General features: G+C 62.6%; 2 protein-coding genes across 4 annotated transcripts; one reads left to right on the top strand and one right to left on the bottom strand.

Annotated features, from left to right (window-relative positions):
- Positions 1 to 40,270: 40,270 nt before the first annotated feature.
- ADGRB1 (adhesion G protein-coupled receptor B1) lies at positions 40,271 to 111,261 on the bottom strand. 3 transcript variants are annotated; one of them, XM_065895541.1, is made up of 30 exons: positions 110,490 to 111,261; positions 100,035 to 100,196; positions 98,964 to 99,074; positions 98,452 to 98,616; positions 98,145 to 98,309; positions 97,615 to 97,779; positions 97,141 to 97,305; positions 96,826 to 96,927; positions 95,122 to 95,228; positions 94,716 to 94,910; positions 94,480 to 94,548; positions 93,653 to 93,761; positions 90,115 to 90,258; positions 89,578 to 89,653; positions 89,371 to 89,473; positions 88,441 to 88,484; positions 68,707 to 68,848; positions 62,569 to 62,672; positions 60,994 to 61,096; positions 60,158 to 60,308; positions 59,642 to 59,711; positions 58,141 to 58,207; positions 55,725 to 55,810; positions 50,366 to 50,537; positions 47,404 to 47,499; positions 45,785 to 45,824; positions 43,015 to 43,703; positions 41,320 to 41,355; positions 41,027 to 41,137; positions 40,271 to 40,468 (listed from the first exon to the last, which is right to left on the bottom strand). In XM_065895541.1, the coding sequence occupies exons 1-30, from the start codon at positions 111,259 to 111,261 to the stop codon at positions 40,271 to 40,273; spliced, it is 4,719 nt and encodes a 1,572-aa protein (XP_065751613.1). The 3 variants fall into 3 exon arrangements, with proteins under 3 accessions (XP_065751613.1, XP_065751612.1, XP_065751614.1); XM_065895540.1 differs by having other exon boundaries at positions 97,615 to 97,790; positions 98,147 to 98,309; XM_065895542.1 differs by having other exon boundaries at positions 59,660 to 59,711; positions 97,615 to 97,790; positions 98,147 to 98,309.
- An 8,793-nt stretch (positions 111,262 to 120,054) lies between these two features.
- On the top strand, positions 120,055 to 123,766 carry LOC136136935 (basic proline-rich protein-like). Its single transcript, XM_065895159.1, has 4 exons — positions 120,055 to 121,531; positions 121,912 to 122,381; positions 122,470 to 122,538; positions 123,059 to 123,766. Exons 1-4 carry the CDS (start codon positions 120,055 to 120,057, stop codon positions 123,764 to 123,766), a joined length of 2,724 nt encoding a protein of 907 aa, XP_065751231.1.
- Positions 123,767 to 138,883: the final 15,117 nt, after the last annotated feature.

The following is a 138,883-nucleotide window of genomic DNA, read 5'->3' as shown; positions in this document are numbered from 1 at the left end:
GGCAAGGACTTGTGGGTTATGCGTGTGAATCAAAAAGGTCACTGCCCTAATATACTGCTAGTGATCCTGATGCCCTACCTGTGGCGTCTGGGACGTCCACTTTGCTTGTGCTGTGGCTGAGGTCGAGGGGGGCTGAGGATGGGACCCCAGAGTCCACACCCCTGGTGGGCGCCCAGCCCATGGAAGTCCTCACCCAGGGCACCGTCACTGACCCCGTGCTGGGGGCTCAGAGGTGACTTGAAGGGCTCATGGTCAAATGGGGGGCGGGCCACACTGGCAAACTCAGTGTGGGGAAGGTGCTCCAGCAGCCACTTGGACGCAGTGCCCAGGGAGCAGGTGAGGACAGAGTCAGGCAGTGAAGTGGGAGAAGAGGGGGTTTCTAAGGAATCATCACAAATAATAACATCTATCTCCCCTGCTGCCTGCCCGACATCCGTGCCCCTGTCCTTCCTCCCTGAAGCCCTGACTCTGTTTGAGGCGGCCATGTGGCCCTTCACAGAGCCCCTCCCCAGAATCTCTAGCCACGTGGCCCATTTCTTGCCAATGAGGAGTAAAAAGTCCCTGGGGAGGGCTTACAGAAAGCTCTTGTTTTCATCTGACACAGACCCTTTCACCCTTTTGGCTGCCTGGAGTGGTGATGTGATAGTTGGAGGCAAAGCAGCAATATTGGCGGTAAGAGGTATTAAAATATATATATATATATTTTTCTTTTGTGATACGCGGGCCTCTCACTGCTGTGCCCTCTCCCGTTGTGGAGCACAGGCTCTGGACGCGCAGGCTCAGCGGCCATGGCTCATGGGCCCAGCCGCTCCGCGGCATGTGGGACCTTCCCGGACCGGGGCACGAACCCACGTCCCCTGCATCGGCAGGTGGACTCCCAACCACGGCGCCACCAGGGAAGCCCTTTTTTTTTCATTTTAAGAAGGTAGAAGGAGGCAGGGTCTTTGTTGGGGCACAGAGCTTCCAAACCAGCCCTGGGCTGCCCACTCCAGACTTCTGATTATATGAGAAGAATGTCCACTGCCTCTGGGTTGGGGTTAGCCCCTGCCACACCCTCTGAGCTCATCTCTGACTTCTGCTACAGCGGACGGCAGCACCTGTGCAAGCTCATGACTTTCCATTCAAGCCTCCCCCTTTCTTCCTTGCTCAGGGCTACCTCCAAAACGCAGGGCTGGAGTTGCAGGCCTGGCCGGGAAGTGCAGAGGGGTCGAGACCGGCAGAGGCCGCCTGCACTCACGCGGGCAGCAGTGGGTGGACAGGTGGGCCACTCTCCTCTGAGTGGCCAGTTGACCACAGCACCGAGCTCTGGTCCCCCGTAAGCTTTCTGTCCTTAACTGACGAGCTGCCAGCTCCAGGGCCAGTTGTCCTGCTTCAGCAGACGGCTCGGGGCTGGTCTGCGGCTGGAAGGCAGGTCTAGCTCCCGACCCCTGACACTCGTGCAGTAGGTACTGGGGAGGTGGCGGGGTGGGGCTGAGGCTGGCCAGGCTGTCAGGGCTGGGCTACCGGGGCCCACATGACACACCTGGGCTCACCCGAAGTGCTGGAGACCCTGAGGGGTAGGGGAGGTCTTGGTGCCGCTGCTTTAGCAAGGGCGGTCGGGCCACCTGGGGGCTGCCGATGGCCAAGGCCTACTGGGAGAGCAGCTGCCTGAGGGATGGCCCGGGGCTGAAGGAGGCTGACCCTGGCCCTTCAGACTTGGCCAGCCTGGGATGCCCACATCCTGTGCGGCAGAGGCCGGGGCTGGGGACGAGAAGCCTTGGCCCACCCAAAGGACACTTAAGGAGCCTGTGCCTGGCTCCACATCCTGTGGACACAGATTGGAGGAGGAAGAGGCAGCAGGATGGACGGTCATCCCCAGAGAGAGCAGTGACCGGAGGCTGGATGTGCCCTGGAGCACGTGAGCCAGGGAAAACACACACACTGACGTCCGTGTAATCCTATTTCATCCTGAGCTACCAGAGCCGCATGGCTTCTCACAGGTCATCCTGTCCAGCCTCCACCTCTCAGAGAGCGCCTGACTCTGCGAGCTAATCACTTCCAGTCCCTGCCTCTGTGGAGGAAGGAGAGCAGGTTTGCCAGCAGACATGGTGCCCGCCCCTCGGCCGGAGCTGGGGAGCCGGGCAGCGTCCAGTCCTCCACGATGCCTCCTGGGAGCAGGCTCTACAGGGGAGAGTGACACACAGGCCGTGGCTTCTCCTGCACCAGCCTCCAGGGTGCTGGAGGAGGTCTCCCCCGCCCACTCCAGGTCCCCGGGCTCTGGGGAGGCAAGGCCTGGCCTCGGGCGTGCGCTCTGGAGCCTGGACCGAGCGGAACAGCTGGGAGGACGGTGCTCGGTCAGCACAGATAGCGGGAGGCCCAGGGGCTCTTGGGCTCTGGGCCAAGGGCTCCTGGCGTGGCCAGAGCGGGGCCTCCCCACGGCTCCCACTCCGCGTGAGCCGGACCTGCTCCAGAGCTGAGTCCCCGCCCAGGTGTCAGGCCTGGCCGTGGCCGGCCGTGCACACCCCAGCTGTGCCCCGTCCTTCTGCTCACTCACCTGTCCGCCCTCCCACTCGTTCATTCAACGCTCACGGCGCATCGCAACGTGCCAAGAAAGCAAGACAAGGACTCCTTTATCCCAGCTTCTTCGAACCTCCTGTGAGAGACCAGAAAACGAGGGAAGGGCCTTCGCCGGTCAGATGCTGTTGCCACGAGAGCAGAGGAACTGAGGGGCTGGGGGCACCGTCCCCTCTGAGCTGCGGCGGCTGGTCTTCAGGCGGTCCTTCGCGCCTTCACTCCTTCGTGCGCTCCTTCCACATGCTGGGCCCCTGGTAGTTCCACAGGTCTATCACGTTGACAGACTGAGCACCCTGGCTGGCACTGGGACCCAGCAGAGGACACAGTCTCTGCCACCACGTGGCTGCGCGCGGAGGGGTGGGCGGGACGACCCTAAGGGGAGGATGGCCGGGCTCAGAGAGCATCGTCTCATTCGACTCCGTTTAAATTTATTTATTTTATTTATTTATTTATTTTTGGCTGCATTAGGTCTTCGTTGCTGCTCGTGGGCTTTCTCTAGTTGCGGCGGGCGGGGGCTACTCTTCATTGTGGTGCGTGGGCTTCTGGTTGCCGTGGCTTCTCTTGTTTCGGAGCACGGGCTCTAGGCGCGCGGGCTCAGCAGTTGCGGCTCGCGGGCTCTAGGCGCGCAGGCTCAGTAGTTGTGGCGCACGGGCTTAGTTGCTCCGCGGCATGTGGGATCTTCCCAGCCCAGGGCTCGAACCTGTGTCCCCTGCATTGGCAGGCGGATTCTTAACAGCTGTGCCTCCAGGGAAGCTATTGACTCCGTTTAATTCCCATGTGATCCAATGGCAGATGAAGACACGGGCTCAGAGGGAGGGCTTGCCCAGGGCCCTGCAGCCCAAAGGGACAGAGCTGCCCCTCTTCCCAGACACCCTCTCCCTCCCGGGGTCAGCCCCTCGGACTCTGCTCCCCACCCGTCCTTTCCCAGGCCTCCTTCCTGCCGCCACCCACCTGGGACAGCATCCTGGGCTGGGAGGCATCTGAGAGGTCCTCCTCGGCCTGCCTCAGGGCACAGCTCCCACCCCCACAACGTGGGAGCCGCTGACCTCACCACTGACACCAGCCGCATGCATCGTGGGCCGCACCCTCCGATTTCTTCACTGGGGAACCCCATTTACCTGGAACAGGCACAGACGCTCATGCCGTGTCCTGGGTCACCCAGCTGGTGAACCATGGGACTGGCCGGGGTGACCCCAGCGTCCAGCTTTAGAGCCGAGAACCTGGTGGGGCTCTTTCCAGTGGGCTCTGGGCTGCAGGTGAGGCCCATGCAGGGCACCAGGTGGACGGCACCCCTTCTCCACCTGCCGCCTGCTTACTCCTTTGCTTCTCCCCTCCCTAAGTTGGCCAGGATCCCCTTTTTTCTACTGGCCTTCTGTCGGTTGGCCTGTGTGGGGACCCGCCGGGACCCTGCAGGTGGAAGAGGGAGGCAAAGATAGGCCGGCGCTGTGGTCCATCCTCAGGGTGGACTCCCTTGGCCAGCGAGCGACTGCAGGTGAGCGGGCTCCGTGGGCCGTAGCTGACCGGCCTCGGTCCCGGGACCGGAAGGCTGGCTGTGATGTCAGGCTGGGGCACCTGTGGCAGCTAAACCACTGGTGGCCATCGGTAGCAGCTAGACCAGGAGCCCCGCGAGACAGCAGTCCCTCCCCCACTGTGCTCAGGGGGGCCACCCCAGTGCCTGGCCTGTGCTGGGCACTCATTTGACATTTACCACGTGAAGGGAGGGAGGGAGACAGGAGTGGAGTGAGGACAATAAACCCTTCTCCAAAGCAGGCTTCATCTGGCCGTGTGGCTCCCCTGCGTAGATCCCACCCGCTCCTCCTCGGTCCTGGGGTTGAGGCCTTGGCCGGCCCCTGCGAGGCCTCTGGTGCCCGTGCTTGTCTCTGCCTGGAACCCGCGTGCCTGGGCCCCCCAACCTGTGCTTGTCGGCTCCTTCCTATCCCTGCCCAAGCGCCACCATCTCAGACACCATTTTCCCGTTTACCGAACCTGAGGACGGTGGCTGCGTCTCTTCTAGCCCCTTGTCCCTCCCCCACCCCTACCGCACCTGACGGTGACTCAGGGCCTGTGCTCCTCTTCTGGTTTCGTATTTCTATCCTATTTCTAGCAGAGGCGGTTCTGTGCCCAGGGCTGTCCCTGTGCTTTATAAATAAATGCTCAGTTAATCTTCATCACAACCATCACGAAGAGCAGGTCCTGTTTTACAGGTGGGGAAACAGAGGCCCAGAGTGGCTCAGTAGCCTGCCCAAGGCCACACAGCCTGCAGTGGAGGAGCAGATCTGAGCCTGAGCTCGGAGCAGGAGGGGCCCTGTGCGACTGGACCACAGCTGGGATGACCACAGGAGAAGCCAGCGCAGGCCCGGGCCACTCGGCCGTGAGCACCTTGATGCCCCCCATTCCCCACATCCCAGGTCCCTCCCCAGCACCCGCTGGAGTGTCTCTGCCCAGCCTGGCCTCCCCCTCCCGCCCCGACCTGGCCCCACTCTTACCCTTGGGTGTCCCGGAGGAGAGTCGGGAAGAAAGAGGTGGGAAGGAGGGAGGGGTGGAGGTGAGGGGGGGAAACTGGCAGGGGAGGGGGGCCCTGGGGAGACAGATGCAGGAGCAGCTGGGGCTGGCATGGGCCGGAGCCCGGCTGGAGAAGGCGTGTTAGCAGCAATGCCCAGAGGTGGGAGAGTCCCGGAGTCTGGCGGGGCCCCCTGACGTCACGTGCTCTCTGCTGGCCTGGGCCACGTGGACGCTCAGAGTGACCACGGAGTGACTGCCCGAATCGAGCGGAAGGAAGCGAGGTGGGTGGCTCCAGCCTGTCTCGGCCTCTACCTGGCGTCCCTGCTGGCTGGCCTTCTCCATCGGGCCGCCCCTTGATTGCCCCACGTGACCTTCCTCAAATCAAAGCCCCATTCGCCACTGCTGCTCTGAAACCCCAGAAGGCTCTGTCCTGCCAAAGACAGAACCTAAATCCCAAGCCCTACATTTTAATAGGACACCAACCCACTCCCCCTGCCACGTGGGCCATGTGCCCCTGCCACAAAGCACCTCTTTTGCAAGAACATCCCCCACCCCAACCTGGGACTTGCCTTTGCTACCGTCCCACCTGCCCTGAGACCTGCTGGGTTTTCCCAGCTCCACGCCTTTGTGTGCCATTCCCTCTGCTGCGATTCCTCTTCTTTCCTCGACATCTGGCAAACTCTTATGCATGTTTCAAGCCCCAGCTCAAATGCCCCTTCCTCTGCAAGGCCTGACCTGAACTTCCCAGGCAGAAATGGACTGTTTCCACTGAGCACCTGTCTTTTTGAGCGGCTGTCCGTTTATGAGTCTGTCTCCCTACCAGGCTGTGAGCCCCTGGGGGCACAGACTGCCTTGCTCACATCTTTTTCTTCCTTTTCCAAAGCTGATGGAAGACAGTACATTCTGGGTGCTCAATTATATGTTGAATAAATGAATGAGTCAGATGGTGACAGCCTGTCATGGGGAGCCGTGGGCTGCAGCGGGACTCAGAAGAGCCTGTGTCGTTCCCATCCTGTCTCCCCACCAAGATGGGATCCATCTGAAACTTGAGTTCCATGCAGCCTCCGACATCCTGCCCAGCCCTGCCCCACCCCCACGTGGACTGTCTGGCAGCAGGGAGCAAAGTAATCGCGTAAGATGCGCAAATCACCAAGCACCAGCACAGCGTGTGCCTTGGGCAGAGCCGGCCCCTCGAGGGGGGAGCAGGCTGGACTGCCAGGCCCCCAGCCTCTGTGAGGGTGATTGCGCCCCGCGCTGCTCTCCCCAGTGGCAATCCAGATTTCTACACGCCAGACTCTGGGCCTTCCAGCTCTTGTGGTGACTGGTGCACACTGCGGGGTCAGAGGCGAGTTCTGCGGCGACAGGGGGCACGAAGTGGGTGGGCAGCCCTCCTCCAGCACCCGTACACTTCAGTCTGTCTTTGCACCTCCTCTGGCCCCCAGCCTCCTGGGGTACCCGGGGGATGGAGCCTCTTCTCTGGGAACACTCGGGCCACCTCAGCTTCACCCTTGCATGGGTGCCAGTACCTCCTGCCCGGGTCACTCACAAGTGCTTGAACTCCGGTAGCCGCAGGGGGGCTTTTCCCCTATCCCGAAGCCTGCTTGTCCCTCGCCACCATGTTCACCTCTGGATTCCACCAGGGCAGCGTCCGTCCGTAACACCCTCCTCCCCCCTCCCCCGCCACTGAGCAGGTCACACCACCTCCCGGGTATTGGCACCCTCCGCCCTCCAGCCACACGCAGCTCACACCATTTCCCCAAGAGCGCCCACCCGCCCGGGGTCCTCTGTCCCTCTCCTGCCTCCACCAGAAGCCTTCCCAGGCTGTGCGGGCTCTGTGTCCTCCCCATGGCAAGGGGCATCCCCAGCTTGCTCTGACCTCTGGACCCTTTGTCCCCAGACCAGCGCACACTGGCAAAACCACAGGCACCTGAGCTCTCCTAAGAATCGCCCTTTAAGCCCTGGTCACCCACTAATGTCTGACCCCAACTGTGATGGACCCTGTCACCTCTATCCCAGGGTCCCTGAGCCTCCATTTCCCCACCTCTTCAGGCTCAGCCTCAGGCCTCGGTTTCCCCATCTCCTCTCTCTTCCTCCTCCCAGGACCTCTCCATCCAGGCTGGTTGAGGGCTCGGGGCAGAGCTCTCTGGGGGAAGGGCAGATGTGGCCTTCTCCCTGGCCTTGAGTAGGGCCTGAGGGCTCAGAGCCCCTCGGGGCTGTGCTGGGCAGCAGGGCCCTGGGTGGAGACTTGGCAGGGGACACTTCCCAACTCTCGTCCAGGAAGGGGTAGTGTTGTTTCTGCCTCAGTGACCCCCTCTGTTCAGCACTAGGGCTGTACCCCTTGGCGTAGACCCCTCTGCGCTGAACCTGCCACCGGGCAACTTGCTTTGCCCTAAAAGGGGCTGCTCCCACCCGCCACCTGCCGTTGTGCTCAGAGCTTCGAAACAGAGGCCCCCAGTGCCCACGTATCACCAGGGCCCTCAGCTCAGCCCCTCCCCCTCAGTGGCCTCTGTTGCCATGGAAATGGCACCAGCCTCCAGGAGCCCCACGGATGGAGGTCCTGATTCAGATCTGGGGCCTCTGAGGACCATGCATCCTCCAGGGTCACATAGCCCCAGTGTGGCCTGGTGGGTCCAGCTCCACCCCGCTGGGATCTGAGGGGTATCAGGGGTCTTTACAGGTCCCCCCGTTACACGCCGCCGGGACCCATTCTGGCACCTCTTCCAGTGGCAAATGGTCCTGCCGCAAGTCCAAAGGGTTTGCAGGGACCGGGAGACGCCCGTGTGTCCCTCCAGTGCCCCAGAGCTGGACTGGGCTGTGTCAGGGTCGTCTGTCCTCCCTCAAATACCCACAGAGGCCAGAGCGACCCTGCGGGCTCTCGTCTGAGAGTATCGGGCAGGGCCGAAGCCTCCAATATGTCCCCACGTCGCTGCCACTCCCAGGGGGCCTGGTGCTGTGGGCCCTCCCTCTATAGTGGCTTTCTGGCTGCAGGGAGACTGGCCCACAGATTGAGGCTTCCGGCCAGCTGCCCGCACCTCCCGCTCTCCCCGAGCCCCCGGGGTCCACCTCTCCAAGGTGCTGTTGGCATGGGGGCACTTATGGTAGAAACCCCCCCAAGTGATCGTCTTGTGGGGTTGCCCCCTGGGTTCCTCGGCGACCTTGCTGGCGGCTGCGGGGCCCCGAGAGCCGGGGTCACTCTTCTCGCCTCTCTTCTTCATCCCCCCACCTGCCCAAGCCTCAAGCCACCTGCGGGCCCACTCCAGTCCAGCCCTCTCTCCGCGGGTGGGCGGGGGCCCTGTTTTGTCTCAACGGTGTGTGGCTCTGAGCTTTCCTCAGCCCCAGGAATCGGAGAGCCACGCTGCCGGGCAGAGGTTCTCTCCAAAGCATCCCAGACGCCAGTTGGAAACCTGCGACCCCCTCTCTGAATGGGCAGAGGGTCCCGGAGGAGTTATCCCTTCAGACTGTTACAAGAAAGAAAGGCGACAGGGCACAGACCCTGCTGCGGAGCTGCCCTGTGCTGGGGTGTGGGGCAGGGAGGAGGGTTTCCTACAATTTTTCAGATCCCTGGAGGGGTTGGGGGGCCCAGGCAGGGATGGGCTGCTACCCAGAGGCCCCGCCCCAGGAGGGAGGAAGCAGCTGGTGTAGCCACGCCCCCAGCTGCGCTCCGGGGTGTGACCGGTGGAGGCGCCAGTCTTGCGGGGAGTACTAGCCGGGTCTGGCCAGGTTCCTGCTCTTCTGGTGGCTGAGAGCCAAGGCTGAGGTCAGGGAGGCAAGGGGGGGACCACACACTCTGGAAGGACCCCGCGAGCCCAAACCCATGGAATGGATGCAGGCGGGCAGCACCCAGCGCTGGCGGTGGGGACATGCGCTGGGCCCTTCCTGCTGGCTGGCGGGAGTGGGCGCGGGGCTCCGGAGAGCGGAGCCTGGGGCGGCAGGGCCTGTCCTCGGGCCGCCACCGTCTCAGGGAACTGTCTGTGCCCGGATCGGGTCCATCTGGGCCCCAGAGAAGCAAATTCAGGGCCACGCACCTGAAGGACCCCTCAACTGTCACTGGCAGCGTTGGAGGATGGAATTCTTAGGCAGGGTGGCCTTTGGGAAGCAGGAACCGTGGCTTCAGGAGCCCTGGGACAGGATTCGACTCACAGAGGAGTCTCTCGGGAGGTACCCACCCTACCTATGCCAGCCCCCCCAACCCCCGCCGCCCACCCCCTTCTGGGCTCCCAGCGTCCCCAGGCCCCCCACCGCCAGGTGCCCCTTCAGCTGCTTTGCTCAGAGTGACACCTGCCTGCCACCATTGGCGACATTGACCGTGACCTTGGTCTGCCCACTTTAGTTGTCCTCAGTGGGCCCTCCTGACCTCCAAACGACCTTGAGAACCTGCACACACTGCTCCTGGTCGGGGCTGCTGGGTCTTGGGACCATGTGGCCTGTTTCCGCCCCCACCCTGTGAACTCATAAAAGTCCTCAAAACCTCCCGCCTTGGCCGTCATCAGCCGGGCTTTCTCCAATACCTTCCTCGCTGCTCTGCCGGCCGCCAGCATCAAGTGGAAGCCCCAGCCACGTGGACCCAGGCCACCCGGCAGGGTCGTGAGTGACCTCGGGCACAGCCTCCTCCTCTCAGATGTCCACAGGGTTGGGCAGCACGTTGACTACCGGCCAGAGGGGCTGGGGTCCTGCCCCCTCCAACCTCTCCCGCCACACTAGCCCCTCCGCAGCCTGAGCCCCGCATCGAGTCCGGAGACCTGAGCCCTCTCCATCTTCTCAGGGCCCTTAAGGCTGCCAGGCCCTCTGGACCTCAGAGCTGGGCAGAGCCCCGTGCCAACTCCCCCTCTGGCCCCCTGCCCAGCCCGTCCCCAGGACCTAAGGTAGTGTCTGCTGACTTTTTTCTTTTTTTGCTTAAACCTCACGTCATCTTTGGTCTTAAATAAGTATTTTTTTTTTCTCATAAGGGTAATCCATTCTCATTGCAGACAAGTTGGAATTTGAAAAGGGTACAGGAAAAAAAAATCACCCCAATCCCAACACCCAGAGATAACTCTTAATTTTAAATTAGAATCATATGGTTTCTTCGTTTCACGTGGGATCCACCTCGTTAATCTTTAGAAACATGATTTTGAACCACTGCCTCTTCCTCCTGTATTTTTGCACATGCGTGGCTATTTTAAACCAGAGAAGAATCCTTGAGTAGTGAATTTCGTATGGATTTCTCATTCATTCCGTTGATTGAATTCCCAGAAGTGGGATTCTCGGCCAACTAGTGTGTGCTCCTGGGGGGTCTCATCAGAGACTCCCCTCTGGGGGAGGTTGTTGTCTTTTATAACCTTTTAAACAATCATTACATTTGAATAGCACCTTCTGTAAGTGATTTCCGCGCTTGCCTGGAGCTCATTTCTGAGTCCAGGGCTGAGTCCTTCTCCAGGCACCTGACCCTCGTGTTTGGGGACACTCTTCCCTGCTGTGAACGTAAAGCTTCAGGGAGACAGACTGAAGGCCCACCCTAAAGGGGGATAAAGGGAACCCCAGGCTTGGAAGGATGGGGAGGACGGGGCGTGGGGGGCACACAAGGGGCAGAAGGGCAGGAATGTTCCAGGCATTAGCACAGCTTGTGCAAAGGCCCTGTGGCAGTGGGAGTGGCAGGGCTGAGTGCAGGAACGGAAAAGAAAGCCTCTGTGGCCTTTGGGGGCGGGCGCTGGGGGCCAGCAGTGGCCAAGGCGGCAGGATGGGCAGGGTCCATGGGGCTGCGGTGGTTCCTTCCCTTTGACGGCAGAGGGAAGCAGGTGGAAAAGGAGGAAAATAGTGTTGGTGGGGCCAGCGAGCAGCGGAGCTCGAGGTGACCGCGCTCTCCCCTCCGCCATCTGCTTTACCAGCGGACCTCTGTCTCTGGCCAAATTATCCTCTCTGGGGTTCATTTGCCCTGGGCCACCCTAACATTACCTCCTTGGGTTCACCGTCCCCTTTGCTGACTTGGGTCTTACCTCTGCAGACTCTCGCCCACTGTCACTTCCACCCCTGGCGTGGAATGGATGATAAGGGCCTTTCCATCCTCCATGAAGGCGGTTTGGGGGACCAGTTTGAAGAAGGGGGGGTTCAACCTCCAGAGGAAACTGTCTCCTCTAAATAGGGCAACAGCCCCCCAGCCAAAGCCAAGAGCCGGTGTGCTGGTCACGAGGGTCTGTGTGGAGGCGGGCCAAGAGCCGGTGCGCTGGTCACGAGGGTCTGTGTGGAGGCGGGCGCTTCTGTGGGTGTGGCTGCTGACGGGGCACCACTAAGAGTCACACGAGAGTGGGGACCGCTGGGTGGGCAACAGGGCCGAGGGAGGAGTGGACGCTGCCACTGAGGGGGAATGGCCAGCTCAGGGGCGGTGGGGAGAGAGGAGGGTGGGGCAGGGCCTGCCACCTGGTGGGACTCGGAGTGTGAACCCGGAAGGGACAGGGCCCTGGAGGGTCTGGACAGGAAGGGCGGGCCAGAGGTATGGGCTCTGAGGGTGGGGCTGGGATGAGGGGAGAGAGGTGGGAGGGGAGGGAGACCTGTGAGGCTGCAGAGTCCTGAGATGCAGGTTGGGCGCATTGAACTGGGGGTCCCAAGGACCAGGGTGGGCCCCACCCACCCAGGGCGCCGGGCTGGGCGGGGCAGCGTGCAGGGGTGGGTGCCAGGCATTCTTCTGGAGGTCCTTTGGGAGGGAGGGAGGGAGCCGGAGCGTGGGCCGTGTGCACTCAGCTAGTGGGGGGCCTGGAGGGAGGTGCTGAGAAGAACGAGGCTGGGGCACTGGAGCTGAGAGGTCAGGGCCAAGAATGAATGGGATGGCGGCGTCAGGGGGGCGTCAAGGGTCTCCTGGGGGCCTGGGGAGAGACAGCGCAGTGGGATGGGCCGAATGGGCAGTTTCAGGGAGTCCTTAGGAATTATGGCTGGAAGCGGAGGGAGCGGGGGTGGGGTGGTGGGCCGGGCGGCTGGTGGTCACGGAGGTGCCACCTCCCAGGGGGAGGAGCTGTGCTGTCGGGGCCCTGAGGGAGGTACACCTACCGAGTCTGCAGCCACTACCTGGGTCCAGGTCAGCGAGGGACCTGTGGGGCCTCCTCAGCCACCCAGCCAAGATGGGTAGCATCTTGTTAGAGATGGAGGCTTGTTAGAAATGCAGACTCTGGCCTGTCCCAGACCTGACAAGCCAGAAGAGGCAGTGGACGAAAAGCCTCTGCCACCCTGTCATGCTGGGAAGCGCAGTGGAAGCGTGGGCGGGGAGGGAGTCCCGGGGGTGCCCACAGGTCGGCACTGGGGTTGGCACCGTCTCCCGGGGCAGGTGACCTGTCCACCCGGACCCAGACACCCGGGCGCAGTCTGGAGGTGGGGCGGGCTGGGCACCTGGGCTCTGGCCAGCGGGTCCTGTAGAGGCTCTGCTGAGCTCCTCGGGCCGGCCCTCAGCCCCTCGTGCCTGGCGGCCCCTGTGGTGGCCACGCCTGAGCTGTGGGTCTAGGCGTGAGGGGCAGGTGGCCACTGCCACGTGGACTCCAGACTTGGAATCACGGAGCTGCTGGGGAAGGGAGCCTGCGGGGCTGGCTGGGGCCAAGGGGCCTTGGAGGACGGGCAGCATGAGGGAGGAGCTCGAATGTCAGCCTGAGTTAGGAAACAACTCCTTGTCCTTCCCCAGGTCCCCTGGAGGCCTCGGAGCCGCTGACGGACTGTGACGGTCTGGTAGGTCGGGGTGAGGACCCTGTGGCGGGAGGCTGGCAGGTCGGGATGGCTGACTGAGGTGGGGGACCAGGTGGGCTGGCCCTGTTCTGGCAGGTGTGAGCAATGTCGCCCGCCTTCTGTCATCCCAGGACCCCTCCCCCCAGGAGGGGCTGCTCTCTATGGCAGCCGCCCCCGGCGACGGCTTCCACCGCCCCCCCCCCCCCCCCCCCCCCGGCGGTCCTACCGCCTCTCGCCCGAGGAGCCAGAGCTGGACACTGGTGACAGGGCTGGGCGGGGCCCCGGGAGGCCCGCTGAGCTGTCTCTGGGCAGCGCTGCCCAGCCCCCGGGGCTCCGAGCAGATCGTCTCTTCTGGGTCTTGGTTCCCATCACCATGGCTAAGCATTAGCTCTGTTCACACCCTCCCCTCCGGGATTCTCTCCCGACACTTTGTGGGGGAGCGGCAGACAGAAACTTCTGGAAGGGCTTCAGTGATCCACCAGGGACCAGAGCCACCCCTGTGGAGCCTTACAAGGCAGGCGAGGTCCTCCTCTGTCACCCTTGAGCCCAGTAAAGGGCCACAGCTGTCCCTGCACCCAAGAGGTGAGCCCAGGGGCCTGTCGCCCGGGCTGCGAGGCACCTGGTCCCCCCTCCGTGCCGCCCTTCCTCTCCCCTGTGAGGGAGGCACAGGGCAGAGTCACCCATCACCCTTCGAACTCTGGGGGCACAGACCCTCCCCAAGAGCCAGGTAAACACCAGCATTTTGCATTTGTTTGGGGTTCCAGTGCCTTGCAGCTCAGTGCCAGCAGGGAGGCCACCTAACAAGCACACCTGCAATGTGACGTGGCCCTGGCTATGGGTGGCAGCTGGGGCCTTCCCAGAGCAGACCCCCGCCTGGGCCAGCACGAGCCCAAGGCTATGCGGCTGTCTGGGGAAGAGTGGGGCCCTGCAGAAGGTGGGCGACACTCGCACCTGGCCACAGGTGGTACCTGAGAGGGCGGGGCCCGTGTTGCACCTGACCACCTGACTTGTTTCCGTTCCCAGCGGGACACTGGCTTCACAGCCTTTTTGTTTTTGGAGCAAAGAAATATTGATCATCTTTGTGAAAGTGAGGGACAATTAGAAACCCGTCCTCACCGTTATAGAGCTTCCAGGCTTTCTTCTGTTCATGAGAGAGGAATCCTATCATCTGAGTGGTCTGAACATGCTTTTTATTTGCATTTGAGAACGGTTGCTAAATTATCTTTCAAACGAATGGTTCCTCCTCCCACCCCCAGCCGCATGAGGAGGTCTGTCTTCACACTGGTTCATCTTTGTCTCGCTGACAAGAAAGAGCCTCTCTCCTCGTTTCAGTTTGTGTTTCTTTCCTCACTGGTGAGGGGACCCCCTTTTGGTTTAATTATTGGCCAGTAGGATTTCTTCTGGAAGCGTCCTCTCCATCCCCTTTGCCTGAGTTTGAAATGATGGTGCAAATCCTTACCAACTGAGAGATAGGAGCCTTTTATAGATTGATAGTAACCCTTTGTTATAGATGTCACAAACATTTTTTCAGTGTTTAACCAGTAAACACTGAATATAATGCTTGCTTGGGCCCCAAGTTCACGGTACCAGCTCTGCCAGTTCCTTCCCTTTGGTTTCTGCCTTTGCGCCATATTTAGAAAGCCTTTCTCTAGCCCAGGATTCAGAGGTACAAACCCCTCGGTCTCCTCTGTACATTCACGGTTGTAGTTCGGAAATTCAGATATCAGGACGGCCTGCTGTTTACGTTGGTGCGAGGAGCAGGGTTGGCATCCCGGTTAATTTGGGCCCCAAACGATTAGCAATTCCTTGGCACCCCGTTCTCCCCTTCATCGGAGGTTCTGAGTTCCTGCCCTGCGCCGTGTCCCCCTTTCCTGGACTGGGTGCTGGTTCGGCACCGCGCCTCCTGATCGAGTCTCAGCATCCGGGGAGGCGTGGGCCCTCTGAGTGCTGTGTTTAGAGTTTCCTGGCTACATTCACAGCAGATGCCTTGTGCACCAAGCAGCTGGGCTGCTGTGACTTGGGGCTCCAGCTGGAGCTGGAGCCGGGAGGCCTGGCTCCTCCTTGGTGCCCCCAGCACTGCCTCTCTGCTTCTCTGGGCTCTGCAGACCACTCAGGCAGGGTGACTCTGCACAGGCCCCTGAGCGGCAGCCCGCCCGGGGAGGAAGCCCTCGTCAACGAGATCAGGACCCGGTCGGTCGTGGAGAGGAGCGGGTGTCGGAGTGCATCCAGCAGCGCGGCCAGGTGGGCCGCTGACAGAGGCCTGTGCCCCCGCGGAGGCTCGCACCCCACCCTCTGCCGCTGAGGGTGGGGTCTTCTGGGCCTCAGGGTCCACTCCGCCCCTTGGCTACCACTGGCCTCTGTAGTCCCTGAAGCCCCTGACCTTCTGGCACATGCAGGGAAAGGTTCCCCAAGGTAGGAGGGAGTCAGGGCACGAGTGGAGGGCAGGTGGGCACACGACCCCACACATCGGTGCCCGTCAGCCGGGTGAGGGCCTGGGCGCCACCTGGAGCCAGAGCCCCCGGGGCCCTGGGGGCTCCCGACGACTGGGTGGCACTGGCCCACCACTGCAGCGTGCAGGAGACTCCTCAGCTCGGGCCTCCTGCGGCTGCTCTCAGACCGATGCGAGGGGACGCCGCCCGTGCTCCGGCCCTCTGTCCAGCGTGAAGGCCTGGGCTGCCGCCGGACTTCATTCCTGTCCCAGATTCTCTGGGGGTCTGGGGCTGATGGACAGGACCAATGGGGAGGGATCACAGCAGGGCACGTGTGCTTACAGAGGGCGACAGGCTCCAAGCATAGCTCGGCTCTGCCTCAGGGGCCGGGAACCTGGCTGACGGCTGACCCAGGCACAGGAGATCTGGCTCGGGGTGGGGAGAGCTGTCCAGCCATGGGAACAGCCTGTGCAAAGGCCATGAGGCTCGAGACAGCAGCACAGAGGGGCGGGGAGTACTCTCTACAGATACTGCAAGGCCAGGCCGGTCTCACCAGCCACATTAAGGGACTGGGCCTCTGTCCTATGGGTAGCTGGCTGCCAGGGGTCAGGCACGGGTGGGCATGGCCAGAATCCACTTAGAATGAGCGCCCTGGAGGGCTGCTGGAGGGGTAGCATCCTGGCCCTCACCTTACCCGTTCTGGGAACAAGTTGTGTGTTCTTTGCCTGCCCAGGGGAGACTGCTGGCCCCAGAGGTTCCCAGTGGACTTGGCCTCCAGCTCCCTGTCCCAGTGCTGGCGGGGCCCTGGCTGCCCTGTGCACTCTGGGCTCTGTCCCACCAGCCTCGGGGGCGGGGGGGCTGAGCACTGCGCTCTGCCTGCAGCTCATCAGGAGGGAGAAGGTTCTAGATGCCAGCATCCAGGAGCTCCTGGAGCCCTTGAACCTGGACTTCAAGTCTCCTTTGGAGAAGGTCGGTGCCCAGGTGGGGCTGCCAGGGCTTCCCACGGGTGCGGCTTGGAGACCCCTGGGGGGCTGTGACTGCACAGATCACCAAACCCGTTCCCAAATGCCAAGCCCGGCCCGGAAAGTGCTGGAAAGACAAAGGGGAGGCGTTGCTCATACCTTGGCAGCTCCAGGACACCCAGACCCAACCGGCGGGGCGGGCGAGGGTGCCAGGCCTGCAGACACTCGGGCCTCAGGGACGCCAGCTCCCCTGCACACGCGGCACTGGCTCCAGGCCTGCCGGACCTGCTCCGGGCCTGGGGGTACGGTAGTGGCTGCCCCTGGGCCTTACCCTCTAGCAGGGAGACACATGGTGATGTCAGCCCTGTTCAAGTCGTGTTGCCCAACACAGAAAGTACAAGTTTTCATTAAGAGGAAAATAAAGAGGATTCTAGAAGGTTCCGAGTTCGGTCTCCACACCCACCTGAAGTGTGATTGGGGTGCAGAGGGCCTGGCTCTGCCCGGGGCCCCTGACGTGAGCGGGCCGGGAGGGCCGTTGTTGTCAGGCGCTGGGTACAGAGTGCGGCGAGGGCACCCCCTCCAGCCCCGCACAGACGGCTGCTCTCCCCACCGCAGACCTTCCTCTTCCACTTGTACGGGCTGGTCCTCAGAGAGAGCGCTGGCGAGGAGGCACCTGCCTGAGCTCCTCGAGCTGTCCCGCCAGTCGTCCTGCCACCGGGACGTGGGGCGGATTGGGCTCCCTCAGTCCCGCGGGCCGAGCCCGCCTCCTGCCCACCTTGCTGCTTCATGGCTGATGGCCCTGCCGCCCTTCCCGTGGGGACTCTGTGACTCTCACAGCACCCCAGCCCTTTGTCCACAAACCCGGGGGCCATCGGAGCAGGCGCTGAACTGCAGTGCCGGTGGGGACTGCCCGGGGCGTGTCCTGGCTCCGTCCTGGCCTGGAGGGCCCACCGAGGCTCAGGCCCTTGAGGGCGAGCAGGGTGCCCCTGCCCATCTGCTTGTCAGACACTAGACAGGTGCAGGCTGGGCCCTTAGGAGGGGTGGGTGGGCTACAAGGCACTGCCCTCTGGGACAGGCTCACGGAGTCCTCTGGCCACAGGGCATAGCGCTGGCCGTCGGTGTAACGTCGACCTCGCACCTGGAGCAGGTGTGGGCCATGCTGGAGCACCTGGGCCACACCAGGTTGCTGAGATCTGCCCCCGTGTCTCTGGACAGCCAGGTAGAGAGGGTAGTGTAGGGGCGGGGAGGGCGGGGACCCTGGAGAGCGTCCCAGGCCACTGGTGCTCTCTGAGCCTCGGTTTGCTCATTGGAACCAGCGGGGGTGGCTCTTTGCAGCCCACCTCCCTGAGGGGCTGCGGTGAGGGGCTCAGACCTTCTCCGTTCTCGTCGGGGCTGGGCAGACGTGAGCCTCATCCCCAGGACCCCACCCACGGGCTCCCGAGTCTCTGTCGGGGCTGACGGTCAGGGGCCGGGGGGCCCACCCTGACCTCTGGCTGTGCGTGTGGCCCAGGACAGTGTCCGCACGGGTGCACCTGACCTGGGGGTCTACGCTGAGCAGCTCCGCCCCCCTGGGTGCCTCGCCCGGAGAGCAGATGAGCCAGGCCGCTCAGAGGAGATAGTCTGCCCCGAGGGGCTGCGGTCCAGCCACGGCGGCGGGGCGGTGGGAAGGCACCAGGGGCCCTTCTCGCAGCCCGAAGACCCGCTCCCGACCGCGCTCCCCGCCACAGCAGCTGGACCCCGACATGCACCGGAGGCGGGTCAGCAGCGCCGCCCTGCTCTGCTACGGGCAGATGGCCGTGCACGCCGGGAAGCAGGTCCTGCCCTGGGTGGACAACATCACCTCCAGGACGGTGTGCCACTTCTCCTGCAGCACCTACGTGAGCCCCGGCCTGGCCTTGGGCAGCGGGGCAGAGGAGTCATGTGCGTGTATGTGCACCCGTGTGCCTTATGTGTGCGTGTGCGTGTGTGCAGGACAAGCCAATGTTTCTACACGTTCAGTCAGCACGTCCGCCTCCTTGCCCGTCACATGGGCTGTTCTGATGGCACTCGGAAAGCAGGGCCTGGTGAGGAGTCAGCTGTGAAAACAGGGGGAGCAGGGGCTGGCTGTGGGACATGGTGGGTGTCCCACTCGGGCTTACCTGCATCCCTGGGCATGCCTCACCTGTCACCAACCCCTGCCCGGGGGCAGTTGAGGCTCAGGCACATCTTTCTTTCCTTTTTTTTTTTTCTTGCGGTACGCGGGCCTCTCACTGTTGTGGCCTCTCCCGTTGCGGTCACGGGCCCAGCCTCTCCGCGGCATGTGGGATCTTCCCGGACCGGGGCACGAACCCGTGTCCCCTGCATCGGCAGGCGGACTCTCAACCACTGCGCCACCAGGGAAGCCCTCTTTTTTTTTTTTAATGTTGAAAAGATTTTATTTAGAAGTGTTTACAAATTCAACATTTAGTATCTTTGCTAATTCTTTTCGAGGGAATCCCTGGTGCACAGAATTACATGACCGTAATCCTTGATTAGGGTACACTCTTACTGTTGGCCCATGCATATTACACTTGGTTTAGTTATTTGTAATAACAAAACATGTTACCCCAAACCAAGCTAGCACCTTGACTATAACCTACAAGTAACCATAAGTTCCCCCATCCTATCCCCTGCCACCCCCAGTACCACATTTTTCAGGTGCACAGCAAACTGATACAGTTATATATATTTTCTCAGATTCTTTTCCACTGTCGGTTATTACAAGATATGGAATATAGTTCCCTGTGCTGTAAGTAAATCCTCATTGCTTATCTATTTTATGTATAGGAGTTTGTATCAGTTAATCCCATACTCGTAATTTATCCCTCCCCCCTCCCTTTCCCCTTTGGTCACCATAAATTTGTTTCCTAGGTCTGTGAGTCTGTCTCTGTTTTGTGTATAGATTCATTTGTATTATTTTTTAGATTCCATATGTAAGTGATATCGTATGACATTTGTCTTTCTCTGTCTGACTTATTTCATTTAGTATGATCATCTCTAGGTCCACCCATGTTGCTGCGCACAGCAATATTTCATTCTTTTTAAGGTGAGTGATATTCCATTGTATATATGTACCACATCTTCTCAAGCCAGTCATCTGTTGGTGGGTACTTGGGTTGTGTCCATGTCTTGGCTATTGTAAATAGGGCCACCACTTTCTTTGACGTTCAGATCCGTGAAAACAAAGCCAGCCAGCCATAAACCCTGCTCTGGCCTTCCCCATCCTAGGAGGCCCGGTCACTGAGAGACAGCAGATGGGGAGGCGGCCAAGCAGGCACCTGGGCTGGGCCCCTGAGAGCAGACTGTGAGCTGGGAGGCCGGTGTAGATGTTAGAAGACAGGTGGGGTCCCAGGAGAAGTGGGCCACTTCTGGCCCTGGGGACACTCACCTGGGGCATTGTCCAGCCCCTGAGCTGACCAGTCACTGGCTATGGCTGCCCTCGGTAAAGGGGCATAATACGGAAGGGCAAGTCCGAGCTGTCGGCAGCCAGGAGTGGGTGCCTGGATCCTGGAGGGGGCCTGGGCCAGCACGCATGTTCACCCGTGTGTCTAACCGGAGCCGGTCCTGGGGCATCGGAGGGAGGGCCACGGGACGTGACACTGGGCAGGCACTGGTTTTTTATCAGATTTAACAGTTGATGTATAACTGGCATACCAAAAACTGGACATATTTGAAACGTACAATTTCACACGTTTTGACCTATCACTGTGAAATTATCACGCAAATCAAGATAATGAGCAGATCCATGACCCCCAAAACTTCCTTGTGCCACTGTGGAGCCCCTCCTTCTCCCCCCCTTGCCAGTGAAACGACTATCTGATTGCTGTCACTATAGATCAGCTTGCATTTTATAGAAGCCTGTACTAGTGGAATCACACACACACAGTTACCCTTGCCTGGGGTCTTCCTACTCGGCACAATGAATTTGATTTTATGGCTTTCCCACCATTTGCCGATCCACTCGCTGGGTCATGGGCATTGGTTTTGCTCCCAGTTTGGGGCTGTTACGCACAGCGCTGCCGTGAGACTCATGTAAGGTCTCTGTATAGACGTGTGTTTTCACCTTTGTTGGGTGAGTGCCTAGGGGTGAAATGGCTGGGTCATTTCAACCAGTTGCCGAGTGTCCTCCCACCCTCAGGAGCGAGACTTCCAGCAGCTCCAAGTCCTCATGGAGACGCGGTAAAGTGGGTCTTTTAAATTTGAGCCGTTCTAATGGGCTTGTAGTGGTGTCTCGTTGTGGTTTAAATTTTCATTTCTCTACTGACTAATTTGGGGAACATCTTTGCATGTGCTTTTTTTTTTTTTTTTTTTTTTTTGCGGTACTCGGGCCTCTCACTGTTGTGGCCTCTCCCGTTGCGGGGCACAGGCTCCGGACGCGCAGGCTCAGCGGCCATGGCTCACGGGTCCGTGGCTCACGGGTCCAGCCGCTCCGCGGCATGTGGGATCCTCCCGGACCAGGGCACGAACCCGTGTCCCCTGCATCGGCAGGTGGACTCTCAACCACTGCGCCACCAGAGATGCCCCTGCATGTGCTTTTTATATCCTTATATCTTCTTTGGTGAGGTGTGTGTTCAAATTTTATGCCTAAGTTTTAAGTCGCTTTATTTGTTTGGCTATAATCTCTACATGAGCCCTAATCAGTTATGTGATTTGAAAGTATTTTCTCCCAATTAGTGGCTTGTCTTTTCATTCTCTTACTGTCTCCTCCGAAGAGCAGAAGTGCTTAATTTTGAGGAAGTTCAATTCATCTATTTTGGGTTTTGGTATTGTACAGGTGACCCTCTGCACCCATGGGCTCCACATCTGCAGATTCAACCAAACTCAGATAGAAAATATTTGGGGAAAGAAATTCCATAAAGTTCCAATAAGCAAAACTTGAATTTGCCGGGCTGTCAACTATTTATATAGCATTTACACAGCATTAGGTTACTTATTACTTACAAGTAATCTAGAGACGATGTCCAGTATATGAGAGGATGTTCATAAGTTGTATGCAAATCCTGCACCATTTTATATACTAAGGGACTTGAGCATCTGCGGGGGTCCTAGAACCAATCTCCCACGGATACCAAGGGATGAATGTATCTAGGAAATCTTTGCTGAACCCAAGACGAGAGATTTTCTCTATATTTTCTAAATTACGTTTTCTTCTACAAGTTTTGTAGTTTTAGGTTTAACACTTAGGTCCGTGATCTGTTGTTTTTTTTTTTTTTGCGGTACGCGGGCCTCTCACTGTCGTGGCCTCTCCCGTTGCGGAGCACAAGCTCCGGACGCGCAGGCTCAGCGGCCATGGCTCACGGGCCCAGCCGCTCCGCGGCATGTGGGATCTTCCCAGACCGGGGCACGAGCCCGCGTCCCCTGCATCGGCAGGCGGACTCTCAACCACTGCGCCGCCAGGGAAGCCCCCGTGATCTGTTTTGAATTAGTTTTTATATGGTCTATGGTATGGGTTGAGGATGAAGTTTTTTGCACGTGGATACCTAGTTGTTCCAGAAGCCCACTTCTCTATTGAATTAACTCTGCACCTGTGCCAAAAATCAATTGACCACATGTCTGGTTCTGTTTCTGACCTCTTTATTCCGTTCCACTGATCTAGAACTGTCTTTATGCCAACACCACATTGTCTGCTCATGGCAGCTTTATGATAAGTCTTGGAAGTTGAGCGGTATGAGTCCTTCAACTTTGTTCATCTTTTTCAAAGCTCCTTCTGCTATTGTAGGTTCCTTGCGTTTCCATATGAATGAGAGTCAGCAGACTGGCCGCGACTGAACGGCATGCTGGAATTCTGTTTCATCTCTAGATCAGTTTGGGGATAACTGACATCTCAACATTGTTTTACCTTGTGCTCTGTGACCTCAATCCACCTCTCCAGTTACTCAGGCTTCTTGAATTCCTCCAGACCATGCTTCTCTTTTCTCGCATACCTTTTGTCAGATCTTTCCAATGTATTTCATGCTTTTTGGACTTGGCGGATGATATTTAAAGTTTTTATTTTCCATAAAAATTAAAAAAAGAAGAAATATTTTAATGTCCAGTTGTGCCCTGTTGGTATATACAAATGCAGTTGATTTTTGTATATTGATCTTGTACCTTCCTGCAACCTTGCTCAACTCACTTATTAGCTTTTTGGATTTCCTGTAGATTCTATAGGATTTGATGCATGTCTTCCGTGCATAAAGACAGTTTTATTTAATAAAGTCTCCCTCTCCGATCTCGGTGCCTTTTCTGTCTCATTCTTAACTTCCGGCACACGCTAGAACCTCGAGCACAGTGCCGGCCAGCCGTGGTGAGAGCAGACCCCTCATCTTGCTCCTGATCTGATGGAGAACACACCTGTCTTTCCGTTCAAGCACGCTGCTAGCTGTGGTTTGTGGTGGGTTTTTAGAAGCTCCTCGTCAGGTTGAAAAACTTCCCTTCTGTTCTTAATTTGCGGAGAGTGTTTACGAGGGTGGACGTTGGACTTTGGCAAATGCTTTTGCTGTATCTACTGTGATGGTCAATTTTGATATGTTGTACTTTCCTTTTCACTCAGTTCAAAATACTTTCTAAATTCAGTTTGGATTTTTAAAAATTTGCTCTATGACTTATTTAGAAGTACGTTAATTAGGTTCTAGTTTAATTCCTTTTTTTGTCAAAGAAAACACTTTATGCAAGTGTGAATCTTTTAAAATGTATTGGCCCAGACTACAGCCTGTGTCGGTAAACATGCTGGGCAGGCTGACAAAGGCGCTGCATCCCACTCTCCCTGGGGCGTGCCCACGAACGCCAGCCAGGTGAAGGCGGGGGTAGTGCTGTTTAAATCTTCTGTGTACTCACCAATTTCGTCTCTTCTCTCGGTGACTGAAAGGGGTGTGGAAATCCCAGTACAACTGTAGATTGTCTCTTTCCTGTAGCTGCATCAGGTTTGCTCCGTTTACTTTGAAGCTCTGTTCCACAGTTGTCTTAGGACACCTGTCCTCTTGGAGTAGGGACCCCAGAACCATTAGGGAACCACCATCCTCACTACGGGTCTGTTCTTTGCTCTGGAGTCAACTTTGTCTAGTGTTAATGTAGCTTCTGATGGTGTCAGCATCACAGGCCTTTTTCCTTTTAACCTATCTGTGTCTTAGAGCGGGTCTTTTTTCATGGGAAGCGTAGAGTTGGGTCTTTGCTCTTCGGGTGAACTGCCCATAGGGGGAGGGGACAGAGGGTCCTCCTGTGATCAGGAGGTGCTGGAGAGGAGGCGGCCCTCCCCTGAGGAGCACTGCCTCCCAGGGACAGAGGTGTGAGCCCCACAGCACCCTGGCAGCATGGACTCAGCGGGAGAGGCTAAGGGCTTTGCAGAGTGAAGACCAGTCAGGTCGTTCCCAGCTCAGCAAGGAGGGAGAGGCCAGGCTTGGGAATGGGGCCTGTCTTGGCCAGCTTGGGTTGCCGTAATGAACCACCACAGATGTTGCCACTGAGATCCAGACATCGGCAGGGCTGGTTCCCCTGAGGCCTCTCTCTTTGGCGTGTAGACAGCCATCTTCTCCCTGTGTCCTCACGTGGTCATCTCTCTGTGCGTGTCTGTGTCCTGATCTCCTCTTCTTATAAGGACACTAATCATACTGGATTAGGGGCCACTCTCATGACCTTGCTTTAACTTAATCACTTATTTAAAGACCTTTTCTCCAAGTACATTCATATCCTGAAGTACCTGAAGTACCGGGGCTCAGGACTTCAACACAGGGGTCTTGGCGACACAATTCTGCCCATCATGGGGATGCAGGGACTCTGTAAAGGGGTCGTGAGACCAGGGCCCCGTGGCTGTTGGGGACTGGTGAGTGAAGGGCCAGCACTCTTTCCTCGGGCGCCCGTCCCCTGGATCTTGGGGTTGGGAAGGAAGTCTCCGTGGCCAGGGCACCACTAGCCTCTCTGGAATCTTCCTGTGAATCGGCACAGGATACCCACGGGGCTTGGGGAATGCACACTGTCATGGGGGCACCGCTTCCACCCTCGCGAGCACAGTTGGGAGTGGGGTGCTTGCCAGGCCCGGGGCCTCAGGCAGGGCCGGGGGGCACGTGGGCCCCCGCTGGATGCCGACTCCATCTCTCCTCCCCCCCGGGTGGAAAGCAACTTCAGCGGCTACCACCAGTTTCTCATGCAGGCGCTGGTGCACCTGGACAGCCCCGACGGGCGCCTGAAGCTCACGGCCATGCAGTTCATCGGTAGGTGCCGGCCGTCGCCCCGCCTACGTGGCAGCCACACTTCTGGGCCCTGGGGTCCACTCCAGCGGGCGGTCCCGTCAGCCAGACGCCAGCCTCCTGTCGGTTCCCGGCTCGCCTGCCGGGGCGCCACGCCTCCACCCTCCCTCCATGCAGGGGGAATCCTGCAGGACTGCTTCACTGGTCTCTGCTTCTGCCTGAAGAAGGGCGACGTGAAGACCCTCAAGAAACGTAAGCACGGGGCCACTCTGAGCCGGGCTGGGACCCCACACGGGGCCTCTCGTCTGACGCTGGGGGGCCTCTGCTGGCTTGTGTCCAGCCTCAGCCTCACCCACGGGCAGGCCAGCATCTTGTCCTTGAGAACTGCTTCCAGGACAGGCCGTGACCACCCCCCGACACACACACCCCACGTGGGCCCGGGGACAGGCCGTGACTCCCTCGTGGACCCCTGAGACGGAACCCCCTGGAAGGGCAGTGTCTGCACAGACCAAGGTTTCCAGGGCAGGGTCCTGTCCCCTCCATCCGTGCCTGCCCTCGGCACCACAGCAGGCCGCGCTGCGGCTGGAACGGCTGTGCAGTTGGGCACTTGGGTCTCCACTGCAGACTTCGAGATGCTCAAGCAGGACCCAGGCTCCGTGAGCTGAAAATTCTACAAGAGCTTCTTCGAAGACATCGTTGAACCGTCCCAGTATGTGCTGATCTTCCGAGTTCGCGGCTGCTGATGGCTGCGGTTGATTTCGTTGTGTTGTGTTGTGTTTTTTGGTTCGGTATTAAATGTGACAAATTCCCTCCGGCCTCCCTGGGCTCTTCCCCCGCGCCCTCCTGCTGCCCCTTCCTCAGCCAGGCCCTGGTGGCCTCCCCTCCAGACCCAGACACTAACTGGCCCTGGGGCCCAAAGAGCCTTGCGACAGGGTCCTCAGCAGCTCGGCTGGGTGTTTCCTTTGGTCGCACGAGCCAGGGACTCACCCGCGGGCACTAGGCCCAGAGCCTTGGGGGTCATCCTTGGCACCCACTCCCTGCCCCTCCCCGGCCTTTCCAGATCCAGGGATGCTTTCTCCCAACTGCTAGAATCTTCCCACATGCTTCACGTTGGTCCAGGGCCACGAGCCTCCCGCCCTGCGCCCACGCATTTCTAAATGCACGTCCCACCCCACGCCTGTCCTGCCCTCAGGATCCTATTTGACTCCGGAGCGTGGCCCTGGGACCCTTGGCGGTCTGGTCCCCGCCTTCCACTGCCTTCTGGCCTGAGGTCTTCTCCCTGCCTCCCCAGTGCCCAGTGGGCAGTGCCCGGCCCTTTCCAGAGCGGTCCTGCTGCCCGACCTAGACTCCACCACTTCCAGTTCGGGGTCTCCCCTCCTGCCCCAGGCCCAGGTGGGGGGCCCTCGAGCAGTGCCCCACGGCCCCCGGGCTCCCCGAGGCTGGTCTGGGAATGGCATCTACAGCTGCTCCGAAAGCTCCTGGCCCGAGGTCATCCCTCAGTGAACGCGAATCCAATGAACGAGTGAGGACGGTGACCGGGACGCGGTTCGTGTCTGCACGGGGCACCACAGGCCCTTTTGGGGAGAAGCACAGACGCGCCCCGGACAGCTGTGGGGAATGGACCGTGTCGAGGCCCCGGCATCCCCAGAGACTTCCACATCCAGCCAGGGCATGGAGGGAGCTCGGTGGGAAGGGCCTGCTGTCCCCGGCCTGGAGGAGGTCCACACTGAGGGACAGGGGGCGCTGGAAGGCGCTGAGCTGGGAGCCCATCTGGGCAGAAGGTGCTGCTTGAGGGGAGGGAGGGTGGATTGTGGGAGTCCGGCTGGAAGGGCCGGGACCAGGTTGGCAGCTGAGCATGCCCGCCTGGGGGGTCTGGACCTGCGTCTGCTGAGGATGTGGGCCCGCGTGGGCGCTGGGCAGGAAAAAATCCCCCCACGGCCCTTCCCCGACGGAGGCCAGAGCACTCCTCCTAACAGCGCTGGTCCTTGGGTGCTCGGCCGGCCCCACTGCAGCATCCAAGCTCCGTGTGAAGGTGGTGCTGAGGGGCGGGGGCACCAGTGCACCTGGCTGGGCAGAGAAGCCGAGGGCAGCAGGTGTGGGCCTGGCGAGGGAGCTGTGGAGAGGCGCCTGCAGCATCAGTGCACCTGGGCCCCAAGGAGGAGCAGGCCGGCCAGTGTCTGAGGAATTCCTGCTTGTCAGGGCTGGATGGAGGAGAGCAGCCCAGCGGGGACGCTGCCTGAGAGAGGAGGGAGCGGGGCAGCGTGGGGCCTCAGGAGCCGCTAACGGAGGCACCTTCAGCCAGACAGGGGGCGGGCTGTGCAGAGCGCTCCCAAGGCTGGGGATGAGGAAGGCGAAAGGGCTGAGCACTTCGGGTTCAGCAGGTGGGGACGGAAGTTTCCCACCTCCGCGGCGCACAGACTAGATGCTCTGAAGATGCCTCCCACCAAAACACAGCCAGATCTTGGATAAAGTACAATAACCGTACTTTTTAATGTATCGCTGCCTCTCAGAAACACTGGTGTGGGCAAGTGGAGAGCAATCTGACCCCTGCACCAAGCTAAGAATACACATATCTGATAACCCAGGGACCCACTTCTGAGTTTACAAAACAAAGCAATCCCTGTCCAAGTCCACACGGCGCTCGTTGTGAGGATATACGGTACAGTAGTGCTGGTGATGGCGAAGCGTTTGAGAAGTGGACAGACCGCAGATCCCGCCCGAGACAGTAAGAAATAATGCACGAGAACCAGCCCCGATCTGGGCAAGAGGGAATGAGACACTCCACACTGCTGTCCTCTGAATGCAGCTAAAATTCCTGGACCACGTGCATGGAGCAGCTCTCTGAGGACTTTGAAAAGTGAATACCAGCATGTGGATTGTGGAACTCCAAGTACCGCTGAACTGGTGATAAATGTCCTGTTTTATCCTCTGGTATTTCCAGACCTGGATGCGTTCACCAGGTGTAGACAGAAAGAGCTTCAAGAGAAACCCTCGAGGTCTGGTCCAAAGAGCTGGAAACTGGGTTCCTACGTGGCAGGGGAAGAGGCGGGGATGCCTTAGGCTTTTGTTTGTTTTCTGTTCTCTGCCCCAGGCCCCAGAAAATCTGCAATGAGGCCGTGGCTGTGACCGAGCCTCTGGCAGTACAGGCACCTAAAAGCGAGTGTGGGGAGACAGGGCCCATTGCTTTTTTGTTTTGCTCTTTCCATTGTCTTGGCACTTGGCGCGGGAGAAAGAACCAGTTGCAGAAGGTGCACAGCAGGGCGGGAAGCTAAAAGCCCAACTTTCTAACCAGAAGGCCAGGATGGGGGTAGGGGGGTCCCCTAAGAGCCAGAAAGTATAGGGAGATCACACAGAGGGTGGAGTTCAGGGGAGCAACCACACGAAGTTGCATGTGCACCCTTGGGCTCCCCCGATCTCACTGTTTGCATCCGACCCTAAACAACATACCATAGCCTTTCAGAATTGACCTAAAGGGTAGACCACTGCTCAGGTCCCAGACTTGCCAGTGGGTGATGCATACATAAGACACATCTGAATAGCTCTGGAAACCTCTCTGACCTGAAAGTGGGACCACAGCTCACAGAAAGTGGGACCGGCAGCTGATTGCCTACAAAAACGAACCCCCAAATCAACATTCTTCATGGAATCTGAACAAGACCCAGAGTCTCACAACCAAATATTTACAATGTCCCGGATGCAGTCCGAAATTACTAGGCATATGAAAAACCAAGAACATCTCAACTGCAAGAGAAAAGGCGTTCAACAGATACCAACTAAGAGATGACACGGACGTTGAAATTGTCAAAGACTTTAAAACAACTGTTGTAACCATGATCTAAAAATCAGTGCCATGAACGGAAACCTAGACAGAGAAATGGAAGACAGACGAGCGTAAAATGCCAAGACTGTGGTATTGGCGAAAGAATCCACACATGGGTCAATAGAACAGAACAGAGGGCCCAGAAATAGACCCACCCAATTACAGTCAGCTGCTATTCGATAAAGCGGAAAAGTCAGTTCAACAGAAAAATGATAGTCTTTTCAATAAATTGTGCTGGAACAATTGGACATAGATAGCAAAAAAAAAAGAAAGAAAAGAATCCAGACACAGCCATTCACAAAAATGAACTCAAGTGGATCTTGGAGCTAAATGTAAAATACAAAACTATAAAACTAGAAGTTTACGTAGAGAAAATCTGGATGACCTTGGATGTGACAATGAGTTTTTAGAAAGAACACGAGAAGCACAGTCCATGAAAGAAAAAAACAATGTTAGAGTTGTTTTTAAAATTAAAAAATCCTGCTCTGCAAAAGATACTGCTGGAAGATTGAAGAGACCAGCCAGGGACTGGGAGAAAATACTGGCGAAACATATATCTGATGAAGAATGTTGTCCAAAATATACGAGGAACTCAAACTCAACAATGAGAAAACAGACGCTTCCGGGCCCCACTTGTGTGAAGGTGATGAGTGTCTCCCTCTAGACCCCACCCCAGTCCTACTGGCTGCGAGAGTTATACGTTGTCAAAACTCATCAAATCCTTAAAATGGGTGAAGCTTCTTATATATACGTTGTACCTCAACAAAGTTGAATAAAAAAATGTAAAATTCAAGGATAAACATCAACATTAGTTATTATGCACAGAGAATGCCGTTATGTACAGCTTCACGTAAACTGTGCTACACGTTTGGCAGGAGTTTTTATTAAAAGAAACTATGTCAAAAAAAGAAAAAGAAATAACAGATCAGATGCACACATAGCAACCCAGATGGATCTTTAAGAAAAAAAGTGCTTAGTGGAAAAAAAGTAAAAAAAAAAAAAGTAAAAAACAGAATGAGATATATAATTTAAATAAATTTAAAATATATACCCTTGGTCATTGTACCGTGGTTATAGAAGATGCTCACATTAGACGAAGCTTGCAAAGGGTGTAAGGAGCCCTCTATACTATCTCTGCAGCTCTTCTTTTTTTGTTGTTAAAGAAGAATATTTTTTAATATTAATTAATTAATTTTGCTGCGTTGGGTCTTCGTTGCTGCGTGCGGGCCTTCTCTAGTTGCGGCGAGCGGGGGCTGCTCTTCGTTGTGGTGCGTGGGCTTCTCATCGTGGTGGCTTCTCTTGTTGTGGAGCACGGGCTCTAGGCGTGCGGGCTTTAGTAGTTGCGGCACTTGGGCTCAGTAGTTGTGGCGCATGGGTTTTGTTGTTCCACAGCATGTGGGATCTTCCCGGACCAGGGCTCGAACCTGTGTCCCCTGCATTGGCAGGCAGATTCTAAACCACTGCACCACCAGGGAAGTCCTATCTCTGCAACTCTTCTGTAAGCTAAGATTATTTCAGAATAAAAAACTTTCAGAAAACACTTCTTTTTTTTTCCCCAAGAGCACTTACAAACCAAAAAAGGCACATTAACTAAATTAGGATAGTTGCTTATAGGTTGGTGGGAGGATTACGGGGATAAAAGAGAATAAATAAACACATAAATAAGCCAGAATGGGACACGCGTGGGCCAATGGTGATAACGTGCCAGACTTCAATCCTCCACTTGTGGAAGGAAGAGAGAGCATTTACCATCAACAGACTGAAGGACTCAGAAAAACGTACTTCAGGAAGAAGGAAGGAGGCATGAAATGTATCAACAAGATGGCGTGCTGTGATGCGGTGATTTATAGTGAGAAACATATTATTTGGCCTTCCTCCTTTTCCCGGCACAGAGCTCCCCAAACCCTTGGAAATTACTAAGTGATGACAGCTTAGAGGAGTCTTTCGTGTGCTAAAGAGGTGACTTTTGGACCACCAGAGGATGGGGCTGGTTGCCAGGAGAACTAACCTTGGTATCAGAGGGCTGGAACTTTCAATCCCACCCCCACCTCGGGAAGGGAGAGGGGCTGGAGGTTGAATCTTCTGCCAAAGGCCAGAGTTAATCGGTCGTGTCTCTGTAATGAAGCCTCCACACAAACCCAAAAGGTTGGGATTTGGAGAGTTTCCACGCTGGTGAACACGTGGAGATTTGAGAAGAGCAGGGTGTTGAGAGAGACCTTGAAAGCTCCAGGCCCTTTCCCCGTACTTTTCCTATGCATCTTCCAGCTGGCTGTTCCTGAGCCTTTCCCTTTTATCACAAACCAGTGATCCAGCAAGTAAAATGTTTCTCTGAGTCCTGAGAGCTGCTCTAGCACATTAATCAAACCCAAGGTGGGGGCAACCCTAAATCTGTAGCCGGTGGTCAGAAGCACAGGTGATGACCTGGACTTGAGATGGGCGTCTGAAGGGTGGGTTGAGGGGGCAGCCTTGTGGGCCTGGGCCCTTAATCTGTGGGATCTGGTGCTATCCCAGATAGATGGTCAGAACTGAGTTGAATCAGGACACCCAGCTGGTGTCTGGAGCATAACTTGTTGGTGGTGTGGGGAAACACCCCCCTACACACCCACAAATCGGAACTGGGTGCAGAACCCGGTTAAATGGTGAGCAAAGAAACTGTTACACACATAAGTAAATATAACCAAATGTCGCTTATTGTTTTACAAAGATGATAATAGTGTCTAACTGATGGCAGTAAAAAAAAAAAAATACAGGACAAAAATCATAGAAAATGTTACCATGTAAGCCCCAAGAAAATTATTTAAATGTTCTGAGGTCCTTGTATTGTATGAAAGGGGGTAATATATTGATAAATTTTAGTCCTTGTTAAGTTATATAGCTGGTTAAATTTCAAAGGTAAGCTGAAAGGGAATAGAAAAAATCTGTAGTTTACCGACCAATAAAAAAGTGGATTCAAACTAAATATTTTAAAAACGTAATCACTTCAAAAAAATCAGGAAAGAGGATTTTTTTAAAAAAAAAGGTAGAGTGAGAGCAGAGCCAATATAGAGCACTAAAGAAGATGGGACACAAGCCCAAAGAGGTCCGTGATTATAAAAAAATAGGTGAAACACCAAGCCCAGAGTTTGTGCTTTATAACTGAAAAACCAGAACAAAAGAAAAGAGAGGGCGAAGGCACGATTCAAACAACGAGGGATGACAAAGGGGATCCAACTACAGACACGTCAGAATCAAAAAGCAACGGGGATATTATGAGCAATTTAATTCCAATACATTTGAAAACTTAGTTGAAATAGATGAATTTCTAAAAATACCTGCCTTACTAAAAGTGACTCAGGAAGAACCAGAAAGCCTGAATAGTTCTGTAATTAAATGCTGATAAGCAGGACTAGTTAAGGGAGATGGAGAAGAGAGAGGGGGAGGGGGAGGGAGGGGAGGGAGGGGGGAGGAGAGAGAGGGAGGGAGGGGGAGGGGGGAGAGAGAGGGAGAGTGGGGAGGGAGAAAGAGAGAGAGGGATGGGAGAGAGAGAGAGGGGGGAGGGAGAGAGAGGGAGGGGGAGAGAGAGGGGGGAGAGAGAGGGAGGGTGGGGAGGGAGAAAGAGAGAGAGGGATGGGAGAGAGAGAGAGGGGGGAGGGAGAGAGAGAGGGAGGGGGGAGGAGAGAGAGGGAGGGAGGGGGAGGGGGGGAGAGAGAGGGAGAGTGGGGAGGGAGAAAGAGAGAGAGGGATGGGAGAGAGAGAGAGGGGGGAGGGAGAGAGAGAGGGAGGGGGAGAGAGAGGGGGGAGAGAGAGGGAGGGTGGGGAGGGAGAAAGAGAGAGAGGGATGGGAGAGAGAGAGAGGGGGAGGGAGAGAGAGAGGGAGGGGGGAGGAGAGAGAGGGAGGGAGGGGGAGGGGGGGAGAGAGAGGGAGAGTGGGGAGGGAGAAAGAGAGAGAGGGATGGGAGAGAGAGAGAGGGGGAGGGAGAGAGAGAGAGGGGTGAGGGAGAGAGAGAGGGAGGGGGGAGGAGAGAGAGGGAGGGGGGGGAGAGAGAGGGGGGAGAGAGAGGGAGGGTGGGGAGGGAGAAAGAGAGAGAGGGATGGGAGAGAGAGAGAGGGGGGAGGGAGAGAGAGAGGGAGGGGGAGAGAGAGGGGGAAGAGAGAGGGAGGGTGGGGAGGGAGAAAGAGAGAGAGGGATGGGAGAGAGAGAGAGGGGGGAGGGGAGAGAGAGAGGGAGGGGGGAGGAGAGAGAGGGAGGGAGGGGGAGGGGGGGAGAGAGAGGGAGAGTGGGGAGGGAGAAAGAGAGAGAGGGATGGGAGAGAGAGAGAGGGGGAGGGAGAGAGAGAGAGGGGTGAGGGAGAGAGAGAGGGGGGGGGAGGAGAGAGAGGGAGGGGGGGGAGAGAGAGGGGGGAGAGAGAGGGAGGGTGGGGAGGGAGAAAGAGAGAGAGGGATGGGAGAGAGAGAGGGGGGGAGGGAGAGAGAGAGGGGAGGGGGGGAGGAGAGAGAGGGAGGGAGGGGGAGAGAGAGGGGGGAGAGAGAGGGAGGGTGGGGAGGGAGAAAGAGAGAGAGGGGGGAGAGAGAGGGAGGGTGGGGAGGGAGAAGAGAGGGAGGGGGAGGGAGAGAGAGAGGGAGGGGGGAGGAGAGAGAGAGGGAGGGAGGGGGAGAGAGGGGGGGAGAGAGAGGGAGGGTGGGGAGGGAGAAGAGAGAGAGGGATGGGAGAGAGAGAGAGGGGGGAGGGAGAGAGAGAGGGAGGGGGGAGGGAGAGAGAGAGGGAGGGGGGAGGAGAGAGGGAGGGAGGGGGAGAGAGAGAGAGGGAGAGAGAGAGAGGGAGGGAGAGAGAGAGGGAGAGGGAGAGAGAGGGAGGGAGAGAGAGAGAGAGAGAGAGAGAGGGAGTGGGAGAGAGAGGGAGAGAGAGAGAGAGGGAGGGAGAGAGAGAGGGGGACAGAGGGAGGGAGAGAGGGAGAGTCAAGAGAGGCAAATCTCTGGTGTAAAGGGCAGACAGACGGAGTGGAGGGCATCCGGGCCCGGGGAGGGGTGCAGGGAGGGGGGCGGGGAGGGGTGCGGGGTGGGCAGGTGGAGTGAAGAGAAGCTGCTGTTGCCCTCCGGCCTGAGCCTGCATCAGGGCCAGGCTTGGGTGCAGGCGAAATGCGCGTTCAGTTGTGCCCAGATGGCCAGCACGGTGTTGTCGCTCCCCTACCTGCGGGCTGGTCTTCTGTGAAGGCGGATGATAGGAGCAGCGTGTGCCCCGCTGCCACCACCCCTCGGTCCCAACAGACGGTCCTGTGATGGCTCTGGTCCTCGCTGAGGTCCACCCGCTCCAGGAGCCTCTGCCAGGAGCCCTGCACCCACCGTCACCGCCCCTGCAGGCCTGGTGCACAGCAGGCACCGCGTCGATGGGCCGGCGAGACCAGCGGAGCAACTTGCCTGGACTGAGGCTGCCTTGGCTTTGAATGTCCAGAGCAGCCCATGCCCTTGGCACGTGGTTCCATGCCACAGCCTGGACGCTGGCCTCTGCCCGTCCTGCCTCACTCTGCTGTCCCCCTGCTCTGGTGCACACTTGGAGGCAAGTAAAGGTGGTCTGGGGACCCTCCCCAGCAGGCTCCAGCGGGCTGCTCCCCCAGGTCCTCTCAGGCCCCTGCGGCTGCTGGGAGAGTGGATCCCGGGTGCCTGCTGGGGTTTGGGTTGGCCCCTGTCCTAAGGCGGACCGGACGCCCAGGCCAAAGCCTGATGCAAGACGCGGGACTCTGGAGAGACTCAGGACCAGGGAGGGGCAAGGACGGGAAACTCCAGCGAGACTGGGCCAGGAGAGCGTCTGGCAGCCGAGGGCGGAGACTGCGGGGGGCTGGCAAGGGTCGGCGTGGGGACGGGACTCAGGGTTTCTGGGGCTGGCTGAGCAGCAGTCCTGGACCCAGCGTGTGACCCGGGCCACACCTCCCTCTTAGCCACTAGGTGGTGACCTGGGATGGGCCCCAGAAGGCTCCTCATTCCCCAGGGCCGGGGTCCAAGAGTGGACTTTCTGTCCTCTCAAGTGCTTGCACCCACCAGCGGGCCCCAAGCCTGTGTTCAGGCAGCCCACCTGGGTGTCCAGCTCCTGCCCCACCGCGCTGCAGGCTCAGCCTGTCCCGTCCTCCAGGAAGCCTTGGTGGCTCACGTCCCTGTCCTGGCTGCCCCCGCCGGCTCTCAGGGTCCCATCACCAGCCGGCCTCCCCTTCCTCTCCTCCGAAGAATCGGCACCCCAGCATCTCTCCGTCTCTCCTTTTTCCTGTCCTGGACCCCTGCCCCCCCACTCCCCTCCAGTGCAGAGGCTGCCTTTAGGAGAGACTGGAGTGGAGTCTGTCAGCTGCTTCCCCTCTACGGGCTGGGGGACACTTAGCCTGGAAAGGATCTAGAAGGACACAGGAGGTGAGGCGTGGGGCTGGCAGACGAGGACAACTGCGAGGGGACGGGGGCCCCTGAGGCCACCCCCACCCACCATCTGCCACCCAAGGAACTCGAAATGGCGAGGGAGGAGGGAGCTGTCGGGGCGCTGTCTTCTGCCTCAGGCTGACTCCCGCTGGGGCGGGGTCCACATGGCTCCCGGAAAGCATTCTGAGCAACACCTCCTCCGCCTTCCTGGGCCAGCTGGGCACCCCTCCCCGGCGGCGGGCCGTCCCCATCCCTAGTCGGGGTCCCTGCTGGCTGGGAGGGCGGCTGGGGCTGTGGGTGTGGGGAGGAGGCAGGAGAGGGGCCCTCCTGTCCCCTGAGCTGGGGGGAGCGGTCTGAACTTGATGGTGCTAAGATTCCACAGTGTAAAGGCAGGTTTCCAGACCAGTCAATGTAGGTTCTGTGTTTTAAATTCTGGGAGCCAGTGCTTTTTCATCAAGCAGCGGTGCCCAGCCCAGGTAGGCTCTGGGCATCCAGCCTGAGCCCGACTTCCAGGACCCCTGGGCCGCACCCCGCCCCAGGCCCGACTGCCCTCTGGGAGAGCCCCGGGGCTGGCATCCCTGGGAGGAAGTTTCTGGAGCTGCACAGCTGGGAGCTGACGTGAGCAGTGCCAGCTGGGGGCTCGCTTCCGACTCTGCTGAGGCCTTATTTGGAGGCGCTTCCGCTCCGAGTGGGGCAGCGACTGGCACAGTCAGGAGTATTCAGAGACACCCCTCCTCTCCTGGTTATTTTTAGGGCCTGACAAAATAACTCGGGGAGCTGCTGCTACCCACGCGCGGAGAAGCATGGAGTCAGACTGCGGGCCCGGAGGGGTCTCAGCAGCTCGGCCCTGCTCCCCACACCTGCGCTGCGGGGGAGACCAGGCCTCTCTGAGCAGACCCGGCCGGGGGAATGGACGCCCCAGTGGGCAGGGGTGCAGCAAGCGGGGACGCATCGGAGGACGTCCTGCAGGGGCCAGACTCACCCCCACCAGCTCCTATGGGTCTGCAGGGAGGGGGCTGCGGAATCCCCACTCTGCGGGGCGTGAGAGACCTCCCCGGCCGCAGACAGCAGGTGGCAGAGCTGAACCCTCACTTCCCTGACTGGTGCACTCTGAGGTCTGGGGGCAGCTCCAGGCAGGGCCTTGATGCCCTCCCCAGGGCCTGGGAGTGAGAGGATAATGCCTTGAGCCAGGACACTTGTTGGGGCCTGGGAAGGATGGCAGGCAGCTCAGGCCTCCAATTTTATGTTTATCAGAAAGAGCGGCCTGGTCACCTCCCAGGGCGGCAGGATGGCCGAGATGTGGCACTTTCCGGGCTTCTTAAGTGGGACCCCAGCTGCCTTGTCACCTCGGGGTGTCACACAGCGAAGGTGCAGGGAGGTGGCAGCTCTCCCAGCCCTACATTCTCCGACACAGGGCCTGGTTTCAGGAGGGCACAGTGAGCTGGGGACGGATGGAGCAGGGCTGGGAAGGACACTCCCAGCTAGTGGAAGATTCTGGAACAAGTCCTGGAGCATGAAGCACACGGTGGATTTGCTGTGGGAAGCCTTGGGGGTTCTGTCTTTCCTCTCGAATGAGACCTAGAGGAGCCAGCAGAGGCTGTGGGGTGCCCTACTGGTGGTCCTGGAGCAGCCCAGACGGCACTGAGGGACTGGTTGCCAGGCTGGGGGGAGGGTGAGAACTGAGTGCATGTCATCTAATGCGGACACGAAGCTTTCCCACTGTGGCATGACTTTAGACCACAGGAAGGACTTCCCGACAGAGAGTGTGTTTGTGACTGCGTTGGGGACAGGAAGTAGGCGCGGAGAGGCGGGTGACCAGGTTTGGCCAGAAAATGTCTCTACCTGCCTGGAGGGAGGGCCGCCCCAGGGAAGGGTGGGGGACTTCTTGGGTCTCCCTCTGCTCCTGCACTGTTGGTGTTGGTGACACGAAAGGGAGTGAGCAGGTGGAAGCCAGGTGAGGAGCTGCCTCCCGTCTCAGGAGTGTGGGTGCTGATGGCGTGCCAGCACCTGGCAGCTGCCACTCCTGGTGGCTCCACCCCAGGTGACTCAGAGGCTCTAGTCACTGTCCTTATGAATCCCTCCTTCCACCTACCAACCCATTCACCCTCCACATGCTCCCAGTCTGTGGGCGTTGGGACAAGGTGACCTGGTGAGATCCTATTTTCAATCCCAGAAGCCTCACCATCAGCAACATAGATCATGGTGGCTGCCATCTTCGGCATAGTCAGCACCAAAGTCACTCTCCAGCACCATCACCACTTCCACCTGCAGCTCCACCAGCTCCACCACCATCACCACCACCACCACCACCACCACCACCACCACCACCACCACCACCAGCATCACCACCAGCATCACCACCACCACCACCATCACCACCACCACCAGCATCACCATCACCACCACCACCATCACCACCACCACCACCACCACCACCACCACCACCACCACCACCATCACCACCACCACCACCACCACCATCACCACCACCACCACCACCATCACCACCACCACCACCACCATCACCACCACCACCACCACCACCACCACCACCACCACCAGCATCACCATCACCACCAGCATCACCACCACCACCACCACCAGCATCACCACCACCACCAGCATCACCAGCATCACCACCACCACCACCACCACCACCACCACCATCACCACCACCACCAGCATCACCACCACCACCACCACCACCACCACCACCATCACCACCACCTTCACCACCACGACCACCATCAGCAGCATCACCACCCCCAGCATGACCACGAAGACCTGCAGCTCCAGCCACAGAGCTGTTACCAGCACCCTGGGCTGCATATGTCCCTGCTCGTCATGGTAACCACACCACACTCAGCCCCACCCCCCTTGGGCATGGTGGTGCTGCTGATGGCAGATGAAGGGTAGCAGAGGACGTGTTCTCAGCTTCACCAGTGACAGGTGGCGTGGCTGCCCTTGGGTAGCCTACCCATTGAGGGGAGGATCCAGGAATTAGAACCAGGAGAGCTGGGTTCAGACGCAGTCCCACCCTCACTACATGTGAAGCAGCGGCAGCATCCCCTCGCCGCCGTGAGCTTCAGCTTTCCCATCTGCAGATCCATCAGGACCAGTGCCCTTGTCCCGCGTCGGGAGCCCAGCAGTCTGAACAGCTAGATGAATACAGAGGCAAACCTCAACCTGCAGTGGTCCCTGCCCCAGCTCTGAGCACCTCACTGTCTCTGGCCCGAAATGCTGCCCAGCACAGGGCTCACCACCAGAAGGTGATGGAGGACCCGAGGCAGGGCCCGAGGGTTTTGGCAAGTCTTGTGGGAACATCCCTGGCAGGCTTCTTGCAGTGCGAGCAAGAGAGCAGAGAGCAACTTCTGTGACTGGTCACCATGCCAGGCTGTCACAGAGCATTGAACCGCTGTGAACGTGGGGCCCAGGCAGAACAAAGTGTGTGGCTATCTCAGAAAGACACAGTCTTCTTGCAAAGAGGACCTAGGATGGAGGGGAAATCGGAGTCTGGTCACAGAATGATTCTGACCTGGTCACACCCTGAGCCCTGACCCTGGTCCCACTCTGAGCCCTGACCCTGGTCACATGCTGACCCTGACTTTTGTTCCATGCTGAGCCCTGACCCTGGTCACATGCTGACCCCTGAGCCTGGTCCCACTCCAAAGCCCTGACACCAGCGGTTCACACCACCGGAGTCACTCCTTTTGGAGGCAGGGAGTGTGTGGTTTGGGTGCCTCTTGTCTTTTTTTTCTTTCAGTTTTTCTTTTGCACGTGGTGCTGGGCATGAACAGGGCAAGGGAGGTCAGGGAGCTGGCAAGACCTCGCGCTGGTCACTCCACAAGGACGGTGGTGAGCCCTCTGCAGAAAGCCAGCCTTGCAGACCCTGGCCTGGTGCTCTGTGCTACCTTAGCAGAGGGCGTCGCTGGGGGCTCGGGACATCGTCCACCTGGACCCTCTGCTCCTAGGTACCCTCTGGCTTCCTTCTGTAACAGCCAGAGGGTGAGGAAGCCAGCGCAGGCCACGGCCCTCACCTGAATACCCCAGACCAGATGGGCTTGGAATTCGGGACTCTCTGGGTTTAGAGCTAGTGCAGTGCGTGTGTGAGATTTCACTGAACACCCTGGGGGACACGCTAAAATGTGCACACGTGCATTTAGTGGTTCAAATGAGCTATAACAAGCCTCAGTTTGGGTCAGGTCTTGCTGCCAAATCTCACCAATTTTGGCTTTTTGAAGTGTTGAGAATCGGACTCAGACGCTATGTGCCGTCGTGAAGCGCTGGTTCCCGAGCGCTGGCCGCGTGTGACCGGAGGGCTTAGCATCACATCCTCCTGCGGCTGCTGCTGTGGCCACACTTCCCTCCCTCGCTGTTGTCCACTCATGTAGGGCCACTTGTGGTCACTCACGGTCACAGTCACTCAGCCCCTCCCAGGCATGCGTGGTCACCAGTGTCTCTCTCCATCCTCGGTCATCCGTGATCACCCATGGTCACTGTGGTCACTCACGCAGGAGGCAGCACCCAGCAAGCCCCTCCCCATCCCATCTTCACCTGCTGGTGAGGACTCTGGATGGGGGGTGGGTCACAGGCGCATCCACGCCGGGTGAGATTCCCACAAGCTGAGCCCTGAATGGGGAGAGCAAGGCCGCCATGGGAACCCCGTGCCAGGCAGGGCCCCCGGCCTTTCTGCTGGGCCTGCCATCGGTTTCATCTTGGATCACACGGTTGGGGGCCCATAATCTCGGGGTGCTGGGCCTCCAAATGGCCCACCTGCACACCTCCTCTTTGGACAGGCGGCCTCTGTCTGTTGCCTCTCGGAGCCCAGGGGTTCTGTCTGGCTTCCCGGGGTGGGGTGCACAGCCTGAGGGGAGGGGATCTGCATAGCCGCCCTCCACCCCCAAGCCTGGAAGTTCTCTAGCCAGCTCCCTGCGGCAAGCTCCGGCTGCCCCCTGCTGGAAGCACGGAGGAGAGGCAGGATCCCACACTTGCACTCTCTGGGCGAGCATTTCAGAGCTCAGGCTCAGAAATGGGCCTGACCGCAGGCAGGGCGTGGTGCCCACTAGGCCTCCCCAGTCCCCCCGGACCCAGGGACCGAGGTCAGCAAAGACCACCCCCAGCCCGCCAGGGTGCTGGCTTGCGTGCCGCACAGAGGAGGGCCACACAGTGAGGACGTGGGTTTTTAATTCTTTTTATTGAAGAAAAGAAAAGGAGAGAAAAAATAGATTCCCCACCCCTGCTTCTTCCCGGAGTGGGCTTCTGGTCCTGCCCCTGGGGTGGTGTAGGTGGGAGGGCTGTGCTCTCCGCCTGGGTCTGGGGAGGGGCCCCTGGGCCCTGGAAGGGTGCGGGGGGGCTGGCTGCTTCCCGAGGGATGGGGGGGTCTAAAAAACGGTGCCAGGCTGGCCAGGCCAAGCAGGCTGGTCCTCTGCTGCAGCAGCTCAGGTGGGCACCCCAGGGATGCTGGCCACACCCGGCCTGGCCATTGTCCACGGCGGCCTGCCCGCCCGCCGGGGCTGGGCCGGAGGAGGGCAGAGTCTGAGGCACCTTCGGGCCTCTGGAGCCCTGTGCCCACCGGGGCCGCCGCCTCCTGTCCCGTCTGGCTCTGGTCCCAGCACTGCGGGCCTCTGCCTGGCCGCCGTCCGAGCGCCCTGAGGCCGGGGCGCGGGCCTTGCCCGCCGCCCGTGAGCGTGTCTGTGCCCGTCCTGTGGCAGGAGCGGGCAGAGCAGCATCCCTCCTCCGTGGCCCGGTGCGTGGCCGCCGCCCGCCCGCTCAGACCTCGGTCTGGAGGTCGATGATGTCCTGACCCACCAGCGGGATGGTGGCGCCCGACTTCTCCCACTCCACGCTCCGCAGCTCTAGCGGTGATGGCGGCAGCGGCTCCAGCTCTTTCTTCACCCAGGCGGGGGGCCCGTGCGCTTTTCGGAGACTCTCCCAGGGCCGCTTGTTGGGCGTCTGCTGCTTTTCTGGCTGCTGGCCGGCGGGCAGCGGAGGGGGTGAGGGCCCCGACGTAGAGACACAGAGCAGAACAGATGGGGAGTGGAGAAAAGAAGGCAGATAGTGAGGAAGGGACCAGACAGGTAGGTGCGGGCGGCAAGGAGACCCCGGCACGGACGGGTGAGCGCGGGCGCAGAGCCTTTCCTGGACCGTGCGAGGGTCGCGACCCCTGCCGTTGGGTGAGTCGGGCTGGCCTGCAGGGAAGGGCAGCTGGAGGCCACCTCCCACCCAGCACCCCTCGCTTGGCTCTGAGTCCAGCTTACCCAGGCTCCCCCAGCCCAGCCACAACCCAGCTTCTAGATGGCCCCTGGGACAGACCCATCCACCTGCCCTGTCCCTCTAGGGTCTAGCATGGGCTGGGTCAGGCCAGTCCTTGGGAAAGGTTGAGTGAAGGAACAAATGAACGAACGAAGTAGGGCCGGAGGAAGAAGAGAAGAGCTTACCTAAGGGCTGTCCCACAGCCCCGCCCAGGCTCCGCCCCTGAGACCCTGCCCCCCACCCCCTCCCCACCCTCAGCCCCGCCCTCCAGACCTTGCTGTCCGGGCCCAGCGGCGCATCCTTGTCCTTCTCGGCGGCGTGCTGCAACTTCCGGTTCAGGTCCTGGAACATGTCCTGGTGCCGCTTCCGGGTGTGCATGATTTTCTGCGGGGGGAGGAGGGGCGGCGGTCCTGAGCCGGGAGACGGGCTGCCCTGCCCCGCCCCCGCCCAGCGGAGGCTCCTGGGGACTGGCCTCCCCGTCAGGGCAGGGTCCTCCTCCCCAGCCCCTCCCTGCCTGTTGGAAGGCCTGGGCGCAGGTAATCGGGACAGGGGACGCCAGGACCCACCTCAAAGTCCAGTTCCGCATAGCGCGATTTCCGCCGCTGTGGGAGAAGGGATTTATGCACGTTCGCAAGCAGTTCCCCAAATCCCCCAGACCACAAGGTCCTGCCTGAGGATGAGGGAGGCCAGGCACCCCCTCACCCCTGCTCACCCTTGGTCCTGGCAAACACACCTCTGACTACACTGAAGCTATCGGTCTCAGTGCCCAAGCCCCCTGTAGGCCAACCCTGCCCGGAGACACCGGGAGCCCAGCCAGGGGCCCTGGAGGAAGAGGGTGGATAGAAAGAAGGGCCACTGGACGTAAGGAAACAGAAGCCCAAGGACCCAGAAGGCAGGGGCATCCTGTGGGCGAACCCTCATTCACCTCTGTGCCACCCTGAGGCCAGTGCCGGGGCTGGGCAAGGGTATCCAGCTCAGGCGGCCCAGGACACGCTCCCGGGCACAAGGAGACCTGGACACAGGGCTGTGGCACTGCTGGCCGGCCACAGAGCTGGAACCCGGGGCTGCATTCACCAGAGGCCATGAGCCAGGAGGTGGCAACCCCGCCTGGGGAGGGTGGGGCTCCCCGAGGGTGCTGGGCCTGGCTGTTCCCCACCCCTGCCGTCTCTGAGCCCCTGTCCTACAGGCTGAGCAGGGCTCGGGGCTCAACTGCAGGTTTTCGGTTGGTCTAAGGGAGCCTTGCTGCCGCTGAGTGCTCAACCATGGAAGGAACTAGACTCAAGCCGCTTCAAGTGTAGCTCAGTGTCCAGGCCGAAAGCTCTCGAGCCCTTAAGTGATGGGTGAGGCCACCACCGAGGGCGACCGCCTGACAAGTGGCCATTTCAGCACAGGCGCAAGCTCCCAGTCACGGTGGCCCAGCAGGCCCGGCGGTGCGTGGAGCGTGGCTGGAGAACAGGTAGGTGCTGCCCCCTCCAGGCAGAGCCCTGCCACTCGCCCGCAGGGGAAGGGAAGGGGAAGGGAAGGGGAAGGGAAGGGGAAGGGAAGGGGAAGGGAAGGGGAAGGGGAAGGGGAAGGGAAGGGGGAAGGGGAAGGGAAGGGGAGGGGAAGGGAAGGGGGAAGGGGAAGGGGAAGGGGAAGGGGAAGGGGAAGGGGAAGGGGAAGGGAAGGGGAAGGGGAAGGGAAGGGGAAGGGGGAAGGGGAAGGGAAGGGGAAGGGAAGGGGGAAGGGGAAGGGAAGGGGGAAGGGGAAGGGGAAGGGGAAGGGGAAGGGGAAGGGAAGGGGAAGGGAAGGGGAAGGGAAGGGGAAGGGGAAGGGGAAGGGGAAGGGAAGGGGGAAGGGGAAGGGAAGGGGGAAGGGGAAGGGGAAGGGGAAGGGGAAGGGAAGGGGAAGGGGGAAGGGGAAGGGGGAAGGGGAAGGGAAGGGGAAGGGAAGGGGGAAGGGGAAGGGAAGGGGAGGGGAAGGGAAGGGGAAGGGAGGGGAAGGGGAAGGGAAGGGAAGGGGAAGGGAAGGGGAAGGGAAGGGGAAGGGAAGGGGAAGGGGAAGGGGAAGGGAAGGGGAAGGCAAGTCCTCCCCTACACAGGCCTCAGGTTCCCTTCCTGCCAACAGGACTCATTCCAACAGGGGTGATGCCGGCCCCCGGGCTTCCCAGGTCTGGGCTCCTTGAGGCTGGCTTCGAGCCCCACCTGTGGAGTCACCGCCCAAACCCGCAGTGCCCACAACGCACCTGTCCCTTGTCCACTAGCCCCCAAGGCTGCCCTTACCTCCAGGGAGCTCGCGGACAAGGTGGAGACGTTCTCATTCTTCGTCCCAGCCCCCGTGCTGGGCCCCGGGTGGGCAGCGGGCTCCCCAGGCTCCCCCAGGCTGGGGGGCGCTGACTCCAGGGTGGGGGGCGGGGGCAGGGGCTGCTGAGGGGGCGGGGGCGGCGGGGGCGGGGGCGGGGGGGGCTGGGTGGGGGGCGCCTCGGGGGGCTGGCGGGAGGGCGGGCTGCGGGCGGGGAGGCCGGCGTCGGGCGCCATGTTGAGGTGGATGAGGCGAGTCTGGGGCATCTGGTCGATGTGGATGCTGTACTTGGGCTCCTCCTGGGGCTTGGGCCGCAGCACGGCTGTAGCTGTGGGCAGGATCACGTAGCTCGTGTCCAGGGCCTTCTCCTGGGCTCGGCTCAGCTCCGAGTCCAGCTTCTTGAAGATGTCCCCATCGCCAACAAAGGACGACTTGGGCACCCTGTCCTTCTTGAGGGTCAGCGAGTGGTTGGGGAAGTCGGGCAGAGGGCCGCCCGGGCGGCGGGGCGAGCCGTGCAGGTGCAGCTTGGACACGTTGGCCGGCAGGCTGTTGAAGTTGGGGGGCGCCTTGGCGCGGGCTAGCTTCAGCTTCTCTTCCTCGGGCAGAGACGGTCGCTTGAGCGTGCCCGTGATGGTGGCTGTGCGGCAGGCTGCAATGTCTTTGTTCAACACTGTAGGGACAGGCGAGGGGGTCAGGGCGGCCGGAGGCAGGGGGGCTCCGGGTCCCGCTGGGTCTGACCTGCTGGCGGATCTGGGCACCCGCCCCGGGCTCGGTGCTGCAGCAGCTTCTCTGTCCTTGCAAACAAGGCTGGGACGCAGGGGCGCCTCTCTGTCCTCTCCACAAGAGGACAAATGACCTCCACCCACAGTAGCTGGGAAGGGCAAGTGAGAGGCGGCCCGGGCCGCCTGGAAGTGTAGGGACCCAGCCCCTCACTGCGGGCGGGAGAGCTGTTCCCGGGGGCCCAGCCTCTCTTCTGTTCAGCAGTGGGAACCAGGCTGCCTGGACCTCCGACCTGGGCTCAGGCTTGCCAACCGCCCGGCTCGCCCCTGCCAGTCAGTGCGGCCTCCACTGGCCCACAGAGGGCCCAGAGCTGCAGTCCACAGCCCACTAGGGGCTGATCCTCTGGAAACCCTCTCCACGCTGGCACTGCTGGGTGGACAGGCCCCCACGTCCACCCTGGCCCGGCCTCCAGAGCTCACCAGCTGCTCCCCGCGGCCCACCTACTCAGCACACACCCTCCGAGCTGCCCAGGCGGCTGGTCACTTGCCCGCCCTGGTCCTCCTGCTCCGCCTCCCTGATGGCCAGAGGTCTCGGGGCCCTTCTCTTCTCCACCCTCCGGATGCCAACACCAGCACCCAGGTCTGCAGTCCTGCCCTGCCCCCGGTCCCCGTGGCCCAATGAACCTACCATCTTCCCTGCCAAACCTGCTTCCCACCCCTCGCATCAGGGTCAGCGTCAGGGTCAGAAAAGGCTCCCTCCCTCGCTGCCTCTCCCTTGTGTGTCCCTTCCTGCCGGCTGTCTACGTCAGAGCCAGTGTCGAGCCCCGTGGGCCTTCCCTGCTCAGATCCAGCTGCAGGAGGCCTCCTGTGCGCTCGCCGGGGCCCCCAGCTGCCCCGTGCCGGTCCCTGCCTTCTCTCCACCCAGCACCACCCACCCACAGCTGCAGGCCGCTCACTCCTCTCGAGCCCAAGGGCCAGGCTGGGCCATGTTACTAATGACGAAGAAACTGGAGGCTCAGAGAGGCCGGTACTACACAGGGCTGTGCCCAAGCCCCCAAGGGCCCCTAAGTCTTGGGGTCACCTCTCCTCTCAGGGAGGTTGGCTAGAGCACACAAGACTAAGATGGGGCAGGAAGGATGCTCTGTTCACGTCCTGTCCAGCCCAAGCCAGAGGTCACCTCCTCAAGGAAGGCTTCCTGGGGTCCACCTGGCAGCAGCAGACTCTCCCCACCCAGGGCTGTAAGCCCCTCCCCCTGGCTCTCTCTAGGAAAGATGCTCCACAAATATCTGACAGAGCAGAGGAACCAAAACCAGCTAGTGGTCCACAGCCCCAGACACTGCCTTTCACTGCCCCAAGCTCCCGACTCATAACGATGCCTGGCAGCTTCCTTCTATTAGGCGACTGGTTCCTTTTTGCACCTTCTTCCAAGAAGCTCATGGCTAGCCTGGGGCTCAGCAGTGGGTCCTTCTCACTGCTCTCCTCCTGCTTCCACTAACGGCCCCCAATCTGAAAGCTCGACCAAACCCTCCTCCATGGCTGGAGTAACAGTGAAGAAAAGGAGGCAACACAGAACATGGGCCCTTGAGGGAGGGCAGGTAGGGTGGGGGAGGGGTGGAGGCGGGGTAGGGGGCAGGGCAGCTCCAGGACTCACAGAGCTGGCCCAGCCTCACTGTCCCTACAAGGAGGCTGGTGGGCTGAGGGCTGGGGGCGTGCTGAGGGAGAGCAGACGGCCAGGGCTGGGGCGGGGGAGGCCCCAGGTGGTTCCTTCCAGCGCTAAGGGCTCCACCACCACTGGACATGCAGCGCACGTGCCAGGCCTGAGCCCCAGGACAGTCTTCTGGAGGCTTCTGCTCCTGCCCCCACAGACCTGCTGGCAGCCTCAGGGGAGCGGCTGGGGGATGGGAGGCATGGAGGTGGTTGGCAGGGGTGGGATGAGGACGAACAAGCAGACAAGCAGACAGACGCACGGAGAAAAGAAAAGGCAGTGGGCCCGGGGAAGGCCGCCTGTCGCTCTCACCTGTCAGGCGCTCACCTGATCTACAGGCCAGATCCACGTCCTTCTCAAAGTCGGTCTGCAAGGCAGAGACGGGGCAGAGTGAGCCCGAAGGCGAGCGGGCAGGGGCTGCCCTGGAGCTGCAGCCACACCTCGGAGTGGCGCGTGTGATGCCGTGTGTGCGCGCGCACGCACACGCTCCTGAGGGCCGAGGGTGCCCACGGGCCGACGTGTTCACCCACAGCGAAGCCCCGTGTGCCCCTGTGCGCCGCGTGTGCACAGCTGTGGGCGTGTGAACGTGCACGCACGTGAGAGTGCGCTCTCCCTCCAGCGCACGCGTGGATTAGGTACAGCTCACTCACGCCCTTGGCCTCGAGTCCCTCCAGGGGGACGGGACACACAGAGGGCCCCACGCCAGAGGCCCCGCTGCCCAGGCCACCGCCACCCACTGATGTGCCGGGAGGGGGGGTCCTGTCCCACGTCACACCTTTGGTCCTCACCACAGACCTGGGGATGAGGAAATGGAGACCAGCTGGCCCAGCAGAGGCAGAGTGGGGTCGGGACGCAAATGTCCAGTGCCAGGGCGGGACCAGCTACCCCTGGAGCACTGGCCGTGGTGCCTGCTGCCACACCTGCCCCGTCCCAGGCTAGGAGCTGGGGGAGGCGGAAGTGCGTGACCTCGGCCCCGCCCTCAGGGAGCTCGGCCGGTTGGGGAACCCAGCTCGGGCCACCCCAGGCTGGAAGGTGGCCTTCTCCAGGGACTGTGGGGCGGGGCCCTCAGTCAAGCCTGGAAGTTCCTTCCTGGGAAACGCAGACGTCAGGTTGTCGGGAAGATCACAAGATCTTTGCCCAGAGGTCAGGGATCAGGCCAGGAGAAGTGTCAGGAGGTCCAGAACCTGGCTTCCTCCCACCGTGGGCCCCCGCCTCACCCTTGAAAACGCCTCCCTGAGCCTGGCTGCTGGCTTCTGCCAAGGCCCTGCCTGTGACCCTCACAACCGTCATGAGGTGGCCAGCAACCTAAAGACTGAAGGAGTACCTCCCACCTGTCAGGGGGCACCCAGCGGGTGGCAGGCATCAATGACAGCACAGGGAATTCCCCCAGGACGTTACCAACGTCTGAACAGGTGGCCTGATGGGGGTCAGGGAGGGCTGCCTGGAGGAGGTGACACCTACAAAGTGGGCAGCAGGAGCAGACAAGGGTGTGCAGTGCCTGGGGCTGGACAGTGTGTGTAATGCCAGAAGACCAGGGAGTCAGGTCCTTAGAGGATCTGGTTGAGGACGAGGCCATGGTGGGGTGGGGAGTGAGTGGACAGGCTAGGGCCCGTCCCGGGTGGAGGGCAACGAGAAGTCTGGAAGACATACAGAGTGGGGCAGGAGCCGAGATGAGGGCCGGACACCCAGAGAGTGGTGTCTGGCCAAAGGGCACAGTTGGTACCAGGGGGTAAGCTTGGGTGGACGCCAGCCCCGCCCAGATCCCTCGTCACCTGGACCCTGCCCATCCCCAAACCCTGGACTGGGGACTTCACCTCGGCGAGCCTCCGTTTCCCCAACCTTAAACTGGGCTTGGAGGTCCTCCTAATTGGGCTGCTGGGGCCTGGTGGAGACGCCCAGTGGGGGTGCCAAGCAGGGGCAGCCTGCGTCCCGGCCCCGAGCCCTACCATGAGCTGGGCGTGGCCATTCTGGAAGGAGCCCCCCGAGTCCCCGTTGCCCTCCTCCTGGCGATCCACCACGCGGCACTTCACAGCGTCCTGGACCTGGGGAGTGAGAGCAGAGGCGGTCGATGGGCAGCCCGCCCCCCGTGACCGCGATGCCAGGAAGGTGAGGCTGAGTCCCACCAGGGCGGCATTTCAGCGAGGGGCAGCCCTGCCCCGGATGCACACGGGCCCACGTGCCGTGGGGAAGGGCCTGCAGTGTGGGAGGGGGTGCTCCTAAGAGCACAGGCTCATCTGCGAGCCGGAAAAGGGACAGCGGCTCGGGGCAGCCTTGCCAGCAGCCAGCCTTGGGGCCCAGCCTCTCCTCTGACCTTTGACACCCTCTCTATGCCCGTTTTGGGTGAAGACTCAAAAACGTGGAGTTCTGGGCCCGAGAATACGCTGCAGGCCCTCCTAGCCAGAATCTGTCGTTAAGAGCCCACTGTTGGCCTAAGTGGGTCACCTGGTGTCCAGACCTGTCCTGAGTCACCGTGACCTGCACACCCTGAATGTCCGGGGCAAGCTGGGGTCAGGCCCCCACTCCCTCATCACTGAGACCAGCGTGCTCCACCAAAGGGAAATGAACAATTACGGCCTCGGACTTTTCAGAGGGGACGGTAAGGGAGGCTCCAAGCAAGGGGCCGCGCGAGCAGCCAGCCCAGAGCTGGTCAACAGAAAGGAGCTGCCAGAGGAGGAGGAGGAGACCCGCTTATCCAGGGACGCTGCTGGTCAATGCGGGCAAGAGCCACGGGCGGCACCTCCACCTGCCATGGAAGGCGCCGGGCACTGGGGGCAGCAGTGAGCAAAGTGCCCGTCCTCAGGGAGCCGGTGCTTCAGAGGTCACGGAGGGAAGCAAAGGGAATAAATGAAGGTGCAGGCTGCTAAAGCACGGAGGGCTTCCTGGAGGAGGCGTCCTGAGTGAAGGTGGGGAGAGCTGAGAGGAGGGCTCCCAGTAGACCCACCATGGACCCCCGGACTTGTTCCCACGCACCCCGGCCACTGAGCCTGTGCTGCTGTGAGGGACTTGGTCAGAGGCAGGGCCAGGGTCTTGCCAGCCTCAGAGCACACCCACCACAGGTGTGCCTTCCTCCCATCCTTGCACTTGCTGACCCGGCCGACAAACACCCGCTAAGCCCTGCCAAGTGCCCAGCAGGGGTGGGCCTCCACCCAGGGGACGGCAGACATGAGAGCACGTCCTACGCTGGCCTGAACAGCAGCTGGGGTTCCCCCATGCCTAGCGTCCCCACTCTGCCCCGCTCAGGACATCCAGGCTCTGCTGGCGCAGACGAGGACCCTGCTTGTCCACCTGCTGGAACGGTCCATGCCCCCGGGGCCGGCCTCTGTCTGCCCCTCCTGGCCCATCTTCCCCAGCACGGCCGAGCTGGCCCAGGCGGCAGGGCCCCTGAGCGCGGGCCCTGCACACAGGACCCTAGAGCTCACAGAGGGCAGACAGAGAAGTCTGGCCCGCGTGTCCTCTGGCCCAGCCCCCGCGGGCGTGCTTGGGGTCTTTACCCCGACCCCACCTTCTCGTTTCCCGATGGAGCGGCCCGGTGCTCCAGACACCCCCGCGTCCGTGCTGGCACCCGGCAAGCCCTCCCTCTGCACCTCCTGTTCTCGCTCGGGGCTCCTTCACCCGACTCCACCTTCTAATCACTTTCCGTTTTCCACCTTCCCTCCTTTCAGGGACACGGCCTCTGTCTGCCCCGTCTACTGAGCATTTCCATTCCTGCTCTTGTAATTCCTACAGGCTCCCTTTCCGTTCTCAGGGTGTCCTTTCGTCCCAGCTGTGGGTCTTGCTTCACAGAAGCGAGGCAGCTGAGAACCACAAGCCTGGGTCAGCCCCCCTCCCGCCCTGTCTGTCCAAGGGGAGCAGGTAGTAGCTGCTTTGGGGGGCTGTCCTGAGACTCCCTAATGCGAGGAGGTCGGGGGCCGGGGGGCACGAGGGCGTCAACGTGGGTCTGTGAGGTCGCCTCCTCCTGGGCTGTCTCCGTGGCTCCAGTGCTGACGGATCCGCGGCTTTCCCGGGGAGACTCTCCTCAGGCCCTCAGGACTTGAGAGTGGACGCTCGGGACCGGCTGGACATTTGCAGGTGGTGGAAACGCCGTTTCCACATGAGAAACATCAGGTCTTCACTCCTCCTGTCTTTCCTGCAATGGGAGCCCCTGGAGAGGGGTGGCCCGTCTCCCCCAGGTGTGAGCTGGGGGGACACTCAGCTGTTCCCAGCGTGGCATCCCCATCTTCAGCTGTGCAGGCCGCCAGGCCAGGGCCCTGGTGTCCACCCCCCGGACAGGAAGTTCCAGGCGGGGGAGGCTGGGTGGGCAGCGCTGCCTCACCAGACAGATGGACGGTCGTCCACTCCAGACTCTCCCTCGGCATCCGCGGACGCTCCGGCCTCAGGCCCCTCGGCTGCCCTGTGCTCCCCGCTGCTCTCCCCACGACCCTGAAGTGGGCTCCCACGCGCCGACGTCCAGAGGCGTGGTTTTTCACATTCCCACCCGCCTCACATAGGGGCCCATCCCGAGCCACTGCTACCGGTCAGGGGACAGTCGGGATGGTTTGGTAAAACCTTCTCTTGAACCTCCTGGAGAAGCCCAGAAAACGCCAGAACGGGAGTCTCAGCTGCCACAAGAGCTGTTCCCACCTCCGGCGGCTCCCATGCCCCTGGGCCCCGGGAGGACAGAGCCCACCCGCTACCTTGGTCTGAGCCAGCGCGGGGCACCAGGGTGTCTTCTAGAAGAAGCTGTCACTTTAATGAGTGACCATTCCTGGCAGCCCTGGCCGCGTGCTGGGCCCAAGTCCAGCCTTGCGGAAGAGTCTGGGCCAAGGAAGCGGCCCCTCCCCACTAGCCGGCCTCCTCCCAGAACCTTCCCGCCGCAGCACGTGGGGAGGTGGTGCCTGGAGAAGGCTGACTGCCCGCCCGCCGGCCCACCTCTCTCCGCAGGATGCAGTGCACCATCACGATGACGAAGCCCTCCAGTGAGTCAAAGACGGCAAAGAGGATCTGGAAGAGGGCGGATCGGCGGTCGGTGACAGCGAGCACGGCCGACATCCAGGTCAGCGCCAGCAGCGGCAGCACCACGCAGGAGCTCCACAGCGAGGCCCTGCGGACGGGGCGGCGGGCGGGCGGCATCAGGGCTGCCCTGGGCCCTGCCGCCCACGCCCTGCCCCTGGGAGGGGCCACCCAGGCCGGGACCCAGCCTCAGCCCAACTCCCTCACCGGGGCTGGGGCCGGGGCCGGGGCCGGGGCCAGGCTGCCCGTCCCACCTGGGGCACATCTCCCTTGGGGCCCCACTGGGCCTTCCCTGCCCTGGGCTGCATCCTCTCCTCCCCATCCCCTCTCCCATTCAGTCCCGCTGCCGCCTCTCCTGGGGAGCAGAGTTCTGCCCCAACACCCCCAGCTCGAGGGCTCCCAGGGCGGCTGGGGACTCAGGACGGTGGTCCCAATGGGCTGGGCAACAGTGAGGGTGGGGGTGAGATCTCTGGAAGACGAAGGTTCCTGACTGTCCAGGAGGCCCCAGGGAGCGAGGCACACTGGAGGGAGGGGGGAGAGCTGGGGGAAGGGGGAAGAGGTTTCTCCTCCCAGAGCCCTCAGGCCCCCAGCCAGGGGTCCAGGGCCAGAACTGCAAGATGGCCACAGGGGAGGGCGTTTGGTGAGGCCTCTGAGCTCTGGACAGAGAGAAGGGGGGCGGGGTGGGGGAAAACCAGAGAACTCCTCAGGGAGAAGGAAGGAAGAAACCTGTGAGGAAAGAAGACAGATGACAGACAGACAGGGCCAGGCGGGGAGGGCATGGGGCGGACAGACAGACAGACAGGAACAGAGACGACAGGCGCTTCCTCCTCTTGGCGGGCCCTGCTCTGCCCTCCCCAGGGGAGGACCTGCCTTTGCTCTGAAGCCTTTGCCCCTTCTTCCAAGTAGTGCTCCAGGAGCACCCCCAAGGCAGGCATGGCCCTCTGCAGCCGGCCCCTCCCTGCACCACCTACACACATGGCCACTCTGAGCCTGTCTCCCGGTCCGCACAGCAGGGACACTACGCCAGCCAAGGAGCTGAGTGGGGACAGAAAGCGCACCAGCAGAATGTCTGGAGTACAGGGTCGGGAACCTGCCTGACCCACCCCCACCCCGTCCCCGCCGCTACCACCAGTCTCAGGGCCACTGCGGCCTGAGGACCATAGCCAGGGTCAGCTCTGCCCCCCGGGCCGGCGACTGCCTGCAGGGGCTCCCGGCGTTCCTGCCACTATCACCAGGGGTGGGGGCATCGGGACCCCCTCCTCCCTTATGGATCACCCTGGTCAAAAGGAGAGGCAGGAACAGGTGGGACAGAATCTCGGGGAGGCCACCAGGAAGGAGCTGGGGGCACCGGGGCTGGGGGGAGACAGGCTGGTGTCCGGCCAGGTCAAGGACCCCCAAACCAGCGGGGCCTTGACCGGGGTGGGGGCAGAGGTCGCCCCCAGACTGTACACTCTGTTTCTCCACCCTCTCCAGCCTGGCTCAGCCACTGAAGCCGCGTCACCCCTGCAACTGGACCTGCAAGGGGCCCAGCCCCGCAGGGAACTTCTGCCCTCACGCCCCCTAGGCAGGGCCCTGGGCCTCCACGTCCGCCTCAGCTCATCTCTGTGACCCGGGTCTCCCGTCCCAGGGCCAGCCCCATATCTCCTCCAGGACGCAGCCTCTAACCCTGCCCCTCCCAAGGCCTGCCCCAGCTCAGGGGACGGCTCCCCGGCCCCTGCCCGGCGGCTCAGGCCAGAGCCACCGCTTACCCTGAAGCACCCACGCCTCTTCCCTGGGCACAGCACGGGCTCCAGAACTAGACCTCGGACCGCTCTCCTCGCCTCCCCTTCCAGGGCCCTGCTGCCCCCCTCGGCACTGAGGACAGGCGATCCAGGCGGAGGCCTCCCGGGCGGGGTACCTGCACCTGCGGGCGTTCTCCCCTCCATACCTGCTGTGCCGCACCTGGCACAGGGCCTGAGAGAAGGGGGCCTTCCTGTGACGGCAGCCTGGCCTCAGTGTGCCCACCGCGGCAGGTGGGGCGCTGCAGTCTGTCTCCTCCCTTCCAAAGCAGGCCTGCTCGAGCCAGAGCCCTGGACACGGCTCCTCGTGTTCTGAGCAAGAGGCGCAGACCCCCCCCCCACCCCACCGAAACTTCCCATCCCACCGTGAGTCATCTTCCCTCGGGCCTGAGGCCTGGCATTTACTGCCTGACGCTGCAGTAGGCTGGCAGATGGCCGGGGCTTGGGGACCCGTAAATTATTCAGATTCTTGCAGCCCAGCCTCTGCAGTTTCTGAAACATTTCTGCAGAGAGCCTTGTGGAGGGGTCACGCAGGTCCAGGCGTGACTGCTGGGGAGGACAGGAGGCGGGTGGGGGAGAGGCCCGGCAGCTGCACCACCCGCCCCCCTTTGGAAACTCAGATGCCTCTGGGGGAGGGGCTTTGAGTGTGGATGGGGGTGGGGGGGGGGGCGGGAAGGGCCGCTGGGAGGCTGTGTCCTCCACCCTACAGGCCTGCGTGTGTAACAAAGGAGACCCAGGGCGTCTGGGCTGTGGACCCCAGCACGGAGGAGCAGCCTGCCCTCCCGGAGGTTTCTGGCTCCACCGGACAAGTCCCCACCCCGGAACCGTGTCCACCTCTGCTCACTCGCTCCCCGCGGCCAGGGGTGCCCTCTCCACGGGGCCCCTGAATCCCAGGAAGCAAACAGGAGGGTCCCAGGGGACCTGTGTGTCTGGGGATAAGACGACCACTCTTGGGTCATCTGAGCCAAGGTCCCTCCGGATCTGGCATCCACCCTGGACCCCAGGTCGCACTGGCCCTGCCCCGCTCACAGACCCCTGGTGGCGGCCCGGGGTCAGCGAACAAGCCAGCTGCCCCAGCACGTCCTGTTTCCAAGGCCACGCCTGCCTCTCGCACTCACATTCAAATTCATGACCGACACGCACACGCACACAAGCCGCACTCCTGCACACTCACGCAGAGGGCTGCGACCCCAGCGTGACCACACGCTGATGACGGCCACTAGCTGACCGTGTTCTCGCGGCCCGAGGCCTGGCCCGGCTCCCTGCCCTCCGGTCAGTCTGATACCGCGAGGCCCCGGAGGATGCACGGGGGGGAGCCTGGCCGGGGAGGGGTGGGGGCAGGGCAGGAAACGAGGTGCCAGAGCATGGGGAGGGTGGGCAGGGGCTGCCTAGGCCCCCTGGGGTGGACGGCAGAGATGACAGAAATGACAGAAAAAGCTTAAAACAAACAAAATGTAACTGAGGCGAGCAGAGCCCGGCGGGCGGGCGGACGGGCGGGCGATGAGCGGCACTAACATGGCGTTACTGGCGGCTTCGGAGGTGGCGGCGGCCGCAGAGAGGGCTCCACACTCGGCACATTTGAGGGCGCGCCCGAGGGGGGCCCGGGGCAGCTGACTGCAAGTGAAATTAAAAGACTGAAACGAAAGCAAAACTGTTCTCGCAGACACGGGGTGGGGGGTGGGGGGCAGGGACAGCAAAAGCAACCAGATGGCGTCCAGCCCGAGCCTCCCCCGGCGGGGACAGGGCCCCGGGGCGCTGTGGGCGGGGACGGGGTCCTCAGGCCTCTTTCCACCTGACGCACCCGGAGCCCGGCGGGGGCAGGGGTGGAGAGCGGGGTGCCGCCTCTGTGGCCGGACGCGGCTGGCCTGAGGGCAGGGCAGGGCTGGGACCGTGTGCGTCCACGTCCAGCGGGAGGGTGACACTATCCGCCCACATTCACACAAAAAAGCAGGACACCTGGGCACAGCTACTGTCCCTTCCCTCTGGTCGGCCCACATCTGGTCTGACCAGGCACTGCCCCTGCCAAGGAGCGAGGGGTTCGCCAGACGGTCAACGGGGGCGTCTGTGAGCTACCTGGGCAGCGGCCTCCCTGCCAGCCCTGACTGTGTGTGCCTGTGTGCGTGGGCACAGAGAGCACGGGGTGCCTCCTGTCTGGGTGGGAGCAGGGCTGCTGCAGCCTCACAGGCGGGTCCTCGCGAGCTGCCGAGCCGTGGCACCGCTGCACCTGGGGAAGGGGCCCAACGGCGCAGGGGGCCGCCCGGACACACTGGGCTCTGATTTAGCAGCCCAGCCCTGCTCCACCAGCCACTCCCAGGCCTCAGACTCGGTCTGCTCAGCTGTGAAGTGGGCACAAGACAGCAGACGCTGCCTCAAGAGTTACTGCAGGGAGCAAACGAGACAGTGCTGCGGGGTGGGCGCGCCGCGCCTCACTGGCGCCGACCCCCTGCGCACCCCGGGGCCTCCTCCGTGTGTGACCCACTGTTCTGGGAGCACGTGTGGGTGGCAGTGTGCGCTGGGCTGGGCTGGGGGGGGTGAGCCTGCCAATCCCCACTTCACAGACTCAGAGAAGAGGCCCAGAGAGTGTAGGACCCAGGCCCACAGTCGGTCAGGACAGGCTCCCAGCCACCGCAGGCTCTCCAGGGTCACACTCCTCCCACAAAGCAAGTTTCTAACCAGGACAGAACCCACCAGGGACCCAAGGGGAAGGATTCCAGAAGCTCTCGTTCCCGGGGAAAAGCAAGAGCAGGAAGACAGGGGGAGGGAGAGAGACAATGAGAGACGGAGACCAAGCAGGACTGGCACGGAGGGGTGGTGGAGGAGGGGGTGGGGACCCCCACGCAGACACCAGTCAGGGCAGAGGGACAGACAGAGCAGCGGGCAGAGGTGAGGTGAGGACGGCTCAGTGCTGGGGCAGGAGAGAGGGGGCCTGTCCCAGCCCACAGCTGGCCCCACCCGTGATGGCAGGGCCGCCGAGACCAGGGTGCTGCTGTCCCCTGGCAGCCGGAGGAGAAGCACCCTTCCAAGCTTGCTCCTCCCCCAGGGCTGGGCACCACAGCCACTCAGGACCGCCCACCTGCAGTGCTGTGCGCCCTCTGGCCAGGCACTGCCCTCTCTGAGCTCAGGCTCCCAGGTGGGAGGAACATCTGGCCCGGCCCCTGCACTGTCCCCTGAAGGCACCACAGGATGGGCCGGCCACGTCCTGGTTCAGGGCCACCCAACCCCACGGCGGGGAAGGGAGAAGCCCGGGGCACCCTCCCCCTACTCTGGTGGGCCTGGGGTCTCCAAAAGCGATCAGTTCCACCGTTTCTGAGAACTTACGGAGGCCCTGCTCTGTCATGGGGCAGATGGGGAAACTGAGGTGCAGAGCAAGGCGGGGCTGGCCACGCAGCCCTCCGTGCCTCCATTTCCTACTTGCTTGGGAGGGGGGTGGGGCTCGAGGGTGGCTGGGCTCTGGGTCGTTTGGACTGCAGGCGGGGCGTGGTGCAGCGGCCCCGTCCTACCCTGCTCTCTCCTTCAGCTTCTTGTCAGTGATGCCGTCCTTGGACACGAGCTTGTTAAACACCAGGATCCCGATGACCATGTTCACCTGCGGGGCAGGGAGGGGTGGCTGTGGGGGGCCCCGGGTCAGGAGGGGGGCAGGGAGGGGCGGCTGTGGGGGGCCCCGGGTCAGGAGGGGGGCAGGGAGGGGCGGCTGTGGGGGGCCCCGGGTCAGGAGGGGGGCAGGGAGGGGTGGCTGTGGGGGGCCCCGGGTCAGGAGGGGGGCAGGGAGGGGCGGCTGTGGGGGGCCCCCGGGTCAGGAGAGGGACCATGTTCACCTGCAGGGCAGGGAGGGGCGGCTGTGGGGGGCCCCCGGGTCAGGAGGGGGGCTCTGCCGGCTGCCCTTACGCTGTCGTCCCTTTACCCCGCCGTCTCCTCCCACAGCCCTAGCCGCTACGTGGGGTTCTCCGTGCCACACGGTCCCCCCCCTCTACCCCGCCCAGGGCTGGGCACCGCGTCTCGAGCCTCCCACATGACGGGTCCCCAGGCCCATGGCCATCACCACTGGGGTCGGCAGTTTATGAAGCTGGGATTCCATCAGGGATGGAGTCCAGAGGTCAGAGGTCGGGCTGGGGTCACGGTGAGGCTGTCCCTGCCCGGAGTGGGACTGACCAGAGCAGTCAAACACGCGAGCGGGCTGGCCGAACCACGCTGCTGGGGCACTTGTCCCACTCAGACCACAGAAGGGACCTCAGGGGACCTCCAGTCCAGCCGCCGCCCACACCCAGGCTCGCCCCGCGTCCCCTCCTTAGCGCCCCTGCAACTTGTGCGCCTTCCACACACGAGCTCGCCCAGCTCAAGCTGGACCTGACGCCTCCTCGGGACGCCTCCTGCCTGGCTCTGCCGGAGCCACACTGCTCTCTGCACCACGCAGCCCTTTCGGGACCTTAAGCCAGGGCTGCCACCCCACAGGCGTCTTCCCTCAATCCCCCACCGCAGGGCACCTGGCCCTGGAGGTGCTTCTGGGTGTTGCGGCTACTCTCCTACTGCCCCCCAGACTGCCACCTAGACAAAGAGAAGCTGCCCCAGCGTCCCAGCCATCCACCTCCTCCACGGCCTGCAGGCCCTGGTCTCCCCTCCCCTCTGGCCTCCTCGCCTGCGTGGAGGGGGCTCCCAGCTCACATCCTCACTCCCCTAGGGCTTCCACTCTGCAGAGAGGCTGCCTGACCCCCAGCCACGTTCCTGCGTCTCAGGCGGGGACAGGGACTCCATGGGTCCCTGGACCCGGAGGTCTGGGGAGGCCGACTCCCCGCAGCCCCACAGAGCCAAGCTCGTGGCCGCACACACACCCCAGCCCTGCCTCCTGGCCGTCTGGGTGAAAGCAGCTTTCCCGGGTGGCAGCGCTGGGGCGGGAGAGGGCAGGACACCAGTGGCCACCGCCCCGCCTGCAGCAGGCTCTGTGCCTGCCTTTCCCTGCGTGTCCCTGTGTTACGGGAGGAGTCCTGGGCAGGAGCGCACGGCGCTGCCCTCCAGATGCTTTGTGGGAAGGGACCTGGGGGGCTCCTGCCTCTGACATCCCCCCTCCTGCCCCTCCTGGGGCGCCTGCCCTTAGAAGGCCCGGCCACTGCCTAGTGGCATTCAAATGCCCGGCACACTGCTGCTTCCCTGCCCGCCGTCTTCCAGGAATAAAGGAGCTGGTTCTGGCTGGGGCTGGCCCACGGATTCTGCCCACTAACGCCACCCCCCCCCACTGGCTCCCCCAACTCGTGCCCCCTGCAGGCTCAGCCTCCCCTGGGTGCCCTGGGCAACAAGGTGTGGCCCTGCCCCGACAGCAGGACTCTGCAGATGCGATGCCCTTTCCTGGGGGCAGGCGGGAGGGGAGGGCGAGATGGGCTCTGAGCCAGGCCTGGCAGAAGCCATCGATCTCGGGATACCCCCCAGCCTCGCCCTGCTCATCCGTAACCGGGTGACAATAACCCTGTGTGCATGTGGCACTGTCTCTCAACCCTCACTGAGCGGACGTGGGCACAGCAGAAAAAAAACCCACTGAGGGTCAAGCAAGGGGAGGTGCTTCCCTCCTCCGGGGGCGACGGGCTCCCCATCGAGGGAAAAGTCCCAGGCCCAGCCACGGCCCTGCTGTCCCGGTCATCCGCCTGTCCGCCTTCCCGGCCCTATGGTCACTCGCTCATCAAATCTGTAAGGCCTCCTGGCAGGTACACCGCCGGGGTCCAGCCATCAGGCAGAATGTGCTCAGAGAAACACAAGGCCGCCAGCCCAGTCGTGCCTCTGCACCCCTGCGGCAGGTTGGTGGGGGGGATCTGTGGACACCACCCACCCCTGGTGACCAGGGCAACCCTGATGGGGCAGCAGGTAAAACCCAAGTTCGACCCAGGGGGAGGCGAGGGGCTCAGCCTGGGATGTCGGGACGGGGGTCAGTACCAGCACGACGGCCGCGGCCGGTCCCACGAAGGCATACAGCAGTCCCCCCTCCAGGGAGAGCCAGCAGCTGGGGAGGGAGACAGGCTGGTTAGCGACCAGGCGTGAGCCCCCATCCAGTCACACTCTGGGCACCACCAGCTTCCCAGGAGGGCGGCGCGACGCTGAGAAGGGGCAGGAGGAAGCCAGGTGACCGCACGTTCTTTAGCTTCAGAACCCACGGGAGCCCCCAGGCAGCTGACAGACGAAGTTTACGGATGAAGAAGCAGGTCCAGAGCAGGGGACCACACAGCAGAGGGCCAGGCCGCCAGAGGAAGGGACCTTGATCATCCCCCTCCCCCGACTCTCCCCCCAGGCCTGGGCTCCCCAACTTGCCTCACAGACCCTCCCCAATCTCACGTGCAGACCCTCTTTCCTGACGTGATGCCAAATTGTTGGGCTGGGTCCACGGCCTGGACTTCCACCCACCCACTCAACCCAGGCCCTCTGCATCAGGCCCCCTGCTCACACCATGACCTGGGCCCTCCACCAAACTCGGTCGCCAGCCCCAGCCTTACCTCCCCAAATCTCCTGGGCGCCACCCAGGGCAGTCCACAGGAGCCCTGAGCCCAGTGAAGGCTGCTCAGCTTCCTGCACGTGCAGTGTCCTCTGCCCCGAGCTCTCCTGCCACACCATGTGCCCAGTGCACAGCTCTCCATCCTTCAGAACCCCGCTGCGACACCCCGCCTCCTCCTGAGGCATCCCTGAGCCCAGCAGGCTGGGTGCTCCTTCCTGTCAGCCCTGGGGATGGTGTTCATACTTCCTTCCCAGTACTCACCCCACGGGTCCTCATTCGAGTGCAGGGGGGCGCCTCAGGGCCTGGTCACGTCCTGTCCCCCTGGGGCTCTGCAGTGGGCCAGGCCTGCGCAGCCCTGTCGGCCCCTCCTCCTGGCTCTCACTGCCCGTTCTTCCCCACATCCACAGCCATGGCCCCCCAGGCCTTGTCTCCTTTCCCCCCATCTTGGGAAGCCACACGGCCTCCAGGATAATCCCGAGCTTCCTGGCTTGGCATTCGAGGCCCCTGGACCTGACCCAGCCGACCCTTCAGGGCCTCAGTAACTTCATCTGTGAAATGGGCACCCCCACCTGCCCCGCCTGCCCAGGGGCCATACAGCCCCCCTTATCCCCACACCGGTGCAGGGGCGCATCCCCTATCGTGCGGATGGAAACAGGCTCTGAGAGGCTAAGGCACCTGTCCAAGGCCATGGAAGGAGGAAATGAGGCTCCAACCGCCCCAAGCCCTGTTTCTCTTCACCCCGCTGCCCACTGCCGGGAGGAGCTGGCTGATGGGAGGCAGGTGCCTCCCCAGGGCCCGGCCTCCAGCTCCCGGGGCCCTCACTCTCGCCCAACCTTGACTCTCTCATCTGTGAGATGGGCGCCCAGCCAGCCCTCACCTTCTAGGGCAGGGGGAGGGTCTGGGGGAGCCGTGCGGCCTCCACCATGTCCCCACCCCGCCCCGACTCACTAGTTCATGGTGCTGTACCCTCTGGCCTTGGTAAATCCCACAGAAATGGCCACGACCAGCGCAGGGAGCCCTAGGGGAGGAGCAGAAAGAAAGCGTGTCGGTCTCCCCACTGCCCAAGGCCCCGCCCGTCTCAGGAAGGGGAACAAAACGCACCTCTGAAGCCCCTGAACAGAGGGTGACACTGAGCATGTGAGAAAGGGGACAGGAGGTGGACAGGATGAGGACCCACAGAAACGGGGGGGGGCGCCGGATCAGCAAGTAAGACGGGACGCCTGGCCGCGTCTGAATTTCAGATAAAAAATGGAAAAACTTTCTATCGTAAGTATGGCCCCAATAATGGATCGGGCGTCCTCATACCACAGAGTTATTCCCTCACCTGACATTCAAACACAACGAGGCAACCCCTTGGAGTGGAGGCCTGGAGGGAAGCTCAGAGGAGAGAGAGCTGCCAGGGGCCGGGAGGAGGGCCGGGTCAGAGAGGGGGGCCCCGCCGCCCGTTGGCCCCGTGGCGCTCACCCCAGCCCAGGCACAGGAAGCGCTTGCGGACCAGGCGGTTCCGGAGGCGGCCCGTCACGGCCATGTAGGACTGCCAGGCCTCGGTGAGCACCCAGCAGAAGGAGGACAGAAAGAAGAAGTGCAGGAAGGCGGCCACCAGCGTGCACACCACCTGCGTGGCGGGAGAGGCGGAGAGGCGCTCGCTCACCCGACCCCGCCTGCCCCGGCGACCCCGCCTGCCCCGGCGACCCCTCCTGCCCCAGCGACTCCGCCTGCCCCGGCGATCCCGCCTGCCCCGGCGAGGGCCCGAGTCCAGCGTCCGCACAGTGACCAAATCAACTCCCCAGGTAGGACGCCAGCCAGCGCTCACCCGCTCCACCACCCTGAGATGGGCTGTGGTACATCGCGGTCCTGGTGGGTGCTTGCGCGACTCCACCCACCAATGCCAGGGACAGACGCCCCTCTCCCCGGCTTCCTCATCCACTCACACACGCACCAAACGCCGCAGGAGCCCACCCGCTCAGCAGCTGGTCCCCCGGAGGCCACACGGCGACAGCCTGGTACCAATGGTGGGCCGGGGCCGGGGCTTGAGCTGGCTCATGTCAAAGCGCCAGTCCAGCTGGAGGCTCCAGACACCAAGTCCCCACGCCCTGGCCAGGTGTCCCCACGCCCTGGCCAGGTGACAGGCCCCTCCGGACCGAGCCACGCGGCTGCTGCGGCCAAAGGACGGCAAAGGGGTCCGCACAGCTGTGGCACCCTCCTCCCTAAGCTTCTGCTGTGGACGCTCACCATCACCGCCATCGGCGCCCCCCAACCTGGGACGCTGGGGCGCGCGCGGCACAGCACAGGCCACTTACCTTATTGCGGGTCTGGGTCTGCCCGATGAGGATGAGGGCGTTGGAGGAGATGATGGACAGGCAGAAGTTGATGAGGATGACGGACCGCTCTGAGCGGATGTACCTGTGGGAGAGGGTGGGCGGCCATGATCGGCGTCCGGAAGGGTCTCAGCTTCACAAGAACCGGGGTGCTGTAGCCACTAAGGCCAGCGCCACCTCCTCCCCGCAGGCACCGCTGCCAGTACCAGCACCGTCACCCCCACGGTCTCCAGCTCCACCACCACCACGTTCCCTCTCAGGGTCGCCAACTCCACGGGGTCCTGAACACAGCTCACAGGGAAGGAGGTGTTTGAAGACCGTGGGCCAAAACCTCAGAACCACAGCGGCCTCGGGGGAGGCGCTGGGCCAGGGGGCCAAGCACGCCTCCAGGGGATTCAGGACAGATGGTCTGGGCAGGGGCTGGTGGGAGGGGCACTGGATGTTTCCGGGTCACTGACCCTCTGGTGCCTCTGCCCTTGGGCAGGATGGGGTGGTGGGGGGCAGGAAAGCAGAGGCCACCCCTCCCCCAATGGCCACATCGACCCCTCCTCGCTGGCCTCTGGCTGACATCGTGCTGCCCTTGGAGCTGACACACTGGGAATCTGGCTGGGCCCAGCGGGTGGCTGCTGGGTGGGTGACCTTGGCTTGACCCTCCCTGTCCTACTGTCCCAAACCCCTGCTCCTCCGGGCCCAAAGTGGGACGCTTGGGGGAAGGGAGTCTGTGCACACGTGTCCCTTGCCCCAGGGCTGGTGACCGGCAGCGACGGGGTCGCCCCACACCCCAGGGGCCAACACTGGTCAGACAGCACCCAGGGCACAGGGGTCTGTGAAGAGGCCTTGTGGCCTGGGGGAAGGGGTGTGGGGCAGGCGGCCCAGCAGAGACCCCCATCCTGACACTTGACCCCGGGCTTGGGGAGTGACCCTGCACATCCACGTGACGGAACAGACAACAGGCAGGGAAGTCATGATCTTGGGGTCCCCGTGGTCACGGGGCAGGGTGCTCAGCTGGGGAGTGGGCTTGGGGCGCACCTGCCAGCCCCTGTGAGTGGTGGTGCGGGCCCAGCGCCATGCAGGAGCAGGCAGGCCTGGCATCCCTGGCCTGCACCTGTGCCCCCACCATCAGTGCCACGCAGCCTCCACGGAGCAGCCACCAGGGAGGGCGGGGTGGTGGTGACGACGGAGTGACGGGTGCTGCTAACTGGGAAGCTGGGGAGGAAGGATGCTGGGTCCCCGCCCCCCACGGCTGCCCTTGGTGGGAGAAGGGATGAGACTCGACCCCAGCCAGCCCCTTCCTGGGAAGTGCCCGCACCGTCCGCTCCGCTCCCCTCCCCCGGCACCGTCTGCTCCGCGCCCCTCCCCCCTCCGCCCCCTCCCCCCCGCCCCCCTCCGCCCCCCTCCCCCCTCCGCCCCCCTCCCCCCGCACCGTCCGCTCCGCTCTGCGCCCCCCTCCGCTCCCCTCCCCCCTCCGCTCCCTCCCCCGTCCGCTCCCCTCCCCCGGCACCGTCTGCTCCGCTCCCCTCCCCCCTCCGCCCCCCTCCCCCGCCCCGGAAGCAGCACCTCCACACGGACACGTAGATGACGATGAGCATGAGCAGGGTCAGGGACGACACGCCGCAGCCCACGATGAGCGCCACCGACGGCACGACCGCCTTCTCCATGTTCTGGTGGGTTCCGGGGCCGGGGACAGAGAACAGGGTGAGGGGGCCCGGGCAGACACGCCGTGGGGGGCGCCTTCCCCCTCCAGCCCTGCATTCCCCGCAGGCGCCCCTGCCCAGCAGCCCTCGGCTGCCCTCCTGCAACGCTCTGAGCACCCCCCACGCCAGCCCCTTCTGGCCTGGGCTGCCCCGGCGAGGGGTCTCACCCCCTGCTGAGGGCAGGGTCTTTGTCTGTGCCCCGCCCCGGCCCCACTGGTAGAATGAGTCGTGTGCCCAGCCTGGCAATACGTCCCCCACCAACCCCAGGGAAGGACTCCCCCACCCTGAGTCACAGGTGAGGTCATGGAGGCAGCAGGCCCAGCGCCCCGCCACGGACAGCTCTCCCCGGCTCCGTGGCTCTGCAGTTCCGGCCGCGGGCAGAAGCCACCGCTCTCTGAAAGGGGCCCAGAGCTCCAGCTGCACCTAACGGGGCACTCAGCACCCACCCCTCGAGACCCGGCCCCTCCCTGACAGCCGCTCCACCCACAGCCTGCACCAGGCGCTCATCCACCTCCTCCCTCCAGCGGGCCCCTTCCATCTGGGCTGGGCCTCTGCCCTCCATGCCCCCAGGCCAGCCCCCGGGCTCCTCCCCAAGCAGCAGCCAGTCTCAGAGTCTCCCATGCCACCCCACCACGGCCCAAGTTGTGTCCGAAGGCCCCAAAGGCCACCACGTCTGGCCCTGCCCCCCTTCAGCTCGTGAGACCAACCCCCCGCACTGGGCTGCCCCCTCGTTCCCACTCAGCGCCTGGCTCAGCCACTCCCTCTGCCAGGATGCCCTGCCCAGCCGTTGCGTGGCAGTGCCTCGGGCCATTCTGGTCTTCACTTGTCCCTTCTCAGAGAGGCCAACGGACCCCACTGCTCCCCACCACGTGGCCCAGTGCAGCCCTAAGCACCGGCTGGTCCTTGCTTACACATCCCTGTGTGCCCCCCGACGTGACCGCGTGAACGACGGCCACACCACAGCCCAGTGCCCAGCACACACGGCAGGCGGACCACGTGTGCTTGCTGAGGAATGACCCAGGTCCCTCTGTGTCCAAAACCCAAAGGCAAACGGAGGGACTGGAGAGAGCGAGTGCCCACCGCTTCCAGGGCTGGAGATGACGGGAAAGCTTGGCCAGGGGACAAGGGGCTTCTCGTGGGCTTCCCCACCCCAGAGCTGACAACTTCCTGCCCGTCCCAAGTCTAACTTGGCCGGCACCCTTCAGACCCCCTGCTGACCCCAGCACGTGGCAGAGCGAGACTCCCACCCACTTCCTAAAGCCACGGTGGCCCTTTCTGCCCTCAGATGGGACCTTCCACCTTCCTTGGGAGCCTAAGTTCCCGGGGCTCCTGCACAGGGCACCCCAGGGCCCACCCCACTTGACACAGCTGCCTCCCCCGCCCCTCGCCATGGTGACCGTGCTGTGCTCTCCATCCGAGGCCTGGACTGCCCTTCCCCACACTGGAGGCACCATCTCCCGCCCCCAGGTCCCTCTGCTGTCCCTCTGTCCCAGCCCTGTCCCATGGCTGGGGGTGCCTGTCTGTCCCTGCAGCCCGGTCTCCTCATGTCTGCGAGCCCCCTGTGGCCAGGCCTGGCGTGGACGCTTGGTCAATGTGACTGGCTGGATGAATGGAGACCAGGAAGGCAGAGGCTCCAGGAAAAGCGAGAAAGTCGTTCAAGGTCACCCAGGCATCAGCGATCCCTGGGGGCCTGGCCCGGGTGAGGCTCCGGCACACACGTCTGTGTTTCCATACAGGCAGTTGGAGGGCTCCGGGTTGCGGCCAGCACCCCTGAACTCACCAGGTAACCTCAGAGGCCCGGCCAGCCACGCAAGTCATGGGTGACCGAGTAAGTGGCTCAGGCCTGCTTCGTGGCTGGCTCTGGCCCCGACCTCCGTGGCCATCTGCCTCCATCTGCCCTCATTAGGCCTGGCAGCCGCACGCCCGCCAGCTCGCCCACCTGCCCTCCCGTGCCCTCCTCCTCCTCTCCGCCCGGCTCATCCGTCACTCCTGACAGCCCTAGCCCTGCAGGTTCTCAACAATGTGGGCAGGGGTGTCAGGGATCTCAAGGTCTTGTTGGGAGGGCTGGACCGGAGACCTTAAGGGTGAGAGACTGGTCCCAATCCACGCAGAGATCAGGCAGAAGCAGGCTGGCCTCCTGCTGGAGACTGGCTCCCCAGCCAGGCTCCCAGCCACCCCAGGGCCTTTGCACATGCTGGTCCCGCCACCCAGCGCTCTTCCCCTGACCTTCACACGGCTGGCTCTTCTCTCGGCTTGGCTGTCACCTCCTCACAGAGGCTCTTGCTGGACATTCAATCTGAGCCAGCCCCTCATCTCTCTGCCCGTCCCCTTGTCTTGAGTCTCTTCAGGGCACCAGACCCTCCCCACCCTCCATCTTTACCATTTACGTGGTTGTTGTCAGTTTCCACCACGTGAATTCCCTACCTGCAATCTTCTCCCAACTCTTACATGTCTCACGTGCCCTAAACACTGATTTCCTTCCTATGGTGCTGTCTTTATCCCGTCTCCGCTCCAACACCACACGTGGCTCACAGCTACCCACGTGAACGAGCCCTACTCCAACATTGCCTGACCCCTGATCCCGGGCACACGCTGAGCCTTGATTCTGGTCAGATTAGCAGCCCAGTTTCGGGCACATCACAGAAGCGACGCCTCCAACAACTACGCCTTACAGACTGTTTACTACACGCCAGGCTGTGTGGATGCTGTAACTACCTCAACAGGTTCAGTCCCCACCAGGCTGAGGCAGGTGGCCTCGCCCCCTCAGATGTGACTCAGAGCAGTTACTCAACCCTCCGTGGTCACAGGCCTGCAGCGGCACAGCCGGGACCTGACACTCCGGCTGCACGCAAGGGGGGGATGGTCTCATCTTCCTCCACTCCATGCCGCCCGGATCTAACCCTTCCCTGGCTCCTGGGGTGTGACCACAGCACCCCTTCTCTTCCGTCTTCTCTGGGGGCCTTGCTCTGGACTCCGGTCCCGAGACCACTCCATACCCCGAGATGCCAGCGGCCTCTGCCCGCTCAGACCGAATCCCCACGCACACACCCAGCTCTGCGGGTGGAGACGGGCAGCATCCACCCCCACCCACAGCCCAGCTCTCCGCTGCTACCATCCCACCTGCTGGTGGGTTATTCTGCCCTCACGCCTGCTGGGATCCCTCCAGGACCCAAGCCCACCACCTCCCAGCCACCCAGCTCCCTGGACCTCGGGCTGACGCTCTAACTCGCTGAAGCTCGCTGAAGCTCTAACTCGGGCAGCGCCCGCACCCCCGCCCTGCCTGCCCGCCGAGCTCCACCCGATCTTCCGCTTGCTTCTTGCCTTTCTCCCCGTCCCTGGGGCGACCATCCCTCCTCCCTGCCGAGCCTGCTGGGAACTCCTGCTCACCCCTCAGGGCCCTACTCCACACCTCCTCCTCGTGCCCGTCTCCCAAGCTACCCCTGGAAGGAAGGAGGCTGGTGCTGAGCCCCCAGAGCACCTCCTCCCTCCAGCCTGGGCTTGTCTCCCCGTCAGACCCCATGCCCCTCGAGCGCCCAGTCGCGGGCACTCAGAGGGGTCGGCACGGCGTGATGGGCTGCAGGCCAGCAGTCTCCCTCTCCCTCTCGGCCCTTGCCCACTCAGCATCTCTGGGGCCAGAGCTGGCTGGGAGAAGAGAGGAAGGTGGCGATGGCTCTGAGAGCAGGTGAGCACAGGCGAGCAACCCAGCACGGGCCAAGCCCCCCCACCCCCCCGCGCCCTCCCAGCATGCTCCTCTGAGCCACGCCCAGGCCTTCAGGGGGTCACAGGGTCAGCCAGAGCCCACTACTGTGCTATCGGAAGGAGGAGGAAACTGAGGCTCCCCGCGGCCAGGCAGCCTGCCCTTGGTCCCATGGCCAGGGGGTGGCACCGTGGCCACTGACGGCTCCCGAACCCTCAGACTCAGCTGTCTCTTCTGGGATGTGGGGATCGGGTGCCCCGACCTGCCAGCCTGCGTCTCACCCTCCTGTGCAGATCAGGCTGACACCAGATGCCCCTCTGACTGCAGCTGCCGAGTGCCCTGCCAAGCAAAGCCTTGAACCCTTCAGAGACCAAAGCTCTGCCTGCCCGTCCTGGCACAGGGCTCCCGTCCTGGCACAGGGCGCCCGTCCGCGCACCCTCAGAGGCACCGCTACGGGTCAGCTCTTCCGAGAAAGGCCCCCTGGGCATCCCACTCCTCCACCCCCGAGCTCCCCCAGCGTCAGCTGCTCAGCCCTCACCCAACACGCTCTCCATGCCAGGTGGCCCTGGGCTCAGCCCCCGAACGGGATGCCACCTCTCGAAGATGCAGTGGCCCTGCCACGCTCCAGGCCCTGTCCAGGAGGGTCCCTGTCAACCGGCGAAGCCCTCGCAGCCACCCGGAGCAGCATGGGGCCATTTCCGTTTTACAGGTGAAGAAACCGAGGCTCAGAGAGACTGAAGGTCAGTCTAGGGTCACCGTGCGTAAGGGACAAGCCTGCATTTCAAGATTCGACTGGCACTGACCTCCTACAGGCCAGACCCTGGGTTGGGAGAGGGGATCTGGGCATGTGTCCCGCTCTGGAGCACCCCCTGCCCCCCAAGGAAGGGCAGCCCCCAAGGCGGGCCCTGCCCTGCTTGCTCCAGCCTCGCAGGGGACCCAGGAAGTCCCAGCCCCACTGGTTGCTCCCCTGTGCAGAAAGCCATCTCTTCTGGGGAGCCCCCAGCATGGCCCCGGCTGCTGCCTTCAGGGGCGGGTCCCCAGAATCAGCAACACCGACAGTCCTGTCACAGGGACAGCCTGAGGGGGAGGGCACACTGGGATCTGGGCCAAGACCACAGACCCCTCCAGCAGAGTCACCCCAAGACTCTAAGCAAGCCCCCCACCCCAAGCCTCGATTTCCCTGCCTGTCGATAGTAGGGTTAGTGGCAATGACCTCTAAGGTCCTGTCCAGCTCTGACCCTCCAGGGGATCCTGGCTGACAATATCGCTCTCTCTCCCCACGTCTCAGAGGACAAAGGAGGGGGGCAGACTGTTCTCAGAGAGGCCTGGGACCATCTTCCACATGGAAACTGGGGTTCCATGAGCAGAGAGCTGCGCCATCCCCATCTGACGAGGGCCAGCCACCCCAAACACCCCCAAATCGGTGTCCCACTCCCAGTCCGTCCTCCATATCTGCCGCCTGAGAATACTTCCACACCAGGCCGGGGCCAGGGGGCTCAATGAGCAAAGACCCCTAACCTTTCCCTCCTCGGGGGGCCTAGTGACCCAGCTGGGGGATCCGGCTTTCCTAGATCCAGCGAGTGCGGCTTGGCCCTGGGCAAGAGCGCCCACCAGCCCCAGTTGGCCGGCCCCAGCCAGCAAGCTGGCCCCAGATGCTGTCGCCATAGAAACTGGCAGCCCCCACAAGAATCACGAGAACAAAAAGGAGGCCCCTGAGATGATGGGGCCTTCCCGGGGAGGGCTGCCAACCTGGGCCAAGCCCAGCACCCTCTCCACCCCCGGGACCCGTACATGGGGACGCAGTTGCCTCCAGAGCCCACGGTCCACTTGGGGTGGGTGGGGAAGGACTCCAAGGAAGGTGGCAGCTCCTCCCCCTCCGTGTCCCAGGCAGGCCAGGAGCCTGCAGCCAGCTGGGGGAAGGAACCCCACTAAGTGAAGGTGTCTACCCGCCTCTGTCAGGCCAAGCCTTCCTCCAGCCCCTAGGGCCGGGGGCCCAGACTGCCCGGCTCCCCTGAGGACCGGCTTCCTCCAGGGTCCTAGGCCCCCAAAGAGATTGTGTGGGGGACTCACTCACCCATCAGTCACTCTTGGGGCCCCGGCCTGGCTCCTCCCAGGTCAGTCCCCAACTCCACATCGCCACCCACTCAGCTCCCACCCGTCCTCTCTAGAGGCCCGGGCCCAGCCGGCCAGGCCACGGGGGCCGGCGGAGCGCAGCCGCCCTTCCCCACGCCGGCCCCGGAAGCCCCCGCCCCGCGCGCCCCCGCCCCGTCCGCCCGCCCGCCGCGCGCCCGGCTGGGGTCTCACCGCGTCGGCGCTGAGCTGGGCTAAGATGGCGAAGGTGGAGAGCCGGTCACAGAGGCAGCGCGTCCGGAGGGCATCGAGGGGCACCGTGCGGCAGCCGCGCCACGACCAGGGCCCGAGCTGCGGGGGGGCGGGGGAGGAGGGTCTGGGGGGCGGGACAGACGGGGGGAGGGGAGACAGGGGCGGCGTGAGCGGCTGCCGGCCGCGCCCGGGCCCCGCGTCCCCGGCCCGCGTCCGCACCTGCGCCCGCCGCCGCGCGCGCCCCGCCGGCCCTCGGAGCCCTGCGCCCCATGGCCGCCGCCGAGCCACGGGAGAGCGACTCGCGGGAGCGCGGGCCTGCGGGGCCGGCGGGGTGCCGAGCCCTGGCCCCGCGCCCAGAGAGCGCCCCGCCCCAGCGCCGGGCCGGGAGGGGCGCGTGGGCGCACGTGGAGCCGGGCGCCAGCTGGGGGGCGCGGCAGCCTGCGGTGCGCGCGCGGGCCGGGGCGGGATGAGGGGCGCTTCTGCGCCTCCGCCCCCGTCCCCCGCGTCGCGCTGGTGACCTTGGGACCACCCCGCTCCCACAGCCACCTCCCCCGGCTCCGATCGGCCTTCTCCTCGCTCCCCCCCACCACCCCGGGGGTCGGGGAAGCAGCCTGAGCGTGCCCCCTGCCGTCTGACCCAGGGCCCTCCTGCTGTCTGCCGCTCGGGTGGCTCTGGTTCCCTTGAAACCAGCGCTTGTTAGGGCCTCAGTGCGCCGGACTGAACTACTCTGCGAACCAGTGGCTGTTGATCTAAGTCCCCCACCCCCATGCCGGCCCACTTGTCTGGCAGCGCCCGCAGAAGGTGCCCATGGAGTGCCCTCCCCAGGGCCCTGGGCCTGCAGGCTGGAGGGCTCCAGGCTGAAGAGTCGAGACTGAAACCGCTGTTAGGGAGCCACAGCTGGGAGTGATCTCCTTCTGACCCCAGGGCCGAAAAAGCACCCTCGGCCCCCAAATAACTCAGACCCGGTGTCTGCCCCGGGACTTTCGGGGGGGCAATTCCAGGTCTCTGCGGCAAGGGTCCACCCCCGGCCCGCCCTAGATCCCTCAGCCCCAGCCCCAGAAGGAGGGAGCTGCAAGGGAGCTGCCTTCCAAAGCCTTCAGCCTGTCTCCCCCATCCCAGGCCCTCTGTATGGAAGGCGGGCTGGGGGTGTGCACTCCCAGGGGAGCCCTGACCCCCACACACTGAGCGGGCTCAACACCTGGATTTGCAAGCAACCATCCTGGGCTACCTTCTGGCTGTGTCACCTGGGAAGTCAGCTACCACCCTAGCTTCAGTTTCCTCATCTCTAAAATGGGGAGGAGACGGTCGGGAGGCTGACGGTGGGACACCGTCAAGGCACCCCCGCCCCCCAGCCCAGCACCTGCAAGAACGTCTTTAGGAAAGCTTAGGGTCTCAGCTCTGGGCATCCCAGAACCCAGAGCTGCTTTTGTTGAATTTGGGATGTTATACAATCTCCTTTCCGAGCTTCAGGCCCCAGGGGAGAAGGGACACACTCTGGGCCGGCTGGATGCCCTCGAGTCTGCTTTTCTCTCTTCATTTTCCCCCCATGGGGAAGGGCCTGCCCCTGTTTTACAGAGGAGGAGAACTGAGGCCCAAGGTGACAGCTAGGCAGAGGCTAGGCCCTGGCTCCGTGGGGTGCATCAGGGCTCTGTGGCATCCCTCTCACTAGCACTGGCCCATGGGGGCCAGGGTTTGGGGGGCCCAAAGCTCATCCATCTTAGGGGCCCTCATAAAGAATGCCACGGGAGGGCCCCCGGAGCTTCCACCTCTTTGGCTCCTGACCACGCCTCCGCCTGAGCCTCCCCGCCTTGGCCCACCTGAACCCGTGCTGGCCCCGGGAGGAGCCGAGGTGCGCCTGACTACACAGCACAGCAGTGCCCAGGCAGGGCCTTGACCGCAGCCCCTGGGATGGAGGCCAGGGGCTCGGCTGCCTGTGTGGTCCCACCCCCTGGGCCGCCATCCTGCACACCCGGCGTCCCTGGCGTGGAGTGGAGCAGAAGTCAAAAGCTACTAAGGCCCCGGAAGAGACCTCTTCTCCCCTTCCTCTAGAAAAGAAGACCCCAATGACCACAGAACCAGAAACAAGACCTGGGGGATGGAAGGATCAGGAGAGGGAGTGCGGGGCCCTGGAGAGTCCTGGGAGATCCAGCGTGGTCCCCCCACACCCTCAGCGGGGCTTTACCAAGGCCTCACTCAGCTGTGCTGTGCACATCACACTCCCGTCTCCCCTCATCCCCCAGCACTACGCAGAATGGGCACAGAGCGCTGAGCCCCAGCTGCCCTTGGTCCCTCCCAGCCCCAGAGCACCCCATTCTCACTCCTGGGGTGCACGTGCAAGCCACTGACCAGACGCCAAGATGGCCAAGGAAGTGCAGGCCAGGAGTCCCCAAGACCCAGGACGCTCCGGGCAGGAGGCCTGTGGGCTGTTCCGGCCTGGAGACAGTGCCTCCCTCCCTCTCAGGCTTGTCCACGACATTGGCCACGTGCCCGCTCCTAAGAGCAGGAGTCTGTGGCCGGCCGGTCCTGGGTTCACATCTCAGCTCTAGTGTTCTCACAGTCCAGCCACGATGCTGCCGCAGCCCTCCTACTCTGGGTGAGCGGGGGGGACCCCGAACCCATCTTTTCCGCCTGCTGAAGGCTGCTGGGAGGGTTGGGAAGGGACAGCACCCCAAGGGCCGGGGTGAGGGGAGCCAGGCTGGCTGGGGCCGGTAGGCTGGCAGGTTCCCAGGCAGTGCTGGCGGGTCTGCAGGGCGCCAGGCTGACGGCTGCTGGCCACCTCCTGGGAGAAGTCCAACCCAGGCTGCGGGTTAGCCCTACAGGACTCCTGCTATGGGCACCAATTAGCTTATCAGCCTCCCAGGGGAGGCGACAACGAGGAGCAGGGCCCACCCTGCTAACGGTTCAGCCAGGGCCTGCCCCTGCAGCCTCAGGCCACGGAGTGCACGAGGAGGCGTCCGCCCCTGGTCCAGAGGACCAACTTCTGGGGCTGGCAGCCTGGGGGGTGGGCAGCTCCTGGGCTCACCCAGACCCTGCAAGACCTCTGCAAGCTCCCCGGCCTCGGCCCCTCCCCACTCCATGGTCCCCCTGGCTCTGGCAGGCCATTGACACGCAACACAGGGACAGGGACCGTCCCCTTGTCCCCTCCCCCACCTCACCTCAATATTAATAGCTTCCTGTGCATTTTATCATTTAATCTTTGCAATAATCCTCAACTCAGCTGTGTAGATAGAGAAACTGAGGCTCAGAGAAGTGGTATGATTGCCCGAGGCCACGCAGCAAGACAGCAGGAGGGCCAGGATTCCAGTTTTTTATCTGTCTGACCAACCTACAAGGCCTACAGTATTTGAGCCACTGAACTCTGCGGAGCAAATCTGAAAGGGACCCTCGAGGATGGCCCAAGGCCCAGACCAGGTGGAGGGGGGGCCTGCCTAAGGCCCATCCCACACCAGGGCAAAGCTCGGTCAGTGGAGCTTCCCCAGGCCATTAGCTGTGCTTTCTGTGTTGCGCTGGGCAGCAGTTGAGGGCTGGCTGGAGCAGGACGGGTGGGCGGTGGTCCCCGACCGGTGGACCCTCGCTTGCATCTCAGGCACACCCTGAACTGGGAAAGGTCAGGGGACCCTCAGCCCTCTTTCTTCAACAAAACCTCTAGGACGTATCCTCTTATACCCACAACATCTGGAAGTTCTTCACCATGTCTGACCGAAATCCCTCCCACTGCAGGTGACACCTGTTACCATCTCTGCAACACAGGCAGGCTGTTCCCTCCTCACACACACTCCCACATGTGGGAGACCATTGGTCGCCTCTTGACTGAGCTTCAGAAACTTGGAATATCTGGGGCACAGAGCCACGCCCCCCTCCCAGGCCCAGGCCCGAGGAATCTGGGTCAGTGACACCCACCTGCGCCTCCCCACCCCCGGGTCCAGGGCGAGAGAAGAAGCTGGAGCCGGGGCCCCTGCCAGCACGAGGAGGGCGGGAGCCCCTCCCTGCCTGAGTTGACGGGAGGTTGCAGGGGGCCCTGGGCACCTCAGATCAGAGCTCCCAGAGAAAGGCTGTGCCTCCCCCATCGACCAGGGCCCCCAGGAAGGTCCAGCCATCACCCACCCCTCTGCAGGCCACCAGTTCCTCACCACAGGCTCCTCCCACCCTGCTCCTAGCAAAGCCCCCGAGTCACCAAACCCAAGGGACAATTTCCCGCCCCTTTTGCTCCACTTCTGAGCTCTGAGCTGGCACCCCTCCGCACGGGCCCCCGCTGTGCATCCTGACCCTGAGCTGAGACCTGAGTTTCCTCTGCCGCCCCCGACCCCTTGGACGCCTTGGGGTCAAGTCCTGAATACACGGTGCATCCTCCCTCCACCACCACGCCACCCTCACCCACCCACCTCGCTCCCTGGGCAGCTGCCCCCTGCTCCGGCCTCCCCGGCCCCCCCGGCCCCGAGTGCTCCTTGACAAAGTGTTAGGCCAGTCACCGCCACGGTGCGCGCGGCCCCTCCGGTGGCTGTCCGTGCCCTGCACACCGGCCAGCTGGGCCCGGCCTGGACGGCTCCGCCTCCACGGCCACAGCCACGGGCCAGCGCCCTGGCTCTCACGGCAAGGCCGTCCCTGACCCGTGGCCTCCATCCGTGGGTCCTGCCGCCTCGGCCCGGTTCTCCCGCCACGTGCGATGGCCTGATGGGAGGGCAGGCCTGGGGCTCGGCTGGCTCACCCCGCTGCCCGCACCCCAGTGGGGTCGGAGTGCTCAGCCAGGACTTGATGTGGGTGGACAAGCAAGGCCCCTCTTTACCGCTCCAACTTGGCGGCCGCCTTCGGGACCCTCCCTCCCTCCTTCCTTCTCATACCTACAGACCCATCTGCAACTGACCTTCCTTGCAAGAGGCACTGAGAGTCTTACTTCTGCCCCCCACGCTGCGGCTACCACCCTGGTGGGACCCACCACTGCCAGCCTCCGCCCTGCGCTCCACCGCCTGTCCCCGCGCCACCATTTGAAATATCCCAGGACGTGCCGTCCTCTGCTCAAGACCTCCCCCCGGCTCCCTCCTCACTCAGGGACCCACAGCCCCTGGGGACTGGCCACCCCCTCCCTGAGCCTCCCAGCTCTCCCCCTTGAGCCTCCCCTCCAGCCACACTCAGACCGCGAAGCCCAGCTCCCCGCAACTCGCGCCCGGTGCAGACCCGCCTCACCCAGCGCCTGTGCCAGAGCCACAGCCGTATCCTGGTGCCCAGGTGAGTGGCTCAGAGCAGGCAGCCGGGCCCCTGCCCCGCTCAGGAGACCCCGCAGGGGACCTCCCCTGGGGCCCAGGCTGGGTGGGGGCCAGGGCATGCCGGAGGCCCTGGGAGGAGGCTCGGCCTATGGTACCACTCCGTCCCGGTCCCTGCCGTGCCCGGACGTGCTCGTCCATCCCCGCCCCGGGAGGAGGAACTGGGCACCTGAGGCCTGTTCCCACCTCTGGGCCAATTCCCTGCCGGCCACTCAGAGCTGAGCTGCCTCCCCTACGAAGTGGGCATAAATCCTCCCCCCACATGCTGTCCAGGGAGACCACAGGGACACAATGCCCAGCACAGGCCCCGGCACACTCGTGGGACATCAGGGGACAGTAACAGAGGGTGCGTGGAGAGCCCCCCGCCGGCCTGCTGAGCCAGGGCCTCCGCTGCATTCAGGATGCCTCCTGTCGGCCCACGAAGCAGGTGCTATTATGGGACTGTGTGCATCAGGGTCCCCTGGGGTTTGATGGGCTAATTCACACTGGAGTGTGAGTGACTCACAGGTGTCCCCCCACACAGCAGAGAGAAGCCAGAGTGGGCACAGCTCACCCCAATGAGGGAACAGGGAGTGGGCAAGGTGTCTCTGCAGGCAGGGGCTTCTAGGAGCCCCTGAAAACTCCTCAGACTGGCCGTCGTGCTCCCCAAACCATGCATTCCAGGCACAAGCCCTGCTGAATCACACGTCACACATCCAGGGTGCCTACCTCCCACCTCCGCCTACTGACCTCTGACCCACAGACCAAGCCTCGTGCTGAGCCTCCTCTTCCAGGGAGCCTGCCTGGATAAGCCGTGAGTTCCTGAGCGCTGCACCTGGCTCCTCCAACAGGTCCTACCCTGCCGCCGTGCTGGGGCTCCCTTCTTGGGTCCTACCTCACCCAGCGGCTGGAGCTCATCATGACTCCCAAGCAACCCCTCACCCCCACTATCCCAGCCCTGGCAGCCCTGCCTCCTTGCGCCAGCCCAGAGGAACCACCGGTGACTCAGAACACAGGCGCCCTCTCCTGCCTCCAGGCCTTGATCTTGACCAGTCCCTCTGACCACACACCCGCCTGCCCCCTGGCTGACTCAGCCTCGTCCTTCGGGGCTCACCCGGGGCATTGCCATCTCCAGGAAGTCTCCTCAACCTCCTGCTCTGTGCCCAGCCCCCTGAGCTGAGACCTGAGTTTCCTCTGCCGCCCCCGACCCCTTGGACGCCTTGGGGTCAAGTCCTGAATACACGGTGCATCCTCCCTCCACCACCACGCCACCCTTACCCACCCACCTCGCTCCCTGGGCAGCCAGAGTGGGCACAGCTCGCCCCAAGGTGAGCTGGTCACTGGCCTGTGAGAACCCCCAGGGCAAGCCCAGGTCAGCTCCATCCCCTCTTGGCTCGGGGCCCGGGGCAATGCTTGTGGCCCTGGGGACCCTGGGGAATGGATATCTGCCTGACCTGGGTCTTGCTGAGTGCATCGCCAGGTGAGACCCATGCCCCCGCAGGCCTGCGTCCCTGCGCATGTGGGGCTGGCTCTCGCGGCACTGACAGTGTCTCAGGCTGGCTCAGCATCCGTGGGGCTGTGACCAGGGCCTCCAGGGCTTCTCACGTTCCCCACGATGCCAATCTCCTGGCTCCCACCTGGCACCAGCCACGCTCTGAGTCAGGGCTTCCGGCCGCAGGCCTGCCCCCAGGCTAGAAACCTGGCCATCCTCAGGGCTCAGCGGCTCTTCGCCTGACCCACCCCACCCACCTGGCAAGGCCACTGGGGCCCCTGGAGAGGCTGGGACCCTGAGCTCTCCAGCCTCGCAAGGAAGTCATCTGGCCTGGGAGGGCCAGGGTCCCGCTAAACCCCAGCCTACCTGCCAACTCCTCCCATCTCAGAGCCCTGCACCCCAGGAACCCTCCCTGAGCCCTTTGCCCCTCACTCAGACCTTCGCCTGGTGCACCTCTGGCCCAGCTCTGTCCAGCCTGTCACTTACCCCTACCAGCTGAGGGGCCAGCGCCTCGACACCCCACCCCCTCATACTCCAGCCGCTGGTGCAGCTGGGGGTCAGGCTGGTCCATCACTCACTCATTCAGCAAGCACGTCCCTCGCCCGCCTGCTCAGGCCCCGCGCTGGGCACTGGGCACCTCCACAGGCACTGCCCTGGCTCCAGGAGACCCCAAACCTCACCACCCTCAGCTGGCCCAGCTTTGCCTCCTCCAAGACACCCTCCCAGACCGCGTGGCCTCGTGAGCGCTCCCCTCTACCCTCCACCCCGCCCTCTCATCTCCTCGGGCTGGCGTCTGACCCTGTCTGCTGCAGTCTACCTCCAAAACTGTGCCATGGGAGCATCCTGGTTCCCATGGGGGGGGCTTCAAATCCCCCAAAGAGCTGAGACCACCACCACGTTAACTGTCACCACAACCTCCACCCTCACGGCTCTCACTGAAACTGCCACCAACATCAGTAACATCACCATCACCATCACCACCACCACCATCAACATCAATACCAGCACCACGTACCAGAGAAACGCAAATCGAAACAACAGTGAGGTGTCACCTCACACCAGTCCGAATGGCCATCATCCAAAAATCCACAAACAATGCTGGAGAGTGTGTGGAGAAAAGGGAACCCTCTTGCACTGTTGGTGGGAATGTAAATTAATACAGCCACTATGGAGAACAGCATGGAGCTTCCTTAAAAAGCTAAAAATAGAGCTACCATATTGACACAGCAATCCCACTCCTGGGCATATACCTGGAGAAAACCATAATTCAAAAAGACACATGCATCCCAAAGTTCACTGCAGCACGATTTACAATAGCCAGGACATGGAAGCAACCTAAATGCCCATCGACAGACGAATGTATAAAGAAGATGTGGCACATGTATACAATGGAATATTACTTACCCATAGAAAGGAACAAAATAGGGCCATTTGCATGGGCTTCCCTGGTGGCGCAGTGGTTGAGAGTCCGCCTGCTGATGCAGGGGACGCGGGTTCGTGCCCCGGTCTGGGAAGATCCCACATGCCGCGGAGCGGCTGGGCCCGTGAGCCATGGCTGCTGAGCCTGCGCGTCTGGAGCCTGTGCTCCGCAATGGGAGAGGCCACAGCAGTGAGAGGCCCGCGTACCGCAAAAAAAAAAAAAAAAAAAAAAAGAAAGAAAAAAAAATAATAAAATAAATAGGGCCGTTTGCAGACGTGTACAGACCTAGAGACTGTCATACAGAGTGAAGTAAGTCAGAAAGAAAAAAACAAATATCATATAATATTGCTTGTATGTGGAATCTAGGAAAATGGTACAAATGAACTTATTTGCAAAAACAGAAGTAGAGACACAGATGTCCGGAACAAATTTATGGAAACCAAGGGGGAAAGAGGGGGTGGGATGAACTGGGAGATTGGGATTGACGTATACCCTCTACTACATATAAAATAGATAACTAATGAGAACCTACTATATAGCACAGGAAACTCTACTCAGTGCTCTGTGGTGACCTAAATGGGAAGGAAATCTAAAAAAGGGGATATATGTATACGTGTAACTGATTCACTTTGCTGTACAGCAGAAACTAACACAACAGTATAAAGCAACTATACTCCAAAAAAAAATTAATAAAAAAATACAATTAGTACATTGAAAAAGAAACAGCATTACATTATCAACAGCCCCACCAGCATCAAGAATGACACAATAATACCACCACCATCCACATCATCAGACCATCATTACCACTGCGTCACCACCATTGCCACTACCAACACCACCAATATCATCAATACCACCACCACTTCCACTCCATCACCACCAGCCCCACTATCAACACCACCACCATCAGCACCATCACCACCACCAACACCATCAGCACCACCATTACCACGTCACCACCATCAGCAACATCATTAACACCGCCACCACCAACAGCACAATCACTACTACCACCATCACCACCACCGTCATCAGTACTGTCATTACCACACATCACTGCCATCGCCATGACCAACACAGTCAACTTCAACACCACTATTATATTATCAACAGCACCACCATCGTCAGCATCAAGAATGACACAGTCATACGACCATCACCATCATCACTACCACCACCATCACCACCACCACCAACATCACCACACAGTCATACTATGACCATCACCATCATCACCATCACCACCATCACCACCACCACCAACATCACCACACAGTCATTACTCCCACCATCACCATCACCACCACCACCACCGTCACCACACAGTCATACTACGACCATCACCATCATCACCACCACCACCATCACCACACAGTCACACTACGACCATCACCATCATCACCACCACCATCACCACCACCACCACCATCACCAACAGTCATTACTCCCACCATCACCATCATCACTACCACCACCATCACCACCACCACCACCGTCACCACACAGTCATACTACGACCATCACCATCATCACCACCACCACCATCACCACACAGTCATACTACGACCATCACCATCACCATCACCACCACCACCACCATCATCACCAACACAGTCATTACTCCCACCATCACCATCATCACCACCACCACCATCACCACACAGTCATACTACGACCATCACCATCATCACCATCACCATCACCACACAGTCATACTACGACCATCACCATCATCACCATCACCAACACAGTCATTACTCCCACCATCACCATCATCACCACCACCACCATCACCACACAGTCACACTACGACCATCACCATCATCACCACCACCATCACCACCACCACCACCATCACCAACACAGTCATTACTCCCACCATCACCATCATCACTACCACCACCATCACCACCACCACCACCGTCACCACACAGTCATACTACGACCATCACCATCATCACCACCACCACCATCACCACACAGTCATACTACGACCATCACCATCACCATCACCACCACCACCACCATCATCACCAACACAGTCATTACTCCCACCATCACCATCGTCACCACCACCACCATCACCACAGTCATACTACGACCATCACCATCATCACCACCACCATCACCACACAGTCATACTACGACCATCACCATCATCACCACCACCACCGTCACCACACAGTCATACTACGACCATCACCATCACCATCACCACCACCACCACCATCATCACCAACACAGTCATTACTCCCACCATCACCATCATCACCACCACCACCACCACCATCACCACAGTCATACTACGACCATCACCATCATCACCACCACCATCACCACCACCACCACCATCATCACCAACACAGTCATTACTCCCACCATCACCACTACCAACACCATCAATATCATCATAAATACCGCTACCATTTCCACTCCATCTCCACTATCCCCACCACCAGCAACACCATCACCACCACCACCACCACCATTATGTTATCAACAGCATCATCATTACTACCACCCTCACCATCATCTCCACTACCAACGCCATCACCATTACCAACGCTAACAGCGGCAACAATAACACAAGCATTATTACCACCACTGCCACCCCACCAATCACACCATCAGCAGTGACACTACCATTGCACCATTATCATCACCAGTCACCATCATCACTACCATCAACAACACACCATTTCCAATGCCGTCACTCTCACCACCAATGCTACCACCACCAACAGCTCAATCGTTGCTGCCACGTCACCATTTCTCCATCTTTTTGGTCACCACAATTACATGATCACCATGGTCACCAGCCTCACCTCTGCTGTTAGCAATACCACCCTGACTGCCATCACCTCTGAACCGGCACCATGTCTGTGGACCAACACTAGGGTGATGGCAACCCCCATCATCAACACTCAACCCACCACGTCCAGGGCACCGTGTAGGCGGGACCCGTCTTGCAGGAGGCCTCACCACCAGCCCCATCAACCATGATGGGCTGAACCCAGGCAACCACGCCATTGCCATTATCCATCCCACCCGTGACCACACCCCACCCTCCAAGCATCTCCTAGCTCACCTGCCTCCCAAGATGAACCTCAAGTTTGTTTCATCATCCCCCATTTCCAGGTGCCTCTGCACCAAGGTCAAGACACCCATGGTCACCCTGCCCTCTCTGCCAAGTTTTCCTGTGTCTACCCCACATCTTGCCCTCCCGCATCCCTAGTCAGCTCCCTGTAGAGATGAGGACATTAGTCCCTGCCCTCCCAATACCACACCAGCAAACCACTGAGCCGCCTGGCAAGCTGGGTTTTTTTTTTTTTTTTTTTTGCGGTACGCGGGCCTCTCACTGCTGTGGCCTCTCCCTGTTGCGGAGCACAGGCTCCGGACGCACAGGCTCAGCGGCCACGGCTCACGGGCCCAGCCGCTCCGCGGCACGTGGAATCCTTCCGGACTGGGGCACGAACTCACGTCCCCTGCGTCGGCAGGCGGACTCTCAACCACTGTGCCACCAGGGAAGCCCCAAGCTGGGGTTTTGATTAAGACCTTTCTGCCTCAGGAAACTAGCAACTGCACACCCCGAGTGGAGGGAAGCAAGTGTCTCGAGGGAGGAGGGTCACTGTGCGCCCTCCAGGCCCGTCCCAGTGGCAGGGACCCCGCAATCCCCCCAGCCCTGTCCTCACCAAGCCTCTTCAAGATCACTGGGGCCATCCAAGTTCAGGGCTTTGCAGGGTCAGGACCCGCAAGCTGGCTGTGTGACCCGCGCAAGCCTCTCCAGCACTCTGAACTTCAGGCTTCTTGTGTGAGGTCTGGGGTCTGGTATGAACTTGGAATGAACTTTTGGCAGAAGGACCAGGCCCAGAACAGGTGCCCAGGAAGTGTCATTCTGTCCTTCCAAAACCCAGTCCCATTCTGCCTGTGCTTGATTACCTCAAGGCCAGAGAGCTCACCCCTCTCTGCTCCTAAAAAGAGGAGCTGGCGGAGGCCCCCAGGCCCACCTCTCACTGGACCACTTGTACCCCAGCACCCCAAATGCTCTCTGCCTCGGTGCCTTTGCACATACTGTGCCTTGGGCATGGGGGGCCTCTACTACCCTCCTGCCCCGGGACTCCAGCTCACCCTTCACGATCAGCCCAAGCTCCCCCTCCCCAGGAAGCCCACTCCTAGAGGTGGCCCCTTATTCCCAGCACGTGGGGCAGTCGTGCCCCATCCCCCTGCCCCCGAGGGCACGTGTTTTGCCTGAGTGGCTCACTGCTGCCCCCCCGCACAGGCTTCTTGGAACCGGGGGGGGGGGGGGGTAACGACAGCGTCTACTTGCTGAGCATTTCCTGGTCCAGCTCCTTAACACAACAGCTCGTCAAGGAATCGCAGCCGCCCCTTGGACAGATGCAGAAACTGAGGCTCAAGGAGGCTAAAGGGCTTGCCCACAGTCACCCGTCAGTGAGAACAGGGCCAGGATTGGCGTCCAGGCTGGAGATCACAGCTCTGCCCCGCCCCCCAGGTCACACAGGGCCCGAACATGTGCCAGGTGAAGCACCTCCCCATTTGACACGACCGTGCAGGGAGCGGATGGAACGACACTGTGGGAAGAGCGGGGGCAAAGGTCTGGCAGCCCGGGGCGTGTGGGAGACTCCGGGAGGATGCGAGGCAGACGGGGGCCCTGCGGGAGGTGGCAGGGTCTGGGCAGGGGCAGCCCCCGCACTGACCCCTCCTCCTGGGAGGACGAAGTGGGCCCAAGTGCTGGGCGGGGGTGAGTGTTCAACCGAGGGCTGACGTCACTATGAGGACACAGAGCTCGGGAGCATCGCAAACAGGAGGACAGGTGAAATCCCTGCCAGGAGCGGCCTCAAGTACCTCTGTCTCCCGCCAGGCCTGGTCCTTCCCGGAGAGGCCCCTGCTCTGTCCTCACCTGCGCCCTCCCTGCACCAAGTGGCCCAACGAGGCAGCTGTCCCCCTCCCCCTAGGTGGCCCCTCTTGGAGCCCCCAGGTCTCAGTGGAGGAGGGAATTGAGCACCCTCCCCACTTCCTGGCACTGCCCCGTGCGCTCAGGGCCCGGCACTGACCTCCCTGTGGGTGCCCCCTCCTCCCTGAGGGCAACGCCAGGCTCTCCTCCTTGTCTCCCCAGCGCCGCCATCACCAGTGCGGGCACAGGAGGCAAGGAGGAGGCGAGGCCTTGAAGGGGCCCCGCCCAGCCCCAGGCCCCGGCGGTGCCACACTCCGCTGACCCCTCGGCCACTTGACCAGGGAAGACAGCGTGGTTGACTCAACCTGCTCCCACCCGCAGCTGCCCGGTGCACCCTGGCGCCCTCCCAACACCGAGCCGCCCAGCACTGCCCGGCGGGGCCCCCGGGAGCTCAGAGCTGGCCACATCCTGTGCCTCCCCTGACCTGTCAGCCCCAGCGCCTCACCCTCGAGTCTCCACGGACACCACACTCATAGGGGTGCACACCCACACCACTGACACAGGGGCACCCAGACACACGGGGCCTCGCATTGGTGGGAAAGCACAGGGATGGGACGCAGCTGGACATGCCTAGCGGGAGACTCGTGGGCCCTGACTCTGCCCCGGAAAGCCCCCCATGCTCAGGAGCCCCCCCACCCCCGACCCTCGAGCACATGTCTGTGATGCTCCCAGCCTGCTCCTGGCACCGGACCCTGACCCCCTCCCCAGACGCGCCTCACCAGGGCGCCACTGGCCCAGCAGTGCTCTTTCCAGCAGGAATAAAAAGAGGGCGAGGGCAGGGGCCCTTAGAATAAGCCCTCCTGAGGGCTTCCTGTGTGCCCGCTGGGCGGGGGAGGTGGCAGGCTGGATGAGGAGACCCAGGCCCTGCGCGTGGCGGGCCTCACACTCTGCGGATACACGGAGTTGCTGCAAATGGGGGTCAGAGCTGGGAGGAAGGGGACAGGGCTGGGGGTGCAGAAAAACAGGCAGAAAGGCCTCCAGGAGCAGGTGGCTTTTGAGGCTGGAGAAGAGCGCACGGGGACCACGGACAAAGGCGCCAAGTGTTCCAGCGGCACCAAAGCGGGGAGTGGCGAGGGGGCCCATGGGGTGGCTGGCGGTGGCTGCGGAGCTGGGCTGCCAGCAGGGCAGTGGGGACGCTCACTGCCCCAGGTTCAGAGCACAGCTGCTGTCCCTGGGCCGTGACCTCAAGGCTGTCTGTCCCTTCCAGCTCCCAAACCCGGCAGGGGACACGCAGGCCCGGGGCTCAGACGCCCCCCGAAGAGAGGGCAGGCCCGCCATAGGCCTCTGCCAGCCCCCCTGCTCCCCAAGGACAAAGTAGGGGGCAGCTCAGAGAAGGGACGGGCGCTGGGGAAGGGCCTGGGCTGCGTCCAGAGCAGAGGCTAGGATGGGTGGGTGGTCTCGCCTCTGGGAGCAGCTCTGCACCCCTCCTCCAGCCCCAGCCCCCATCCAGGTGGGGGGAGCAGAGCATGTCCCCCCACCTCCCTTCTGTGCTCACTGATGACGTGGATCCCGAGGCCCTACCCAGGCCACCAGGGAGGCCTTCTGTGTTGAGCCGTCTCCTACCCCATCCCCCTCCGTGTCCCCCTCTGCCGGCCTCCTCTGCCCCCATCAGGAACCAGCCGGCGTGGGAGAAATTGGGCTGGGAACCGGCTGCTGACAGCGACCTGGGGACCCTGCCAAGACTCCCTTCCGCTTGCCCCCCTCGGCCTGGCCCCTCACCGCCCTCTCCAAGGAAACCAAGGATGGGGGAGGGGCAAGGCTCTTAAAGGGACCAGGACACGTACTTGGGCAAAGGACCCCAGGGAGGGGGCTGGGCCTGGGTCCTCAGCGTCCCCCAGGACAGCTGCACCCAGCAGGGCTGGGGGTCGGCACGGGCAGGGAGACAGCGCAGACTCGCGCAACCCACGGGGCGACCCTGGGCTTGTCACTCTGAGCCCTGGTCCTCAGCCAGACGGAAAGCTTGTGTGAGTAAATGAGAGGGTTCTGAAGGTGCCTGGAGTGGGCTCAGGCTTCGGGAAAGGACCCCACAGACTCTGCGGGAACATCACGCCCTCCACCAGCCTGTCCCAGCGTCTGCTCTGCCGGCTCGTTACAGAGTAAGGGTGTCAAGCGCCCCAACCCGACTGAAGAGGACGCTGCTGCAGGACTTCTCAGAGCCTTCAGAGCTGACTTGAGTGTGGACCCGGGAGCACAAGACACAGTGGGCATAGAACCCTGCCCTCCCTGGAGCCCACGCGGGACTGGTATCGGGCAAAACGCCTCCCAAAAGAAACGCTGGCGTAGCAGGACGAGCACCGTGGAGCGCGTGTGGCCCAGGCCTGGCCTGTCCTGACGTCCCCACACCGGGCCTCAGCTACACCATTTTCAAGTGAGGGCAGAGCAAATGATTTCTGAGGATCTTGCCAGCTCTGACTTTTATGCTCTATGTAACTCTTGGCTGTTTTTAAAAAGGAAACTGCAAAACACTTGCAGCTTCTACCAGTGAGAGATCCAGGGAGCTGTCCTTTCAGAACCACAGAACTTAACTCCAGGGATGTGCTCCTGCCCTTCATCAACCCCCGTCACCACCAGCCCATCCTCCCTGCACCCATCCTCCATCCACCCCCCCATCCACCCTCCAACCATCCATCCACCTACCGACCCCCCCATCCTCCATCCCCCGAAACATTTGAGAATTCTGCAAAGTCCCCCTTTCCCTCCTTAACAGCCCTGCTCCCAAGGCCCTCATTGCCACTGGTCAGGCTGGCGTAGGTGTGCGGGGGTGGGGGGGGTGGCCTTGAGCCTCGCTGTGAGCAGTTACCTCAGCTGTAGATGTTGAGTCTGTGTGTGTGTGTACAACTGGGGGCGAGGCAGTAGGGGGTCTGCCCTGTGGGTGGAAGCCTCTGACTCAGACTTTCCAAGACGACTGTGTCACATGCTGGACTGTTACGTGTGGCTGGAAGAGGAGGCAGCCCTCCACGCACATGACACGTGAATGACTACACGTGAACATGCGTGAGTGACTCCAGATGAGACACAGGGTCAGGGATCAGAGTGTGACCAGGCTCAGGGCTGAGAGTGTGACCAGGATCAGGGCTCAGAGTGTGACCAGCGTCAGGACTCAGCATGTGACCAGGGTCAGGGCTCAGAGTGGGACCAGGGCCAGGGCTCGGAGTGGGACCAGGGTCAGGGCTCAGAGTGGGACCAGGATCAGGGCTCAGAGTGTGACCAGGGTCAGGGCTCAGAGTGTGACCAGGATCAGGGTTCAGCAGGTGACCAGGGTCAGGGCTCAGCGTGGGACCAGGACAAGGGCTCAGCCTGGGATTGGGAATCTAGGATAATTCAGTGACCAGGGCCCAGTCATGGGTCAGAGATCACTACCTCTCAGCTGATGGTCACTGACGGCTCTCACCCCCCACTGGCACCCCCCCCCACACACACACAATTCTGCAGACACGTGAGACCCTTTCTCCAAACACACACAAACACAAGCCCACACCAGCACAGACCTGATCTCTAGGTACACTGGTAGAAACAGACCTGGGGCCCTGTCCCTGGTCCCCATTTCAGGTCACCTGGGAAACCCTTGGTTCCTTTGAGCCCATTTATGTGAGAAGTGGCCCCGCCCTGCGGTGGAAGGAGGTGCTGTCCCGCACAGAGCAGGGGGGGAAGGTTGGGGGAGGGGACAGAGCCAGCCACCCTCTCCCCGTGGCCCCCCTCCCCCACTGTCAGCCTCTGGGTCCCAGGCTGTCCAGCTCTGGATCAGATGCCTCAGTCCCCACTCTGAGCTGGACCACAGTCCTTCTGGAGCCTCAGATTCCCCAGAGGTAATAGGAACAGTCAGCAGGGCTCCCAGGGCTGCACCCAGAACTGAACAGGGAGCTTGTGGGCAAAATGTGTTTCCGGGGGCTTCAAACACAGCACAGCTGTTGTCACCTTCCCACTGTCCTCAGGGCCCTGGAGCGAGGTGCAGAGACCTTAACAATCCCATCTATCCAGAGGTGACCAGCGGTGGGCAAAGCAGGCCTGGGGCAGTGGGTGGGCTCCCCACACCTGAGAGAGGAAGGGCAAGTGGAGGCCATGGCCAGGGGTGAGCACCCCATGGACCTGGCTGCTGTCCTTTCCTCCACTCTGCTCTCACACGCAAGGAGGCAGACTCCGCCACGGGGATGGAAGGCTGAGGCTTCTGGAGGGTGGAATCTGCCCCAGACTATGCAGCCCCAAAGGACAGTGAACTTGACACTGGGCTGGCCAGACCTCTCACGACCTGCTGTCCTGGGAGAGCAAAGGAGACGGGTCCACCTCTCTGGAAAGCAATTTACTACCAAGACCTTGAAATGGTCTGGGGGACTCAAAGCCAAGGAAACAAGCAGAAATGTGAGCAGCGCTGTCCAAGTGAGGATGCTGGGCCGCTGGGTGAACCGGGCACCGCCGGGGAGCTGTGGGCAGCCTTTGAACAGCCTGTTGGGAGGGTTTCTGGGCTGTGGGGAGGGGCTTGTGCTGACCTCAGGGGTGGACTGCAGCCCCTGCACAACCTCCCACGATGGCCAGGGGGTCCAGCCTGGGTACTGCGAGAATGTGGGCCCTCTTTCTTGTTTTTTCTTTTTTCACCCTTTTCTGATACCCCATTTTGTACAAAGAGTTTATGCCACTTGCGAAATCCAGAGAAAAACAGTCGACGACAACCAAAGGCAGAGGGCCAATTTCCCAGGGTTCTAGGGCCCACCCCAGCTCTCCCCCAGCCCAGCTCCCGGCCCCAGACCCTGTCCTCACACCCTCAGAGCCAGAGTGGGAAAGGGCAGTGCAGCCTGCCCTATGGCCCTGCACACACGGGGCCTTTGCACTGCCTGTTCCTTCTGCCAAAATGCTTGTCCCCAGACACCCACGTGTACAGTGCTGTGTCAGGCCTCTGCTCAAACACCACCCTAGAGAGGTTTCTGTGAACCTGCTCTGAAAGGCACCTCGCCCCACCTGCCACTAGATCCACTGCCTCCACTTCTGGGCACGTGGCACGCCCTGACAGTTTCACAGGGATCTACACGTTCCTAATTTCCTGTTCCTACTCATCAGGCGTAGGAGGAGGCTGAGGGCCAGGACCTTGTAGAGGAGTGCCTTCTCAGTGGTCAGTAATCACTGGGGGACAGGTGGGTGGGCGGGTGGGTAGATGGGGAGATTGGTGGGTGGGTGGGTGGATGGATGGATGGATGGATGGGGTGGATAGGTGGATGAGTGAGTGGGTGGGTGGATGGATGGATGGATGGATGGATGGATGGGTGGATGGATGGATGGATGGATGGCGTGGATAGGTGGATGAGTGAGTGGGTGGATGGATGGATGGTTGGATGGGGTGGATAGGTGGATGAGTGAGTGGGTGGGTGGATGGATGGATGGATGGATGGATGGGTGGATGGATGGGGGTGGGTGGGTGGATGAGTGAGTGGATAGGTAGATAGGTGGGTGGGAGGATAGGTAAGTGGGTAGATAGACGGATAGAAGGGTGGGTGGGTGGATGGATAGATGCATGGGGGATGGGCGGATGGATGGATGGGTGGAGGATGGATGGATAGATGATGATCACATCCCTCCCCAACAGTCTCCATAGTTCCTGACACACTGCCCCTACAAACTGGCCCCATGGCCCTTGCAGCCTCCCTGCAGCCCTGCACCTCTCTAGCTGCCTGTTCTTCCTGGCCACGCCCCATGTTCCCCCTGTACCTTCCGACCTCCACACTTCTGCTCAAACTGTGCTTCTGCCCGAGACCCCTCCCTCACGTTCTCTGCAGGGAAGAGTGTCCTCCTTGAGTGTCAGCCACTCCGGGAGCCCCCCCGACCTTCCGGGACGCACCTCCGTCACTGCACTGCCCATAGTACGAGGGACTCGCCGCATGTACCCCCTGGCCCGGGTGCTGGCCAGGGCTGAGGGAAGCGGGTGGTAACAATGACATGCAGCTCTCTGACTACCCCTTGAGGGGAAGGCCCAGGCCTCCCCAGGCCCACCTGGCCCATCAGGAGCCAGACGTTAAGCTCCCTCCTGCCCGGTCTCCCCAGATTCTGACCCTGCTCACCTCTGAGGGCCGCCCCCACTTTAGGGCCTTTGCACAAACTCTTCCCTGTGACTACACGAGACCCCACCCACCTTTCCCTTCGCCTCCTCGTGTCTGGGAGGACACCCTGCTCTGGGTGCCCACACGGCCCCGTGACCCCGAATCACAGCCCAGCCAGTCCAGACCAATGCCCCGCGCCCACCTGTACTTGCCGCGCTGCAGCGCTGGCCCGGGACCCCAGAAGCCCCCGCCTCTACTTCCTCTCTGACCCCTCTGGGTGTCACCCAGCTGCCCCAGTCAGTGGCGGCGCTCCTGGTCCGGGGGACTTCCACACCCCTCGGGACCCCTGACCGTGGACTTCCCTGGGAGGAGAGTGAGGCCGTATGGGTGGGCCCCCTGCTGCCTCAGAGCCTGAACTAGGCAGGGAGAGACTGTGCTTGACAGACGGGGTCGGGGGGACGGTCGGAAGCCCTGAACCTGAAGCCCGTGTCCCTCCCCTACTGGGTCAGCCTCCTCCCCCATCCGCCCACCAAGTCGGGCCCGAGGTCACAAAGCCCAGATGAACTTACACATCCGTCTCATCCCACAGGATACAGGTCTGGTTGGTGGTGCCCTGGAGAGAGGGGAGGGGTCAGGCCACCTGCCGCCCTATGAGCCGCACCCGAGGGTCACTGTGAGATCCACCCGTGGGTGTGCCAGGCGCCCTCCCTCCGCTGTTCCCCAGAGACAGAGTTTTAGGAGGAGGAACTGAGGCCCAGAGCAGGGAAGGGACTGGCTCAGCCCCTAGCCCTGCTGTGTGGCTTTGGGTATCTTCTGTCCCCTCTCTGAGCAAAGCTGAACGGCAGCGGCCGAAGCCCAACTCTAGATGCCCAGCTGACCAGTCCAGCTGAATGCAAAATGGGCTAACACGGAAAGCCTGGAGTCGGGGGCACAGGTAGGGCTCAGCAGACACCCCCGTCCCGAGGGCTGCGGTGTGGTAACGGCAGGGTTCCCACTTGTAAGGGAGGGAAGCCAAGGCACAGAGAGGTTGAGCAAAGCCCCAAGGCCTCACAGCGGGAAAGGCAGGCCAGGCTCTTCCCACAGCCTGGCCCGGCGCTGCCCTGTCCTGGCTGGGTAACCGGGGCGGCTCCCGCTCTCGGCTGGTCCCAGGGCTTCGTGGCGCTGGCTGCTCTGAGGCCCGAGGGAAAGCCCCAAGAAGCAGGGTGTAGAGGGTCCGTGAGGCCGGGGCAGGTGCGTTTCTCAGCAGGGGACGACTCTCTCTTCCCTGAGGGAACGGTCAGGCCGACGGGGCTGGGTTGAGCCTCAGCTCCCACACGGCCCTGCTGGATGACCCTGGGCAAGTCCCCGCAGCTCTGCCAGCCTGCATCCCCGCCTGTCACTCGGGCGTAAAGGAGCTCTCTCTCAAGGCTGACGCAAGGTGGGGACGTGTGAGCACGCGCCACACGTGGGATCAGGCAGAGGGGCACACGCACGCACACGTGCACACGGAGAGCACTCACGTTGTACATGTGGGCGAACTCGATCTCCAGGGGTGTGAGCAGGGAGCGGGGAGGGGGCTTCACGGTCACCGAGATGACCTTGGAGTTCAGGACGGTCGTGTTCCTGGGGGAGAGCCGGCGGGCTGTGTCGGGGTCGGGAGCCCTGCGCCCTCACCTCCCCCAGGCCTGGCCTCCCTGACCCCCACCCCGCGTGTCCGCGGTGCCCACCTCTGCAGCGCCAGGAAGCTGCCCAGGTTTCTGTAGAGCACGGTGCCCACCACGAACACGGACGAGTCATCAGCCTCTGGAAGAGAGCACCGCGGTCACCCTCCTCCCGGCCACCCACAAACCGGGACCCTGCTTGGGCAAGGGGAGTGTGTTTCCCCCCACCGACTGCGGTTGCAGCACTGCCTGGAGCTGGGGGGACTGCCTGGGTCCCCCTGAGTGACTCCTGAGACCCGGGGGCTGGCAGGGCACAGTTCATCTTCGTGGGAACCAGAGTCACCTGCTGTGTGACTCCAGGCAAGACCCTCTCCCTCCCTGCGGTGAGGGTGTCCATCGGTCCATTCAGCCAAGGTTGCCTGGGAGTCTCCCAACACAGGGAGGGCAGGGAGGGCTTCCTGGAGGAGGGGGCAACCTGGGGAACACTGAGAAGAAACGAACGCCACCCTAGCTCTTGAAGCAGCAGGCCAGACTCCAGAAGGAACTTCCTGGGGGGTAGCCTCGGACTCTGGGGGGCCCCTCCCACACCCCGAGGCTCCTCACCTGCCAGCCCCGTGGAGAAGACGCTCTTGGACACAGTGACCCTGTCCTCTGGCACCTTGGCCCAGTCGCCCGTGGCCCGCCAGCCCTTCATAGGGAAGCTGATGTCCGTGGCTCCACTGGCCGGGAGCTTATGGATGCTGAGGACTGGGGTTCAGGAGGGAGCAAGAGATGACAGAGACAAAGGGAGACAGAGACAGTGAGACGCAAAGCTGGTTCATGAGAGGAGCCTCGGCCCTGGGACGGGGAGTGGGCCCCAGAGCCCAGGACCATGACACGGGGGTGCTCCTGGCTCAGAGTGGGTGCAGCGTGCATGGGGCCACCCAGCCAGGCGGGAGCCTGACACCAGCCTCCCCATGAGGTCCAGGGTCCGGGCGGCTTCCTGGTTCCTTCCAAGCCCTCAAATGACACCCCCACCCCAGCAGGAGCCCTATGGCCCTTATGAGGACCCAGGCCTGGACCCAGTCCCCGTGGCCCCAGAGGTGCCAGAGACGGGTTCTGCAGGCAGGTCTGCGGCCACAGAGGGACCCACAGGGCGTGGTGTCCACCTTGGTGCCCCTCCCTGGGACACTGGAGCCCAGCCCTCCCCCTTTGGGCTCTGCTCTGTAACAGGGACAGGGACAGATCCCCCCTCACAGGGCCAGGACTGTAAAGGGGCCAACAGATGGACCAAGGTGGAGTGGGGACCCGGGAAGGAAGGTGCTGGGTGTGGGGAAGGGCTCCACTCAGGGTGGAGGGGGACGGGCTGCGGGGACACAGCACGTATGGGGAGAGGCCAGGGCAGGGAGAGCTGGCAGTGTGTAGCTGTTTCTCCCGAGCTCTCCCTGTGGGTGCCTGGCAGGCCTGCTGAAGACACCAGCCCCAGTGGGCTCTGTCCAGCCCCACCCCAGGCTTCCCAGAGGTGAAGCGGCAGATGGGCCTGGGAGGACAGGAGGGGGTGGGGTGGGGTCCCATCGTCTCTGAGCCCCTTCATTCCAGGCCCACTCACTCCAGGCAGACACTGCTCCCCTCACCCAGCACCCACGGCCTGGGTTGGGGTCTGCACCGGGCGGCCTTAGGTGTAGGGGGAAGGGGTATGGGCTTAAAACCAACAGCCTCACTTGCCCAGCTGTCACCTGGCCTTCCCCCAACCCCGGGGCCTCTTCCCCAGCAAAACCCCACTGACCAGCTGATGCCCACCTCCATACCTTTGCTTGTGCAGCGCCTGCCCGCACTCTTGTACCCCTCCAGGCCTGGCTTACCTGGCCGTGCACCCCTCCCCCACTGGCCGTGCCCTCCCTGCATCTGTGTGGTCAGCTCTGGGGCCCAGGGCACCTTCCCTGCAAGAGGGACGGGCGCCCCTCTCTGGGCACCCAGCCCAGCACACGGCAGGCCCCCTGTGGCTGAGGCCCTCACCAGGGACAGAACGAATAAGCGAATTCATCCGCGCCACACGCTTCCAAACCCCAGCCGTGTGCCTGGGACTGTCCTAACGCTGGGGATGCAGAGGAAAGCGAGACCCTCTCCAGAGCTGACAGGGAGTGGAGGAAACAGACAGTGACCCAAGTAGAGAAGAAATAGATGGACTGTGGTCCGTTGGGCAGTGATGACCCCTGGGTGGGGCACTTCCAAACAAGGTGGTCAGGAAGTCCTCCCTGAGGAGGTGGCCTCTGGAGGCCACTGGAGGAGGTTGGGCTGCTTGGATTCCTGGGGCAAGTGTTCCAGCAGCAGGGCGTAGGGAGTGTGTGACGTGTAGGGTACGTGGGGTGCACAGGGCGTATGGGTGCGCAGGGTGCATGGGGTGTGTGAGTATACGCGTGGGGTATAGGGGGTGTGTGAGTATATGCGTGGGGTACATGGGGTGTGTGAGTATATGCGTGGGGTACATGGGGTGTGTGAGTATATGCGTGGGGTATAGGGGGTGTGTGAGTATATGCGTGGGGTACATGGGGTGTGTGAGTATATGCGTGGGGTATGGGGGGTGAATGGGGGGTGCATGGAGTGCACGGTGTGCGAGGTGCATGGGGCGCACGGGGTGTAGGGTACATGGGTATGTGAGTATACGAGGGGGGTAGGGGGTGAATTGAGGGTGTAGGGTACACAGGGCGCATGGGGTGTATGGGTACATGGGGTGCACAGTGTGTAGGCATGTGGGGTACATGGGTGTGTGAGTATATGGGGGGCTAGGGGGTGACTGGGGGTGTGAGGGTGCGTAGGGTGGGATGGCTAATGAGGACTAATGGGAAGGAGTCCAGGGCTTCCTTTGGTGACAAAGGGTGGGCCCTGAGCGCCCCTCCAGGGACCATGGGCGGGGCTGGGTGGCTGGGGAACCAGACTCCACAGTGAGGTCCTGGGCCAGGGGGGCTGAGAGCTGCAGTAGCCACCCGGTCCCATGCCCGCTCACGCAAGGCTGCATAAAAGCCCTCCCCTCTCTGGGCCACTCCCATCTCACCGTGAAGAAAGGCCCAGTCAGCCCAGCGAGGAAGGGAAGGAAGGCAAGGAAGACTCAGCCGGCCTGGTGCCACCACTGATCCCACCTGCCAGGTAACCTCCATTAGCACCTGACCCCCCAGGCCCGAGTCTCCCCACCTGCGAGATGATGGCTGTCCCTGATCCCCTGGCCTCAGAAGTCGCCCCAGCTCTGGGGTCCTGAGCTCTAAGGCAGAAAGGCAGGGCCAGCCAGCGCTCTGGGAATCTGCGGCTTAGCAAACGTTTGTCCCGCCCTGGCAGGTCCCCAGGTGTGTGCTAATGCGGCACAGCTGGGCTAGGATATGTCACTAGAGGCCCGAGTGTCTCTGCAAGGATGTGACAATCTCCCTCCTTGGTGCTGTTAGGGCCACAGCCGGGTCCAGCGCCCACTCCTGGGTTCCCCACCGTGAGGAGGAACCCTGACAATGGAGATTGTCTGGGGAGGCAACCCAAGACAGGGAGGACTTGACAAATGAGGCCCAAGAGAGCTATTTAAGAGGACGTGGATGACAATCGTTAAATCTAACTGCTGTAGTATTTGTGCCGATGGTCGCCACTGAGCTCTCAGGTCCCGGCCCACTTACTGCTCCTTCGGACCCACAAGGCCAGCGCCCCTGCCTTCCCATCAGAGAGAGTTGCTCAATGCCACGGAGCTGGGTGGAGCCAGGCCCCTGTGACGAGGCACTTCTGGGAGCGGAGGACCACGGAGTCCTGCCTTCAATGTCCCTGCACTGGGGGCCCCGGGGCGGGGTGGGGACAAGTACAAGTGGGCCCCCTGCCCCAGGGAGGTGGAAGCAAGGGACTGGCTGTGGCTGGGACTTCCTGGTGTGTCCCACGATTCGAGGTCTCCAGGACCTTGTATGGGTCTGAGGGCCCCTACGCCGACCCCCTCCCGGGGTCACATGAGACCATCATCAGAAGACTCGGGTCTGTGCACCTGAGGATACAGAGGTCATCTTAGAACCCGGCCCGGGGGTCCTGCAGGAGGCATCTGGCGCTGCTTGTTTATAGACAAGGAGACTGAGGCCGAAGCGCCCTGCCCATGACTGCGGGGCAGGGGCCTGGAAGTCGGTGCAGCGAGGGCTGGGCTTACCCAGGTTGTCTGTCACCTGGTACGCGTCCCGCAAGTCCTTCATGCGGAAGCCGATGACGTCCACGAAGTCCTCCACCAGCCGGAACAGCTCCTTGGCGTTGGGGCCCATCTGGAGGGGAGGCGGGGGTCAGGGACATAGTGGGGAGCAGCCCCGCCGAGAATGCCGACAACCGGAGCTCAGGGTCCCCAAAGACCCCTGCGCCCCAGCAGGGACACGCCCTCTCACTGCTCTGCCTCTGCCGGCCTCCTTCCCTCATCTGTTCCCTCCTTATCAGGGTCCTGTCGGTCACTCCCTAGCCCCACAGGGCTCTGGACCCGACTTGGGAAGCAGATGGGGACCTGAGTCTCCATCGCCATCGTGTGCACGAGAGCACTGAGCCCAGGGGGGCTGCTGCACTCCAGCCCGGTGGCCGGGGGTCCAGCTGGGAGGAGAGCGGAGGGTCTCTGGCCACTGCAGTCCCCACTCCGGGTGCTGCCCTGGGTACAGGAGTATTGGCAGGTTCCAGGTCAGCCTGGGAGGAAGGGAGGCGGACCGATTTCTCCAGATGAGAAAGAACCGCCACGTCCCGGTGTGTACCCCACGGCCAACACGTTTTCTCACGCCCCTCCCCGAGCCCCGCGTGGTGCGCCGCTGTCCTCTGACGGGTGGGGAAGCCGAGGCCCGGAAGGATAAGTGACGTCCTCAAAGTCACGAGACTGGCAGAGGCTGTGCTGGGATTTGAACCCAAGACCCCACCCTGAGCTGGCCTGGGGCTCAGGGAGCCACCAGAGAGGCCCGCGCCCATCCTGCTGCTCTGGCCGCAGGGGTCCCGGACTGGCGTCCCTACCAGCTGGGCCTCCTCCCACTTGTCCCGGTTCTCCTCCGCCAGCAGGTTGCTGATGATCTGGACAAAGTTCTGAAAGGAAGAGGAAGAAAGGCCAGTGAGCAGAGAATAAGGCACGAGAATCACGGCCCAGAATGTGACCAGGGTCAGGGCTCAGCGAGGGACCGGGGTCAGAGCTCCATCTGAGGTCAGGGCTCGGTCTAACGCTGGGGTGGAGGACCGCCCTCCTGGGCGCCCACCTGTACATCCCCCGGGGTGGGGCTGTAGTACGCCCTCCGGAAGATCTCTGTCATGTTCCTCAGGACATCGATGGTGGAGAGCAGGTCCCCGCTGTAGCTGGTCCCGTCCTGGGAGATCTCTACCAGTGTCTGGATGACCTCGGAGACCCCCTCTCCGGGCAGCCCGCGCTGGGCCTTTGCCAGGTGCTCCCGGGTCTGGGGAGGTGGAGGGTACGAGTGCCATGACGCTGCAGGTACCAAGGACCTCCCATGCCCAGAGGGTCCTCTGCAGCCCGCAGCCAGTGGCCGTGGCTGACTCACGTCCACAGGGTGTGCCACTGGGGACACAGGGTTATGTCTGAGGACGGAGGGCAGAGGTGAGCCCTGGAGTGATGGGTGGGGCGGGAGACCCCGGGGCCGGCCTCACCATCATCTGGATGTTTCGGTAGTCGATGGAGACACAGCGGATGTAGGTGGGGGGCTCCCAGTATGCGATGCCCTCCTCGTCCAGCTCACAGCGTCGCAGGATGAGGCCTGCGGAGATGGTGGGTCAGCTCCGTCTCCCACTTCTCTGGTAGATGCCCGTGTCCCGGGTGGGAGTCCCACCCCCAGCTCCCAGGCGCAAGCCCCTCTGGATGAGACCCTACAGCCCTAGAGGCAGGCACTCGCCTGTGGCCTCATTCCAAGAGCAGAGCTGGCGTGGGGGCCAGGCATCCCTTAGTTTCTTTCACTCAAAACATTTCTTTTTTTAAGTGTTTGTTTGTTTGTTGCTTTGTTTTGTTTTGTTTGGCCGTGTGGCTTGTGGGATTTTAGCTCCCCAACCAGGGATTGAACCCCGGCTCTCAGCAACGGGAGCTCGGAGTCCTAACCACTGGACCGCCAGGGAATTCCCTCACTCGAAGCATTTCTGAGCAGACGCCACAGGCCAAGCACTGGCACCTGGCAGGAGCCAAACCTGCAGGCATCCCACCGGCGTGGAGGCAGAGCCCTGGGCCGAGTGAGGGGCTTCAGTGTTCAGCCCAGGGCCTCTCCTCGGGCCCCTTCCTATCCAGAGCCCCAGGGAGAACCCAACAGCCTGGCCCCTGCCTAGCTCCACCCCTGGGATCAGGGGGCCCCCGATGGCCCGGGTGTGCTGCGGACACTGGGCAGCCTCGGGGCTGACTGGCATCAGGTGTCGACGGCCTGGAACACAGGCACAGCCTATGACTCAGAACTTACTCCCAGGGAGCCAGGCGCAGCTGTGTACACACAGCAGCGATGACCTTAGGGAAGTGCCACAGCCCCGTCACCCAACAGGAGCCACGGGGCAGGACAGGACACCTGCTCCACAGCGTGGTGCAGAATCCAAATGAGAGGTCGTACATGCAGACAAGAGGCCAGAGAAGTCACACCATTCCGTGACGTGTATTTTATTCATCTGGCTTCCCTGTATCTGTAAGACGCTACCCAGAACATGTATTATTCTGGGTAGGGGGGCTACAACCACAGCTGGAAATACACAGCCTCTACCACGTGGACCAGCCCTGTCGGGTGGTGGGGAACTCACAACACACTTGTTTCACAGAAGGAAAACCAAAGTTCAGAGAGGTTAAGTCACTTCCTGGATGTCGCACAGCAAACAGGGGTACAAAACTGCATGCAAAGAGGAGCAAAGAACTGCATGCAAAGAGGGGCAAAGAAAACCAAGCCAAGCTTGATGCGCCCGGCCCCTTCTGGGAGCCCACCCTGCTTCTTCCACACCTCCCATCACTCCACAGGGCTGCACAGGGATTAAGATGACCGTGTTCAAAGCCAATTTCCTACTTAATGGCCCCCAAGCCCAGGGCAAGTGTGTTAACTCCTCTGTGCCTCAGTTTCCCACGTGTAAATGGGTGACCTTGTGGGACCTCGCACTAAAGGGCTTCATGCTGGCGCTGGCTCCTGGTGAGCTCTCAGGACGCGGCGGCCCCGGACCCCTGCCTGTACTGTGCCAGCCTCTGTGTGCACAGGGCTGCCTGGGCAGGGGTCTGGGCCACGTGCCCTGAGCTGACAGCTCCGTGGGCGGGCCTGAAGGGGCATCTCGGTGCCTCCCCTGCACCTCCGTGAGGAAAGGACAAGAGTTCCGCACAACACCTGCCCCACCGGCCCTCACCTGTGGCGTTGCGAGGGCACCGCACTGCAGCCACCTCTCCCGCCGGGGTCTCCTTCCAGATCACAGCACCCAAGCTGTCCTCAGCACAGATCTCATGGGGCTCTGCCAAGGGGCTAGAAACGTGAGTGGGGGTGGGGTACGGGGGGTGGGCCGAGACCTGGCAGCAGGGTCAGGAAGGCCAAGGCCCTTGCAAGACATCTACCCTCACGAGGGGGAGTCTTTCCCCAGTAGAACTAAGCTCCAAGCTCCCTCCCCCGCCACTCAGGAGGCCCCTCCCCAGAGTCCAGCGGTGGGGTGGGAGTGCGGGACGCTCACCGGGACACCGCTGGGCACTGCACTGCCGGTATTCATCTTGTGGGCCCCGGCAGGCTGCTCCCCCGAAGAAGGGCCCCAAGCAGGCGCGCTCCCGCCGCTGTGTGCCACCTCCACATGTGACGCTGCAGCCGCCCCACGACGTCCAGGCCTGCCACTTCCCATCCACTGTGGGACACGGCCATGCACAGAGCCACGAGGATGGGGGTGAGGAGGGTGCGGACACAGGGACGCAGGGGCAGGAAGCCACGAGGAGAAAGAAGTCGAGACCCAGGGCGGGGAAGCCAGAGCCCAGACTGATTCAGGATAAGACAAATGCCTCCTGTGCACTGGTCCCTCACGGTCACCCCCCCCGCCCCCCACACCCCCAGGGCCGTGTACAAGGGCCCACCAGGAGCCCCCCGAGGTCTCACCCCTCCCGAGTGGCTCACGCCCACCAGATCCCCCCACCCGCAGGCCCTGGAGCACGGCCCTGACCTGGACACTGCTGCAGGAAGCAGTCTCGTGTTTCCACCCAGTGGCCCTGGCACTCGGCGCCCCCGTACGAAGGCCCGTTGCACTCGCGCGTGCGCTGCTGCCGGCCCTGAGAGCAGCTGGCGGAGCACGAGCTCCAGCTTGACCACTCATTCCAGTTTCCATCCACTGCCCGGCCCAGGGGAGGAAGGGGACAGGAAGGCAGCGTGAACACCCAGGGCCCACACCCAGCCTGGGGCACAGGCATGAACACCCCACAGGTGTGGCCCCCCCCCCACGAAGTCTGAGGCATGGGTGTGACACCCAAGAGGGCCCATCACCCCAACGCCCACGGTACGCGAGTGAGAACGCCCCAAGGTCTCCAACCTTCAGCCTGATCACAGCCTGAGCTTCCAACCTCTGAGCCCCCTAGCAGGTGGGTCTGAGCGGGCAAAGCGGGGCTCCCAGGGCAGGGCTGGCCGGTGCCCCACTGGGCCCTTCCCTTCCCTTCCCGCCCCTGTCCCACCTCACCCAGCGCCCTCCCTCTCACCTACCAGGGCACAGAGCGATGTTGCAGAACTTGGTTTGCTTCTCCGGGCCCTCACAGGGGTTGCCTCCAAACTGGGGTGGCCTGCAGGTGCGCGTGCGGTCCCGGAAGCCGCGGCCGCAGGTGCTGGAGCACAGGCTCCAAGGCGACCACTCGTCCCAGGCGCCATGCACTACGGAAGGAACAAAGCGCTCTGCGACCCCTGTCTGCCCGAGCCCGCAGCCCGGTCACCCGCCCCTGATGCCCCGCCCTCTGACCCGGACGCCCCGCCCCCTGCTCCTGTTATCCCCCGCCCCCCACGACGCGCCGCCCACCTGGACACACAGCGGAGTTGTTGCACAGCCGCTGCTCCCGCAGGGGCCCGCTGCACTGCGTGCTGTAGGAGGACGACACACAGAAGCGCGTGCGAGTCTGCCAGCCCTCACCGCAGGTGCTGGAGCACACGCTCCACGGGGACCACTCCTCGGCCGCGGGGTCACCTGTGGGCCCAGACCTACAGCATCACAGGCCTGCTGCTGCCCCTGCACCCGAGCTACGGTCAGGCCGTCAGGCGGCCGCAGCAAAGCCCTTGAGCACCCCACCCGTTTTTCATTCTCGACAGTCCCCTTCTCCTCACACCACCTCCCCTAAATCCAGTGTGCCTGGAGACAAGAGCCTGGCACCTGAGAGGTTAGTCTAATTATATTACAGTCATTACCTAGAAGCAACAGCACTTAATAACGTATAGTACTTGCCCAAAGACCTAGTCCCCCGAAACCAACTTTCCCCACTTCCCAGGGTTTTAGTGCATTTGCGTTGTCAGCCCCGCCCAGCCGCTGCCACTCACCTGTCTGCGGGGCAGGAAACCCAAACTGCTGCAGCTCGTCGCCCAGCTCCTCGCGCCGCCGGGCATCCGTGGACCGCAGGGACTGGCTCCGGGAGTTGGTGCGCCCGGCGGCTGCAGGGCGGGTTCAGGTAAGCGTCCAGGCCGTGGCCTGCAGCCCCCACCCTGCAGCTCTAGAGGGGCGCTCTCGGCCCTTGGTCCCTCGGTCCCCAGCCGCAGCGGGGCCCGGGCTTGTCAGCACCAGGGCCACTTGGCCGCACCGGACAGGTGGGAAACTCGGGACCAGGGCAACCTGGCCTGGCGCCAATCCCTGTCTGGTCCAGTCTCCCCTGCCCTGCGCGCCTCCCTCTCTTCCTCCGGGGCCCGCAGGAGTCACCTGCGGGGCAGCACGTCTGAATGGCTACTGCTCTCCGCTGTTGAGCATCCCGGCAGCGATCCTGCCCCCCGCGGCCCAGCCCCGACACCCCAGGGCCCTCTCCAGGCTTCGGAGATGAGCTCCTCTCCCCAGGAAAGTTCGTCGGGGAAAAAACAACCCGAAGAATGACAATCTCATTATAACTTGATTTAATTTTATGGAAGCAGCTAAAATATGCATGAGGTCATTAGAGAGCCTTATTAGAGAAATACATCCTGGAGGCAGCATCCGGCTGGGACAGTCGGGTCTGGCCAGGGCTAGGGATGACGGTGGCGGAACAAGCCCCTCAGCCGGCTTTCCACGTGCACCCCAGAATTCCCAACCCACAGTTGCTAAGAAAGGCCCATCCAGTCCTAACACCGGGTCCCACCCTTCCTCCTGGGCCCTTACTTCTACTGGTCCCGCCCCTGGAAGGCTCCACCCTCTGACCCCGCCCCTGCCCCAGGTCCCGCCCCTCGTAGCCCAGGCCTTGCCTGGCCCGGCCCGGTCCCGCCCCGAGCGCCCTCCCTCCCTCCCTCACCTGGCCAGGCCCTGCCCGCCCCTCCTCGCCCTTTTCCCGGCCCGGCCCGGCCCAGTCCGGGTTCCTGCCTCCACCTGACCCCGCCCCGAGCCCCGCCCTCCCCCGGCTCCGCCCGGGACCCGCCTGTCCGCGCACTCACGGCCGCAGGCCTTGCGGTTGCACAGGCGGCCCTCCTCCAGCACCCCCTCGCAGCCGCCGCCTTCAATGCCCGGTGCGGGCAGGCAGGTGCGCGTCCGCGTCTGCAGGCCTCCCCCGCAGTCCCGCGTGCACTCGCCCCACAGGGACCACAGCTTCCAGCCGCCTGGTGGGGACCAGAGGGCAGGGGTCAGGGCCAGGGGCAAAGGGCTGCGGTGTCTTTCGGGGAGTGACCTCTAGGGGTCTCCCAGGCAGGGATCTGGGGCACAGCAGCCCCTGCGAAGAGGCCTCCGCGTCGGAACCAGCATAGCACCCTGGAGGGTCAGCTAGGAGGCAAGTGTGGGCCTGGACGGGGTTGGTGATGGGGTGTGAAGCAGAGGCCGACAGGGCAGGGAGGGGCAGAGGTGCCGGGCAAGTTGGGGTCCGGGGCCCACCCCACTTCTCTCTGGAGTCTCTGTGCTCTCCGGCTCTGTCTACAGGCACCTGGGCCAGGGTCTCCACTGGCTTTGAATCCAGGTCCCCAGTGTGGGGCTGGACACAGAGCTGGAGCCCCAGGTGGGTCTGGAGAATGAATGAATGAATGACACCCCTGCCCACCCCAACGGCTGCCTTATATCGAGGGCCGGGTGATGGGCTGGGGGCACTGAGCCTCGCGCCCTGCTGAACCCCCTCCCCATGGTCCTCAGTCCAGTATCCTCCGAGTCTCAGTTTGCTCATCCCCCCATCCCCTGCCATGACCCATATGCTCATTCCCCCAGCACCCGCAGGGACACCAGAGGTGACCGAGGTCCCACCCCTGGTAGCCGAGTGGGGTCTCACACCCAGGGCCCCGCCAGGTGGAGCGTCCCCCAGACCCAGCAGACACTGGCTGCTGAGGGCCTCCAGGCCCCTATGGCCACCCTCCTTCAGCCCTCTCAAGGGTCTTCTCCATCCCGGCCCCGTCCCCCCAACCATCATGACCTCGTGCCCCTGAAGTTCTGAGCCCCTTGGTGGCCCCAGTGCCACCAAGGACACTAAGAGGGACAGCCTCAAAGTACTGGGGAGCCACTGAGGGGTGAGAAGCAGGGAGGCCACACATCTTGGGCCAGAGCCGGAGGCTGCACTGATTCGCTCAGGAAGGGGCCGCTTCATCCAGGCTTTCTGTTCAAAGGCCACACTTAAGGTGCTCAGATCACTCCTGCCTCGAGGGACTCTGGTGCCGCCACCCCATTTGTCCTGGAGAATCCCAGGGCCCCTACACTCCCAGCACAGCAGGGTCAGGGCAGACTCAACAAGGGCACGCAGCCTCACCGAGCACCTACTTTGCGCCGGGCACCCTGCACACAGCCCCCCGACACGGCACCCATGTATGAGGAGGCGAGGAGATGGCATTGCCAAGGCCCAGCACTGGGAGCTGCACTAGAGCTGGGCCACTGCCCCGTGCTGCCTGCTCACCCGGGGCTGGAGCAGGGGAGCCAGGCTGGCCAAGGGCAGGTCACACCCGGCCCAGCAGGAGCGTCCCTGATGCCTCCTGGAGGCTGGCTTATCTGGGGAGCACATAAGGTGGGAATGAGGACTGTGGAGATCCTGGAGGGTGGGCACTGGAGCCGAAAGGCCAGGTTCACATGGTGGCCCCAGCACCCACGACCATGGGATGGTTAAGTCCACCCTGCCCTGGCCTCACACCCCTCGCCAGAGGACGAGGGCACTACTTCCTAGGACTTACGCCTGTGAGGGTAAATGGCAAGAAGTGGCTGGGCGACGACAGGTGTGGGCGTCACTGGGGTCGGAGTCGATCCCAGAAACTCACTTTGATTTGCAGCAAGCTGGGCGTCCAGGTGCTGTGTTCTGTGGAGGGCCGCTTGAAAGGTGCCAGAGCCCCTCCCCGTGGTCCCTGCGCCTGTGCTGGGAACCGACCAGCAGGGGGCGCCGGAAGCAAATGAACGGGAGGCGGGGGAGGGAGCCCAATTCCCCCAGTTTGGAAGGCGGGGCTCATTTCTCCCTCCACGCCCCCAAGCCCTTGAGGAATCTTCTCTCCCCTTGCAGAACCCACCCTCCCATACGTCTCACTTCCCCCTGAGCCCAGAGACGCAGAGCATCAACGGGCCAAGGGCACACAGAAGTCAGACCTCCCGTCCTCCAGACTTGCCATGCTGGTGGGTCACGCAGGTGGGTGGGGCAGGTGGGCGGGCCGACGCACCCAGACAGGGACCCGTAGAGGGGGCCGGCTCGGACCTTAATCGCTGTCGTCTGGGTGTGGGCGTGGACCCGGCTCTGCCCCTCGCGCACGTGCAGTAACACTTGGTTCCTAGCCGTGCAGCGGCGGCCCAGGGAGGAGCTTCTCACTCTGTGGGAGCCCGGCTGAGCTTTGCAGGGACCCTCGCTTCAGGGGGCGAGGGGCCCGGTTCTGAGCCCCTTCCTGGGTCTGGGCGTGACGCCTTGTGCTCCCACAAGGGAGGCCTCTCTGCTCCCATTGTTCAGATGGGAAGATCGAGGCCTGCCCTAGTGACGGGATGCGCGTACTCCCCCAGTTACGAGGGGGCCGAGCAGGAATCGCCCAGGTTGTTGGACCCGGCCCATACACCCTTCAAGGACGGTTGCTTCCCTCAAGGCCGGCTCTCAGGGCGGCATCCTGGGCAGGCGAGTACTGACTCCCCCACCCCTGTCTCCCCCACTCCGTGCCAGATGCCTCAGGAACCTCGAGTCCCAGTCCACCCAGGAACCAAGTGCTCACCCCACTTACAGCAGAGCAAACTGAGGCTCAAAGAGGGGTGGCGACCCCCCCCCCCCAACCTGCAGGAGGATCTACCCTGGAGTTGAGGAGGCATGGAGGCCCGAGCCTCAGAAGACAGGCGCCAGGGTCCCCAGGGCTGAGTAAGAACCCGAAGTATGGAGGACGCTACACAAATACGACTTCCTTGTGGACGGAGATGTCCATGCCCTGGGGGTGAGAGACAAGCAGGCCAGGGCCCCGGGGGAGGGGGTGGGCAGCCCCCAGGTGCACACGGCAGGACCGGTGGGCAGGACTGGTGAGCGGCTCGGCCCTGAGGCTGCGCAGATATGGGGCCCTCACTGCCGCCACTCTAGGCGCCTTCACTCTGGGGACCGTCAGCCCCGCAACCACGCCCACTTGGCAGATACAGACCTGGAGGCCAAGTTACCCACCGGGCTGACAAGGAGAGGAGCTGGGACTGGACTCATGATCAGATTCCAAGCGCTCCCCCTACACTGCCCCCCAGGCAGAGGCTGCCGCCAGGACCACCCCCGGCCTGGCACTCCAGGCCTCAGTGGTCTCTCCTGCTGAAGCCACCCTGTCCTGTCATACTGAGACAAAGGAACAGGGAGGCCTGGAGTCCAGGGAGACAGGCCTGCCGGCAGGGACAAGGTGGACACGTCCTGCCTGGCCCCCCTTGCTGCCCCAGCCCAGCCCCCGCGTGGAAGCCTGAGTGACGTGGAAGCTGGAAGTGGGTGGGAGAGAGAGGGTGTCCATGCTGGCTAATCGCGGGATGCCACTTGGTTCCCATGGCAACTGCCGCAGAGCTCAGTCTTTCAGGATAGACTCAGGTTAGGCCTCCGCTGCCAAAACACCCACAATTTCAGGGCTGGTTACCTTGGTGACCCAGGGGGTGGGGATGTGGTGGGGGGAGGGGGAGGAGAGGAGGGGTCATATCGGGAGAGGCCAGGCAGGGGGTCGACTGGCTCAGAGCACAGACTGCCCCCCAGGCCTAGCCCTGACCCCGGTCACATGCTGATTGCTGACCCTGATCACACACCGGGCCTTAATCCTCTTCACAGATCGACTTCTGATCCGGGACACAGGATCCCTGATCCCCCATCACATACTGAGTCCTGATCCCAGTCACAGACCGATCCCGACCTTGGCCACACTCCCACCACTGATGAACACTCAATTAGTGGTAGCTGCTATCTTTGTTATCATTTTTATTTTTAACGTGTGTCCCCCCCACGGCTGACACCTGATAAATGTTTGTCAAGCAAATGCATCCACGACCAGGGAATTACCCAGGCAGGGCTCCTGGGGCCCGCAGAGCTGGGCACAGAGGAACTCAGGCCACCCTTTCCTGGGTGGCCACGGTGCTCCTGGGCTGGGTGGGCTTTGAGGGGGCAGCAGAGGAGTGGGCAAGGCTGGGGGGTGGGCTGCCCCTCCAGGCCCGGAAAGAAGCCGCCATTCTTCCCGGGCTCAATGCCCCCTCTGTCTGGAAGCCTCATTTCCATCTCATTAAGGGATGAATAGAGCCAATTAATGGCCGCCAGGCAGCCTTGGCCGCCCAGGAGAGAGAGCACACGGAGAGGGGGGCTCCTGGCCCCCTTCCCTCCCTGGTGCCCCAGCCTGCAGGCCATGGCCTCCCTGGTCCCTGCGCCCTCAGTCAGCTGGGATGAGGGCGCTGGGGGAGGCCCTCTTCCCGCTGGGCCTTCCCGCCTCCTGGGTCCCCTCTGGAGGAGGGGAGCGGTGCACTTCCCGTCTCCTCCAGCAGAGGTCTCCCCAGTCTAGCAGGTCAGGCAGCACCCGGCTGGGGGGGTCAGCCCCTGCCCATTCCCGCCCCGCCCCTTTCCCGACCGTCAGGCCGGGTTCCGTGCACATCCACCTCGGCGAAGTCCAGCCCCTGTGCGGACCCCTACCCCCCACCGAGTGAAGGTGTGTACTGCGGCATGCAGGCTCCTCCTCTCAGCCCCCTACATGGATGTGCAAATGAGGACCACTGGGAAACTGGACAGCTCCCTGAAGCCCCTCTCCAACCCAATCCCAGTCCACAGCGGCCCTGGCTCCACAGGTCCAGACTCGGTGCGTCCTTAGGCCTGCAGCTCCCACTATCGGGGCCCGAGTGACCAGCAGTCTGCCCAGCTGCCGCAGGCACCCCTGGATCTCAGGACGGGCTGAGAGCCGTGCCCACTGCCCACGGGGCCACTTGCCAGAGAAGGAGGACAAGGGGGTCTCCTCCAAGCATGGCAGAGGCGCCAAGACCCTATGAGCAGGAGCTATGCCATCCCTGTTTTCACAGAAGGGAAGCTGAGGGGTGACTTGGCCCCGTCTGCAGGGTTACTCACTTTCTCAATGCTGCTCTCCCTGAGTCAGGCAGGTGCCCCCTAAGAAGGGTGCCCGTTACAAGCTTGAAGGGCCGGGTCCCACCCGGCTTTGCCCTTCGGCGCTGGATGACCTGGGCAGGTCTCTTCTCCTCCCTGAGCCTTGGCTATACGACCGACAGCGCTTCTCCCCATCTTTTAGAGAAGTGGGACCCCAGCAAGGCCACAGCTTCCAGTCTCCCTGGCCACCGGGTGGTGTGGGGTGAGCTCTGGCCTCTCATGGCAGTTCCTCTGTGGGTGATGCCCCATGCGTACTTATTGTTTTCATGGGGTCACATCTTGCTATTTCCATCTGGAATGGGGGCTGTCTACAATGGAGCCTGAAACCTTGTTTTCCAGATTTTTCTAAATTGGCCCTTGTGCAAAAGCGCAGCCCCCCTGGCTGGGATGACAAACCCAGTCCTGGCAGGGAGGCCCTAACCCTTCCTACTCCCGCCCCGACCCTGCTCCCCACCCCCAAGCGCCCAGTTGCCCCCAAACTCCAGAGACACGCCCTTCCCCCTGGGATTCCCCACTCGTCCCTCCCCCCAGCCCAGCCCCCCTCCACACCCTGCAGGCCCCAGAGAAGGCTCGCAGCCTCCCCCTGAGGGAAGTTGTGGGGCATTTAGGGTTGGAAAGACTCCAAATCCCTTGGGGGGGGTTTCAGGGCAGGGGCGCCCCAGCTGAGAGGCGAGGGGCCTGGAGGAGGCGGGTGGAGCGCTCGGCATCTCCCCTGGTGTGTGGCCTTGGGCAGGTCACGGCCCCCAGGCCGGCATCACGGCCCAGCACATGCCCGGGATGTCACACACTCACACGCTCAGGCTCCAGCCCACCCCCCACCCCCCGCCCCATGCAGGCATATGGAGGGGGCACACGGGCACACACACACACAGGGACACACACGCAAGGAGACACACGCACACTCGCCCCCAGCCCTCAGGATGCCGCTTCTTCATTATCTTACATGTCACTTCTGCAATAAAATTCTTTAATTAAAACATTAATATTTAAAACAACCCTTGAGAGAAATGGCACCATCTCACCAGAGGCAGAAAAACGCAGAGAGACTCTGCGAGGGGGAAGGAGGGACAGCCCGAGAGCGGGTGGGAGCGGGCAGGCAGCGCAGAGGGGCAGCCGGCGGGGCAGGGGAGAGGGAACAGTTGCTCTGGCCTGAGGAACGCTTGCCAGTCGGATGCGTGACGTGGCCATGTGGCATTTGGACAGGCCGGGCGGGAGCAGGGCTGAAAATGGGCCACGGGCTGGCCTGGGCCTCCTGCTTGCTCCGGCTCTGGCTCCGCGGCTATGGAGGGACGCGCCTGACCCAGCCTCCCCTGGCATGCGTGAGGGGACGCAGCTCCCTGGGCGCAGGCTCGGCAGGCAAGATATGGGGTCTGGATCTGCTGTGTGTCTTCTGAATTACTGCTGGACCTCTCTGGTCCATATACCACCCCACCCCTACACACACATGAACACACACACACACCCTCCCCGCAGAGCTCTTGCAGGAGAAGCCCCAGGCAGGACCACCAGGTGACCAAGAGCTGGCTCTGCTCTCTGTCTCCCCCTTACAAGCTGTGTGACCCTGGCTGCTGCCTTAACGTCTCTGTGCCTCCTTCCACTCAACAAGAATTAATCAAGGGCCTGCCGTGGGCCAGGTACTGGTCCACACACGGGGCTTCTTCAGAGAGCAGGGCAAACTCCCCTGCCCTGTGGTGGGTACATCCTGGCAGGGGCGGAGAATAAGGACACAGGAAATTCTCCAGTGCTCACAGGCGATACCGTGTGGGAAGAGAGAGAAAGAGGGAGAGAGAGAGAGAGTGAGGCGACAGCAGGGCCAGGGCGTCTTGAGAAGGTGCCATCTGGGCAAGCACTCAAGGGAGGGAGCCCTGTGGGCACGTGGGGAGAGTGTTCCAGGCCAGGGAACGGCCCATGCAAAGGCCTTGGGCAGGGAGGTAGGTGCCTCGCTGGGGAGCCATCTCTGGGCAACTGGCAAGAGTTAACTGGTTAAGATGTGGGTGCTTCCTGCACAAAGGAAACACGCAGAATGTGGCTACTGCCACTACTAAGATCCGGTTTACTCCCGAGGTCTCAGAAGCATCAGGCCCTTCTGAGTCCAGGGCATGGGCACGGGGTCTGAGCTGCCTGCGGGCCTGGGCGACCATGTCCCGTGCCCCCCGCCCCGTGGAGTCGAGCTCCTCGCTTCATGGCGGCAGCCCCAGCCCTCATGCCCTCTTAACTGTCTTCCACGAGGCTGCCAGCCCTGCCTCATAGACTTGACTTCCGCTTTGTCAGGATTGCTGAACTCGGCTTGCACAGAGCCAGCCTAACACACACACACACACACACACACAAGTACATACCACAAGTGCACACCCGCACACACGCACAAACACGACGCACACACGTGCCCGATGCACTGCACACACGCACGCACACATGTATACACCAGCCATACACTCACGCACGTACTCACACACATGCCCGATGCACTGCATACATGCACACATACACCACGCATGCACAGCACACATACCGGCAACGTGCATGTCAGCACACATAATACACGCCGTGTACACACATACACGCACACACGCATCCTTGTACACATGGATGCGTGAACACACACGCACGCCTGCCCACTCCCTTCCAGCGCCAGTTCCAAACATTCCCACTCTCAGAATCTCCGTGCAAGCCCGAAGCACCCAGCTGTGGTCTCCAAACAGCTCCGCTCCTCCAATCTGTCTCTCTGCCCCCCAAGCCCTCTAGATTCTCTACCTCACAGTAAACACAGATATTGACATTTCATCACTGACGTTGCTTCTGCTTAGAAACACGTTCACCCCAGTTCTCATTCCTCATAACAAGAAAAGAAGACGTTTTTACTCTTTCCAGTTTAAAGACAAGGCCCAGGGACACAGCGAGTGTGTGGCGGGCTGGGATTTGAACCTGACCTGGTCCTATCCTGGGGCGCCAGGTCCCAGGGCTCCCTCTCAAACGACATTCCCACCAGATGGCCCACGGGCCTGTCACGGTCAGGTCCCGCTCTGTCCTCTGGATCTTCCACCCCAGCCCGGTCCTCCCCGCCGCTTCCCCACCTCGGCCGAGGTCTTCACTCCTGGCCAGAAACCTGGGAGGGGTCCAGCAATCTCCTGTCTCCACGCCCACATCCTTTGCATCAGCAAGTCCATCAGCTCTACCCCCCACCACCCCCCCAAGATCCTCCCCCTTCCTCCCACCCAGGCCAGCGTCTGCTCCCTCCTGGATGCCTGCAGTGCCCTGTTCCTGCCCCGGATTCCCCCTCTGAGCCAGACACTGCATTTACAGCCCCAGCGATGTCACCCTTCTGCTTAAAGCCCCCCATGGCCCTTCAACTCTCATGATAGCATGCAAACTCCGGCCAGGAGGCCTGTCCACCACCGTACCCGACTCCAGCAGCGGGGCCTGCTCCCTCCAGCACCAACGTCACAACCCCACAAGCTCCTGCCACTTGCCACACATGTATCACACCAGCCCCGTCCCCTTGACCTTCTCCCGCAAGCTCCACACGGCTCCAGCTGTACCAGGTATCTACCCGGCACGGTCACTGCCCCGAGATGCTAACAGAGAGCAGCTCTTGCGCTTTGGTTTCCAGTGTGGGCCAGGCCCCAGGGCAATCAGGTCTGAGGTGACTGAAGAGTCCCTCAAAGCACTCAGCACTTTGCCAGCGAAGACGCTGAGGCTCAGGGGCAGGTGACCACTGGGGAGTGGCTGAGCGACATGTCCGGCCAGGCCCCTGCCCCACTGGTCCTCCTGCATCCGCCCACCTCCCAAACTAGCGGCCGGCCCGGCATCTCTGCTCCATTCTCCTCCCCCCCATGCCGTGAGGACCACTCCCACCACCACGCTGCGGGGTCTGCCCACGCCAAGGTCACAGTGACCTCTACCTTGCCCAGCCCGAAGGTCAGCCCTCCCAGCCTCCCTCGCCATCGCTGGGGGCCCTGACACAACTGATGGAAGATGGGGCTTTTCTGCCGGCTTCCTGGACACCACACCGCCTCCACCTCCCGGGGCGCTGCCCGCCTCTTCCCTCCTCTCCTGATCCCCTCCAGCTATGCTCACTGCTCCACGGAGGTTTCTAATCTGGGATCCACGGCCCGGGGCCCATGAATAGAACCATGTTCCAGGATAGCTGGTTTCCTCTGTAACCCCACGTAGCTTCTTTGATGCCTTTACAGACGTCACTCGGAGGAATCCATCGGCCTTACTGGCTCCGGAGACACCAAGAGCCCTGGACCATGTCACCTGGTCTCACGGTGACCTGCCCACATGAACGCCCAGCCCAGCCTGGCCCCCGGACGCCTGGCACGCTGTCTGGTGTCTCAAACTCCACGTTCGGTGAAGAGCTGTCCCCTGACGCAGCCCCAGCCTCCCGAGACACCCTGGGCGTCCCGCTCCAAGCACACACACGGTCTCCCTCCTGCCCGATGCCAGGGGGCCCGCTCGGTGTCCCATCCCACTGATGGCGCCCTCCTGTGCAGGTGGCCGTCTCACCGAGGAACCCAAACTGCTAAGAAGGTGGGACCAGCTGAGCACACGCCCAACCCCACCTTTGCCCTGCCCTGCCCTCTGACCCGCACGGGGCTCACCCGCACCCCTCCCAGAACCTCGAACATGGCCCCCTGACCTCCAGGTGACAGGCAGCCCCGCCACCAGGGTCCCTCCCCCTGCGGTGTCTTCATCACGACCTGACGCGCCTGTTTCTTGTGCTTTGCCGCTTAACGCCGCCCAGACCCAGAAGGCAGCTCCACGAGAGCGAGCGAGAGCGAGAGCGGGGCTTTTGTTTTGTTTTGTTTTTGTTGTTTCTTGTCTCCCTTGCGTGTCCCCGGCGCCTAGAACACCTCACAGGCGCTGGGTAACTGTAACCACGTGCAAGCCCCACACTGCATCTCCCTGACCACACGAGTCCACTCTGCTCACTTTTTCTCCCGTGTCCCAGGAGGCCCCTGCAGACCCCGGCCACAGGCCACAGCAGCCTGCTGGCCCATGAGAATGGTCCTGCCTGCGAAAAGGGAGGGACCGGGAGGGATCCTCCCCCCAGCCGGGAATCTAAAACTCCCTCATCCTGGGAGAAATCAGACCCGCTCTTCCTTCCTTCCCTCCCTCCCTCCATCCATCCCTCCCTTCCCTGAGCACTTAGCAAGCACCACCCATGACGCAGGCACCCCAGCACCCTGGGGGCCAGAGGCAGGCACCCCAGGCTGCCCATTCTCAGCGAGCCTGCAGAGAACTTCTCTCTTTGCACTTGGCTTCCCCGAAGTGCTCGGGGGATCGGTGGCCAGGGCAGCCCTGCAGAGAAGACCCTTCCCACCCACCGTATGCCCGGAGAGCCACCCCAGGGCCTCTCCTAGCCGTCACTCACCTGGAGCGCCCTCCCCGCCCCGGTCCTGGGTCAGGCTGGTGAGACAGTTCTCGGGGCCACCAGCCATGCCGTCCCTCAGGCAGACATCCCCGCGAGGCACCAGGGAGCCGGAGGCAGGGTCGCCGCTGTCCCCGCCCGGGCAGGCACAGGGGGTCTGCATGATGCCACAGGGGTGTGAGCTGCGGCTGCCAGCCAGACAGGCGTCCAGCCAGCGGCACAGCATCTGGCAGGCGGCCCGGCTGGGGTTGCGGTTGCCCACGACCAGGTACTCCACGGAGAAGTCGTCGCTGGGACCGGGGGGCCCGTCCTGGGGCGCGGGGCCGTCGTCCTGGGGCGGCCGCTGCCGCTGCATCTGTAGAAACTGCTTGCTGGCCTGCAGGAAGGCCAGGGGTGCCGAGGGGTCGCAGAGCCTCAGCACCTCGTCGAAGCTCTCCACGCCCAGGTAGGTGCGTGTGGACTCCAGGAAGGAGTCGAACTGGTAGGTGCGGACGCGGGTGGGGCCGCTGCAGGAGGGCGCCTTGGCCACCTTCACGTAGAGCGTGTAGCGGCGCGGGTCCGGGTTGCGCAGGGTCCAGGAGCAGCGCGAGGCGTTGGCCGGGAACACGGCGGCTGCCGAGAAGTACCCGAAGAACTTGCCCTGCACCAGCGTGGCGCACGACTCGGCCCCGGGCCCTGCGTCTGTCCCCGCGGCCGTGCCCGCCTGGTGCCCCAGCAGCAGCAGCAGTGGCCCGAGGATCCAGAGGGCGCCCGGGGCGGCGGCCTGGCCCCTCATCCTAGCTCGCGGGGCCGCCAGGGTTCCGCCGGCTGGGCAGGCAGGCGCGAGCCAGGCCTTGACATGCCAGGGTCCGGCAGCGAGCGGAGCGGGCCGGGGCCGGGGGCAGGGCCTTCAAGCGAGGACAGGAGGAGGAGACGGCTTCAGGTGACTGAGTGGGCAGGGGCGGCTCCTAACGTCCGGGGCCCCAGTGCCTGCCTGTGGCCGCCAGCAGCAGCTGCAAGAGAAAGAGCAGAGAGGGTTCGCGTGAGCCCCCGGGGGAGGCTGGGACTTGGCACGCTGGGGGCAGTGCCCGCCCCGGGCTCTGGGCCCCCGACACAGGCCCTGGCCTCGCTCTCAGGCATCTGCTCTGCCCACCTGTTTGTCTGCCACCTGCCAGCATGTCCACCTGCAGGGGCAGGAGCCAGGGGCCGGGGCCCCTCCTCCCCCACCACGCCTGAGCTGGAAGCGGTGGGCCGCCCCGGCCAGGGCCGCAGGCCACAGGGGCCTCGGCTGTGCCCGTCTGGCTGGGCAGCCTGGCGTGGCTACACGGGCTCTGGGCCCGACCGCCTGCCCTGGGGTGGCCACGGAGGCCATTCTGCCCCTGGGCCTCTGTGGCCTCTCAGGCCGTACCCCTCTCCAGCTCTCTTTCAGGGAAGAATCTGCAAACCCAGCCAGAGGGGAAGCAGGGCAAGGGAGTAGAGGAGACAGGTCATTCCAGCCGTTGCCCAGCTTCCCTGCAGCCCCGCCCCTCTGGGCCTTGCCCGGTACAGCTGCAGAGACCCCTCCCACTTCTGTTTCGTCACAGCAGGAGTGACCAGTTTTTGGGGGGTGAGGGTAGGATTGGTGCCCCGTCTCTGGGTCTCTGGCTGTGACTGTGACATCCACCCACCTCCTATTGCCCCCCCTTCCTGCTCACACAGCCACTCAGGTGCCCCCTTTGGCCTACCAGCCATGTTCCTGCCAGGGACCCTCCCTCTCCCCGCCCCGGAGTCACCTGCCGCCACCGGGACCCGGCTCAGGCCTGCCCCTCCCCACTTAGCCAGGCTGCTCCCTGCCTCCCATCTCACGATGAGGAAATCGAGGCTCAGACGGGCTCACAGGCAGGGGGCGGCAGTACCCACACTTGAACACCCCCGACTGACCCCAACCTTGTGGCCCTGGGGTCACCTGCACTGCACCAGGAGCGGGCACTGGCCGCGTGCCGCCGGCTCACAGGTCAGCAGGGACACCGCAGAGCCGTCCTGGGCCCAGGGAGCCAACGTGCCCATCCTGACGCGCCTCCACGTGGACCCTGCAAAGTTCCTTCTGCCTAAACCTCAGCTTCCCCACCCTCCCTCCCCAGAGCCCCTGCTGGGCGTCGTCCGGGCAGCAGCAGCTGAGCATGTGGGCAAAGGAGGGGGAGCCACGGCAGCCCCCCCGCAGCCCGCCTGGCCTGGCGCCGGCGCCTCGGCTCCGCCGACCGTGCACACGCCAGCCGCCTGCCCACAGGGACCCGCTGCTTCTTGCCGCCTGGGCCCAGCTGGCCGGCGACACAAGGTCGGTCACTGCTCTGCAGTCCCCTCCTGGCGTCCTTCCTGGCAGGCCTTGTAGGCAGAGCAGGGAGCTGGGCGTGGGCGGCCTCGGGCTGGCCAGGATGGCTGGACACGGGCTGCCCCACTCATGGCAGTGTGGACTCGGCCGAGGCTCTCACTTCCCAGCCTCACTCCACCAGCATGAGGTCAGTGCTGGACCTGCAGGTTTACCCAGAGATGGGGCAGCAGGCACCCGCGGCAGGGGCTCCGGATCACCAGGGGCGGCCCTGTGGGGCTCTTTAGTGGCCAACGCTCAGGTCCCCTGAGGAAAGGACTTGCAGACCCCTCATGCAGACCCTGCACTTGGCCCCTGCTTCCAGGAAGCCCCTCTTCCGGTCGCGCCTCTAGGCCATCCGGGGGCCAGCCTCGGACGACAGCATAGCAGAGCCGCCTGCCCTGGCCACCCACTGCCATGTGTGGGAACCGAGAGGCTGGGGCCAGGGCCCCACAGTCAATCCCAGACCTAGGAGGCTGCCTGCAGGGGTGGCCACGGCATCCGAAACCTCACCTGAACCCCAGCCCCGGCTGCAGCGCCCCCTCCCTTGGTCCCAGGCTGGGACCTAATGCAGCCACCAGGCCCCCAGCTGGGGCCCCAGCCCCGGGACAAACCCTCTCCGATGCCCCGGAGAATCCCAGGTGGAAGTCGGCAAAGCCCAGCAGAAACTCTGATCACAGTCGGGCGTTTCCCCAACACCACCCTGACCCCCGCCACGTGACAGCCGACTCCTTCTGACTCATCCCCCTTGACCTGGGGTCAAGGCCACCCCAAAACACGGCACCTTCCCCCAGAGGGGCCTGCCCGGTCCTGAGATGGCCCAGGCCGGGCCCACATTCTCCCCTCCCCACCCCAGCCCCTGGCGGCCCATGCCACAGCCCTCCCGTGTGGAATGTGGGTACAGCCTGGCGCACACACCCGGCCTCAGGTGTCTCAGACACTCAGCCTCAAGGCTGCACAGCTGCCTCCACCACCCTGTGGGCTCGCAGGCCTGGAGGGGCGTCCCAGCCAGGCCCAGCGTGGAGGGAAAGCACAGGAGAAGCAGGGCTCGTGGCGGGGAGGGGACCAGCGTTGGGCTCGATCCTGCGCGGGGCACTCTGTCTCCGCAGGAGCAATCCTGGGGCCCCTGCGCGGACGGGCACATGGGGGCCACAGACGAACAACCTTGGTGGGGGCTTGCTGGTGCTGGGCGCCTGAGGCAGGATCCGGGCCCAGGTCTGCCGCACAAAGCCCCTGCCCTCTGAGAGCTGGCACTGCCCTAGGCCCTGCAGAACCGGCCCTGATCCTGCCCCTGTCCCAGGGCCTGTGGGAGCCGGGCCGAGCCGGGGCCCTCCTAGCATCCCTGCCGGCTGGCCCTCATCCACGCCAGCTCACTCCGCTCCTTGAGGGCCTGTCAGGGGAGCGAGGCCCAGCCCAGGGTCCCGCACAGCGGGCGAGAGGGAGAAGCGAGGATGAGATGCAGGGCAGCGCCCCGTTCAGAACTGCCCCGTAGAAGGGCGGCAACACGGGGCTTGGCCTGGGGGGTGAGGAAGGAGGCAGGGCAAGGATGCGCAGGACGCAGAAGAGAGCGGCCCCGGCCCCGGCCCCGGCTGGGCGCTGCGATGTGGAGGCGACGTTGCTGGCCTGGACCCTGGGGAGGCGGGAGGCGCCCATGGGGACAGGGGATAAGTGGCAGCTCAGGACGCCACACACCCGGGACTGAGGCTCTGGTATGAGCCTTCAACAGGCTCCTGGGGCCAGGAGATGGCCTAGAAGGGCCCACCCATGGGGTTTTCGCACAGGGGTCCACAGGGCGGACCACTAGGACCACCAGGGGGCCAGGCCTCCTCTACACCTTGAACAGCTCCACACCCTGGGCCTTAGGAAGGGCTCTGCTGGCCAGAACGCTGTCCCAGCTCTGAATCTGAGTGCCACAGAACTGGCCTGGCCCTGCCTCTTCTGGCTGGTCTCGGGGCAGAGCTGGGCAGGAGGCCCAGGCCGTCAGCACGGACAGCTCCCGTGCCTGCCAGCGGTCACTCACCCTCCACCTGCCCGCACCCCACACCCTGCCCTCTGCCCCGCCCCCAACAGACCCACAGATGCTTTCCAGAGGCTGAGGCCTCTCCATCCCCATTAACTGCCTGCCTGAAACGCTCCAACAAGGCCCTGGATAAATGGCTCAGAGGTCCCCTCCAGCCTTAGTCCGGGGGACGCCCGCGTCAGGCCCCAGGTCACACAGCCGTGGTGGAGGCCGACCAGTTGAATCCATCCCAGGCCCGGGCAAGCAGAGCTGAGATGGGGTGGGGCGTGCAGGGGAGCCCCTGACCCCGCCTGGCACCCAGGGGTAGTGTCCTGGAGGGGGCAATGCTGGGGAAGGGTCCCGGGATGAGGGGGACAGCATCCATCCTCACTGGGGGGATTCCTCTGACGGGGGAGGGGGCACAGGCAGGGAGAGCCGGGGGGAGGCTTGTGTGGTGTCTGGGCTGGGAGGGTGGTCAGAGGACAAACAGGGTCATGGAGGTGACCAGGCTTCTAGCCTGAGCACGTGGGCCATGGGCGGTGGGGACCCTCACTGAGCTGGGGGGAGTAGACATGTGCCCGTACGTGCGTGTGCAAACACCTATGTCTCTGTGTGCGCACATGTGTGTGCGTGCCTGCACTGTGTCTGCACACACGCACCCGTGTAGTAGCACGCTTGTACAAGGCTCCCAGCAGGAGGAGGGCTCAGCGTTTAATCATGGGATGTGCAGGGCAGTGGGACAGGGACTGGGGCTGGGAGAGGAGTGCTTGCCTGGAGGGGGAGCCCATGGCCAGGACGGAGCCTCACGGAGGCCAAGGCAGGGCCTCAGAGAAGGGCCAGGCCGGCAGAAGGCCGGCTCCACGCTGGGTGCAGGTGACTGGGGCTGTGGTTCCCCCGGGCTGGCTCACGCCTGCTCCCCTCAGCCACACCCAGCGCCCAGGCCTCCGCTGGGGGTCAAACTCTACAAGCCTGGGACCACAGGTGAGGGGCCTGGAGGAGGCTCCTGGCCTCGGTGCCGGGGTCCAGCGAGGCTGCGGGTCGCTCTTCTCCAGAGGTGCTCACGGGGGGACTGTCTCCCTGGGGCTGCAGGCCCCCTGTCTGGTCCTTGTGTTCCCATATCCCAACCTGGGTCATTGCGGCGTCCATCGCCCCCTGCCCATCTTGGGGTACCAAGGACGGTGGCCAATTAGCACCCAAGCCCCCTCAGGCCCCCCGCCTCTCCCATCACCTTCTCAGGGCCAAACTGCCCTGCTGCAGGGAAACCCTCCTGGTGTCTGGCCCCCATCCCTTTGGCCAGCCTCTGCCCCGAACCTACCACGCGGCCTCTCAGAGCCTGCAGGGTGGCCTCGGGGTGAGGGGTGGGGGACTCCAGAGAGCCGGCCACGGCAGGCGGAGGACGGGGATCTGGAGTCACGGCGACGAGAGAGGGAGACGGTGGCTGGTTACTGAGCGCTGACTGCACACGGGACCCCAGGAGGCAGGAGCAGCAGCGGCCCCACTTCACAGCTGGCAGGGTCGCAGCCCGCTAAGGGGTGACGCGCCCTCCTCCCACCACCGTCCCAGACGTATCTGCGCACGGGGGACCATCCAGCCCCTGGCCTCGATCAGAAGCCCTGGGCGCCTCGGGATCGCTGCCACACAGGGGCGTGGGCTGGATGCCCACCCATCAGCCTCCAGAAGTCTCCAGCCTCACCTCAGTCCGTGGGATCCCCCCCCGCACCACCCCACCGCAACTGTCCAACACACAGACCTGACCCAGGCCCTGCCTCCATCCCTCCCCACCCACCCCAGGCCGCCAATGGCATCCCCCGACACCAGCCACAAAAGGCGCTCTGTTGTCCCGCCCGGCACTCTGAACAGTGCCCGCCTGTGTGTCCTGGGGAAGGCTGCACTGGGGGAGGGGCGCGTGGGCATCCGCGGCTCGGAGCCGGCGGCCGGGTGGGGCTGGGAGAGCACGCAGGGGAGGCCCCCCGGGGGCACCTGACCGCCCAACAGGGGCCGCCCTCCTGGGCTGTGGCAGGTCAGGCCGCCAGGCAGAGCCTCCGTTCCTGAGCAGAGCTGGGGGCTCTGCTAGGAGATCCTGCCCCCAGCCCTCCTGACTGACGTGTGGCACATCCCAGGCCTTCCCCAAGGAGGCCCCGGCCATGTTCCACTCACAGCAGAAAGGTGGGAGCTTGCCAGTGAGGTATCCCCGCGGGGCGGGAAGGGGCCGCCTGGGTGGGGCTGGGCTGCCGGCAGGGAGGCCTCCTTCCCCTGCCTACCTACCTGCCTGGGCACAGGGGCTGCCAGGGGGATCTGGCCGGAGGCCAGGCAGAGCTCCCCAGGAGGAAAAAGAAAGGTGCCCCGGAAGGTCCACTGCTGGGGGGTGGAGGGAGGGCCCTCTGGCTCTGCTCCAGGCCTCCCCGTACACACCCTCACCCTCATCACACCTTTTCTTGCCCAGGAGCCTGTTACCCCAAACCACCTGTAGGCCTTGAAGACACCCCGTGCCCTCAAGCTCCCGGGCTGCCCCCGCTGCCCTGGCCCCTGCCCAGCAGACACCCACCTGTCCTTCAGGACACGGGCCAGGTGGCTGCCCTAGAAGCCTTACCTGAGCCTGCCGGACCCCTCCCGCTCTGAGCTCCCACTGCGTCCTGCGCCCCGGGCATGCACACACACGGCTGCATACACACGCACACGATGCCCTTGCGTGCACACAGACACGCTCTCTGGAGAGTCCCAGGCGGGGACAGTGAGAGCGTCTGCCCCATCAACTGCGGCATCCCCCCGGAGCGGGGAACTCTGGGAGGCTCCTGAAATTCTGGGTGTGACATACGTCACTGCCCTCTCCCCTCTGTGTCCCCCTGCTCGGTACCCAGATTAAGCCCCTGCTCCCGGAGAGGGAGACACACCTTCCACACCTGTTCAGTGGCTGGCCTACAAGTGATGCCCACCCACACCCCACGCCAGGATCCGTTCCTGAGGTTCCCAGGAAGAGGGGCTCATCCAAGGTCACCTGTCCAAGGCCACGTGGGGAGGGTGTGAGGACGGTGACAAGATCGGAAGAGGCGGTCAGGAAGGGCCCTGGCGGCCGGCAGACAACACTGAGGTCCCAGGGACGTCCCGGATAGGCCTGGCCAGGTGGGGCCGCAGAGGTCCTGACAGCATGGAGTGGGGAGAGGGGGGTGACAACAGAGGAAGGGGGTGCTTCGCCTGGACGTGCTTCAGGAAACCCAGGTCTCCTGGCTCCCGACGTCCCCTGTACCCACCCTAATGGTGCCAGCAGCTGTGGCAGGACTGGCCGTCCCAAGACGTACCTTGGTACCTGGTGCCCAGAGGTATCAAGGCTCCGGACCTGGGCCTCCCCGAGACCCACGGGGCACCCTCTCCCCTCTCTCCAGGATGGCCGAGGTGAGCGAGGGTGGCAGAGGGTGGGCCCGGAGGAGAAAGGGCAAGCCAACCTGCGGCCCACGGTGAGCGCCGGGGAGGTGGACCCCGAGACCGGGACAGGACTGCGGAGGGGCCAGTGTGCGCGCGCGGGGGGGCCTATGCACATGCGTGTGCAGTGCGTGAGGGAGCGTGTGCGCGGCAGCGGGGAGGGTCACCGTGTATGGGGTGAACGTGTGCAGGTGTGCACGCGTGTGAGTGGAAGGCTTTCCGGAGGCGCCCCTGCGCGCTGGGACCCAGCCGGTCAGGGCTCTGGCGGGGAGCAGGGACAGCGCTCTCTCTGTTCTGAAGGCACTCGCATCCCTCTGGGACAACTGGGCCCTCCCTGAGACCTGCACTGGCAGCCCCGCCCCCCCAGGGCGGCACCCTCCCGCCTGCTGTGTGCTTTTCCGGGCAGCGCCTGTCCTCCCCTACCCTGGGAGCCAGGAGGACACTGGGACGCAGGGACGGCTCCCTAAGAGATCTGAACCCAGGGGCTTACACTCAGCTGAGGCCACAGGTCCTGGGGTCTCCCTGCGAAGCCCCGCCCTGCAGGGGGAGGGCCTTGTGCCTCTGTCGCCTGCAGCTGCGCCGAGGCAAAGGCCTGGAATCAAAGTTCCAATGGGAAGCTCTTCCCCTCTCTGGCCTTACTTTTCCAACAACTGTAAATGGGCAGTGGGTGGGAAGTGGGGCTCTCCCGGTGCCCTGCGGCCCCAGGGTCCTCGGGGTGACACCATGTCCCCGGACATGAATGTCCACCTCGGGGCCCAGATTCCAGGGTAGCGCACGCTCGCATTCTGGGCTGCGTTGCGGGTCTGTGCACGCTGATGGGGCTCTTGGGTGGTATCAGGGTGATGGCCGTTCTGTGGTGACAAGTGAAGTCTGGAGTCCAGTGCAGTTGTGGGCGGGGCAGCCCCACGCAACCTCGCTGCCCCTAGGAGCACCCGCTATCTTTGGAGTGTCCATCAGGCCAAGTCATCACCTCTGTTTACACCCCCCCGTGGCCCCCACCACTCCTAGGACATAGGCCGAGGCCTACAGGGATCTGCGGTCTGGCCCCGCTCCCTCTGAAGCCCTGGTCCTGCCATTCACCTCTTTTCCAGCTCCTGTCTACGCCTCACACCTGCCACAGGGCCTTTGCATGGCTGGTCCCATACTGAGACCCTCCTCATCGTCACCACCTCCACCGCTCTTCTCCCAGCTTAGCTGCCACTTCCCCGTGGAGGGCTCTCGGGGAGCCCCACCTCTGGGCTCCTGCAGGCTGCTGTCTTCCACCCCCAGGGTCCATTCACTGAGCCGAGCAGGGTCTCCTTCCTCCCGTATTCCCACCAGCCTTCACACCGGGTGGGGGGCATGCCCTCTGCCTCGTCCGGGCTGCACCACTAGTGCGAGTGTGTACACGTGGGCACCCACATGTTTAGTACGTGTGTGCGTGCAAGCTGTGCACAAGGGTATCCGGGCCGTGTGTGTTTACACAGAAATCACAGCTCTGACCGATGGCGCAGCTGCAGCCATTGAGGCTGGAGGCCAGAGGGTTCCAGAGGACAATGGGATAGTGTGGGTTTGCTGGCTCGGATAGAGTTAACAAAACCCTCCAGGTTTGAGGTTTGGGGGGCGGGGTTAGAGCTTTACTCCCAGGGGTCCACCTCTTGCACACAGCCAGTTACAGGACCTGCCACAGGTAAAATGTGGTGCGGTTAAATACTGCCATCCAGGGCGCACATTCACACAGACCTGCTCCGCGCCACACACACATGTGGCAGTTTGCATGCCTGCCCACACATGCCGCCAGCCTGCCGGCCGGACACACACCTGCACGCGTAGCACACATGAACACAAACATGCTCCTCACGCCCGTGCACAGGGCACGGAGGTCCGGGGGCCAGGCGAGCGTGGAGAGACACAGGTCACAGCGCTCCCGCCCAGACGCGGGAGTGAGGGACCAGCGGCACCGGCGAGAGGGCGGGGGCGGCCAGGGCTGCCCAGGATGGGGCGGGCGCCTGGGCCACGGAAGAGACGGAAGGGGCGGGCAGGCGGCCGGCGGCGCGGGCGCCCTCTCTCGGCCGAACGCGACAGCGCGCCGCCCTCCGCCACCGCCACCGCAGCCCGGCGCCCGCCGCCCCTGCCTGAGCTGGAGGCGTCCCCAGGGGGCGGGCTTGGGCCCCAGGACTCGTTCCGGAGGCGGGGCCGGACCGGGCGGGCCGGCTAGGGGGCGAGGACTCCACCGGAGGTTGCTCGCGCCCCGCTGCTCGTCTGGCTTTGCCGGGTCCGCCTCGTGCCCGTCCCCGAGGCCGCGCGTCCGCAGGCGCCCAGCTGGCTCCGGACCCGGCCGGTCGGGACGCCGCAGACCCAGCACGCTGCGGGCCCAGCACGCTGGACATCGGGACGAGCGCCGAGGGCCTGAGCCGAAGGGCTCCGAGACCCCCACCCTCGCCCCCATTTCACGGACGCGGCCACAGAGGTCCGAGAGGGGCCGGAGCCTGCGGACAAGGGAGGGCTCGACAACTTGGCTGCGTCCCCTCCCGGCCCAGGGTCTGGAGGAGACCGGCGTTATGCCGAGGGCGACGAATCGTCTTTTCCGCCCCCGCGCGGGAGTGTTGCGGGGACAAGCGCCCTTCTCCGGGATCGGAGGCGGCAAACTCCCTGCTCGAGCCTCCGCGCCGCGCCCGCCCGCGGAGCCGCGCGCCGCCCTGGCGCATTCCCGCCGGCCTCGCGCTCGGCCCCCCGCCGCCCGGGCTCCGGTGATCCCAGGCCGGCCCCGCCCCTGCCCCCCGCATCCTGGAGCAACAAGTCTGAAAGCAGCGCCGAGCGCCAGCAAGCTAGCCGGGAGGAAGGGCGCCGGGCCGGGCGCGGGGCGCTCCGGGATCCCGGAACGCGCGCAGCGTTCGCCTCCGGGGACCGGGCGCGGGCAGCGGGCTCTCGGGGCTGACTCGGTGGGCGGCCCACACCCCCTCCCAAGGCCCCGACTCTGCACGGGCGGGGGCGCGCCCAGGAGCCCCCGCCCCCTCCTTCGCCTGCTTGACCTTGCTCGGGTACTCAAAGCAGGACCCGGCGGCACCCGGGCGTCCGGACGCAGAGTTTCGCTGCCGCCTGCGGTGGTGAGGGAGCGGCTCTCTCCCTCGACCTCCCTCGCTGCCTCCGCGGCGGCGGGGGTCGCCAAGAAATGGAAGGCTTCGGGTTCTAGGAGACGCTCTGGCCGCCTCCTCAGACCCCAGATACACCGTATGCCACCTCCGGATGTGAAAAGGGACCCCAGCCTCCCGTTTGCCCTCTCCACCCCGCCCGCGCGGCCGCTGCTCGTAGGGGGCGTGTGTCTGTGTAGTGGCGGAAGGCACTGGGGGTCCCCGTAGGTCCCGAGGTGGGTTGGGAGCGCAGACCTCCCGGCTCCCTCCCCAACACGTTTGCCAATCCGCTCCTCTGGGGCGTGGGTGCGCGCCCCCTGCCCACCCACACACCTGCACACCTTTCAACTCCTCGGTAGTTGCCGCTAAGGAATCCTCGACCCAGACCCGGGGGAAGGGGACGTGTTGGGGAGCGCGCGGAGGGAATGGGTGCTGAAGGAGGGGCGGGTTAGGACTCGTCCGGTCCCATCCTGCCTCCCTGCGCTCCAAGAAACTTGGAAGCCGAAAATAAAAGTGGGGAGGGTAAGGTGCCCAGCGGGCCGGGGGTTTGGGTGCCTGAACGGGCGCTCTCTCTAGGCTGCCTGGGAAGTGACCCCAGCAGGAGCCGCCGCGGCCCGGCAGAGGTACTGGGGCTGGGAGCCGCATCCTCTGACGAGCCTCCCTGGCCACCTTGCTTCGCGGCGATTTTCAGCTCCGCCGCCCCCTCCCGAGACAGGCCCGAGACGCGTTCTGCCCTGTCCAGGGGGCCGCGGAGACTAGTGGGAGAGGGCACCCGGCCGGGCCCAGAGCCCCAGCCTGCCCGGGAGGGGGCGGGGGCCAGGCTCATTCCTCGAGGCAGCTCCGCGCGGCTCCAAGCGAGCGCGGCGGCCGCGGAGGGCCGGCGGCCTCCGCCCGCTGGGAATGGGGACCGAGGAGTGCCCGGCGCCTGGCCTCCCCGCTTCCCGCGGAGAGGGCACAGGGCCGACCCAAAGTTCGGAGCGGCTTATCCGCGCGGCCTGTGCGAGCGAGCGGAAAAGAAGCCGAGAACGGAACGAATCAGGGCTTTCGTGTGTGTGGAGGGGGGCGGACGGGCGCTAGGGTAGCCCTCCGCCCGATCTGGGGATAAGAGAACCTCCGGGGAGTGTCCACCGCCAGTGCCGGGTCTACCGTGAGGCTTCGAGGGAGGCACTGTGCGTGGGGGAGGACATCTCGGGCCCCTACAATGTCTGTAGGGGCTCTGGCTATGATGAGGGGAAGGGGGACACACTGGGGTGTCCCTCCTGAACCTACCTGGGTCTGCGTGTGGCTGTGGGGACATCTGGGGCTCCCTGAGGCCCCTGCCAGCGTCCGTATGTGGTGAGGACACAACGGGAACGCCTTCCCCAGCCTGCCCTGGGTCTGTGCCTGTGACGGGGAGGGGGTGTCTTCCCCAGCCTGGCCTGCCACCCCGGCCAGGCTGCGTGTGTGTGGACTGGGGGCAGGTGAGCAGCGCCGAGGAGCCTCTCCCACGTCCAGGTCGCCCCCTCCTCAGCCTCCCAGTGCGGGCGCGCGGAGACCTGCCAGATTCCGTCGCGGCCGCTGGAGGAGGCAGGGGGCGGGGGGGGGGGGGGGTCCAAACTCCCGTGCTCCGAGCGCAAACCTCGGAGCTGCGAAGCTCCAAACGGCGAAGTTAAGAAGTCCGGGCGTCCGCCCCTCCCCCGGCTCCCTCCCACCCTCGCTGCACCCCGTCTCGCCGCGCCCCCAGCCCCCAGCCGCCCGCCGGAGCCTTCCTTACCTTCCCGGCAGCAGCGGCCCCGCTGGCGAAGACTTGATCCGGCGAGTTGCAAATACCCAGGAGCGCCGCGCGTCGCCGGCGGCCGAGCCGGGCGTCCGGGCGGACGGCGGGGTCCTCCTGCCTCCGTCGCCCCCGGCCCGCTCCAGGCCTAGCAGCGACGTCCCCGGGAGCGCACCCGCCGGCGCGCGCAGGCCCCCTCCCCTCCCCCCGCCTGCCGGCGCCCCCCGGGCGCCGGGGAGGTTCGGATGCCCGGGCTGCAGGCGATGCGGAGCGCGCGGGCCCGGGCCCGGCCAGGACGCGGCGCGGCCGCCTGTGCTCCCGGCTCGCCGGCTCCACGCTCGCTCAGCCGGGGCCGCCGCCAACGCCGCGCCCGCCGCCGCCTGCGCCCGCCGCTCCCTCTCCGGCCGCCGCCGCCGCTCCGCTCCTCTCGCCTGCCCCGCTCCTCTCGCCTTTTTTCCCCTTCCTGAGGGGGGGGGGGGCGAGCCGAGCCGAGCCGAGCCGGGGGCGGGGCGGCGCGGGGAGGAGGAGGAGGAGGCCGAGGACGGCGAGAAGGAGGAGGAGAGAGGCGAGCTGCTTCCCCCCACCGGGCTGCCGGCGCTCCCCAATCTCTCCCTCTCTGAAACTGGATCCCGAATCGGGAGCCAGAGACTGCATTACGGATTACATCAGGCTTTATAGAGCTTCCAGATCACACATTAGAGGGGAGCGCGAGCGGGGGGCGGGGTGTGGGGGAGGGGAGAGAGATAACGGGGTTGGGGGCACGGGTAAAACGCACACAAGCGCGCACACCGAGGAAAGCCCAGCTCCTGCCCCATGCAGCAGGAAAACCAAGAGTTGGGTCTCAGCCCTCTGCCTCTTCCGGGAGCCGAGGAGTGGCTGCCGCTGGCCGGCTGGATAAATGGATGGGTGGATAGGTGGACAGGGGGATGCATGGATAGACAGAGGGCAGATGGATGGCGGGAAGGAAGTTATACGGGGTTGTGCGTGAACAACGCACAAAGGTCCATGAGAGGATGGGGTGCGTGGAAGGGTGGATGAGGTAAGTGGGTGTAGATTGAGGAGGTGCTCCGGCGGCTGGGTGGATGGACAGATGCCTAGAGAGATGGGTGGGACGGTAGATGGAAGGGTGGAGGTGGGTGGATGGATGGAGGAAAGAGGCGGCTGAGGATGGGCAGGATAGGTGGGTGCATAAATGGATGGACGGCACATGAGTGGAGGGCTGAAGAGATGGGGTGGGCCGTGCAGTTGGAAGGATGATGCATGGATAGGTGGATGAGAGTGGGTGGGCGGGTTGGAGGGAAGATGGAATGAGTGATGGGCAAGAGACAGAGTCAGAGGCACAGACTCTGGACCCCATCCAAGAGGGTCAGAGGTTGGCGGACGTGGGAAGGGCCAGTTTGAACTGCCCAGGTTGGATTTGTCGAGTCCCCTCAGGGGTACTCTGTTCTGAGAGATGCTGAGGGAGGGGCTTGGGAGAAGAGCCAAGGGTTTGAAAGTGAGGTCCAGACCACCATTTACCCTGTGGAGCTGTCCTCAGCCATTCCATCCACATTCACATCCTCCATGCATCCTCCTTTGACTTGGTGACAGTGAGGACATCCCAGTCACATATGTAGATTTTCTTTTCCATAAGCTGATGGAGATGGCCCCTTTAGCTGCTTCATCTCCCATCTTAAAGTGACAACAGTCCCTCTTCTTCTGAGACCTTTGGCCAGATACCCATAGGGGGCCTCCCTAGAATGAAATACAGAATCTTGGAGGAATGACCTCAGGGAAATTACTTCAGGGTCCTTCTCTACCAGGATGTTTATGCCTCCCAGCCCCTTGCTTCTTTTTCATAACTTGTGGTCCACTCTGAATGCAAAATCTTCTTTGGGTCCGCCTGAATATCCAATACTATACACATTTATCATCCTAGCAGTCCACTAATGCCTTTGCTGCCCAAGCCCAGCATCTGGTCCAACTGTCTGCTTTTCTCAGCTTCTTCCCAGGAGGCTCCATCAGGGTGTCATCACTGTCACCATAAAACACTAATTCGCAATCATTGTCACCATTCTCAACCTGAATGTCAGCAGCCACTCCCACACTGTTCTCTCCATGACCATTGCCATAACCCCCAAACAGTGCCACTACATCGCCACCACAGTCGGCACCATCTCTGGTCACTGCACGTCGCTCCCCCCATCAGGTGGAGCTCCGTCCAAACCAGTCCCTCTCGAAAGGCCAGCCTGTGGCCTAAGCCTCTAGGGGTGTCCTGAGGGGCTGGTCGGAAGAGCTAGGGAGACACAGATCCCAAGGCAATTGGGAGGGCAGGGGAGGCCCCTTTCCCAGTCAACCTCCAGGCCAGCCTTATTCCTCCCCCTCCCTCCCGGGGAAAGGACCTTCTTCCCAAAGTCTTTGAACTGGGGGAAGAGATGGAGGTGGTGCCCCCGGCGGGGTGGGGGTGAGGCGCTGCCCCATCTGCGCCTCCCGCCTTTCCTAGCCCAGATCCTCTCTGCCCGCTGCCCTCGCTTCCATCTCCTCCCTGCACTAGCAGCTCGTGGCCACCAGGGGTCCTCTGGTATTAGGCCACAAGGCCCCGCCAAGGGTGCCGGTAGCTCTGAGTCAGGATTTCAGCTGCCGCTTTGCCACCGACCTTTCTCCTGTGGATGGGGGAGGATAGCAGCCATACCACTCCTCTGCTTTGGGACCCCCGCCTGGGGTTCCCAGGGCAAGGCTGGGACCCCCTCCACCCAGGCCATCCAGCACAAGGTGGTGTCCCCTCAGACGGGGCTTCTCAGCAGGCCTACGTCTCCCCCTCCCTGCTCCGGGACTCCTTGCCTCCCTCCATTACTTGCCCCTTTTAGAAAAGTGTCCCCTTGCCCCAGTTCCTGATCCAGACCCCAGACAGTTCCCCCTCCTAGAAGCAGAGGTGCCTAACTGCCCCCATGCTCCTCCTTGAGGAGGGAGCAAAGTCAGCATGGCCCCTGAAATTCCAGGGCAGCGCTTCTATCCACTGCCCCAGGCCCACACCCAGCTGAGTGCCCTGAAATGAACAGAGTCACACCGGCCCCGCTGCAGCCTCAGTGTCCCGATGGGTACGTGAGTACCGGGACAGAAGGGTTCTGAAGGTTTCTTGCAGCCCAGACACCCCAGGATTCTAGAACTCTAAGCCAATGGCCGCTCTTCCAGAGATTTGCTACCAGTTTACATCCAGCACCCTCCACCAAAGCTTGTGCAAACCCTTGACCATCTCACAGCCACCTGAGGGCGGGGCCACAGCTTGAAGAAACCCAGAGTGGGCTTAGCTCAGGAGGTTGAAACTGACGATCCCCTGCCAGGTCAACCCTATCCAGGTTCTGGAACTTCTTCACCCAGCCGCAGAGAGCGCATGACATTAAAAGCCCTCTTCATGGCCATAAACCAATCCCTGACCACAGCCACTGACTCACTGATCACTGACCCTGGTCACACATTGACCCTGACCGTGGTCACACGCTGAGCCCTGACCGTGGTCACATGCTGAGGCCTGACCCTGGTCACACCCTGAGCCCCGGCTCTGGTCCCATGCTGAACCCCTACCCCGGTCCCACTCTGAGCCCCTATCCTGGTCACACTGAGCCCTGACTGACCCTGCTCACACGTTGAGCCCTGACCCTGGTCACACTCTGGTCCCATGCTGAGCCCCGACCCTGGTCCCATGCTGAACCCCTACCCTGGTCCCACTCTGAGCCCTGACCCTGGTCCCACTCTGGGCCCTGACCCTGGTCCCACTCTGGGCCCTGTCCTCATGGCAGTCTTACCCATCCTGTTCTTTACTCCCAGGCCTGAGTGTATGGGAAACAGGAGCTTTGTGGGGGGCCGGGAGGACCCCCAGTGAAGCAGCAGGAAGCATACCTCGAGGCCCTGTCTATTTCCAAGCATTTTCATATAGGACAGTCCTCTCCTCAGGGGAGAAGGGGGGATCTACCTGCGGTCACGTGTGGAGCAAGGTGGTCTAGAACCAAGCTCTCTGACTCCTGGCTCCTGGGACAGAGGTGGAGCGAGAGCCCTTAGCATCTGGCAACCCTCCTCGGGCCTTCAGAGGCCACCTGGGGGCTAGGCAGTAGGGGATTCCCAGCCTGGGGACGTTCGTGGTCCTCTCCAACCACTCCGTGAACTTTGCCAGCCAGAGTTGGGGTGCGGGGGCGCTGGGCATGGTGAGTAATTAGCCGATTCACACGCACATAATTAGTTGTGGATGCAACATGCCCTGATTAGCCTCCCAGCCAGGACACGAAGGACTTGCACTGCCACTCAGCAGAAGCGAGGCCCCGCCCTGTGGTAGCTCTGCCTTCTGGGTCCCCCCTCCTTCCCAACCCCACTCAGCCCTGGTCCCTTCAGGCTGTGCAACTGTGAGGGGAGGAAAAAGAGGAGGGATGCTTGAGCAGGAAGGACAGCAAGGCCAGGGACTCCCAGCTCCTCCGGTTAACCACGGGTTCTAAAGGATGAAGCTCAGAAGGAGCCCTCCTCCGGGAAGTCCTCCATCCTCCCCGGTGATCTCCTCATTGGCAGGCACGGCCCCTCGCTGTATCCCGGGAACACACCAGACACATCTCAGCCCACCCACAAAGTCAGACAGTCCGAGACCCTCCCTGGGCCCAGTGACAGTGACGGGACCCCCCACAGGGGGCTCTGCACGCCAGGGCCAGCCCAGAGCTGGGTGACTGGGCCAGCACACGGTGGGTCTTGGGCAGCTGTGCAGCAGCTTCCATTCCGTGAAGCCCACAGTCCTGCGTGGACCGTCACCCTTCACCAGCCCAGGCCAGGTCTGGACACACAGCAGCGACCCAACTGTGGTCTGTGTTCTAGCAGACTAGGTTCGGGGCCAGCGGCAGGGTGAGTTACCAGGAGGTGGGCAGTGAGAGGGCCCAGGGAGGCCGATCTCCCCTCCCACCCTCCCCTTGCCCCTCTCCCCAGGCTGCCCGCCTCTGGGCCGGGGGCGGGAGTGGCAAAGAGCAGAGAAGGCCGGTCTCCAAAGATGGCCCTACAGAGCTGTCCGATAGAACGGATGGGGGCCACGTTCTGTTTTGCACCGTCCAACACATCCACCACTGGCCACGTGTGGCTCCCGAGCCCTTGAAATGTGGCTTGTACGCCTGAGGAACTGAACCTGTAACTTTACGTACTTTAGACTAATTTCACCTTAAACAGCCACATGTGGCTTGTGGCTGCCCCATTGCGGCTGTGGCCGGCCATCCCCACCGGGGCCTGGCACCCAGGAGTCCTGAGGCTCCCTTGGGAGGGCGAGCACCCGACCTGCGGCTCCAGGCTCGGCCGCAGGGCTGCTGAGCCGCCCAGCACGTCTCCCCTCCACGCGTCGGGACTCCAGGTCAGAGTGCGGTGTCCTCAGGGCGTGTTGGTGCAGTGGCTGCAGCCAGACCGGAGGCTGGGCTGTGTCCTGACTGCTCCACTGCCTAGCTGTGTGACCTCAGGCAACTTACCCATTCTGTGCCTGCTTCATCTGTAATGGGGACAATAATAGTACCACCTATGTGGTCTTTGTCAGGATTAAATGAGTAAATCAAGGAGGGCCTGGCACAGATGGCAAATACCAATGGAGGTGTGGGCTCCATGCCAGAGCCCCAGTTTTCCTGCTCTCTGGTGCCAAGCTTCCTGGCTGGGGCCCAGCTCCTGCCCCACGCCCGCTTGCCTCCCTGCCCTGACTCAGCCCAGCCCACAGGACAGGACCCCCTCCCTGCAGCCCCTTGGGGTCAGGCGGCATGACGGCAACAGACGGCAGTTGGCTGCCCACGGCTTTGTTCCCTGTCTGGCCCCGACGCCTTGAGCTCCTGCCACCCGCCCCCAGTGCCAAGGAACGAATTTCCCGTGGACCACCGTGCACACCCTCAGTGCGGCCCTGGCCCCGGGGGCCCTCTGGGGCCACCACCCACGCCCGGCTGGCTGGCTGAGTGATGGGCCTCGGGAGTGGAAGGGCAGGAGACAGGAGGGAAGAGCTGGCCCATGATTCCAGCTGTCACAACCCTCACCCCTTGGAAGTTCCTCCCACGCCTGTCCTGAAGCTCTCTTGCTGCAGCATGGGCCCCGGCGCTCCACCTGGTCCCTGCTCACCACCTCTGCCTAAGGTCCTGGAGAACACCAGGCCTGCTTGACGCAGAAATCTCAGGTTGAGGGTCACCCGGGGGGACACCGGGCCTGGAAAGACAGAGTTCCCTTCAGCCAGGCAGGGCGCTTCTGTGGATGGCATCGAAGCCATGGGGGCACTGGGGTGTGGGCACCCAGGAGAGGGACATGCCTCCTGAGAGGGGGAGCAGGTGGGCAGAGGTGAGGGGCAGATCGGCCAGTCTTACTCTGGACTCTGCCAAGCCTGCCTCTGCGGCCGAAGCTGCCCTGGTCAGCTGGGCGGCGTCATTTCTTTGAGCTCTCCGGGAAAGGCTCAGAGCGGCGAAGGCGCTGGAGGGTCTCCATCGGGCGGGACTCAGGCGGGCTTCTGGGGGAAGGAGGAGGAAGGGGGCACTTGTTTGGGGGACTCAGGACCAAGGGATTGGAGAGTTTCGTCCACCTGGTCCTCAGGCCCGGGAAAGTCTGCACGGCCAACCGTGCCCCGCAGCTTCTGCCGGGCCCACAGCCCATGCCCTGCCCGCAGGACCCGTCCGCAGGCCCAGGACACCTGGCTTCCCGGCCATGGGGCTGAGTCCTCTGCCTTCTCCTGGGGAGCCCGGGGCGCCCAGGGCACCGAGCTTATGTAACCCGAGCGTGCTGCCCACTCCTCGGCACCCCTCGCCTGCCCTGCCCTCCCTGGGGAGGACGAGGCCGGGATAGTTTCAGACTATTTTCAACCACTCGTTGTCACAACTCTTGGCTGAGAACCAGGTGTGAATGGCAGGTTTCCCTCCCCCCACCCCCCCGCAGGGGGCCCGGCAGAGGAAATGCAGGTCAGGGAGAGGTATGGTGGCACCAGCCCACAGCTGGCACTGTTGCTGCTCCGGGGATCCAGGGTGGGGGCCGACTGGGGACCCCCGAGGGCCTTCACGGCCCTGCAAGTGGGCAGCCTGAAGGGCACCCTCCTGACATGTCCTCAGCAGCTGTGCTGGCCAGCCCACTGCATGCCCATCTCCATCTGTAACCTCCAAAGGCTGCAAGGCACGGGGCCATTCTGGAGCTGGGCATCTCGTGGTTCAGAATGGCGATGTGACTTGCCCAAGCTCACACAGCCGGGCACTAGGATTGGCACCGAAGCCTTCACTCCGACCAGGTGCGACCGAGACTCATGGACTCGTTCTTCAAAGGGGGTCTTCAGGATGGACAGGGCAGAAAGGGAAGGAGGGTCGTTACACGCAGTTCCTGCCTCCGGCCCTGGACACTTCTGAAGCACCACTTCCAGTCTTCACGACGTCCTGACTGAGCCCTGGTCCCGGGCGTACTGATCCCTAATCCATAATCACAGACTGAGCCCTGACCCTCCCCAGGCACCCCTGAGGGTGACTATCAACTACCGCCATTTGACCGGCCTCCTTGGGCGCCTCCCATGGGCCTGGCACCTGCTGACACCGGGCCAGTCCCCACGCCACCCCTGCCACCCCAGTTCCCAGAGCAGAGGCCCTGTGGACTCAGGGCCCGTGCCAGTAGCCGCCCGGCTTCCGTCAGGCCTTCCCCTGGGCTTACCAGGCCCTTGGGACTGAGGACGCCGCTCCGCTCTCGGAGCTTTCAGTGGAGGGAGATTAAGCATTGAATAAACCGTGCAGTGAAAATCAGTACAGACAATCGCAGGGATCACAGAGCCGAGGGGGCTGAGGCTCGAGATGGCCCAGCCGGCTTTGCACACTTGCCCACCACACCTGGCGCCCAGCGGGCTCCAAGTGTCATGGATGAGGCATTGGTCCCCTTGCAGGTGCAGGCCGAGTTCTCCCCTGCGAGTTGGTGCCCTGCCTAGGCCCCCAAGACAGGTGCACGACCCCACTCTCACCACCTCTGAGTGCCAAAGAGGCCCCAGGTGTCCACAGGGACCCTGGACACCACCTCAGCCTCCACATGGGTCCTCCCCTGCCCCCCCGGGCTCTGATGTCCCATCCCCATGGCCCCATCAGGAGGTCTCACTAGCTGGCACCCAGGACACAGCCCAGCCTGGGTGGTGGGTGGCCAGACAGACAGACATGTGGAGGGCGGTAGACACGCAGCTCCACGCCAAGGCTTCTCAAGGAGTGGCCTCGGACCCCCGGGGGTCCACATGGTGACACTCTGCACCGTGAGCTGGGACTGCGGGGCCATGGCCTCTTGTTAGTCTCTCTCCTGGAGCCCAAGTGCCGGTGGTGGACACCAAGTCCAGGGCCTGCAAGGGCCCCCAGGGAAAGTTGGAGGAAGGACAGAAGGGAGGAGAGAGAGGAGGGCGGAGTGATGGGGACGGAGGCCATGTTTGAGACAAGGGAGGGAAGCTTGCAGCTCTGGAAGACGCATGGATATTTTGTGGAGCAGAGACAGGGCGAGAACATGGACTTGCTGGGTGCTCTGTGACGTGTGGTGTTTCCAGGCCCCTCCTTCCGCCTGGACCCCCGCAGCCCTGTCTCTCCACCACCTGTCCTGAACAAGAGCCAGGGCAGGGCAGCCCAACCAGGACCAGGTAGGGCCCTCCCCTTCCGAAGGAGGAGAGGGAATTTGCTTGTTCATTTGCATGTTGTTTGCATTCCAGTCAAAGGTGGCGTCAATCTTCCAGCTCCTGGGGTTGGTTCCTAGAACCTCACACTCCCAGGACCTGCTAAGTGTGTGGTTGCTGGGAGGGGGGGCAGAGAGAGGGGCTCAGCTGGGAATGGGATCTACATGCTGAGACGAATGCATAACATTTGCTCACCACTCTCAAATTTACGTAACACCTTCAAATACTTCAATTTATTTCACTCTCAAAACAACATCGAAAAGTAGTGGGGTCATGGAGCATAATTCTACTCTTAAAGGGCGGGGAACTGAGGCTCAGAAATGACAAGTCAGTTGTGCGAGGTCACATGACAAGCAAGGACCCCGGCAAGGATCTGGATCCTACAAATCCTCTCCTGCTCTTCCCAGCCGACTCCTCAATAGCCCTGGCTGCCTGCTCTGACTTACACAGTCCTCTACCCAGAACCTAATGTAGGAGGAGAATGGTGGTGGTGGTGATGGTTCTGGTGGTGCTGGTGCTGGGGGTGGTGATGGTGATAGTGGTGATGGTGGTGGTGGTGGTGGTGATGGTGATGGTGGTGGTGGTGATGGTGGTGGTGGTGGTGGTGGTGGTGATGGTGGTGGAGATGGTTCTGGTTCTGGTGGTGATGGTGATGGTGGTGGTGATGGTGATGATGGTGATGGTGATGGTGGTGATGGTGGTGGTGATGATGGTGATGATGGTGATGGTGGTGGTGGTGGTGATGGTGGTGGTGGTGGTGGTGGTGATGGTGGTGGTGGTGGTGGTGATGGTGATGATGGTGGTGGTGGTGGTGGTGGTGGTGGTGATGGTGTTAATGGTGATGGTGATGGTGGTGATGGTGGTGATGGTGTTGATGGTGATGGTGTTGGTGATGATGGTGATGGTGATGGTGATGGTGATGGTGATGGTGGTGGTGGTGATGGTGATGGTGGTGGTGGTGATGGTGATGGTGGTGGTGGTGGTGATGGTGATGGTGATGGTGATGGTGGTGGTGGTGATGGTGGTGGTGGTGGTGGTGATGGTGGTGGTGGTGGTGGTGATGGTGATGATGGTGGTGGTGGTGGTGGTGGTGGTGGTGATGGTGTTGATGGTGATGGTGGTGATGGTGGTGATGGTGTTGATGGTGATGGTGATGGTGATGATGGTGATGGTGATGGTGATGGTGGTGATGGTGATGGTGGTGGTGGTGATGGTGATGGTGGTGGTGGTGGTGGTGATGGTGATGGTGATGGTGGTGGTGGTGATGGTGGTGGTGGTGGTGGTGATGGTGGTGGCGGTGGTGGTGATGGTGATGATGGTGATGGTGGTGGTGGTGGTGGCAGTGGTGATGGTGTTGATGGTGATGGTGGTGATGGTGTTGATGGTTATGGTGATGGTGATGATGGTGATGGTAATGGTGATGGTGATGGTGGTGATGGTGATGGTGATGGTGGTGATGGTGGTGTTGGTGGTGATGGTGATGGTGATGATGGTGATGGTGATGGTGATGGTGGTGATGGTGGTGGTGGTGGTGATGGTGATGGTGGTGGTGGTGATGGTGATGATGGTGATGTTGATGGTGATGGTGGTGATGGTGGTGATGGGGCTGGTGGTGCTGGTGATGGTGGTGGCGATGGTGATCATGATGGTGATGGTAAGGACAGTGTTGATTCTGATGACGTTGAAGAGAGTGGGTCTGCCTGGTGTGGATGACTCATGCAGCCAAAGTCAGGAATCTGCGCCTCTTTCCTCGAAGATTCTGGAGCCAGTGGCTGGCTTATTTTATGCCTCTGTCCTTCTGCCCGTGGCTAGGCCACCATCCCCTCCTCATCTGGAGCTCTGGGGGGGTGGGGAATTGCTCCCTTCTCCGTGCTCTCCCCATATCCTGTTCTCCCAGGCAGCCCTCTCAGGCTGTGCTGTCTCTCTCAGCACTCGGGTGGCATGGCCTGGGCATCCTTAATTCTTCGTCTGTCTTGGCCCCTACCTCGAGGAGTTGCCTTACTTGGCCAGTGTGTGATGAGTAGATGCCTGAATGAGTCCAGATGTGGAGATACGATAAGACAAGGGAGCAGCTCCGTAGACCCCAAGAGCCCCCACCACTCTGCGGCCCTCCTCCCTACCCTGCCCGTGACCATGTCCAGGGCCAGGCAGGCACCTGCTCCTGCCCCTCTCTGCCCTCGTCCTGGAACCTGGCTCCACAGGGCCCGCAGGCCTCTGTTGGTTCCAGGTTCACTGCTGGTCTCAGCCTTGTGCACATACACTGGCACACAAATGCAGACACCAACCCCACCCCCTCACTCCCACATGATCACACACACCCACATCCACACACGACCCAGCACGCAGGCCCAGATCACGCTGCCAGGCAGAGCAGAGCCAGCCTGGGGGTCTGTTCTCCTGGAACCAGGATGTGCTCACCCTGCTGCAACCCATGTGGCCTCGAATGCCACCCCCGAGCCTCCACAGGGTCCAGCCACTCTCCTTATGGGTGTCACCCAGCCGGACTTGTACATTCCCAGGGAGGGAGCTGTGGCTGCAAAGGGTCCTTTCTGAGAATCAACCAACTTGAGTGCCCCTGGGAGCTGGCGGGGTCAGTACCGCAGGGAGAGAGAAAGGGGGGCCCATTCTCCCTGAGCAGGTTGGGGTTGGTCCCTAAACTCTTAAGACAGGCTTAGATGTAGACTCTGCCACCTTGGGAACCAACCAGCTGAGACGTTTGCAGAGGGTCCAGGAGGAGCTCCACTCTGAGCCTGCCACCTTTGCTGGTCAAGGAGCCCCATTTCCCCCCATGAGCCCCTGTTCCCTTTAGGGAACACTGCGCTTGCCCAGAGCCTCCAGGGCTGCTGGGTCGTCAGCATTTTACACCTTCATGGTGAGAAGTTAATAGATGCATTTTTCTCCTTTGAAACTTATATCACTTTTTTTTTAAAAAAAATTATTTATTTATTTATTTGGCTGTGCCGGGTCTTAACTGCGGCACGTGGGATCTAGTTCCCTGACCAGGGATCGAACCCTGGGCCTCCTGCATTGGGAGCGTGGAGTCCTAGCCACTGGACCACCAGGGAAGTCCCTATATAACGTTTCAAGTATGCTGATAAGTATGGGGGGGCAACAATTATGGGGGAACCCCGGCCCAGGACCCAGCTTCATCAGAGCTTAGTGTTTGGCCTGAGATCTTTCTGGTTTTAAGGGGAGAAAACCTCACCAACGTGGACAGGTTCTCTGTGACTTTCCCAGCACACATGGCCCCTCTTCTGCCCGTGTTTGAGCCAATCACGCCTCTGCCTCGTTCTTTACATCTCCGGGCGGTACGCACTGATCCAAACAGTGAACTGACGCGGTCTATGGGCCCCTGAGACATGGGTGAGTGGTGTCCCAAGCTAACTCCTTTCAGCAACTAACTCAGCTCTGTGGGGAGAATGCACATGAAGGCTGTAGCCCTGTGCTGCCTCATCCTCCCGGCCACGAGGTGCTCCATCCTGGATGGGGCCACAGGCCTTGTATCCATCCTCTCTCCCATTCCCGGAACTTCCGTTTCCCCAGGTGCGGCTCTGTGGACAAGCTTCCAGCAGGGCCTGGCTGCCGTCTCCACAGCAAGCTGGGTGGAACGTCCTGCTGGTGACCCCTTGGTGCACGGGGTGGACTTTCTCTGGGACGTGCATCCAGGAAGAGAAGCGCTGGGCCAAAGGGCACGTGAAGCTTGAACTGTCCAGTGTGGATGCGCCCTGGGGCGCACACACCCTTGGGGAGCTGGCCGTCACCTCCCCTGTCCTTGTAGCAGGTCCTGCCTAGGGGCACGAATGAAATCTCACACGGTTGCCATTCGTCATTTCCTGTCCCTCAGGTGTTCCGTCGGCTTTGGAAGCTGAGTGGGAAGGGATAGAGATGGGCAGGCTGGAGCAGGTCATCAGTGAGGACCTGGCGAGGCCTCAGACCCGCTGCCCGGAGGCCCTGGGACTGGCAGAAAGGCCCAGGCCAGCGCAGGCCAGGCCCTGGTCCAGGTGTAACCCAGATTCAGGTTCCTGCTCTGAGCAGCGGTGGGAGTGGCAGCTGTGACCCGTGAGAGAGACCCCAGGGCCTGGGGGCTTGTCTTCACTCCCACTGCCTCAGCTTTAAGCACACCACCTTCCTGGCTTCAGAACCCCATCTTCCAACACAGCTCATTTCTGAATCCCTGGAGCCCCTCCTTCCTGGCCAGCCAGACACTTTTTGGACCAATGAATGAGCAAATGACCCATGAATGCATGAAAGAATGAATGAAAGACAGACTAGCTGGAGAAGACTTCACTTGGGAGGCAAGATGTCCACTGACTTAGGGATGTTAAATCACCTCCAGCCAACTGCTTAAGGTAATGGGTTCCAACAGGTCTTTGGGAGAGTGGGGGTCTGAGGTCCCCCTGGGTGAGCCCTCCACCCTCATCAGAGCTAGGCCTGGCCAGGGGACACGGGGCTGGGGCTCCGGCTTCCCGTCCTCTCAGGCACCCTTGCTTCAAGCAGGCCAGGTGCCACCCCTCACCTGTCAACTCCTGTGACCTGTGGAATGTACGGCCAGGCCCAGCAGCTTGGTGGGCAGGGGAGAGAAAGCAGAGTGTCAGGCCCCAGGCCGGGGTCAAGGATGGCAATGCAGTCGGGTGTCGGTGGTCTCCAGGGAGGTGACAATGGCCTCTGAGTGGTCTGAGAGGAGCCACCCAGAATGAGGTCCACCTTGCTGACCAAGCCCTGCAAAGGGGAGGAGGGGCCAGAAATATGCCCACGGAGACCAGGAAGGGGCAACTGCTACCGGCCTGGGGGCCTCTACCCGCTCACCTGCTGACAGACCCTCCTGCGTACATGGCCTGGCCCTGGAGAGAGGACGGTGAGTGACGCTGGCGCCCTCGGGCTGGCTTTTCGGGGCCAGTGCTTGGGGCCAGGAGCCGCCTATGGGATTCCTTGGCGGTGTCTTGCGGCCTCTCCAGGAAAGGACACCACTGGGGGAGGGCACTGCCACCTGTCCCAGGCCTGCCTCCTGGGAACACGGCCCCGAGCCCTCTCCCCATGCAGCCCCTGGCAGTGTGGGCGGGGGCCGGCGTGCCTGTTGAGCTGGAGTATGACTCAGCCGGAGGTGCATGCCCATGAGTGGCGGAACGTCGCCCGCCAGATTAAATTAGGTGCCTCAGAATTAAAACTACATATTTATTTTAACCGGTCGAGGTGTTCGGAGGGAGATGAAAGGGAGGGGAGATGAAATATTACAAACTAGATGATTAAGACTGCAGAGAGGTGCGTGTGCTGGGATGGGAGCCGGGAAGGGTGAATTGTGAATCCCCCTCTCGTGCCAGTTTAGAGTGAGAAAAGGGAGTTTGACACAAAGAGGAAAAAAATAAACAGGAAACCAACACCCAGCCCAGCCATCCGAGAGGGTGCGTTAGTGCTCATTCTGGGAAGGGGAGCGGCGGCCAGCTGAGCGCACAAGGCCCGGGCACCGGGCGGGGGGAGTGCGAACCCGGACAGCTCCGGGCGAGGCTCACCTGGCACCTGGAGCAGGGCCCGGCCGGCCGCAGGCTCCGAAGAGTATAATGTGTACTGGAGGGCCCTGCGCCCCGAGGGAGAGCTCGCCATCCGTGGGGAGGGGAGGGCAGGAGGGTGATGCCGCCTACGGGCCTGGTGAAGGTGGAGCTGGCGGTACAGGTGTGCCGCTGGCCACCTGTGCCCTTCTCCCCGGTGCTGCTGCCACAATGTGTGAGGCGACAGAAGTAAAGCCGGGGGTGCTGGGGCTGGCAGGGTGGGGTGCTTGTTACGAGGAGGAGGGCATGGCGCCAAGGAGATGGATGGCAAGGTGGCTGGTGGATTGGGGGGCTGGGTGGTGTTGCTGTCAGGCGGGTGATGGGAGTCCCCAGCCGGGGCAGGGCTTAAATCCTGGCTCTGAGTCCGAAAGGTCATGAGGCCTGGGGCCGGTCACTTCATTGCCTGTGTTGCTCGACCTCTGACTTTTCCTGTTTCTGCAGCCAGACTCTTCCCCGAAGGCGAATGCGGCGGGGGTGGGAGGGGACGTGGCAGGCGGGGCAGGGTGTCTGGTAGAGTTGACAGACAGAGCGCTGCGGAGGTAATGAAATGGAGGCTCCGCCCTGGCCCAGGATCACCCCGGGGCCTGGCATGAGGGGCTGCCTGATTCCGCTCCTGCCCAGGACAGACCCAGAGACCAGCTTCTCAGATGAGGTGTGGGGAGAGAGGGGCCTAGGGGACACGCCCAGGGGCCATCTATCAGGAGAGCAGGCCAGTGTGTATGTGTGTGTGTGTGCGTGTGTGCGTGTGTGTAAGGGGTGATGGTCTCAGCACACCCCCACCCCCATCCCCATCATCACATTGCACCCCAGGGGCGGCATCCCGAGTGCCATGGGCAGGCGATATGGGTCACAAACAGCGTCAGGGCTGTGCAGCTTGTCCCTCCGGGGCTGACCTCCTTAGTGCCCTCAGCGCCCGCGACCTGCAGGCCCCAGATTTAGACGCGTGAAGATCAGCAGCTCCCCAAACCCTGAGAAGGTGGGGAAGGCCATTTCCCAACTGATAAAAGGAGAAAAGACACAGGACTTCTCCCCGCCTCGCCCCCTCCCTGCCCTTGGAGCCAGAGCGCTGATCTGAAGGTGGGTGGCGCCTTCACCTACGCGCCCACCCCCCAAAGCGCGGCACCCCCACCTCCCGGTGCAGCCAGTGCGGCCTGGACCCACCCTGCCAAGAGCGGAATCTGGGTTTCCTTGGGGGGGAGGGGCTCGGCTCCTGGGACCTCCACTGGCGCTGAGGTCCCCTGTGTCCTGGGAAAGAGCCGTCTGGCCTCTCCCAGAGCCGAGATCAGGGCCACAGCAGAGAGCTCTGGGGTTTCAGTTCCACCATCCCGAGTCTACGTGCCAACCTCCGGACTTGTGGAAGCCTCGCTTCAGAAGGCGAGGGCAGTGGGCACCGTCCGGCATCGGGCGAGGTGGGGCAGGGCCGCCCTGACCGGAGGGCTTCTTGGTGCGTCCACAGCCCACGTGTCCTGCTTTCCTCAGAGTCCACGAGGGAGACGGGACACCCATTTTGCAGACGCGTGGTGAGAGGTGACGCGGTCTGAGGATCTGGACTGAGCTCAGGCATTGCCTGGAGGGTAGGCACTGAGCTGGATTTCCTGACACCTGCCCCTGGCCGCAGCTGTG

The sequence above is a fragment of the Phocoena phocoena genome, chromosome 17 (genome assembly GCF_963924675.1).
Source record: "Phocoena phocoena chromosome 17, mPhoPho1.1, whole genome shotgun sequence".
Classification (NCBI taxonomy): Eukaryota; Metazoa; Chordata; class Mammalia; order Artiodactyla; family Phocoenidae; genus Phocoena; species Phocoena phocoena.
Note: the sequence above shows the minus strand (reverse complement) of the source record. Positions and strands in the feature narration are given on the sequence as shown.

What these genes read in the sequence shown, in the direction of transcription:
- ADGRB1 (XM_065895540.1), bottom strand. Translation starts at nt 111,261, where the DNA reads ATGAGGGGCCAGGCCGCCGCCCCGGGCGCCCTCTGGATCCTCGGGCCA. An exon ending in CTTCCTGCAGCAGTGTCCAG is followed by an intron (nt 97,306 to 97,614) that starts GTCAGGGCCGTG and finishes CGTGTCCCACAG; the next exon opens with TGGATGGGAAGTGGCAGGCC. An exon ending in AGTTCGCCCACATGTACAAC is followed by an intron (nt 88,485 to 89,370) that starts GTGAGTGCTCTC and finishes CCCTCTCTCCAG; the next exon opens with GGCACCACCAACCAGACCTG.
- LOC136136935 (XM_065895159.1), top strand. Translation starts at nt 120,055, where the DNA reads ATGCTCCTCACGCCCGTGCACAGGGCACGGAGGTCCGGGGGCCAGGCG. An exon ending in CGTAGGGGGCGTGTGTCTGT is followed by an intron (nt 121,532 to 121,911) that starts GTAGTGGCGGAA and finishes CGCTCTCTCTAG; the next exon opens with GCTGCCTGGGAAGTGACCCC. An exon ending in CGGAACGAATCAGGGCTTTC is followed by an intron (nt 122,382 to 122,469) that starts GTGTGTGTGGAG and finishes GTCCACCGCCAG; the next exon opens with TGCCGGGTCTACCGTGAGGC.